General features: G+C 38.6%; 6 protein-coding genes across 6 annotated transcripts; 3 read left to right on the forward strand and 3 right to left on the reverse strand.

Moving 5' to 3' along the window:
- Window positions 1–677: 677 nt before the first annotated feature.
- On the forward strand, window positions 678–14810 carry LOC111217302 (glutaminase kidney isoform, mitochondrial-like). The gene is made up of 18 exons (XM_022739100.1): window positions 678–1005; window positions 3207–3297; window positions 4927–5048; window positions 7520–7649; window positions 7731–7810; window positions 7960–8123; window positions 8555–8613; window positions 10396–10428; window positions 10520–10578; window positions 10658–10724; window positions 10860–10910; window positions 12648–12824; window positions 12959–13090; window positions 13193–13285; window positions 13451–13512; window positions 14217–14293; window positions 14436–14499; window positions 14629–14810. Exons 1-18 carry the CDS (start codon window positions 794–796, stop codon window positions 14783–14785), a joined length of 1830 nt encoding a protein of 609 aa, XP_022594821.1. The 5' UTR covers window positions 678–793; the 3' UTR covers window positions 14786–14810.
- Window positions 14811–16197: 1387 nt separating this feature from the next.
- Window positions 16198–18423, reverse strand: spryd4 (SPRY domain containing 4). The gene is made up of 2 exons (XM_022739101.1): window positions 17941–18423; window positions 16198–16756 (listed from the first exon to the last, which is right to left on the reverse strand). The coding sequence occupies exons 1-2, from the start codon at window positions 18242–18244 to the stop codon at window positions 16215–16217; spliced, it is 846 nt and encodes a 281-aa protein (XP_022594822.1). The 5' UTR covers window positions 18245–18423; the 3' UTR covers window positions 16198–16214.
- A 3134-nt stretch (window positions 18424–21557) lies between these two features.
- Window positions 21558–64200, forward strand: LOC111217362 (acid-sensing ion channel 1-like). Its single transcript, XM_022739190.1, has 10 exons — window positions 21558–21919; window positions 26652–26847; window positions 60724–60874; window positions 61105–61232; window positions 61839–61989; window positions 62128–62184; window positions 62527–62680; window positions 62998–63089; window positions 63198–63277; window positions 63729–64200. Exons 1-10 carry the CDS (start codon window positions 21558–21560, stop codon window positions 63846–63848), a joined length of 1491 nt encoding a protein of 496 aa, XP_022594911.1. The 3' UTR covers window positions 63849–64200.
- Window positions 64201–69605: 5405 nt separating this feature from the next.
- On the forward strand, window positions 69606–77446 carry LOC111217340 (glycerol-3-phosphate dehydrogenase [NAD(+)], cytoplasmic). Its single transcript, XM_022739161.1, has 8 exons — window positions 69606–69726; window positions 70970–71147; window positions 71471–71611; window positions 71827–71965; window positions 72579–72691; window positions 74204–74440; window positions 76119–76225; window positions 76329–77446. Exons 1-8 carry the CDS (start codon window positions 69683–69685, stop codon window positions 76423–76425), a joined length of 1056 nt encoding a protein of 351 aa, XP_022594882.1. The 5' UTR covers window positions 69606–69682; the 3' UTR covers window positions 76426–77446.
- A 13352-nt stretch (window positions 77447–90798) lies between these two features.
- Window positions 90799–101813, reverse strand: LOC111217311 (glucose-6-phosphate 1-dehydrogenase). Its single transcript, XM_022739114.1, has 13 exons — window positions 101650–101813; window positions 98910–99031; window positions 96586–96623; window positions 96339–96447; window positions 95976–96193; window positions 95513–95671; window positions 94140–94265; window positions 93724–93817; window positions 93245–93431; window positions 92922–93157; window positions 92328–92404; window positions 92015–92107; window positions 90799–91935 (listed from the first exon to the last, which is right to left on the reverse strand). The coding sequence occupies exons 2-13, from the start codon at window positions 99024–99026 to the stop codon at window positions 91845–91847; spliced, it is 1545 nt and encodes a 514-aa protein (XP_022594835.1). The 5' UTR covers window positions 99027–99031; window positions 101650–101813; the 3' UTR covers window positions 90799–91844.
- A 783-nt stretch (window positions 101814–102596) lies between these two features.
- LOC111217271 (polypeptide N-acetylgalactosaminyltransferase 6-like) lies at window positions 102597–109558 on the reverse strand. Its single transcript, XM_022739053.1, has 11 exons — window positions 109555–109558; window positions 108936–109203; window positions 108652–108824; window positions 107054–107203; window positions 106491–106725; window positions 105276–105393; window positions 104604–104804; window positions 104387–104506; window positions 103705–103806; window positions 103174–103332; window positions 102597–103049 (listed from the first exon to the last, which is right to left on the reverse strand). Exons 1-11 carry the CDS (start codon window positions 109556–109558, stop codon window positions 102936–102938), a joined length of 1644 nt encoding a protein of 547 aa, XP_022594774.1. The 3' UTR covers window positions 102597–102935.
- Window positions 109559–115433: the final 5875 nt, after the last annotated feature.

The following is a 115433-nucleotide window of genomic DNA, read 5'->3' on the forward strand; positions in this document are numbered from 1 at the left end:
AGGGTCCTGGAGTGAGTATGCCACCTAGAGGACAAGACAGTAAGGTTTCAGTGCGTCAGTGTGGGAAACTCACCATAGGGTGTCGCCATCCCACAACAGTACAAAAATGATTCTCTAGAGGCACAAACTGCTCACCTATTTATATTATTTACCAGACAAGACATTAACAAATACCCTGACTTGATCATGCATACCAGTCCATGTTTAGATTAAATTACTAACAGATTAAATCTAACAAATGACAGATAAAGATGACACACTTCGTCACAGAGGATTTAATAATGATTCCTGTTGTGATACCAACAACTAGTATTCTTATTATTGCCACCCTCATCATTATTAACAGTAATAATAAAAGCAGCATGGTGATAATAATATTGTTTTTGTTGCTGTTAGTGGTAGTATTAAAAGCTTTGTAAAGTAGCATACATAATTAACAGCATACAAAGCTGCAGAAAACAGAAATATACTTAGTTAATGTAATATAAGGAATAGATATGAACTCCCCCCAAACCCCTGTTAATCAGCAGCTGCAGTAGAAAGTTATACCTGGTTGGCTGAAACAGTTGGTTTCAGTAGCTGGTGGTTGTTGACCCCGCAGTCTGAGCCAACGTGCTGCCCTGTCAAAGCCCCGCCCCCAAGCAACAGTCTGTACTTGCTTCAGTCTTTATGACAGCAGCAGCTATTAAAACCCTGAGGACCAAGGGGCACTGGTCACAAAAATCTCTCTAAATCAGCTGCTGGGGAAAAAAAGCTCTTTTGAATTATTAAAAATTAAGTCCTACTTATCACAATGCATTGCCTGAAAAGTCTGAGGACAGCTAACCCAGGAATCTTGCAGCTGTTTAAAAATGCAGGGATCTCTGCCAGAGTTGGAGCTGACAGCATTGTCTTGTCCAGGACACAACAACCTGTTCCTCTCCCCTGCTGGGTCGTAGCATCACCCCACAACCACAGAGCCTTTCATCACCAGAAGGGGCCTGATGTGGACCAAGGACACTCCAAGTAGGTCACAGTAGGCTGTAAATGAATAAATCAACATTAATTAGCCAAAATCTTATTCATCTCTGTTCTTCATAATTTCTTAACAATATTCCATTGTTAAAACCATTAGCATATCCCTACAATATTCCTATAGGGGGTTTATGCGACTTGTGCCGTAAAATATCTGTTTTAGCCTATAGCATCTCTGTGGATCAGCGCTAATTATTTCTTAAGCTTTAAAGATAAGTTTGACATAAACTACCTTTAATTACAATTTTGCTTGAAATTAGATGATAATAGCGAAACTACAGCCAGAAGAGCCTTAGCTTAGTTAAGTTAGCACAACGACTAGAAACACTGGGAAACAGCTAGCCTGGTTCCATTATGGTTATAAAAATTTATGCAAGCGCCCACGGCTCACTAATTAACACGTTATATCTCGTTAGTTTATCCCATACACAAACTAAAGTATAAAAATAAATTGCGATTTCAAGGGATTACATCAGAGATGTTAAAAAGACTTGGATTTTATGTGAAGACTGTTTCTTCACTGGCACAGCCATTTCCAGGAATTTTTGTGGGTTGCTTTGCAACCAGTGTCGTTCAAAGGACGTAAAAGTAGCCTGTATTTTGGTTTTCATTTAGATGAGTTGAAAAAAAAAAATCTTATATATAGAGAATATGATCTTAAATATCTGTAAAATTAAAGTATTCTATACAAACTTTTTTGGATAAGGCTACATTTAAGTTAAAAGTCTCCACTTTATGAACAGATGAACAGCAGCTTGACACCATGTTTTGTTTAGCCTACATTTTGGAAATGAGGCAGGCTAGGCCTAATTTGCAAATAGCAGGTGCTGTTTGATGTACTGTATATTATTGGATAATGCTGAAGAAAACTTTCTCATTCTCAGGCAAGTGGAGCTAAGGAGCAACTTTAAAAAAAACTTTAAGAGGGTTTATGGGCCTTTATTTGTGATGGACATTGCAGATAATGATATATTTGGAAAGACTGAATTATTAGTCCAATTTTGACATAAATTAAGGCTCAGGGGTTTAAACTAGCTGTCTGTGCATCACTGCCACTGAACAACTGTTGATGATATTGGTGAGCATCAAACTGCCACTGAACTGCCTTGCAGTTAATGTAGTGAAAAAAACACCAACCTGGGACATCAAGACCTGTGGTCAAGACTGTATGAAGTTATTATGCCCGGCCAAAAAATAGTCCTGGAGCTGCAGCACACTGGAGTTGAAAATGTTAAACAAACAAGATATTATGTGCTAATTAGTACACTATAGAGGGGATGGTAGGTGGATTTTTTCAACTGTTTCCCTTTTACTCCAGTCTTTATGCTAAGCTAACTGTCGCCTGTATATCTAGTAGGAGTGGGCTATACCACAAAATTTGGTTTCAGTGGGAAACCAAGTAATACCATGGCGAAGATCCTTGATATTAATACCAACATCAATATTTTGGTACCACTTTCTGATAGGGCATCATTCATAAAGGTTTAAAATGTGTAGTTAAAGGCTTTATTAGTGGTTCATACATTGCATACTAATGCTTTACAGATCAGTTATAAGCCATAAATAATAACTTTTGGGTTGCCAGGTAAAGAAAAATCCTCCCCAGCATGGCACTTTGCTATCTCTTGAATTCATTAAGGAGACTTATCCAACCCATCAAATCTGCCATTATAAACATTAGTAAGTCATTACCAAAGGTTTCATGTTTCACACTTTTTAATAAGTCATGTCTGATAATGTCCTGCAGCCCCTTTTCAGAAGGTAAATAGTCAAAACGTCCATCTCCCTAATAAATTTATGCTTATACTTTACTATACTTTACACACAAAATATGTACCTGTAGTTGGCACTTGACATTTAATTCTACTATTTGCATTTGTATTTATAACTTTTTTCATCTCCTGTTTAAAAAAAAAAAGAAATATGTTTTATTAACATAAAACTCAACAAGGTAAGTAATTAAAAATTCAAAATACTGGTTTATACATTTAAAGTAATCAGTCATGGAGCAGAGATCATTGCTTCCCTCACACACACATTTCATGTAAAGAACTAGGTCAGTACCTGGACGTTTGCCAGAATTTTCACTACTGGTCATGGTGTTGACTTATAAACATTGACACACTGCTCAGGCTTGTAACTGGATTGGAGCGAGTCCAAATCTAAAGATGTATGTTGTTGTTTTTTTTTAGCACAAGTAGGTTAATGTCCAGTATGGAGGACCTACTTTTCTACACCATCACTGAAGGCAAAGAGATGATCCCCCTCTCCCAGTTCATCTCTGTGAGTCAACAGCATCGTCACACTTCCTCTGTCATATGGCTGTCTTGACTGTGGCGTATGTGGATTTACAACACAAACACACTGTCTCTTACTGCTGTGTTATCTTTCGAAAAGCCCCTTTGACTTTGGTTAAATCAACCTTGGGGAGTGAAATAGGAGCCCACAACAGGAAGACAGAATGTCTCCAGCTGGATGTAGGGTCAAGTTTAAAAGGTGTTTAGAAACCTTATGTAATAATATGGTGGGTGTGACACTTAGGCGTGAGGAAATCACCATCAACAACAACATGCATACATACACACACACACACATTACTGAAGAAATGTCAAGCTTTTGTGAACCTGTGCCACAGTTATTTATATTTTCATAGCCTTGCAAGGGGGCCATTCCTACATTATACATATTTCAGGAGATGAGCAGGACACAGACTGTGTGGTGTTTTTGTGCTCTCCGATAACTGACAAGCTATTGCAAACCACTGCACCCTCTTTTAGCTTCTGTGGTGCAACCTTTTAGATAGTGTCATAAAAAAAAGGCAAACATGAACATCTGGTGACCTCGGTGTCTATGGCAACTCCGATTTTCAAAAGGAGCATGCATTTGGGAGAAGAGACATGTGTCAACACAGGTGGCTTGTTGTTAGGCCACGCATAACTAGATGTTTTTGTAGAGGTGACTGGGGCAGGACATACATGGTGAAAGTGTTATTCAGTGTCCCTGCATGTCAATAACATCAATAATTGCTGTCACTTAGACTTAAAATCAGCCTACAGGAATATTTCTTGGTTAAAAAAAAAAAATATATATATTGTTTCAGAAGTCAGAGTTAGTTTATTCCAGTTTATCTTGTAGAGAAGGCAACATAGAATGAGAAATCACTGCACTAATATCACAAAAATTACATTTAATTTTAGAAAGTTGAGGAAACAAGCTGATTTGTATTGGAAATAATTGTAAAAGTTTTCACTCCATTAACACATTTTCATTTCTCATTCACTCAGTTTTTCATTTAGGAAAATATCTTTTATTCCCCAATCATAAACTAATGCCTAGTTAAGATGGAGAGAACCAGTGAATTTTTGTCATGTTCCTTTATAACATGACTAACAATTAATGGATTATCAAAATTGATTTCAGCATTCAGCAACTTCAGCATTTCCTGGCCCGAAGCTATAAGAATCACTCACAGACATGCAGTAACAGCAACATCAAGCTTGCCGTATACTTGGTCTGTTTGCTCAGTGAATCAGTTATTAGAGGAGATGACTCAAAAAAACATTGGAGCCTCTCTGGTCAGGAGGGTCGTGCACATGGTGTCCCCAAAATAGATGCACGTGGTTCATACAGGGACTTTCAGCCAGTCATGTGACTTGTGAGAGGGTTTCCAGTGATCCGGTCTACACCTGTATTTCTTCCTCAGAGGCATGTGGGCACCCCTGAGCCTTTGAAGTCCCCTAACTATATATTCCATCCACGCACATTTGATATCCTGCTAATTGGCATCGCATAAACACTGCTGTGCATGACTCAAAGTCTTTGATAAAGTCTTATTTATGTCATTTATGACTTCCTACTTTCCTCCCATGTGTGTTCATTTGATGAAACCTACCAACTTTCCTTCTTCTGCAGGCTTTGAGAAAAACAGGTTTGTTGACGTCTGACCCTCGGCTGCGTGACTGTGTCCATCAGATGCGACAATCCACACGAGACTCTGTCGGGCCTGTCATGATGGACAAGAAGTTCTTCAGAAGGTGAGGAAAGATTTGTGTATTTACAGCTTCAACTTTTACATGCATGTACTTTTCTTATATATTGGGTTTATATCACTGCTGCAGTGTTACCTAGTGTTCATTCAATTTCTCAATCAAATTTCTTCTTACTTACTATTAGTTTGTAAAAACTGCAATGTTCTGAAATATTGGAGAAAAGGATGGGTACAAGGTGCAAGGTTAGGTTGAGGGTCTTTCTTACTTTTCTGTGCTTATGTAAAGGAGATTATTTGTGGTCAGCGCTATTTGAGTCCAAGAGACTGACAGATGCAGGCGTTTTATGGCTGACAGCTGCTACTAACCAAATTCACATGCGCACATGCCAGCCAAAGCAGTAGAGTGCACGGGATAGAGGGGTCTCAGGGGCAGTTAATGAAAGGGCATCATTCTGGTTTAGCTCCAGACTGTGGCAATTACATTAGTAGACTCAACAGATCTGTGAGCTCCATGCAGACTGCTGTCCAAACAGTATAGTTTCCTAACTGACAAGTGTAATTCACTCAGACTCATCTTTTGGCCTGGAACAGCAGAACATTACGCAGTCTGGTCATCTTCATCAAACTTAATTGGCCCTATCCGACTTGTCTGTGCTTGTTTTCTGACATTTGTGAGGTTATCCATTCCTGAAGAACACTCAAGAGCTCACTATAAATATACTACTAGAAATAGAGAGAGCTATCTTCAATTTTTTTTTGGAAATGACCCATATGAATAATGCAAGCTCTCTCCACTCTCTTCTTCTGGTGTCCCAAAGCCTCACGCTAGCATCGCCTTGGATCAGTGAGGGCTAAAGGACAGATATTTTAGTTCAGACAAGCTGTGACAGAATGTGCACACCTTTCCTTTCAAGCATACAGCACTGCTGATCAATTACTGCAATGGAAATCTGTTATAAGTATTTTAGCTGGGTGTTTATTACCTGACACTGGTCACTTTGAATCCAATGTGATGAAAAAAAATGATGAAAGCCCATTAACACAATAAAAAAAACCCATTTTAATTAAATATAAATGCAATGTGTAATGCAAATGTTTGGGCATCCATGGGCAAACTAAATATTTTGTTGATTTAGTAGTCACTTGAAAATTTGAAAGAAGTGAATTCACCCCCTGCAGCAAACAGACATTAAAAAGCGAGCTTTTCTCTAAATGTTAATTCACTGTCACTTTTTATGTCACAAACTTAAAGTATTGAAAAAACTAAAGTGTAACTGTGGTGTGGACAAAAGTTTGGGCACCCCGCTACGTCAGTACTTAGTAAACCTTGCCTTGGCAGATATCACAGCTTGAAAACATGCTTTGTTGTAGCAGCTTAGAGTCTGTCTATTCTTGATTTAGAACGCTCACCCACTCTGCACTTCACTTGAAGTTCTGAGATATTTTTAGGCAGTCTCGCACACACAGCATGTTTAAGATCTACCCACAGATTCAATGATGAAGTCAGGGGACTGTGGGGGCTGTTCCTAAAAGCTCCAGCTTGTGTTTCTTGAAGTAGCTAATGATAGATTTTGAGGTCTGATTTAGGTTCATTATCCTGCAATCAGCTTCTTTTCACTTTGAATTTCTTGACTGACTGCCGGACCTTTGCATCCTGAATTTGCTGATATTTAGTGGAATCCATTCTTCTTCTGATCTGTGCAGATTTTCCTGTCTCACTGCCTGCCACACAACCCTAAAGCAGAATAGTGTAACCCCCAACGCTTAACAGCTAATTAACTAATTAAATAAATGGTAAAAGTGCATTAACATTTGAAAAAATGCCCATTTTCAATGTGTTTGTTGCAGAGGTTGTATTTACATCTTTTCAATTCAAAAAATCACCAAAATATGGAATTTGTCTGAACTTTTGAGTACAACTGTAACTCCATGTTAGCTACTTAGCTTATTTAGTGAGGTCAGATTAGCCATAGTAGCATGTAGCTATCCTGTTAACAATCCTGCTAACTGTACCACTGCCTGAAGCTATGGAATTTAATTTCAGTTCCTGTTACTCTGATTAATAGTTGTCTTTTTTCACAGCAGACATTTTGGCATGTCATAGTAGCAAAACAACAGGTGTAAATGATAAAATTAATTTTGGCTGAGCTCCATTTAGCTGCTGCAGTTTGAAGCTCCTGGTGTTGTGCCTGCTGGCTTACTGACAATTGAATACAACAGAGCCATCGTTAATGTTATTAGTAACACCTGTGCTTTGCTTACTATGAGACCCCTACAATACAATGGAGGTGTATGGAATTTTGTTTGAAATTCTCATGTTGCTATTACATTTTGCATTTTATGTAAATGTTCAATGCTGTGAGCATCAAAAATTAAATTTAATACCATCTGTGAGCTCTTACAAAAATCATTGTCTATTATTTGAATTATAAATCCAACAGTAATTGCAGAATCTGTCTTTGAAGTGTTTGATACCTAACCCTGTGACGATCGATTCAATTGTGTGTCCTCTTGCAGGTGTGTGGGCAACAACATCATGCTGCTCACTAAAGCTTTCAGAAAAAAGTTTATCATCCCAAAATTTGAAGAGTTTACCCAGCAGATAAATAAGATGTATGACCGTGCACAACAGCAGGAGGCAGGACAGGTAAGTAAACACACATACTGGCTCAGTGTTTTCTTATTCATTGTACTACACTGTCACTCACATTTCCATTTCATTTTGCAGGTAGCTGATTACATTCCTCAGCTGGCTAAGTTCAGCTGTGATCTCTGGGGTGTATCTCTGTGCACAATTGACGGACAGAGGTGAGGTAACATCTTCACGTTAACTTATGTTTCCATTCTGAAATCCTCCATCGTGTGCACCGCATCACTAACAAACCTCCATTTTTGTTTTGATTTGTTTTGTTTTTATTTTTTTCCATGCTCCTCCATTACATCCTCATGTGATGCAGATACTCTGTGGGTGACACCAAGGTTCCCTTCTGTCTGCAGTCGTGTGTGAAGCCTCTGGAGTACGCCATTGCCGTGCACGAGCTTGGCAGCGAGCGTGTTCACCACTTTGTGGGCAAAGAGCCCAGTGGATTCAAGTTCAACAAACTGTCACTAAATGAGGAAGGTAAGTGGTTAGTTGTCTCCAGCTGTCCTCTATAGACAATAACAAGCAATAACAATACTGCTGTGTACACCTTCTCCTCTAATATGTTATTGAGAAATCTTGGAAACTCTGGTTCTTGACCTGTAATTTCAACTGATTCCGATTGTTGACAACAGAGCAAATGTATTGCAAGAACAAGCCACAGTTTCAAAAGCAAAAAATAAGTTGTCCTGATGGACTTCTAGCCAGACTGTGTACCATTTTATCACCTCACCTTTGTAGCTATTTGCTATTACATACTCGCCTCCAAAGCAAACAGAAGTGTATCTGTTCAGTTTGTTAGCTGATGTTACTCTAAGACCCCCTCAGGAAATATACTCTCTAATCTCACAGTTTATTGCTCTTGTGTTTAGGGACAAATCAGTGATAACATGCTCTCATTTCTTGTGCAGATAAACCACACAACCCGATGGTGAATGCTGGAGCTATCGTCATCAGTTCTTTAATTAAGGTAAAATCTAAAGGCTTGTCAGCACTGACTAAACACAGAGGTTTCTTTTTTAGAATATGCACACAAAACATATTACATAGTTGATTGTCATTAATCAGCGTATCAGGGCAAAAACAGTCTACATCTCAGGAGGTACCATGTCGTGGCCAAAAATAGACTCTGTTTTTAAACCCCCGACCTTATTAAATGTTTTCCCCCGTCAATTATAACTCTTACGCTGCAGAGTCTCACCAGACTTAATTACAGTTCAAAAGGTTAATCAGTTAGGGCTTCAAAAGTAATGATGAAAAACAAGAAACTAAAGAGCACAGTCAGACTTACGTACTACCATTAAAAGACATCCACAAATTAAGCTTTCAATTTCTTTTTGCTATTGGCTGAATCCTCAGCAGAAACAGGAAGCTGTGCAAAAAATATACATAGGCCCAATGCACCAAATTTTGCAACATGAGATGAAATTTGTCAACAAAAGTCAATGTGAAACGTGACAATGCCTCTATTTGCAGTCTGTGTGTAAACAGTGCCAGCAATTTACTTTTGTGGAACAGGCCCTGTCTAAAATAAAACAGTTTTGGTAGTATTAAGACAAAACGAGATAGCTGTAAGCTTTTGAGTCTTGAAAATAATTATCATTATGGTTATGAAGGCCTCAGCCACTGCAGCACTAGACGGGGTTCAAGCCCAGTGAGAAGCCACAGAGTGTTATTTGTCTTAAAACTGAATCTGTTGGTGATGTTGTAATATTCACAATAAAAAATGATAGAAAACAACATTTTTGCACAACCTGGTGTGAGAATCAGTGAGTAAACACACTCCTGAAGTATGAACTCAGCAACAGCTATGACATATCTAGTCACTCATCTATTGGCTGGTTACTTGTTGCCCACAGCAGTTGGACTATGGTCATCATCGTCCGACTGACCAGCCGTCAAACTCATCTGTGAGCTTTGGCCTTATTGTAAGACATTGGGGGTGGGTTTTAGTCATATATGGTTATGTATGTGTTTCCTCTGTGGAGTTTTCCTGAAGTTTCACAGCTGACTGAAGAGATGCTCTGGGTCTCTTATCATATGTAGGTCATGTCCAGCAGTGAGGGAGGGCATTGAATTTTGGCCTGACAGCAGGGGTGTGTGCACTTCTGGCCAATTACAGCCCTGAGAATAGAAGGTGTGTGGACAGCCCCCCCCTCCATGTGCATAACTGTACAGGGGGGCTATATTGTGCAAATACAGTTTGTGTACTCTATTTGCATCATACTGAGGAGGTTATATACTTAAAAGCTTGATATTTTGTGCAAAGAAAAGGAAAAATAAAGTACAAAGTTGATAAAAGCTGTTTTTGACTTTCTGCGAGAACAGCTGTACCACTAAAAGTTTAAATGTCACAAATGTATATGTTTTCTTCAAAAACTTGCTCTAGAGAGGAACTACTACCAGTAATATTTGATATCATCTTTACCCTTTATAGGTTAAGTCATTAAATATGAATGGGACTACCGTCTCTGTTGGGTAACTTTATAGCTTGGTAATGATCCCTTACCAGTCTGTGAAATTCAAGCACAGCCATAAACAGCCCCCAGGACACAGTGAGCACATTGCCACATGGACATACAGGCATGAAGGCATCATGTACACGTCATATCTCAACGTCCACCCAAGATTAGACTCAAAGCTATGCTTTACTGTCAAAGTACTCAAACACTGCCATCTGTAGGGACTCACAGTCTCTTTGTATACTTTAAACTGGCATCAGAGAATGATTTTTTTCCCCCTCTGTTGACAGCCTCATTCAAATAAAGCCGAGAGGTTCGACTATGTAAGTAAATACTTTTCATTTTCACAATTTTTTTGATGCCACTTATTGGTTCGTGTCCCTACTGAACCATCTGTATGTGATTTTATTGTAGGTGATGGAGTTCTTGAAAAGCATGGCTGGTACAGAGTTTGTGGGCTTCAGCAATGCAACGTGAGTACCGTGCTTCAGGAAATGCAACCACAATTGTCCTCTGAAATGCAGCTTTCTCATTCCTGTTATGTTCTTGCAGTTTTCAGTCAGAGAGGGAGACCGGTGATCGGAATTATGCAATTGGTTATTACCTGAAAGAGAAAAGGGTGAGGGTTTTTTGGTGGTTTGTATTTACGGTAATCACAATCACTTTAAGTGCTCGCTCAGTGCTCATGTTTTCAGAAAAACTGAGTGCACGCTGAGTATACTCTGACTCTGATTGTAAGCTGTTGTCCTTGCAGTGCTTTCCTGACAATGCAGATATGATTGCGGCCCTTGACTTCTACTTTCAGGTGAGACAGTTTGCTGTTAACAGTGTGTTATTCTCTGGATGCAACTTTCAAGGAATAGTTTGACATTTTACTTTCTTGCCAAGAGTTAGCAGAGAATATAGATAATACTGTCATGTTTGTAGAATACAAATGAAATCACAGCCAGCAGCAAGTTAATTTAGCTTAGCCTGCTCTGGTTGCCTGGCAATCTCATGGTAACAACACGACTCCAAGAAGTCATTACACTCAGCCAAGGATCATATCTCCCCTGTAAAACCTACTTGTGTTAACACTTTTTTGAACAGATGGAACAAACAAGATTTAACATGTTAATTAATGAGCACACTTTGTAAGTGCCTTGAGTCCATTCCTACTGGTTTTCAGTGATTTATTTCAAACTTTGGCCAGTATGACCATGACACTGGTTTTTCATTCTGTGTGGTACTTGAAATATCTTACGTCTTAATTTTAACTTGACCCTGTATGTAGTTGATCTCACGGCACATTAATCTATATTTTTGTTAATTTTGTTTGACAATGTTGTAATCATGACATAATGATTTTATCTGTAGCCCAGCAGCTTGGCATGTCTGCTGGTCTACACAGTATGTATGAGCCATAATCAAATTACACGCTTGTTGCGCTGTTTGACAACAGTAACAGAAAAATATGTTAATGAGGACATCAACACTCACAGAGCACTTCAGTAGGAACACCATGCTAATACTGCGTTGTTCCTCCCTTTGCTCTCAAAACAGCCTCAGTTCCTCGTGACATGGATTCCTCAAGATGTTAGAAACATTCCCTAGAGATTCTTCTCCATGTTGACATGATTGCATCACATCATTTCTGCAGATTTTTCAGCTGCAAATTCATGCTGAGAATCTCCTGTTCTGTCACATCCCAAAGGTGTTGTACTCAGATCCAGATCTGGTGACTGAGGAGGCCAGTGAAATTCACTGAATTCATTGTCATGTTCATGAGACCAGTTTGAGACTTTGATTTGTGACATGGGACATTATCATGCTGGAAGTAGCCATTAAAAGATTAGCAGAAATCCAGATTCATCAAACCAGGCTATATTTTTTCCAGTCTTCAACAGTCCAGGACTGTGTTCATTGCAGCCTCAGACTTCTGTTTGGCTGACAGGAGTGGAGCCTGACGTGGTCTTCTGCTGTAGCAGTCCATCCACCTCAAGGTTCAATGTGTTGTTCATCTGAGATGCTTTTCTGGTCACCACACTTGTAAAAAGTGGTTATTGTATCTGAGTTACTGCAGCTTTTCTGTTAGCTCCAACCAGTCTTGCCATTAAAAAATTATTTTCAACTCTCAATAATTAAAGGCATTTATATACATTTACAAGTAAATGTCATGCTTCAGAGATCCATGCTGCATTAAAAATTGACCTGGTGCTTAAAGATAGCAGAGAGAGAAAAGGAGCTGGTGGTCACACACACACACCAGTTGTGATGGTGTCAGAACACGACACAACTGGATGCTGCACCTCTAATATTGGCTGTCAGGCAAATTTTGTTACCCTTAGATACAGCAAGTTAGCAGGTTCCCCTGGTCCCACTGCTAAGCTAAGCTAACTATCTGCTGGCTGCAGCTTAATATTTACCGTACCGTATCGACCTTCTCATCTAACTCTCAGCAATAAAGCAAATTTCCTAACATGTCAAATTACTGCTTCAAAACTTTTCTATATGCTTCTTCACTTCAAAAGTTTTTTGTTGTTGTTTTTTTCTTCTGTTACAGTTGTGTTCCATTGAGGTGACCTGTGAGTCAGGAAGCGTCATGGCTGCCACACTGGCCAATGGCGGTATTTGTCCAATCACGGGCGAGCGTGTGCTGAGCGCTGAAGCAGTTCGTAACACCCTGAGTCTCATGCATTCCTGTGGCATGTACGACTTCTCTGGACAATTTGCTTTCCATGTGAGTCACAAGGAATTCAGCCATCTGTTCAAAAGCATTGTTGGCCTTATAACTCCAAGTGTTAGCTAGTCATGTGATGTTGAAGCACTCCTGATTTTTTTTAACCAGACATTTGACTTATTCCTCTTGTTCAGGTGGGCTTGCCTGCTAAATCTGGTGTTTCAGGTGCTGTTCTGCTGGTGGTCCCCAACGTCATGGGTATGATGTGTTGGTCCCCACCATTAGATCGGCTTGGAAACAGTGTTCGTGGCATTCACTTCTGTCAGGTATGCAGTCGCCATCACAGTTGTATTAATTTATCTTCACCTAATTTGTCTGTATCTGCATCTTTCAAACATTCCTATCTTATTCAAATTTTGATTCACTAGGAGCTGGTGTCATGCTTCAACTTCCACAATTACGACAACCTGAGACACTTCACAAAGAAACATGACCCCAGAAGAAGATCAGATGATGATCCAGTAAGTTCCGTGCCATAAAAGTAGATTCTCAGATTCATGCTAAGGCACATGGCTGCTTCTCTAGGTGAATTAGAAATACTGCAGAAGGATTTTCATGCAAAAAAAAAAACTTTAATGTAAATCATTCCACTTTCATACGGTAGTGTTTGCCTTTTGATCCTTCAGAACAAGTCGGTGGTGAACCTAATGTTTGCAGCATACAGTGGTGACGTCTCTGCTCTGAGGAGGTAAGTAACAAGAGAAACATGGCCTTTCATTCTTCATCACCGAGTAGTGGACAATAATTGGGTGATGCAGTCTTGAAAGAATAGTTTGCCATTTATCCTGCAAAAAAGTTGGATCAAAAGGTTGATACTACTCTCATTTCTGAACACTAAAAATATGACTACAGCCAGCAACCAGTCAGCTTAGCTTGGAAACGGGGAAACGTCAGTTGAACAGAAAACATCTGCCTGTCAGCACCTTTAAAGCGCACTAATTACCACATTATATTTTGTCTGTTTAATTAAAACTGAAGTTTAAGAAGTTGAGAGGAATGAGAAGTTGTGGTTTTATGGGGATTTGGTATGCCTGGTAAACTTTTTGGTTTTACACTTTATTAAACAAGCGAGATATATCATGTTAATTACTGAGCTTTACAGGTGCTGGTGGGCAGATTCTTTTTTAACCTTTGGGCAGAGCCCAGCTACCTGTTTCCGCCTGTTTCCAGTCTTTATGCTAAGCTAAGCTAACCATCTCCTGGCTTTAGCTTCACACTTTACAGAAACTGGTATCGATCCAAGGTCTGCTTTTCAAAGCATGTTCTTCCCTCATTTAATTAGAGGGATACTCAGCTCTTCTCAGCACAGTTTCTAACAGTTTGCCATCACTGGAGTTAACCTTTCCATGCATGTTCTCTCTGCTCTCCTCTGCTCCTTTATTATCCCTCCAGGTTTGCCCTTTCAGCCGTCAACATGGAGCAGAGAGACTACGACTCGCGCACAGCACTCCACATCGCTGCAGCCGAAGGTGACTCTTCATTATTAGTTCATTCATTCTTCAATAATCTTGGCTTTGATATTCAAACGACAAATTAAATATGGCATTTACATTACGTTTTAGTCTGGTTTGGAAATATGATCACAATTGATGAGAATTGTTTTTCTTTCAGGTCATGTGGAAGCTGTAATCTTCCTGACTGAAATATGCAAAGTGAATCCCCACATGAAAGACAGGTAAGAGTTTTTTAAATACAAACTCATTCATCTGATGTTAGATTAAAAACGGTAGAAAAATATATCCATCTCCATATTACTAACTATAACAATCCATCCATCTCCATATTACATTGTGTCATCTATCAGATGGGGGAACACACCCCTAGATGATGCCATGCAGTTTGGCCATGATGTTGTTATTTCAGTCCTGCAAGATTACCAGCGTGCAACCACTGAGGGCGACTCACCAGGTGACCCAGAGGAACAGAAGGCCACGCTGGATACGTTGAAGAGCATTGTTTAAACCACAAAGGATCATGAGGGTTTGTAATGGAAATCAATTTATCCTATTATGCACCTGAGAGGACTGAAAGGACACAGGGTGACTGAGAGATGTGATGAGTGAGTGACTTTTTTGGACTGTTGAAAAGCTGCAAAATGCAGGATTCATTTCCTTTTTAGTGCATTTTTGCTGACCAGAGGTTTGGTCAGTATAATGTATCAACACAGCAGTATAGAAACAGGCAATATGCTGCTTGTATGGAAAAAAAAAATTATATTAATTTATACCATGATTTGGCTTTCGCAACAGTTTTTGTGCTTAGCTTCTGACAAAAAAATTGAGATGTACATATCAAATATATTTTGCTTATTTATTTTTTAAAATATTTTAATATATTTTGCTTCATCATTATTTTATTTAATCAAGGTTTGATACCCCCTGTGTAATAAGTGTATAAATATTCCTAAAGGTGCTTGTTGATTATTCTACCTCAGTGGGAGGTGATTTATTTGCATTTGTGCCTGGAAGGACTGTTTCATTGTAGTTGATGTGAGCTCACTGAGGTCTATAAGCCAGTTTATTTACTGCTGATACACCGCAGTGGTCGTGCTGGTTATTTTTTTCTTTTGGGAGGAATTACTCGTTTCATTCACATGAGCTCTTTTTGTTACTTGTATGTCACAGAAACATGCATGTCTCAGGCGCTGGGAACAATGTGCATTTTGGTAGTTCTAGCACAAAATATATAGTTAAATTACAATTTGTCCAAATGAGTGTTGCAAACTAGACACAGTCATGTCTGAAGTGATACTTTCTGACATGAGGAAAATGGAAACTTATGCATAACTAAGTCATGTTATAAAAACTTATTATACAGTTGAATCAGCTCAAATGAAAGTCAGTGTTTTAATTCATTTAAACTCTGGCAAAGAAATGATTCCTCAGCATGACTATCTTTAGTCTGTCACTGTAAATATGTATCTTCCTGCTGTAAATAATATGAAAGCAGTTTGAGTGATGTTATTTTATTAAACAATATACAGTATGAACATGAGGCTGAAAAAGGTTTTGTGCAGATTTGAGCTTTGTAACTGTTGGTAACACCAGAAGACAAAGTGTAAAAGAAAAACTTGGCAGTTAATGTTTCTCTCAACCACACATCTGAGAGGTAATACACGAGGTACACACAAAACAGCTTCTGTGATATGAATGCCTGAGGTCGAATGACATACACAAAGTATGAACTTGCATTGTTAAGAGTCATGATTATGAACCAGCTGGCCCACAGAAAATTAACCATCATCTGAAGTTAAGCTGTACATGATTCCCAAGGAAGATATTGCTTTCTTTCCTGCATTAAAGATAATGTGATAAGTGTTTCCATGGTGCTATGCCCAGCCCACTGCCTGTCAAGACCATTACAATCATAGCCATCACAGTTTATCCTGCTTCACTTCAGGCCTTCAGGCTCCACCAGACCAGAGTGCGTGAGCAGTTCCCCGTCCCAAAGTCCAAATGCGGGGCAGAGATGTGACTTGAACTGAACCCTGATGCTATGAATGATCCTGGGCTTCTCAATGTCCACCAGCCCCAGGACCCCCGCTTCGTAGTCAAGCAGGATGCCTACACGGTCAGGCTTTCCTACTAGCGTCACAGGAACCATCTTATTGCTGGTCATGGCAAACCACTTGCGCTGAGCGTAGCCAAACATCCAGGAGGAGTTGTTGGTGCCCACACACTCGTCTCTGCACATCAACGCCTCAGCCACACCCAGACGAAATTCTTGAGACTTTTTGACAGTCACCTCCCAGTAGTGTCTTCCGCTGCTGATCTTCTCATCACCAAACACGACGGCCCAGTCTCGGAAACGCTCTGGGTTGTTTGGCACATGGCTGGGGTCCAGGCCCAGCATGCGGTAGATTATACCAGTGTCTTTCTTGAAGAGGTCTAGGCTACTGTGGGCTGTTCTCTCATCAAGCCTAAACTGCAGATCTACAGAGAATAACAGACAAAAAGAAGATGAGATGTGATTAGTTTGATATTTAATGATGAAAGCCTCATTGGAGTCTGCATTAGTACCCAAATCATGGCTGGCGTGTGCTGTCCTAGTCTAAAATATCTGTAAATGTATCATTTATACTCTGTATTCAAAGCGGATCAGGTCTCTCATAAGATTGCTTAAACAAGTGCTTCCCGATCCGGTCTAAGAAAAGCTGAATAAACCTTTTTCACAGTAGACAGTCTAACTGTCCAACACAGGTGCGACTGATAACACTGATTGCACTGCTGCAGGAGTCATCGTTACTGTCATCACTTCCACCTGTGCTTTTCCTGCTACCAATCAGAATATCTGCTGTGAGAAGGCTCTGTGAATCAAATTCATTTAGAAATTAACAGTACAAATAACAGTACTCTGGTAATAACTATAAAGCCATCACAAATAATTAATATTAACGTTACAACTACAAGATGGACAGGCTTTAGACAGAGAAGGCAAGAAACACATCTGTCAAACCCAAGACATAAAGAGGCCTCATCTTCCTCAAGTTCACAGTGAGTATAGCAGGAGGGTCTTATGTCCTTTGTAAAAACTCAGTAATTTTGGGAAAAGTTTAACTTAAAACTTTGAATTTGCACAACAAAACCTAAAGAGGCATACAAGTGAAAGGAGTTTTCCTAATACCGTCACCAGAGTTACACTGAATTCTGTGATCTGATTAGGAATTTAATTTATATTGCCACTGCAAATTTTGTTTCACCGTGGTCATAATTTCATAGCAGTAATTAAATAAAATGTTGATGATGATGATGACAGGAATTAAAAATATGCAAGACCTACTCTCTACTATAGGTCTCTCTTGCAAAGCCAGCTACAGGGCTGCTCAAACGGACTGGGAAACATGGGCAGGACATTTCCTCGACTTCCCCTGGTTTTGCTTGTGTATTTGTTTTTGTCCTGAAGAAATGTGGCCGTTACTTCGTAAATATGGCGACAGCAGTAGCAACTTCATTACTGTGGCAGGAAAGCCGGACTTTAACGGGAAAAGCCCAGAAAAATACATGACATTTATCATTTGCTGTCAGGCTCGGCTGCGCCTAATGGGACATTGACCTCTGAGCTGCGGACTCACAAGCTAACATCCCTCCTTTGTTTCACATCACAAACATCAACTCACTTCTCCCCGTCGAAGTGGATACGTAGCATCTCCTCGCTGGCAGGCTCACAGCCCGCCTGTGTCTGGCTGACAGGGAGGCGACAGTCCGTCCCGCCAGGCGACATACATGAGCTGCACTAAGAGGCGTCGCCATGTTTTCACTGCTGCTGCTCACATGTCTCAGTTTCTTCTGCTTATCAACATGTAGCTGCAGCGCGCTCTGCCGCCCCCTACAGGTCTGGAGAGGAACACTGAGACCTGCCCGACCACCGGGAAACATCAGCACCACGGACAGCAGCCTGTCTGTCACACCTGTCAAGTCCATGGCTGGATTAATCTGTTAAGGGGCCAATGTGCAAACATTTGCTGTGGACCCCTACTTGTCATTTACCTGTCACACTCTGAGTGGGCCCCCCTGTCGCCACCAAGTTCCCATTAACCTCCTTATTATTTGATTATCAGAATAGTGATTGATATCATATGGCTTCAAGAGATGGAACAAACATTATATAAAAAATAAACAGTATATGCCACTGTCACTGTGTGGAATAATGTGATTAATAACTTTAAAGGGGGTAAGGGGTTGAATGGATCTGGTGTTTTTTTTGTTTTGTTTTTTCCCAAGCAAAGTCTTCTGGCAATCATTGACTCAGCTAACTAAATCATTGACAAAAATGATTGTATCAGAGCATTCTTTTCCATATAAATAGTACCAGGTGATATAGTTCTTTTCAGGAAAAAAATTATGAAATTATTAGAAAATTATGAAATAAAGCATTACCCATTCATTTCATGACATATGTCTAAATCCTGTTTCAAAGCTTTCTCCACACTGCCAACTGTTACATGCTGGTGAAGAAATATTGAATCCGTCATTTATTTTGCTGGCCTAAAAATAGTCAAATTTAAATGTAGAGTAAAAAAATATTGGCATCAGGTCGTAATAGGTTAGAAATACTACAACTTCTACTACACCCTGTGCCATGGTAGAGAGGGCATAGTTGTTTGTTGTTTTGAGTCTCTGTGTGGTCATTTTGTCTCTTTGTAGTTGTTTTGTGTCACTTATTAATCTATCCATAGCGATATCCACAACACCACACCACCATAACCCTATATACAGATAAGAAAAATATCATTAACAAACTATCACACAGTCACACGTCTGAAACCATACACCTTTGGGAAAAGTTTGCTTAAGCCTTCAAAATTTAATGCATATTTATGCACTAACAATGGTTGTTTATGCTGGATTTGAGAGAAGAGCAGCCTCTGGGCACAGTGGCGAATATACTAGGACTTTTAATGTCACAGATTAGGATTTTTTTCTTCATGCTGATGCATTCAAGGTGGGTAATGCATCTTTTATGACATGTAATAAATATTTTGTCATTTTAACAAAGCTTGATTCAGCCTTGAAGCACAGCCAGATCCATTTTTCACACCAGTATCCAACTGGGGACTAAATGTCATTGTTTATTCATGGTCCAATCTAAACATGTCAAAGACTGTATCATTAATTTTCTTTTCTACTTTAGTGCCTGGTAATGACTTTGTTTTGGAGTGTTGCAGTTCAGACAGACACCCCCCCACCCCCCCTCTCTCCTTGTAGACGTGTGGTTCATAATTCAAATCTACATAGTGAAGTCCTCACCACCACTCTAAAATTCAAGTTTGAATTTAATTAATTCAGAATGTAAGAAAAAAGGGGGAAAAAATAGTTTGCACATTAGTTGATTCTCAGCATTGTTTTTTTTTTTTTTTAATTCTGTTTCTAGCTTCTGAAGAGGTGTGTGTGTGTGTGTGTGTGGGTGTGTGTGTGTGTGTGTGTGTGTGTGTGTGTGTGTGTGTGTGTGTGTGTGTGTGTGTGTGTGTGTGTGTGTGTGTGTGTGTGTGTGTGTGTGTGTGTGTGAGTGTGAGAGAGTGTGAGAGTGAGAGTGAGTGAGAGAGATGAAATCAAACCCTTGCTAAAGAAACCCAAAGATGGTAATACATTCATCAGTTGATACTTGAATAAATCGGTTCTGTGCAAATAAACCTCATAACCTCTGGCTATAGAATATTCCACAGCACAGAAACTGCTCTTACTAAAATAATCAGGGACCTCAGATTAAACTCTGATGAAAATTTGGTCTCAGTTCTTGTCCTCTCAGACCTGGGCACAGGGTTTGACACAGCTGACTATGAAATCCTAATCAGTTGTCTTGAAAAGTTGGTTGGGCTTCCTGACTGCTGGTTAACTGGTTCAAAACGTACAAAATCAAAGGCAAAAAGTTTTGTCAGTCTTGGAGATTATGTATCTGAGAAACATGACATCTGCTTTGGGGTTGCTGAAGGGAGCTGCCTTTGTCTGTTATTATTCTCATTGTACATGCTGCCACTTAGTGACAGCATTAGAGCACACAATGCATTTACGCTGATGACAAAAAGCCGAACTGCTGGAGTGACGCTTTAATGTCCTTCTCAAGTTTCTGCCTCTTGGTATTGTGTTTTGATCCAAATATAACATGGAGGTTTATGTGCAGTGTATTTTTCTTTTTCTTTGGCTTTAATTGGTGATTGTTATGATACAATCCGTTTCTCTCACTCTAATGAAACAAATATTTTGAAATCACCATACAGAACAGAAAATGGTAGTAATGCCTGGCACATACTACTCTGTGAACCCCTTAAGGACCCACTCTCCCCCTCTCTCTCTGTCTTTCTCTCTCTCTCTCTCTGTCTTTCTCTCTCTCTCCCCCTCTCTCTCTGTCTCTCTCTCTCGCTCGCTCTCTCTCTCCCTCTCTCTTTCTCTCTCTCTGCTTTTACTCGGCTGCGGTCTTGTGAAGTGAACATGTGAAACTACAGTAACTCTCAGGTGCACAGCAGAGCGTCAGTCCACTCTCCTCTCCCCTCTCATCCACCGCCGCTGCTGTTACCAGACACACATAAAAACTAGAGCGGGGGAAAGCTCACGACTCAATACCGACCAGAACAACCAACCGTCTGACCTCCATACACGTTTACAGATTTGTGAGAGGAGGAAATCTCCTGCTCTGATCTGAAAACCTACTGAGTGAACGGGACGTGCGTGCAGCACAGCTACACAGGAACTCTTAATAAATGAGCTGAAGTGTCAAAAGGATTTCTCCTTCTCTTCGGTCTCCGGGTTTCCTCTTGTTGGCGTGCAGGAATGACGTGTACTTCACTGGACTTATAATCGACCAGCGAATTCACAGGCTGATAAAACACTTTGTCAGTCCTTCTTTTTCTTCTTTTCTTCACTGCGACCCAGTGAGAAACCTGCAAAACATCACTGTAGCGCAGTGGTGATGGACCCTCGTTTTGACATCTTGGTGATGCATGCCTTTGAAGAGTCATCCTGCTTTTGCCTGCCTGCCTCTGTGAAATGCGTTACTACTTTTACTCACAATTCCCACTCGTGTGACTTTTTAAAAGAGCGACAGATGCTCGAAATGTTTCTCTGTCAGTGTGCATGAGAGATGGCGACTAAACCGCACCAAGTCCAACAGTGGTCATCAGCACGTTTGCACCTGTTCGGGTGGATAATGGCAGTTTATGCCACAGGTGAATGAATATCGGCTCAGTTTCTGTTCACAGCGAGTGTCTTGAATCTGCTTGGGGCTTGTTGCACAGTGACAATGGATCTCAAAGTAGAAACTGAAGAAATGGACTCAAATCAACCTCCACCCATAGAAGTTTTTGCGCACAGCTCGACCCTGCACGGAATCTCTCACATCTTCACATACGAGCGGTTCTGCATCAAACGCTGCCTGTGGGTCGTGTTTTTCTTGGGCTCCCTGACCTTCTTGCTGTACGTGTGCGTGGACCGGATCCACTTCTACCTCGAGTACCCGCACGTCACCAAACTGGACGAGGTCACGACCCCGATCATGACGTTCCCCGCAGTCACTTTTTGCAACCTGAACGCGTTCCGCTTCAGTCGGGTGACGCGCAATGACCTGTACCACGCAGGGGAGCTGCTGGCCCTGCTCAACCAGAGGTATGCACACAGTCAGATTAATGTTGCCCAGAATGCAATGTTCAAAGCTTTTTCTACTGCATGTGGCTTATTAATTATTATTTGTCCTTTATTTATTCTTTATCCGTTGCATTTTACATCCCCCTTTACATCTAATGATTTCTTCACAGAAACTCTCCACCTTTTCCTTTTACAGTCTGTCATGATAAGTTGTTAGGGGTGTATACATTTCCTCAAGTACTGCACTTGAGGTACTAGTACTTGAGTTTCCATTTGATGCCGCTTTATACTTCTACTCCACTATATTTCAGAGGGAAATGCTGTACTTTTGACTCCACTCTCACATTTATTTGACAGCTATTGTTACTAGTAGCTATGCAGATTAAGAATTGAGATAAAAAGCTACAATAATCTTATAAAATATGATATATTAATTTTGATTAAAATATATCTAACATAAACAATTTTTAAGATTGGCTCCACCTCGACCATCTACAACAGTGAAATGCTGCTCACACATTAATGCCTCAGTAGCTAGAATGGTACTGAGTTCTCAACAACATAAATATGTCTGATTTTTTCTTTTTTACATTAAGATCCATACATTATATGCTGATGTCCTCAGAAAATGACGATCACAATGTTAAACAAGGTGGTAAAAAAATCCTGAATCTGCCTCTTTAACCAGATTGGCACTAAATGTTAATGAATTCTTCCCTGGGCCCTGCCCCATCCCTCCACCCCATTGGTAGTAATACTGTACTTTCAATGCAGGAGTTTTATTCGCACTGGAGTATTTTTACAGTGTGACATTATTGTCACTTAAAGGATCTAGTACTTGTGTCACACTCATCCAACAAGCTGTAATAGTTTTCTATCTTGTTGAGTCTTGCTGTGTTGGGAGAGCAGGCTTGTCAGGCTTGAATTAACTGCGGCATTATAATCAGAAAACTCCAGCCGTCTTGTCGTGCAGCTGAAGGCTCTGCATACTGGAGCTGGCAACAGCATGTAGCTACTGTTTGCACAGGAGGGAAAGATGTGGAGATTCTGCTTCCCATGATTACAAGAGAAATGACAGATACTTTGGGTATTTTGTCATTTATACATTTAAGTCCTCATGTCTCTGAAACTTCAGCAAAGCTGCTATTATATCCACTTGGTTCTGATCTGTCAAAGATTTTGCTTCTTTTGATTGTTGCCATACCAAACAAAAAGAACAGTTTTGGATGAATGACATATTTTCAGTGATTAAGATCATGCACAAGGGTGTCCAAGAAGCAGAGGTTAAGGAAGAGGGAACTCAGACAAAGAGACAGAAAGATTGTGACTAATCTTGGCTTTGGAGGCTGTTTGATAAACATGTTGCTCTCCCTGTGGTGTTGCAATATTGTCCAAATGTCAACAGAGGCAGTGATAATGAACCAATCAGCAAGACGGTGTCATGCAGCACATGTAGTATTTCAGGAAAAGAGAGAGTGTGTGTGTGTGTGTGTGTGTGTGTGTGTGTGTGTGTGTGTGTGTGTGTGTGTGTGTGTGTGTGTGTGTGTGTGTTTTTTATCTGGGTGATCAAAAACGGTAGAAAGTAAAAGCTCACAGCTGAAATGACGTAAACCTCTGACCGTCTGTCAGTTAAATAGATCGAGGACAGGACAGCATCCAATGCTAAAGGACTCTGGTGGTTTTACTTTTTTGTGGGTATGCAGCCAACTTCTGCCCTAAATCTTTAATGAAGATCCCAGACTGAAAACTAAAATTGGCATTTTTTTTTCCCAGTGACAGTGGTGTGACTGATAATCAGCACTTGCCATCTGGATGTTTTTACACGAATACGTCTCCTAATCTCATAAGGAAGACTTTTCAAAGTTGGAGACCAAAGCATAAACAGGACTGATTTTTCTTCTAAGTTTCCTTTTCCATGTACTCATCTCAACTCTTACACTCTGAAGTAGGTTTAGTGCTCATTATCCTGCCTCCCTTGGCAAGAGAGGCGATGAAACGGCACACTTAGCTGTTATACCCCCGGCCAGAAATGAAAGTGCTTGTGGCATGAAATCCATTTAAGACTATTCTCCGCCTACTTCCCATGTTTGGAGTCACTGATCTGGGAAATGTCTTGTGGCATGATATTTAAGCTGCACACATGCTGAAGTGTCAGCCTTCGTCGATCCTGACGGCTCATACTTATGGGATTTTATCTCATAAGTGCCTTCTTGGCAGGTTTGTCCACTACACAAACAGTGGGGAGCAAATGCCTCTCCTCAATTAAGTTCTCTTTCAATCAAACAAAAACACTCTCCGCCTCTGCCATAATGGGGTTTAGCCTAATCCTTATTGTCACCAAAAAAATGTATGAACTCATTTTTAAACCTAAATGAGGCAAGTTATTATTGATTTAATGTTTGGAAGATTTTAGTTGGACTGTTAAATGGCCCTTTGTCTTGAATGAAAATGAAAAACAAAAGGATTACTGCACCTTGTTCCAAGTTTTATAAGAAATATAACAGTTTAATGTTTAACTGTGATGTTGTAATTTTATGTCACACATCGCCAGCTGTTGTTTGAAGAACGTAAACCGCCAAATCTCATTCTTATTCATGCAATACATAAAACATGTAGGAGGCATTAATACTATGTTACACAAAAGATCAATATTCACCCCAGTAGCTACATTCATATGTGAAATTTCTAAAAGGCCTTTCAGTTGAGATAGTGTTCAGAAATAAACTCCAAGCAATCTACTCTTTGGTGAGTCCATTAAAATGGTGACATTTTTAATAATAGCTCAGTGGGAGATCACAGCGAGGGTAGAGAGCAGGCGCAGTTACAGCTATTCCACTCTCTTTTAATACAAGGCGGCATGGTCAGATTTTTGTGAGCTCCATTAAATAAAAGGAAATTTCCCAGTGCCACTGATAACTGCGTGTGATGTGGTTGACCGGCTCCCCACTCAGTCACTCGATGCCTTTATTGTCAGTGTAGTTTAAACAAAAGCAATGGTTGCTGATACAGACAAAATTAAATATCACAGAAATGCAACTGAATATAAAGCTATCAATAATGTGGCATGGCTGTTGCTGCTCACAAGATATTACTAACGAAAATGATAAGAAGATGATGAGAAAATGAATGATGAGAACCTATAATTAGTGATGAGGATATGATGAAACATGAGGTGAAATGAATTGTTCTTTTCATTAAAAAGTCTAATAACTGTAAAACCAGAAAATGATAATCCTAACATCTCAAAATTACAAAATCGAATTTATGGACCAGACACAACACACAGTATATTAGATATGGATACCAAATATCAAATGCAAAGCAGTTGCTTGTACAGAATCTCTAACGATACACAAGCAAATCCAACAGTCTACAGCCATGCTAACGTGCTAATGTGTAGCAGGTTCAATGTTTACCATGTGTATCATCTTAGCTTATTGTATCATGCTAGGTGTCTTAAAGTGGCTATGATCTTTATTTGTATAAACTAACAATGGATCAAACATGAACAATGTGAAAATTATGTGACAATGTGAAAGCAGTCACTCGTAGTGATGAACTTTCAGAATCTACAATTCTCCCCAGATTTATGGAGGTTTATAGTGAGTTTCAGCTCATTGTTGTTGTTGCAGCTGTCCAGCTGCAACTTTACTGTTTTCACTCTCACTGCTCTCCGAGCGTTTTGTTCGGCTGCAGCAGGTTCCAGTTTTGAGTGGAAAAGCTGTAAAAATCCACCGTACATGACAGGTGGCCATAAACTTGACTCCAAATGAAGGATAATGTTATAATGTAACTGCTGGATGTGTAAATAAGCAACTGTTTTCTATAAGTTTACCATATCAACTTAAAAAGTTACAATATGCATGTGCCATCCTTGGATCCATCATAACAATATCTTATATTACACAAGGAAATAAATGAATAACAAAATGAAAGAAGATCTAATTCTGCATGTGTTGATTTGCTTTTTTATGTTGGATTTGGGTCAAAGCATAGCAATTCGTAGAAATGTATCTTTCTTGTAGCGGAAGAAGTGACAGGAAGAATTCACTGACTTTGAAAAAAATAATGAGCATACTTGTAATGAGTGACTTCACTCACAGTCCTTCTTCTTTCTGTGCATTTGCCATGCCTTTAATGTTTTAGTCAGGCTTATTATTAAAGGGACCTATCAGTCAGTTTAAGAATTTGCATGAAAGTTTAACAAAATGTCCTCGTGGCAAAAACAATCGAATCAACATGAACACAAACACATTTTTCTCCAAGTCTGAATCCAGATAAGTGAGACTGGAGTTGAACTACTGTGTGGCCTGAAGCTGCTGCATCATCAGGAAATGGACGACTGGGTTTATAGGCCCGTACAGCTCTTGTCTGAACTTTATTACACATTGTACAATAAAGCATTACACTGAGGTAGTACCATCACTTCAGAGACTGAAAATGCCATCTTGTACATTTTTACCGTCTGTTTTCTATCCCTTTTGATTCATTCTGGACTGAATTTTTAAACCCTGGAGTAAATGTTCACTGATAGAGACTCATAAACCTTCCTGAAGTGTGCAAAAAGGTTTGAAGGCTGAAATTCACTTTTTATGAAGTCTGCTTTATCATCAGGCAGTGATTATTCACTGTGAAGACCTACTGTTCGAGGAAATGCATCAATCCGTACCAAACTACAGGACACAAAATTTGCATTTAGAAATGTGTAAAATATTTCACTGATCTCTCTTTTTCTTTCTGTCTGTCTGTGCAGGTATGAGATCAGGGACATTCACCTTGTGGAGGAGAGCGTTCTGGAGAGCCTGAAGGTCAAAGCCGACTTCCACAATTTCAAACCACGACCCTTCAACATGCGGGAATTTTATGACCGCACCGGTCACGACATCAACGATATGCTGCTCTCCTGCCACTTTCATGGCACTGAATGCAGAGCAGAAGACTTCAAAGTGGTAAGTTGTCTCAGAGGAAGATTAGATGCTAATTAAAGGATAAGTGTAATGATATTCTTAGTTTTCCCTGATTGTCAACAAATCTGATGAAAAACCATAAATTCTGCCCTACGAAGCTAAAAAGCAGTAAGTGCATATTTGGTCAATAACACAATCATTGATCATATGTAGTGTCTCTTTTAAATTTAGTCAATTTGACTTTGGACCAGTAAAAAGGATGAGCAACTTCAAACTGAATAACAAAGTGTTTAAGACAGATAGCTTTTTTGATATATCACCTTACCCATATAAAATATATAATGCCATAGAATTTTTGTCTTTTGAAAAAATAAAAATAACAGCATGTTACAGCTAGCTGGTGAGATATCCTATATATCGATATAGATATATATAGACATCCTTATTTTGCAAATAACACTCACAATATTTGCAATGAAAAACAACCCTCACTGAACATAAATTATATTACAAAAAAAAGGATCACGTGGAGTCTTCATTCAAGGCAGTCGGTATTAACGTGGTCAGATAATTAATCCAAAAGACTCTCTGCAGTAACCTCTTTTCTCAATCACTCCCCCTCCCCACCCACCCTCAGAGATCCTGAACAACCTCAATGCCCATAAAGTGAAGGTCATTAACTGTATGATTATAGGAAATGAAATGCACTGGAGCAGACTCCTCATCATGATTCCTAATGGAACATTTCTGTTCACAAATTTGAGTTTTTAATGTACATTTTCTCTTTGCCAACATGATATAAATCACATGGGCAAACCGTAAAGTAAGTATGTAAATAAACAACAAAAGTGGGTTTACATGTGATTCTACCTGTTGAAGGAGTCAGCTGTGATGAAGGAACACACTCTGAATATGGATGAATAAGCAATTTAAGTGTTAGAGTGTTGTCCTGCTTCTGATTTTTGATTGTTACTTTTGAGGATTCAGCACCCATCTATACAAACTGGGTTTGAGCTCCGTGATTTACTACTCAAACACAAAGTTACGGGATGTAAGGGAAATAGAGAGTGTTTATAACCACTTTATATTCAAGTTAATAACTTGCCAGTTTTGGAAATATCCTGTTAATTTACAGCTGAATAGCAGCTCAGTAATTTTTTAAAGAAATTACGATGAACATTTCCAGGAAATTAGCTGGAAAATACAGAACCTGTAAAATAAAGTGTTTCCGAAATAGTCCCTATAACAAATGTGCTATTTACTCCTCTGTGAATAATGTTTGCTAAAAACGACATCGCTAGGGGATGATTTTTTTTTTTACAATTAAAAAATATAGAATATCACCACATGTCCTTTAAAATGAAGGTCATTTTTAAAACACAGTGCATTTGATTTAGTGTTTGAATAGTAGAGAGCTGACGACACACAATGTAAAATCATGAGATTATATATTTATAGTGGGTTAAAAAATGATGAACCCCCCACAGCAAACAAATAGCAAACCTCTGAGGGAACCGAAGGAAAAGCGTGTAACTTTCTGACCTCAGGATACCTGCTGAGTTTTTCTTCTGTGGATGCTGCTGGTTGGAATCGAAACCTACTCTGGTAGAAAGTTGTCAGAGTAGTGGTGTGAGCTTGTACATCTTTTATTCCCAGAAGTACAGACAGACATTTAGAGTGCAGACAGACAGACAGATTAATACTTTTATCTTTGTTTTTTTTTTTTCCATGTTTTGTGATGATCACGTCGGGGTGTGTTTATCAGTCTGTGTATAAAATGTTTTGAATCTGTGCCGACAAGTCCTTGTTAAAATTTATGATCAAACACTGTTTTGAGCGTTTTATTTATTTAGTTGAATCCCCATGGCTCTGTGTACATGTTTACATCTACCGTTTCATCTTTTTTATTACCATTTCCTACTTCAGAACAAAGGAGGGGTGGCATTGTACAGCAGTGTCCTTTAAAATTAAACCCTTGTGGAGAAGAGATGTGGAATAATGCAGTGGAGCAACAGTCCACTGACATTATATATGTGTGACCGACTGATGCACGAGTAAGTTTTCCCTGCGGCAAAAAGTAGAGCTCTCTGACTGTGATGTCTCTGCCATAAAACCCTGCTGTTGCTCCTGGCACGCCCGACACTGTTGCCAATAGTCATTGGCATGTGACGTGGTTTTTAATTTGGACCTGAACATTGATCATTCCACCCAGCAACCTCACTGAATAGATTGGATTAAGTTTTATGGTAGTTTTCTTTCTCTCTCTTTTTTTTCCCATTTATCTTCAGTGGACGTCTGAGGTGGTGTATGGAGGAACATAACATGTTGTGTCAAGTGTGTGAACTGTGTAGAATCATATATTTGTTTTTACCTTGATTCAACGAGGAGAGTTAGAAACAAGCTTCTATGTGTTGTGGGTTTGTAGGTATGTTTTTAGTGGGGGACATTTATACACACACATTCATATACAATGACACCGGAGAGGAGCTCTACACACTGCCACTTACTGTAGCAGCCGCACTGAAGCAGCTTCAGGATGATATTTTTGCTTTGGGGCAATTTTACTATTTTTCCTATGAAGCCGGTGAAAGCAAAACTGCTGGAAGCCCTTTTTATGTCTCTGAATGCTGTTTGAAGTAGCAAGATCAGACTACCTCATTTATCAGATGTGTCTGGCAGCAAGTAGCAACTCTGGTCTATTATTTCTTTACAATAGCTCCTTTTCAAGTTTTGAGTTAAATTCAGGATTCTTGTGATCACTTTTAGAGCCCTGCATGGTCAGACACCTGCTTACATGAGAGAGTCACTGCAGCGCTGTATCACCTGTCGGTCTCTACGTCTTCTGATCACGACCACTCAGAGGTCATTGTTTAGAAATAGTTATTTACAATGTTCCCCTTTTCCACCGTTTTGTCTTGTCTTGTTTTTGTTTCTCTCCACACACCTTATGTTGTCCTTTTGCATCTTCTCTTCACTGTTTTGTGTCGCACTGCTTAAATCTCAATAGCAGCACCATTGGCCAAAGAGAAATTAAATGCCATCCCTACTGTGTGCTCGTATGTGGATGGGCTGAGAATAAAGTTCATGAGTCCTGTAAGATTTTAACATATTCAAACATATTTCAAGCCTAAAAAGTTAGCCAGTCTGTCCCCAGGCTAACTCAGAACTAATGCTAACATGTGCTGGAGCGAGTAATGAGAAGAGAAGGACTTTTTACAGACCGCAGTAACCCCATGGAAATATTCATCACTGAGGATATATGTATTTATTGTGCACAGAAAAGCCTGACTGGTCTGCTACAGGTCTGCACTGCACTGAGATTTTATACTAGTGGAAGTTTTTTTTTTATTGTTACACTTTTCCCCACAGTAAAAAGTGCTTGTAACTGTTGAATTATTACAGAAGGCAAAAATCTTCTGCTGGAGTAAAAGGAGCTGAGACATTTGATGTGGTGGCTTAGACAGACACTGGCTGTGTTCAGAATCACTCTCTTTCTCACTCATTTACTGCTCCCTGTGCAGTGGACGCTCAGTAATTTACTCAGTAGTGAGCAGTATATTGAGATTTCGGACTCTTAGCAATCACCATCATTTTGTGTCATCACTGGCAGCTGTTGAGTGGCACAACAGTAATTTTCGCATCTTGTCGAGGCAGCGAGGAAAAGGACATAAGGGCAGGACATAGGGCAGGAAGAAGGTGCAGGTCCAGATTTCAGATCCTGGTTCAGGGACAGGTGGCTGGAAAGCAAAGGCACAAGGCAAGAATGAAAAAATCTTGCAGAGAGCAGGTGGAAATGGTTGGTAAAAATACCAAGTGAGTGACTGGGGAATATGAGCAGGTGGGTGTGGGAGTCAGATGATAGGGCAATGCATTGGACTGTGTTATCAGAAAGCCCTTTTTTGTTGCATTGTAGAATTTTTTTAGTGCAATATATAGTTAATAGATTTACACACAAAAAATAAATGGCAGACAGTGCATATGGCATAGCTTTTAGATTGAAAAATATCTGAATTTACCCACAAATGATGACCTAAGACAAGAACTAGTGATGCAACTGATGGATCTAGACGCTCCTTTGAGGTCTCACTATTGATCTGAGAGCTGGTGTATGGTCTCTCAGAACTAGCTGTTAAGACGTGTAGTTTACCTTCGCTGGAAAATCCAATGTGCTGGTTGTTGCGAAAGGCCAGACTGGAAAATGTAGATAGCGGTGCATAATCTCTCGAGGAAGTCATTCATTGTGTTGCACTCGGCTGTTGACATGGAAAGTGGCACAAATAGATGAGTAACAAGTGAAAAAAGAGAGGTAGAGAGGAGAAGTGCAGTGCCTGGCTCCTTTCTCACCTTCGGTTTTGGAAAGTTGCAGAAATGTTCAGACACAACACCGCCTTATCTGTCGGAAAAGTGTGTGTGTGTGTGTGGGGGGGGGGGGGGGGGGGGGGGGGGGGGGGGGTCTGCTGCTGTGCAACATGCAGTTCGGAAGGAGTCTAAATCCTGCTTAAGCAATAGTCAAGGTCTGTCTTTGTGAAACTGAATCCAGGGCTTGTTGGTTGTAGCCTGGTTCCAGAGCTCTAATCTGCGATTTGTTCAGTGATTCAAATAGAGAAAAAATGAATGAATGAATAGAAGTGAAATGAAATGGCAGTTCAGTCTGATTATGAGGTCATGTCGGCTGCAGCTGCAGACTCTGCCTTCGAGGTGGAGGCTCTTAAACCGTTGAACTAATCTGAACTAGTACTCTGGATGCTGGATGCCATTCAGTGCCTCAGTTTCAGGGTCCTATTGTTGTGCATGCTGGCTCACTGTCACACTGTCATGATTTACTGTGACACTGGCACAGAGTCATTGTTGATGTTATTAGTAAGACCTGTGCTTTTGCTACTGTGGCAAGTCAAAATGTTTGCTGTGAAAAAGACATATTAACATTGCAGGATTTATCCTTTCTGCTCGGCTTCACACTGCACACTGAAACATGACAGGGCCTTTAATTTGTTTGTTCTGCTCGGATCAAGAGAAGAAAAGATAAAATTCCCCAAACAAACAGACTCTTGAACTGAGAGGTGAAGCTTGTGGCTGTGTGGCACTTCAGTGATGCAGCAGTTGTTGGGCGAGCAGAGTGCCCTTCTCCTAAATCCAAACATTGCATCACGACTTTTCTCTGATAGGATTCGAGACAGCCCTCTGGTTGTGCTTCCAAACATTTGGTTAGTGCTGCCTCAATAATTCATTTCAGCGCTGGAATATGAAATGCACACATATTAAGCATGTAAATAGTTGTTTGGTGCGTGTGTGTGTGTGTGTGTGTGTGTGTGTGTGTGTGTGTGTGTGTGTGTGTGTGTGTGTGTAGAGGGAGGGGGGTCTATCGTCCTTCCACCCACTCAAGCATCTTATTGACCTTTTCGGGTTTTCTTCTAATTTGCGGGGGATGGATAATTTATGTAGTAGTTAATTTATGTAGCTCACAAGTCAAGTCCAAGACTTTTTCTCAAACCCCTCCCCCTTCTCATTCCCACCTCCTCGCCGCTCTCTACAGTGTCTGCTGTGATAGAGCAATTTCTCTTCTCTTTGAAGAGCAGTGTGGTGCTCAGGAAATTGCATTTGGCCAGAACATAGTGGCGGCAGAGAGGTGTTTCCCCTGGAGAGGTTTAAGGCCTTTATTGCTCTCCTCTCAACTTCCCTTTGTTATCTACATCACCGCACAGCTACAGAAAACTGGAAAATGCACTTCCTTTGAAGACCGTCTTTGATGCATTGCATTGTTAATCTTTTCATTGTTTCATTGCAAAGTGCTTGATGAATAAGGAAGGAGGTATATCCCAACTGACTATTCTTGTGAAAAGATCAAAAGAAAAAAAAAGAGGCTGATAAGAAACTATTTCAGGCCGTTTGCGATAAGAATACAGATCCAGTCCTCAACTGAATTGACAGGATCACCTCATTTTTAAGAAAAAAAAAATCATACCGTATAATGTGGAAAACAAAAGAAAGATACTGCATCTGTAAGATGCCTCGAGGGTAAACTTTTCTAACTGATGGCACATACAGACAGTTGACAATACCTTGTTATCTCCTGTCACACAATTATAAATGTAATGGTTCTTTTCTCTGCATCTTCTCATATAACTAATAGGCCTATTTCCTCTTCAGCTGAAGTAGTGATTCGTCAGTGTGATGAAAAGGGAATTAGACATTTTAGTACAATAATATTCGCTTGAATAGCTGTTAACACAAAAAGTTTTAAACCTGATTGTGTCCAGTTTTCTTTGGTTTTTACACATTAAACAGAGCGGTGTCAGAGAATTGCTGATGTCGTGTCTTTCCACCATTTTTTTTTTGCCTGTTAATGGATCATTTCATAAGACAGTGGAGAGTCAGACTCATGTGGAAAGTTCTTGTGTTCCTTCACTCAGAGAAACACTGAGAGAAATGGATAAATGACTCCAGCAGTTATTAGTGAGTTATCGAGAGCACCCAGCGCTCCCCCTTCTGCTCCTCAACAGTTGAAGAGAATCATCACTGTTAATTGGACTCGGAGGTATTTCTGTAGTAGACAGCAAACTCTGCTTATTAATAAACCCACTCACCAGTGAACTCCAGCAAAGGAAAACAGAACGAGAGTCCCACTTTGACGAGCGCTTCCCTCGGTCCGATGCTCGGCCCTTTTTTTTGTTCGTCAGACTTGGCTTTGACGGCTCCACCTGGGGAAAAGACGTGTGTTTGCGGAGCTCCCAGCACACTGCTGTCGTGACAGTTGTAATGCTATAATTTCTGTGCTCTGATCGCTGCTGTCATACGTCAAGGAGGCAACATGCGTTTGTAGATTGTGTAGACAAAATGTAAGACATGCTGTGCCTCGATGAAGAGAAGAGACAGCTTGGTGGTATGAGAATAACTGCATTTTTTTTAAAAATCATTTTATCGTTTGCAAGCTGTGCAGCTGTGAATGTATGAAGAAAGTGTGTTGAAGAAAGAGAGTTATGTAACCATTTCTGCATGTTTTAGTCTGCTGACTATGAATCCTGTATATCTTGATGACATTACTAATGACCATTTCCCAAAGCGGTGCAGTTTTTAAAGCTTCACAGTTGCATAATGCAGCAGAGATAAAGAGAGATAAGGTTGGACAATAGATTGATAGATAAAGGTGACTAAACGTTTGCAGTGATGGAATACTTTTCTGAAGCAGGTTTAAGAAAGTTCATTTTCAGACTGTGCTGGCATGAACTGAAGCCTGTGGCTGTCTGGAAGATGGGAAATCTAAAATGTATGATATGCTTTGGAAAATGGAATAAAACATATAAAAGCACCACTTCCCTCCTTCGAAATCCCAAGCACAGTTTCACTTCTGCACTATGATGGTTCCACTGGAGAGCAGGATTGCAGTTGCAAACATTCCCACTGCGCTTTCACGTCTGACTTCCAGTTTGACTGCCGTTAAGCTGATGTAGTAATGGTCTTTAGCCCCAACCTGAACTCTCTAAAAGCAACCCAGAGGGTGACAACGAGTTCTGACTTCTCTGACAACTCCAGCCGTGCTGGGAGCTGAAAAAGAACCATACTGTTTGGGGGGGGGGGGCACACATACTTATGTCTGCATTTCCTCTGGGTTTTGTGGCCTGAAGCGACAGATATGAAGCACAGCCACCACCTACACCGCCCAGCAGCTTCTGGGTCAACACAGCTGCGCTCCACATCCTGGCTCCTGAACCTGTCACATTCTCCTGCGCTGACTTAGCAAAGTTATGTCACCTCCCGGTCACTGTGTTTATCCTCCTTTTTTCCACCTCTCTCCCTCCCTTCTCGGGCAATTTTCTGCATTCCTCCTTCGTCTCAACCCCTGTGCAGTGTATTCCTCACATCAACCCCCATGGGCATGACAATCCTCATTATGTTTTCATGTCATGCTCTCTGCTCTTCTTTCTATCTCTCTTTCCCTCCTTCATTCTTATGCCCTTTGTTCTCTTTGCTCCCATGACATCCACCTTTCACTCCCTCATTCAGGAGCCCCAGGTTTTAAAAAACAATCTAGAAAGGAAAGAAACATCATGATGAAGAAAGCATAGGTGGAGAAATTAAGAGCACAGGAAATCACCTAAACAGCCACTTAGACATATTCCCACATCCCACGACACCACTGTGATAAACACATGAACACACTTAGAGAGGATTGAATTAGTATTTGCCCTGCAGTGCTGAACGAGGGGTATTTAGTGCTGACCACCTTCAAAGACTGATTGAGGGGCAGAGAAACCACATTACCAAGATCAGCAGGTGAATACTCAGGGCTCATAATGGAGAGTAATCCTGTACATGAAAGCCATCTGTCAGCAGCAAGACTGCCAAACACAGCAGGAGAGCTGCAGCGCAAATTTATCGAGTGTACTTTAAAACAGGAATTTTAATAAACATTCACCTCCCAAACATCCCAGCAGGATAAACCCTCAGTCAGACTTCAGTTGTCAAGTTTATGTCCAAATGTAGCAACATTTTTAACTCAATTTCCAGGAAAATAGCAAAAGAAAGGATTTAATTAGTAAGAGAGACCAATGAGATGACGTAATGAAAGAGCATCAGTCGAAACCGTATAGAAATGGTAATGGAAATTCACATGCTTCATGTACGTCCCGAGTTATTCCCTGTAATGTTTCCATTGCACTTAGTCACATTTTGTTTTTATTGATACACAAACTTTTCCACATCAGCCAAAAGCAAAAACTGTGATATTCCTCACTCAGGTTTTTTATTCACAGAAAACAGGTGGATGGAAACAGGGAGGGAGAAGGACGGCCAGATTGATCATCTGACTTGTTTTATACTAATAGACTAATCATTATTTTCAGTGTCCTTCTTTAACTGTAAGATCCACTCCAATAACCCCAAACAAATGTGCTCATCTTAAAGCCCCGAGATATCTTGTTAAAGGGCGGATCGCCACACAGCATCTCTATGACTCCAGCTGGTTTCTAGACAGATCAGTAATGCTGCTCAAGCACGCTCTATTTGCCCAGGCCTGAGAGGGGGAAACGCTTTTTATGAAGACATTTCGGACCGGGGAAGAAGGAAGGGAAAAAAAAAAAAGAAGAAGCACAGCGGGGCCGAAAATAGCCTGGGTTGGCTGCACTGCTCTGCACATGGTTTATTTATCCTGAGGATTAGTGCAGGTGACTTGAGGGCCGGGTTCTGTGTGGGTTGCAGGCAGGCTGGCAAAGGGCTAGCTGTGACTCAGACTGCTGGATGAAGTTTAGGAGGAGGAGACTGAGGAGGAATGATGCCGCAGTTCAGACTGCCGATCTCCTCTGTACTCGCCTGACCCCAAATCAGGCTAATTGTGTCTTTCCAGAGGTTGGCTGGGAGACACAAAGGCCTCTGTTAGATGTAACAGAGAGGCTGGGTATAGTGGTGGAAAGTCACTAGATACATTTACTCAACAGTATTTCCATTTTATGCCACTTAACTCTTCTACTCCATTACATTTCAAATTTTAAGTATTGTAGTTTTTACTCCTCTACATGTGTTTGACAGCTTTAGCTTTCGGAAGGAGTGTCAAACCAAAAAACAGGGAGTCAGGATGGAGAATTTTCACTCTTTTAATGTAAATTCAGTAAAATACATCACAGCAAACAAGCCCAGAGTTGGCATGTACATTACCTGCACAGGAGGAAATTATGAAAACACACAATATAACAATCCAATAAAACAGGAGAGAGGGGGTTTACTAATGACTGGGAAGTTTAAGTCTTACATATAGACAAAGGGATCTTCAGTTGAGCAAATAAACCAAGACAGCCAGCACATATAACACTGTCCACAACACATACAGAGAAACTGATCACCCCCAAATCTACAGATATCAGAACAGATATCAGCTCAATAACAATATTAACAGGATTGAACAACATGTAATTATGGTAAAGCACCAGGACGTGTAATATAACTGAAGAATAAGGAGAGCCATTAAGCTTACAGCCACTGCAGAGCCTATCAGTTCACTTTTACAGAATTACATGTACGCAGTGAACTCTGTTAGCAGTCTGCTTTCCTGAATAGAGATGTACAAAATGTCTCAGAACAGTTAAAGTGTCACAGCCAAGTAAAGGGAGGACAAAGCAGTTCACATCAGCAGAGCCTTTCCTCTCCTCTTTGCCTGCCTCTCCAAAAAGCCAGAGCTGATGTGAGTCCTTCTGACAAAATATGATGCACTGTTAAAGATGAGACCACTTATTCCCAACCTTTAATGCTTGTGACTCCTTACAACAAAAAGCAGTGTCTGGCTGAGGTCGCTTGTCATATTTCAGATGTTTGTGAGTTTCACCAAAGACACGTTTTCTCTACCACTGTGTTTTATGTTAAATTCAAGTGGAAAGTTGAATGTGTTTAATTGGCTGTGTCAAGCGTTGTGTGAGTTGTGGTTTTACGAAGAGGCCCAGACCAGGATATCTTTGGAGGCGATCAACATTTATTCCGACAACAGAGGTAAATAACAAAATCCCCCTGTCGATTGTGATCATGATCGTGTACTCATGGAGTTCAACAGCAAGAGGAGCAAGGTAAAGGCAGCAAGGAGACACCCTTTAGGGGAGACTTAAGGAAGTGAGCACAGAGGTACAGAAACCGGAGGCCCAACATGTCAGGTTACAACTATTTACACAGATTTTGTGTCATCACAATAGTACATATTACTAATGTGTATTTGGTTGTGTTTTACATCTTACTGCTGTTTGATTGACTCTGTTACACAAGGTTATCCTGTCAGACTGAATCACCATGACAAGACCTTTTCATTTGATGTAATGGTGCAGCCAAGGAAACATGACATGACATATTGGATTTGAATATTTCACTCAGGATGAATGTGATATTGCTTTAATGAAGTGCAGTAACAAGAGGATTTTGTTCAGCAGAGTGGAATAAAAATGAAGCAACGAAAAAAGGGATTTGAGGGGGATATTAGAGGTTAAAAAGGGTTATCCATACAGATGCACAGAAATACGTGCGCGCACACACACACACACACACACACACACACACACACACACACACACACACACACACACAAACACACACACACAGTGATTCCCAATAATCCAGCATTGTCAGGGAACACGCACTGTAAACATAGCAGAATGATGGCAGACACGCACTAAACCTGTAAACAATCAAATAATCCTGCCACAGTACAAACAGCACTGACAGACACAAACACACAGAGGAAGTGAGGGGCAGCTGCTGGGGTTTTCTCTCAGCTCAAACCGTCTTTCACAGTAACCTGCTTTTATGTCTTTTTTTTTTTTGTGGGTGTGTGTAAACTGCACAAAAACTGTGTGCAGACAGACGCAGGCTCTGTGTGTGACGCGGTCAGAGAAAAGGACGCAGGGCAGGACGAAGTGAGAAAAGACAGATGGGAGCAGTTGTAGTGACAGGTGAGGATGTAGACTTTAGTCACTGTAGGTGTGAAACGGGCTCTGAACCAGGCAAGGACAAATGGGGGAAAGAAAGCATGGAGATGAAAAAAAATGAGCTGGAGGCATGTTATTTAGAGCAAAAATGAGAGTTATAATGAGGAGGTTTTGAATGGAAGGAGAAAGCGGCGGGAGATAAGAACAAGAAGGGGACAAGAAAGGCTCTCTCTTATGTCTGCCTCTGACATGGCTATAATGACTCATTTATTATAATACGCAGGAAGCTCCTGGCCAAATTTACTCTGCTCAAGATTTTTTATTATTGTCTGAGAAAAAACTATTAGTAGGAGATATTAATTTCTAGCCAGTAATATCAAACACAGGTGCGCACACATACTCACAGAAACACAAACCTACACACAGATAAAGTGTTGTTGCAGGAGGCAGTGGCATTCACAACAACAGCCTCCAGGGAGAACAGCCGGGAGACTGATTAGTATTTCCTGGATGTGCCTTTGCGCTTTTATATCAACCTCAGACTGGCATTTCCACTGCAATTACTGAGCTAATCAGTTAACCAGTGATGGCTCCGGCTTGGCCTGCAGCCGCAGTATAGGCAACATTTCTTTCTGTTGTTTTTCCTTTTTTATGTGTCTGCGGGAAATAAGTGACAGCAGCCACAGTTCACTGGCTGTTTGTGTGTGTGTGTGTGTGTGTGTGTGTGTGGTGTGTGTGTTGTGGTGTGTGGTGTGTGTGTGTGTGTGTGTGTGTGTGTGTGTTGTGTGTGTGTGTGTGTGTTGTGTGTGTGTGTGTGTGTGTGTGTGTGGATGTGTGTGCGCAGTATATTGTTGATTTGTTGAGAGCTCCTCAGCTCCTCGGGATGCTGCACTTTGTTGAAAGATTATCATTGTGACATTTTGTGTTCACTGCACAGAATACAATGCAGAGTGAAGAGAGAGTTGGGAGACAGATAGAAAGACATTTACAGGCTGACAGGAAGGAAAGGGGAAGGAGACAGGACAAAATGGCTGGTTAGACTGTTCAATAACTATAAATAATGTCTGAAATTCACCTATTGGCTCAATTAAAAATGATCTGCCAAGACAAATTGGGGTTGAATGAGGTTTCTTATTTATGAAACACACCAGTATTCGAACTGTATCCACTAGAGCAGTGTAAGTCCAATGATTGATCATAACTGGGGACGGCATTTGATAGCACTTTATCCTTCTTCCAAATATGTTTATTGGATCCCAATCCTTTAAGACTCCACGTTTTAAATGAAGACATCACTTAGTTAAAAATGTGTACTGTTTTTATTTTATTCAGTCTCATACGGATACTTGCACGGCTTTCACCACATATTTAATCACTGCTCTGTGACATTCATTAGCCCTGTCCTGACTCATTTTTCCTTTAGCTGCCACGGGAAATGGTGTTTGCTCCTCACTGCGGGGCTGTGCTGCAGCTGCAGAAGCAGTTAGAAGCGACAGTAAAAACAACACAGTGAAAATAATATTAATTAAGTGAGTAAATTTTCTGTATGCATGATGCACTTCACAGTTCCTGAAGGAGAAATCACTGATGCGCTGTTACAGGTCATAGAATCTAATGGGTCACAGAATACGGCGTAACACCAGCGGCAGGCTGAGGAGGAGCACTTGTTCTTCTCAAGTTATCAAACATGTTATCAAGTTTTAACTTTGACATTATGGACAGTCGATAAATATTTAAGCAGGGGACTTGTTGGCTATGGAGCTATTTTACTTACTTGGAACCACATCAAAAATGTCAAAAGATGCTGTCAGAACCGTCCCTAGCTTTACTATCGCTGCCAAATTTTACTGACTTTAGGCACTTGGCACTTGGCACTTGGCACCCAATGATGGAGTGTCCATTGGGAGAACAGGGGCCTTTCCTGATGGGCTGCTACACAAATTGGTCTGATGGCTCAAAGTGAAACAAGACTATGGCTGGACTGCATCGTACGTTATTTGCATTCTGCCTAGTGTCAGCCAGTTTTAGCCCTTAATCTGTTTACTTCTCTGCTCCTCTCTGTGCTCACATATACAGTACTTTAATACAACCAAATTCCCAATAAAGCTTTTCTCATTTACATGTTTTCTCTGTTTCTGTTGTCAGACAACAGAACAAGTATAAAATAGTGACTGAAACGCAGCCCATTAAGACTACATCTTGTCTGACAAAATCAGCATTCAGATAGGTGAAAGACAACAGTTGTGCTGTGATTTCTGCTGTACGTACTTGTATAATGATCACTCAGAGAGAAAGTTATAGAAGCTCATTCACGTCAGCTGCCATGCAGTCAGCATACATATGGAGTTTGTAAAACCCAACCTTGTGGTTGCCGGGAAATACTAGCAAGTCTCTTCTACAGAAAGTAGCTCAGGTTTGTCCAAAAAGGCAACAGATTTGTCGCTAGGTGCTTCTTTGAAAAAAGTCACTAATCTGAAAAGTCAGATGTTGCAGTCCAGCCAAAAAATAAAACGTCAGAGAGAGGCAGAGAAAGAGAGAGAGAGCAAGAGGGAGAGAGAGACGTAGCTGTGTTATGATGATCATCTCAGTGGAGCAGGCTACACGGCCCACTCTGGTTCTGTATCACAGTCACCGGCCTTCACATCTGCCTCCTTCTCCAGCAAAACTATGTTCTGTTCGATCCTGCTGCTCCGTGCACATGCTTTACTGTTTATGTGTTTGTATCTTTATCATCGTTAACCATTGAGGTAGCCAGCAGTGGACTAATGCTGACTCGTTTTACATGAATAACAAAGTAAAAAAAATAAACACATAAAGGTCTGGCTGAAAAAGCTCAGAAATTTTTTTTTTTAAGTTTATCTCCATAAACAGTACTCGGCATACACAATACATACATAAAACACAACAAGAACAGATACAATAAGATGTAAGGATGTTCTCTGTTTCATTGAAATTAGTAAAATGTTCTAATGGATAACAATGTACAAGACCTGTACAATAAAAAGAGAGGGAGGGGTGTTAGACAGTATAATCTACTTATTACTGATCATGAAGTGTGTGTGTGTGTGTGTGTGTGTGTGTGAGTGTGTGTGTGTGTGTGTGTGCAAGTATTAAGAATGGTAGAGTTAATTAAATTTTCATTATTTAATTAAACCCAAAGGTTGTAAAATTAGTTTGAGCAAAATGTGCCACATATATATTATGCCTGTGACTTCATACAGTGTCAGATGTGAAGAGCTGAAATGGCTCTGGAGTGACACCGAAGACAAATATTTAGTTAGTGTCTGATTCAGACCTGATGAGTGGGCTCATCACATGTAAATGAATCGCTTTTCTTATCAAGGTGAGTTACAAAAACAAAAGCGAGCGGAGAGTGACACACTCTGTGAATATGATGCAACTGTTCTCTTCATGTAATGAAATTAAATTAAACCCATCACTCATGCCGCTTCACATTGACATTAGGCAAAACAGGCATTACCACTTAGTGAGCGATGTTCAGACAACCACCCAGAATAGAGCACATCAGTCACTGCGGCGTGCGGCCACGGTTGAGAATGACAGGTATATCTGAAAAAGTAAATTGGCTCTACGTCCATTGTTTACTCTCTGTTGGTCATTGTTTCTCTGCTGCTCTGATAAGTGGAGCAGAGCTGAAGTTGAAGCCATGGCCGGGTTGTCAGGCTCTCTCTCTCTCTCTCTCTCTCTCTCTCTCTGCGTCCTCTGGTTGACAGGGACACACCTGTTTAAAGTAGCAGCAGCAGCTTATTATGCTCCTCCTGTCGTCAGTCTCCACAGCCTGCAGATGCTGCTGTCTGCCCCGCAGGACCCCGCTGGTCCAGCTCCTCTCCCACCTCTACACCGCCATAACACTTCAGTGCTCAATTAAGGGAACTGGCAATATGTTTTCATTCAGAGCAGCAGAAAACAAGGTCGATAGGACAGTGCGTCACACTTTTTAGACAGCCTCAGGTTGTAATTTTGGCTCTAACTGCTCACATGACTGAGAGAATCCGCCTTTTACTTCACAGCACAGGAAGAGTTTGTCAGCAAATGGATGCAGGAAAATTTGCACACTTCCCACAGTGACCTGGTTCTACTAGCTGCTGTAACTCGATTCAATGTCTCATTCAGCGTCTGCCTTTAAGTTTAAATGGCGACACACACACACACACACACACAGCAGTGATCTACCATATGAGGTGCTGGCCTTACCATCAGAAGCAGTTTGGGGTTCAGTGTCTCACTCAAAGACACTTTGAGACATGGACAGGAGGAGCTGGGGATCAAACCACTAACCCTGTGATCAGCAGAAGACCTGGTCCTCTTCCTGAGCCACAGCCAGCTCAGGTTTAATAGTGATTACATGTAGCAAAAAAAAAAAACAAGCAAAAAAACACCGCAGCTCCTATATAAATTGATCAGTGTGGCAGTGCAGCAGCCTCCTTCCATCATTGTAACTTGGTTTCCTCCATATCCATAAAGAAAATCCCTCTAGAAAATCCTTTGTAAATGTTGTTATTCAAAGCATCTAAATATAGAAATATTGCATAAGCAACAATATTTGATCACTTTGTTTTTTTTTAATCTCAGTCTTGTGTTTACATCTGCAGTTAACCACACAACATGCTGTTGTTGTATCACACAGACAGTTTATCCTGACAACATGGAGAAAGGCTTTGTTCCAAGCCTGAACCTTTAGTTATTACCTCTTAACAGGCTGAGGTTTCCATGGTGACCTAAAAAAGGGGATAGCGGGAGGCTAACAGCTCGTTTAGGCAAACATTCAGTGTAATCCTGAACACAGATCTTACTACAGGTGTCATTTTCCTCTACTGACTTCCTGAAAAACATATCTGGTTCCTTAGCTGCTACATGCTCCACTCTCCAGCAGGTAGTCACTAACTGTGTCTGTCTGCTGTTAGGTGAAGTAGTGTACAGTCAACTTTTAGAGCTTTTTTTGCTGAAAACAAATAAGCTATACGAGCAGCAAGACAGCAGCAGCACGATAAAGCTGTGGACTGTAAAACCAAAAGAAAGAGCTGAAAGATGCTAAAAAAAAAAGGAAGCTCCCTAGAAGTGAAGGGAACTACAGAGTTGGGTGATAATTCAAACTGTCAGTGTGACCTTTAGTTATTATCAATATTTTTATTACAGTCACTTTTAAATAGATGAACAATGTAATTGTGGAGTCAAAATTGCCATCATTTGAAATGAGCTATAGCCAATGTAAAGTATGCTAAAGATAAATTATGTGTGGGGTTAGTGTGTGGGGGGGGGGAAAGGTTAATTAAAATAGTAAATAACTAAAGACAATAACCTACTTATAGAAGGCCACTGAGCAATCACTGCATTAGTCCTTATACTTGGAAATTAGTTTTGGCCTGATGGTCCCACTCATTATAACTCTATTGTTGCTCGGTAAAAAGGGAGTGATTGGGGGCATGCATGTGTATGTGTGTCTTTAAAGAGTTATCAGTGCCCTGTGTTATCACCTCTGACACCTTATTAAGGACAGTGTTGTTTTAATTATACACTGATATCAGTGAGTGGAGATAATTTTGAGTGGCATTCATTATGTGTTCTATTAGCATTTGAAGACAGACAAATGAGTTCCACTTAATGAAAGTGGGCTGCTCAGGTTCAGATATGGAGAACGGAGGAAGGATGCATAATAAATAGCAGAGGAGGATGACTGCAACACAGAGAGAGAGGGGACGTGAAAGTCAGATGGTTCCTGCTGTAAAATCCTACCTGGAGATAACGTTTATACAATTAAAAATCTCAGATTCATCAACTTAAAGGACACAGTGGTGAATTTAGAGGTCACAGCAGAAATGTTTACGTCTTACAGCAGGAAAAGTGACTGAATTCAAATTAAGCCGCTTCTGTTTCAGGGTCTAGGCTCAGTGACATTGTCATGGCAAACTGACAGCCATCATTTTGCTTCTCCTGCTATGACAAGTCAAAACTGCTGTTAAGCAGATTTCAAAGCCCCTGCACACAGCCTTATGTTTGCTGATTAAACATCTGCTTAGGTTGAAGATGGAGAGGCACGTTACTATCACATACACGCCATCATACCTAGTTCTCAGGACTGTTGCCTCTCGGGGAAATACTGAACTTGGGAAGACTGTCTTCCACTACTTTACAACTTTAGAAATGTAATTTATATTGATTTCATAAATTTGTCAAATACATTTTTGAATTACAGATAAATCTAAAACTTCAGTGTCTCATCCAACTTGCTAGTTTTATACTTTTACCTTCAGATCTATGTAGTGGTAGTATGTATGACTGTGATTGTCTCTGATGCTCTACGTGCTTTTGTTATGTCTGACTATGTTCTTTGCATGTTTTGTGTGTTCTTCTGTCTGCTGTACTCAGGTCTCTCTTGTCAAAGAGATCTTGATCTGATTAATTAAAGCTTCTATATGTAATAATGAGACAAAGGTCTAAAGGTCTAAAGGTGTAAAGGTGCAGTGGGAGCAGGTTTCATCAGGCCTGCACTTTAGCAGTCGTACATATCTCACCTTTCATTTTTAGGTAGACAGAGCCATATATCCTCTAATTCATCGTGTTCATCGTCTGTACTGTGAGAGTTTAATGCTCATCCAAGTCATGAAAATGCTCCAACTGCAACTCACCCTAACATTGTCTATAGAGAAAATGAATTGGATTTTTGCATCCAGAACCAGATGCTCCCAAAAATACCTTCTCCCACTTTGCTGCTCCATTAGTACATGAAGTCTGGTGTCCTTATGTAATTTTCAACACAGCTGCACCCATCTCGAACCAGAGCAGAGGTCTAATCAGCCAGAAGAAGTGAAAACACTTGTGTAGGTGTGCAGGATTTTAAATTAAAATAAAATAGAAGATTATACTGAAGGTTAACAATACCTGAACCAGCTTGTTCTAATTCAGGGACACTACTCTGACAGGACTTATATCCAAGGATGCACTGGGATACCCTCAGGAGCTTTTTGCTGAGCCACCACAGCGTGCAGCTCATTAATGTATTACAAAAACACAAAAAATGGAGCTAACAGAGCCCAGAAAATTCTTTGGTTTCCTTCCAGTCCTGAAAACAACCAGCCAGACCAGCTCCAGGATACCGTGCACTGCTGCTCTTGAACGCTGAGAGAATGACAATGAGGTGAAAGTGACCAGTAGTTTAAGATATACTATAGGCGACATATGAGTCAAGAAGCCAGGTGTGACCGTGCTGAGGGGAGTAGTCCACCATAAAATCTCTCTGCTTTCTTCCTCCATTACCCTAGCGAGAACTCATCCAAGTATTGAGCCAGTTTTCACACGGCTGGCATTAACGCTGTGACTATCTGCGTTTTCAATAAAAGTTGGATTGAAACTTCCCCTGTATTTCAAATGTGGCACAGTTTAATTGAAGTCTCACATGAAAAAAGTCAATATGCAGATGCTCTTCCGGAGAGAGTGCTGTGTGTGTTTCTGGCTTTGGCTTTCTCTCTGATTTGTGCAGCAGCGAGGGGCTCATCAAGTCATCATCTGATTGCATTGTGTATTTCGATAGAAAGATGACATCTTTTTGAATGATGCCTCTCATTAGCTGTGCCTCCAACCTGGGCCGTTCCTCCACACGAGGAAGATGACTGCAGTATTTGTTTTTCTTTTCTTTTCTGTGCTTGTAGGCTGTCCTGACATTGTCTTCAGGAAATGAAGATGCACACTGACAAGTCTGTAGAAAAAAATAACACCTGTATCAGGATGTGTGTTCAGGATTACACTGAATATCTGACTAAATGAGCTGTTAGCCTCCTGCTATCCCCCTTTTTGGGTCACCATGGCAACCTCAGCCTCTTAAGAGGTGGCACAAACCTGACCCTCAACTTTTACACTCCTCACTTGCTGGAAGCTCAGTGGGATTTCTAAAATAAACCACTTCCCTGTAAAAATGAAAGGATTTTTTTAGCCACCATTTTTACTGATAAGAAAAGAATTGAAATCCATAATAGCCATTCCGCAGAGAAAAATCATAGAAATAATTTACAAGAGTGAATTGTTCACAGATGCAAATCAATTTCATATCCATTTGTCACAGACTGGTGTGCCTCTGTTTATAATTGCTCCCCTCTATCATTTACTGGTCGTGTGAAACACTGTTTGAAATGCTTTTCCTCATTTTCAGCAGCTTCCAATTATTTCTGAATGTTTTGTGAATGGGCCCAGATAGTTCTTCCATTTCATTTTGCAGTCAGTACAGTCACTTCCACAAACATCAATACTGTTTTTTCTTTTTCTTTTTTTATACTTCCCTCTCTTGTTAGTGTGAATTGAACATTGGGGCAGTTTCAAGCTTTAACCCAACAATCGTTTTGTTTGACTTTCTGGGTGATTTGACAGTGCAGATTGTTAGCCTGAATGCCTGGATGCATGGCTTTCTGCGTGTATGAAACTTGTTGAGCTACTACTACTAAGTTCAACTGAATTTTTAAATTTTAGATTTATATTTTTTCAGTTTCGTGATGGCATCCTGTAGTTTTGCATTAATTCATTAGAATACTATTAGCTATTTATTCCCATAGACGGAAACCTTATTTCCGTACAGCAAATCAAATATTTAACGTTAGCATTGAATTATTGGTAGAGCTCCGTATCTTGCTGAACAAACGGCCAAACAAACATTCATGGTGGAAAAGTTTACTGTTAATGTCAGGTGACTGTCAGTCTGTAAAAAAAAAGAAAACCTACCGGTCGTGTGTGCTCAGCTTATTACGATCCATAGTTTCATTTTATCGTTAGGTGACCTCTCGCAGCCATGGTGATTATAACGGAAGAAGGGTGGAAGTCAGGTGACGCAGTGTAAAGAGTGACAATGTCTGCATTAAGAGGAGGTTTCTTTCCCGTGTGAAACCTAACCAAGTTTTCAAGTTTTTGGGCCTAATTCTAACCAAACTGTGACCGTTCCACAACCTTAAGCATATTTTTATTATTGTTACCATGACGATGAAGGTTCAGGTTGGTGACCTTTTTGAATGTCAGCTTGTAGGCGAAAAAAATACATACTCAACTTATCTTTAAAGTCTGTTTCACTGATAAGTTGAAAAATGTTTTTTTGAAAACACTTCTGACAAAGCATAAATCTCCCCTTTGTGTCGCTTGTCAAAGTTTGCTTTCGAACGTGGAGTGAGCCGCCTTCTGGCCTTGAGGGGAAAAATATCAACTACGACTGTGGTTCTCACCAACAGCTGAGCACCAATGGATGATTTCCACCCTCCTGCCTCAGGAGACACCAATGAGCTCATTATAACCTGCTACACCAAGATGAGAAAACATAGATGCTACACTAGAAAACTTACATAGACAAGCAACACAAAGGTGAGCTGTATGCTTTATGTGGGGTGTTTTCAAGCAGTAGATTTTGGTTTTAAATGAGAAAATTTCAGATATTTTTCTTTAAAATTTTCTTATATTATTAAAAAACATGTATTATTTTTGACTAAATCGATGGCTTAATGTGATTTCAGCTGGACTTTGTGTAGAGTGAAGAGTGTATGTGTCGTACACTGTGTGTTTGATGTGCTGCTTGTGTCTTTGCCTGCTGTCCTTCTCTCTCTTACTGGACACAGCAGGGTGGCTGAGTCCACTGTTTATTTCTCTGAGTCCTCACAGTAAACACACCAACCTCCCTGCCACTCCTTCACCCTCACTCCAACACAGTAACATCCATCCAGCCACCCAGAGAAACACATGCAGCGTGAGGCAAATAAAGAAGGATTGATTCTTTGAAACTCTGAGCACAACACCAAAAAGAATGGCTGAACAATGGCTCATTCCTCTTGAAAGTCCTACAGCAAAACACATTTTCTCATTCTTTCTCCACAATAGAATTAGCAAAGAAAAATTATAGCTGGCCAGAGTGTGTGGAAGTGTAGTCCACTGATGCATTTTTAAAATGAGGAAACATTCATCCACAGGCTTTCAAAACTTATCCTCTGATGGAGTTTGACCGCTGCCTGAGTTCTGTTTCTGATGATGATGATGATGATGTCTTTAATAAAACTCCCCGTGGCTTTGCTGTTTAGTTGATGGAGGACCCTTAAGAGACATGGCATATAGCTATATGCTGTTTAATGATTGCTGTAACTGCAGTCAAGTATTAAGAATGGTAGAGTTAATTAAATTTTCATTATTTAATTAAACCCAAAGGTTGCAAAATTAGTTTGAGCAGAATGTGCCACATATATATTATACTTGATTCATCCGACCAACAGGATATTTTCTTTGACATGTTGACCTTTGTGTGTGTGTGTGTGTGTGTGTGTGTGTGTGTGTGTGTGTGTGTGTGTGTGTGTGTGTGTGTGTGTGTGCGTGTGTTCTGTCTGTTATCTTGCCTCCCAGCTTGAATCTCCCCTTGTTGTCGCTTTGAGATTGGGCAGGTAGTGACGGCGTGAACGCTGTGAGTTTAGGAGTCAGAGTTGCTTACACGCACTATCTGTGAAATGAATTAATCTCTTGGTATTCAGCAACAGCATGTGACAGGCTGGGAAATCTAAAGCCTCAGCGGATTTCTCTCAGCAGAGTGTGAAATTTGTCACACGGAGGAGGTTCACTCCAGGGGAAGAGCTGCAGGGCCTTTTTTCCTTCCTGACAGTTTTCCCGCCCTCTAAACTGCACCAAAAGTGACAGGAGTCCCTGTAATGAATGCATTCATTAACTGAGGTTGGTCCCACCTTTGCCTGGTGGTATTTTGAGAATATCAAAATGAAAGACAGTTGATGAAAAAAAAAGGGGGTTTGTTAGCTGCACAGAAGCGGAAAGGTGCTCTTCTCCAGCAGGAAAGTGTCCTCCAGCAGCGCCTCTATCTGTCTTTTGATATTCTCTTATTAATGAGGGCGATGGCTTCCTCCCTCTGCTCTGCTGGGATGCAGACCCTGGTGATCAAATTGGCCAGTAAACAAAAGCTCGGGGCTGGCTGCAATGAGTCTTCCTGCTGTCCAGTTTCCAGCCCGGAGCAGATCTACTATACGAGCTGTTCCCAGCTCATCCCCCAGAAGAGCTGAACTGCTTTATTACAGCCACTCAGATGTTGAATCATGGTGCTATTCCTAAAATAAATCCATGAGTACTCTATTGTACAACAAGACTGTGTGTGTGCGTTTTACGAGGGGTGTCCAGAAGGGAATGGAGATGCATGTATGTCACGCATCATCCATCAGCATATCCCCATTGTGCATCTGTGCATGTATGTGTACTGTTAGCTTCTGACGTATTACCATATGTCCATACTTACTCACAGTCTTCATATCACCATGGAACATACTGTGTTTGACTTATTTATGTGGCTTTTTTCCTAGGAAGCTGCCTGACTGTTGCACAGCCTCCACAGCGTTTCCTCATGCAAGGTGTCCATTTTGTCAGGCTTTCACAGAACACATTAGCAACACAGTGGCATCACTACACGTTAGCAACACTGTGAGAAAAGTGGCTGTGGACTAAATAAATCAGATTTGATTTAAGACGACGGTATCGATTTAAGTCAGTGTAAATTATGAGAAAGGCGAGGATGAACGTATAAAGTGAAACATGCAATTTCGAGAGCCTTCTGGGGCCATTACTGAGTTCAAGTCAGGTGTCAGGTGAAATGCTCGGTGACAGCCTTTTGGCTTCCCTAAATTAATTTTCCTCCATCCTGCTGGAGGGTGATTACAGCTCATTGTTATACATAGCATATTATTAGACATACACTGAGGAGACTGCCATACAAATTTAAACATTCTCTTGAACACACATACAGAGACAGACAGGCATACACACACACACAAACTATTCTTACCAATAAACACCAAGCCATTTTAAATTAGAGGTATATCACCAGGTTTTACAGCCAATCATATGTAATTAACAGCTAACCTTTTGTCCTGGTCTTTACGGCCAGACACGCAATCATCTGACTCTGGAGACTAATTTAAACTCCACTGAAATGACCAGTCATTATTATGCTCCACTCAGGTAAAATCCATACAGTCCTACTCTGGGCTGTGGTAATATTCAGTATAGTTAGTTTGCTCAGACTGCTGCAATATAACAACATATATTACAACCTTTATTTGTCGTTACTTCATTAACACTCTGCCCACTGACTTTAATGACTTTTTAAAAACCTGGAGATCCATATCACTGAGGACCTCACATATACTACACCCACGACACCCATGACACCCTGGCTGAGGTGGAGCACCAGCGCACACCTGTACTGTGCAGCCCCTCCACGCTGTAAGAGTTAGCCCTTGTGCTCGCTGCCTGCCCTGTCTCTCCCCTCCTAAAGATGACATCCACTCTGCACCACCTTCTTTTGCTTTTGCACCTTCAACTCCTCCACAGCGCACACGTCACACGTCCATGCGCTGCTGTCAAGGCTGACATTGGTGATTTCCCAGGAAGAAGGCAACGAAAATTGTTATGGATACCAGCCACCCCAGCAACGGCCTCTTTTCTCAGCTGCTGTCAGGGTTTCATCACTGCAGCCTGAAGGAAAGCTCAGGGAAGCTGAAGAGAAATTTCTTTCCTCAGGCTGTCAGACTCCATAGCATGGACCATCCTTAGAGACAGCGACAATATTCATTCATTTCTTATTTCAGCCCCTCAGCGAGCAGTCACTGTTTTAACACTACTTACTGTAAATCCTGCATCTCCTCCATCTCATGTCCACATGACATGTCCATTATGGCCCTGGTTTGTTCGCATTGCATGCTGCTCATGTTCACACTTTATATTCTCACATATCATATATACACATTTCATTAATGAATTAACTAGTGATGTCACTTTATTCTCTACTCTATTTTTAAACAATTTTAATCTATCGCTTTTGTTGCTCAGACTGAAATGGATTTAGCGCTTTTCTAGTCTTACTGACCACTTAAAGCTACAATACTTGCCACATTCACCCATTCACTCACATTCATACATCACACTCATACACTGAGGGGACAGCCATTTGGGGGCAATGTGGAGGAGCCGGGGATCGAACCACTGACCTTCTAATTAGCGGACAATCCGCTCTACCTCCTGAGCCACAGCCGCCCCAGATTTACTCATCTACTGTACTCACTTACAATTTTCAGCTACTTTCAGTATCTTGGCATTAAAAAAACTAAATATGATGAGCTCATAAAATACAGTTTTTGTATTGTATGTTCTAAACCTTTCTGGCCAGTGACCTCTTACTAAAGAGAGGTGTCTGGTTCGGGCCCTTGTCACATTTCTTGTTAGTAGCTCCAACAAAGACACATATCCCCTCTAAACTTTTTAAGCCTTAAAGAGATCAAATTATCCAATATTTTACAACAAACCAAAGATTTGAGAAAAGCCCAAATAAATTAGTGTATATTTGTGTAGTAGAAGTAAAAAATGTTTTCTTCTTTCCTCTCCTGTTAATCATCTCACTGCCCCTCAGATTTATCTGCTGACCCTTTTGGAGGGCACATAATTGCTCTTGCACAATCTTGAATCATGGTAATGTAGCATTTCCCTACACATTACTTGTAGACTGATGTATCAGACAAATATAGATAGACTGTATATTATAAAAAAAAAAACACAGTTACACTTGACACATGAAGATTTAATCCTAGTTAACCCTGCTGTCTGCCACTTAAGATGCCCTCCACTGTAGTAAGGCCTCTGCCCTTCTGACTGGCCCCGGGGCTGTTTATCCCTCGATGTTTACTCAGCTGTGTGTGACAAGAGGGCGGCGCACACCGGAGTTTCAGCACAGCTTGCTGATGCTGTGATGGCCTGTCTGCCTGCCTGCCTTTTCTCTCACAGTGGAGAGCGAGCGTGGGCCCTGCACATGGCTGGCGCAAGTGGGCAGGCAGGAGATTTGTAGGCGACAGCGATGACTGAGACATGCAGGGAAAAGGCAGGCAGAGGAGGTTTTAACATCCCATATAGATCTGTTGGATATCAAGTTTTTACAGAGGAGAATGAGAGGGAAGAACTGGGGCGGGGTGACAATGCTGAGATTAATATCACATGTCAAAATTTGCAAGCAGTGCAAGTATGCCTACTTTTAAGCTGCCATATACCTATTTAATTTAATATAATCACATAATAAAATTGAACAGTATAACTGCGTCATATAACTGGCTGATAGTGAATGTCCTGGTCCTTCAAGTAGCCATTTACCATCTCACTGTGTTCTACTTTGGGGTAGAAGAACAGGGTGTCTGCTAACTGCAAGAGCCTCTATAGAAAATTTAACAACTCTAAATGAACGTGAACCAGCAATTCTAAGACATTTATGTCACCCATCCAAATTCATACGACTATTTCCATTATTCACCAGGAAGATTCTGCACCGAAGTATCATTTTTATTTCAAGTAGCCTTTCAGCAAAAATCTCCTTCTCTCCTCATTTCGGTGGATAGCAGACAAAGGTGGGAGGGATTACAGGGTACCTTCCCCCAGGGCACGATTTCCTCTCACTATGTGGTGCCGCTGCAAGTCCATCCACCATGGAGAGCAGGAATTGCATTAAACCAACAATTATTTGTCCTCAGAGACTGACAGTTACCCGCAGGCTGTTCTGCCCTCGACTTGATCAGTTATTATGTTGTTTTGTTGTGAATCTCCTCCATTTTCCTCAGAAAAGATTTAATTCTCCACGGATTTGGATCCCATTGTGCCACACTGAACTATATGATATAAAACTTTTGAATGCAGTGTACCGAGTTTAGGGTTGCAACTGATGATTACTTTCATCGTTGGTTCACCTGATCATTATTTTCTAAATTGAATGATTAATTATTTGGTCAATAAAATGCTACAAAATAATAAAGATGTTCCCAAAGTACAAAGTGATATCTTTAAATGTATAGTTTTGTGCAACAAACTGTCTAAAATCAAAAGATATTCACGTCACCGTCATAGAAGATGAAAAGCAAACACATTTTTTGCTTAAAACATATCTAGAATAATTAACCGAATAATTCTCTGTTGATCAAATAAGTATGAAGTAAAATTAGAGAATGTTTGACTTAATAAGTGATATAAATTATAAATTGATTATCAAAATAGTTGTTGTTCATTTACTGCCAATTTATTAACAATTAATGACTAATGTTTGCAGCTCTAGCACTGATGCAGAATGAGTTCTTTTACTACCTTTGATGTTTTGCTGATTATACTTGTACTTCTAGTATTTTAAATGCAGGACTTCACTCTTTTCATTGTGGTATTGGTACTTTTGCTTCTTCTTCCCTAACTGGACAGCAATATAATGTGCAGGTTATAAAGAGCCTCTTCACCTCTTCTCACCTGCTGGATGTTGTATTACAACACCTGCCTGATTTAACCCGCATCTCAAATTCAATCTGTCATGCTGTGATAGTGCTAAGGTCAGCACAGTTCTAATTTTTAGATAGAGGCAGCACTCTGAGGCATATATAAGTTAAGTGAATACACACTTCCATTTTTCTTCATATGATATGCTCCCCGCTGTCCTCTGCTCTCCTCAGGTGCCCCTTAGCCGGCGCTATGATGCTATCATCTCTGAAGGTGATAGGTACTGAGAGCCTGGACAGTGTCTGGGAATAGGATGAGAGAGGAGGACTGTCTCTACTGGCCTGTGAAATATTCATCAAATGAAGCAGCGGCGGGTGGGGAAGTGCAGCAGGAGATGGAGAGGAGTCTATGGGGGAAAGAACATCATAGTTCAGGAGACATGAGGGAACGAGGGAAGATCAACGCGGACCAGGGGGGAAGGAAATGTAGGAGGGAAAGAAATATTTTATTGTTTGGGAGCTGGTGGATAAAATCCCAACTATGATAGATAACAATTCCCCTCTCAACACTGGAGGAGGTTCTGTGATATTTCATCCATTAAGGTAGGGTAGGAGTGAGCTGATGAAGGTTTCCTAGACATATTGAATTCTGACATTTTAACTGATTTTCCTCAAGCATTGGAAAAGCTTGGCTAACAGCTCCTGTCCCCTGTTTTCTCCTCTGTTGTCAATAACGTCAGGAGGACCTGCCGTCCAAACCGATTAGGTGATCAGTACGCAGCCCTGCCCTACAGCTTGCACTGCCCCAAGGTGTCATCCAACAGTCAATGCACTGGACATGATGGTCTTGATTTGCATGATCAATTCTCACTCATTATTCTGCGTTTGACCTCCAGAAAAAACGACACTGGTTCCGCTTCTTTACAGTTCTGCAGAATGCTGGTCAAATGTAGTTTACCCCTAAAAAACAGTCCTCAGCAAATTCACTATTTACTCCTGTCTGAGTAAAGTTTGCTCAAAACTACAGAGAAATGGTTTAGCCTTTAAATGGGAACCAGTGGGCTTGAGGCTGGACTAATACATCTTCTCATGGGGTTTGTCAACAATTACAGACATGTAATAATTCCAGCCTTTTCCTTTTAAGATAAAAGATCTAAATAAATCAGCAAGAAGACACTGTAAGACTTCTTTGGCACAGCGGTGCTTTAAGTTAATGCTAATGTTAGCAGCATGCTCACAACTGACAAGGCTAAAATGCTGATGTATTGCAGGTGTAATGTTTGTGCGACTATGTTCACCATTACGCTGCATTTACGTCATATGGGAGTTACCGTTATTACCAGAGTCCCACTTGTACACAGCGTTTGGTGCAATGTCCAAGTTGTAATTATGACTGGTGTTTATTGATTAAAACAGAATCTCCACTAAAGTGTGAGAAGCATCAGCACAAAACTGATGGTGGCCATCTTGAATTGTCAGATGATGTGAATGCTTGCAGGTTGTAAACATAGGAATCAAGAGAACAAGGGAATTACCTTCCCTCCCACATGATGTGAACGCTGCATTACTGTGTTAACATTTGCTAATTAGCACTAAACACAAAATAGGGCTGAAGCTGATGGGGAGGTCATTACTTTGCATGTATTTGGTCATCAAAGTTTTGGACAAATCACAATTTTGACCTGATGATGGTGCTAAACGAAAAGTTTACCAAAGTTAGATTTCACCCTGAAGGAGTTGTTAATGTGTGAACCAAGTTTCATCACAATCTGTCCAGTTGTTGTTGAGATACCATATTTAATTTTGAACCCGCACCACCTCCAGAGGAAACCTGAATATCTACACAAACTTTCAAGCCAATTCATCTAATAGTCGTTGGGATATTTCAGTGTGGACCAAAGTGGTATTTTCTTCAGTGCATGATGGTCTTTGGTCTCTTCTCTCTAATTAAGAGAGAGTTTCTGTATGAAGCCTTTTGGTTATCCATACTCCCCGAGGAGCCCTGCGGTTCTTCACTACCTATTCTTGTTTGCCTCTCATCTTGACTTCTTTATTTAAAAACAGTGACTCAAGGTCTGATTCCACGTTCTGTGTATCATTATTACACAGAAACACACCCACACACACAGACCATGCCTCTGGCTTTCAATCCCCTGCCTGTAGTTTATTTTCTCTTTGGAGTGGATCTGTGTTCACTATAGACTGGTTATTAGTGTGGTGAGTCGGCTTTTCATTCAGAAGCAAACAAAGGAGGGGGATGTTGGGCTCTGATGCTTTTATTCTTTAATTACTTTAATCTTTGTGCTGCAAAAATGAGTGATCAGACTCAAGATCACCCAAGAATGTGAACTGTAATCAGTCACCTTCACAGGATGTACCCCTCTATGCAGGATCCGTTGGCATATAGATTTGTTGATTTCTTTTGTTTTTAACACACACAGTATCTGAAGAATAATGCAGATGGGTTTTTAGCCATTCTTCAAAATGGCTTTAGTGATGGTGCTGTCAGTCAGTCCGTCTGTCAGTCGGTCAGTCTACCCCTTTGGTCCAGACTGACATTTAAAGACTGTTGGATGGATTGGCATGAAATTTTGTACTTAATCAAAGGTGGGTGTGAGTGTGGTACAGCTCTGTGGAGGACTGTTCAACTCCACCCACACCTCCTTCACTTACATTGGTAGATCAACAGGAGGAGGATATGGGTTAAACGGATAAATTAGACCTCACCAACATTATTCAGAATTATAAGCAAGATTTTTGTCAGTGAAAATCCAAACACGCAACTTTTAACATGATACTGCTCTGTTGAGTTGGTCATATGTATGACAAAAAAGAGAAATGTTTTGATATAAAAAAGATATTTAAAAATGATTATTTATCACATATTAACACATGACACAGGATTAGAACTTGGACATTTAAATCTAGCACCACCACCATCAGGTCAAAACTGTAATTTATCCAATATTTTTACAACGAAATACCTGCAAAACTAAAGTTACTCTCATCAGCCTTAATTACAACTTCGCATGCTAACATGCTAAGCTAAGATGGTGATGGTAAACACTACACCTGCTTTTTAGTTTTGTAATTGTGAGCATGTTGCTTCACAGAGCTGGTAGCAGCAGCAGTGGAAGAACTACTCAGATCCTTCACTAAAGTAAAAGTACCCATACAACAATGTGAAAAAGTAAAAGTCCTGCATTTAAAATTCTACTCAGGTAAAAGTTTATTTATTAGTACTTATTATCAGCAAAATTTACATTAAGTATCAAAAGAAAAAGTACCCACTTTGCAGAGAATTGGCTCTTTGACTGATATATGTGTTGTAATAAATTACCAAACTAGTCGGCCCTCTCCTAAGGGACACCAGATAAATCTGAGGGGTTGAGAGATGATTAATAGAAAAGGAAAGAAGAAAACAGTTCTGCTACACAAATCTGTTTTCAGATTGTGAACTTTTCTCTAATCTTTGATTTTTGCTGAAGTATTTAATGAGCTGTTAATGAAAATGCGATTTTTAGGAGGGAAAAGTCTCTTTGTTGAACTGCGAACACTTCCCAAACATCTGAAGCATGAAGGAGACACACTGATACATTATAATGGGTCATAAGACAAAAGGGTTGAAAACCACTGGTTTGGCTTTCAAATAAATATAGTGACGCAAAGATGTAGTGGAGTAAAGCACCATAAAACTGCTCTCAAGTACAGCTCTTGTAATTATTGTATGTATTTAGTTACTTTCCACCACTGGCTGCTAGCACAGCTGCAGACTCTCCCTCTCTTATTAATATTAATCTCTTTATTTATTTCATAAAGTTTATTCATGTATGAAGGCAACCAGTACAGTGTGAAAATTTCCAGGTCAGCTGAAATCCTGGTTGGATCACAGTCCTGAATAACACAAAATGCACCACAGGATGCAACAAATGTGAATATATTTTAGTGGTGGTCACCGTGGGCTTCCGTCTGCTCACTGGTGCATTGAAATAGCATTTTCCCAGTGATAGCTGTTTAAGCGCACACCATAATAACAGTGAAAGTGTTTGCACTTTACAGAGATGGCTTTAAAGTCTATGAAAACATCCCCATAAAACAACAGAGCACTAATGGATTGAACTTACCATGCGGAGACATCTTTTAGCAGCTCACAAATTGCAAGACTGTATTAAGACCTCACTAAATGGATGGCAAAGTGCATGGATTTGTGATTTAGATATTCTTTCAAAATCTGATGTTGCTCTAAAAACAGATATGTATAATTATGTGCATAATGATTAATTACAGCAGAGCTCTGCTGAGTGCTTTTCAATACATGGGAAATTGTGTGTGAGTGACAGCTTTATTGATCACAGAGCTTTGAAGATTATAGCCTATGTAAACTGCAGTTGGTGAGTAATGTATTAAATTCTGTTGGAAAAGGGGGATTGATTCATTTTATTGGAGCAGCTCTAAATAGTGGCAAAGGAGTGTGAAAAATAGAAACGTGTCACAACACACAACTAAACTGAACTTTGACTTTCAGAAGTCAGTATTTCTCTCTGTCGTAGTTCTAACACTTCCTTCATGGTCCATACGATTTCTGATGCAGGAAACCTTTTTCATATGTGTGAAATAATTTATTCATCCATCATAACAAGCAGAGCAAGCAGCCACAGTATGCATGCTGTGCAGAGTGTGCATAATACATGTTTGATGTTTTTTTTATTCTCACCACCTCTGTCACAACATCACCTACTCAACAAGAGGCAGAGAACAAGTGTTACCTGACATCAACTCACATCAGCGTATTGATCAGATGCTGGTGAACATCATCGTGCACCCATCAAGCTCATGAATTTAAACTTCATGTAAGGATTGATTTATTTATGAAATACAGTAAGTGCAGCCGCTGTATGAGCTGACACATTTATGCTTTCATTTGTGGAGAGAAGTCAGAGCCTCTCTGGCAGCTGGGTTTTCTCTTACAGATGTTCTATCAGCCTCCAGGGTTCACAGAGTCTGTGATCAATATGTTTAAATGAATGTGCAGTCAAGGCCACCTGCAGGAGGCTGATAACATTAGATTAGGTACAGAATAGGAACACTGGGTAGTTTGACCAAGGCTTTGTTTATGTGTCTTTCTATTTAGCTTTGTTAGTGTTAATTGATTAAGACAGTAAAGTGTGAGAAGCAGCAACACAAGAAAGACTAAAAGCTGCTATCCTGAGTTGTCAGATGACGTGACAGTCAAGTTGGACACATGGGAATCTTGCATTATTACCTTCCTTCCCACCGTCTGACTACATTTCATTGATTTTTTCAAACCCTGACTGCTTTCTCACCTCCAGACAGCTGGCCAATCAAGTTACAGAAATGGTTAGATACAAGCCCCCTCCTACTTCTGACGTCAGAAAGGTGTGGGAGGAGGGGGTTTCTGAAACTATTCAACCACCTGCCAAGCAGTTCTGATGACATACACTGGCACCTACAGCACAGCGTCACAGAACTGCTGAGATAGCTGTAGAGTCTTCACTTTGTCCACTTGAAACTTCATTTCTCAAAGAACATTTGCATATTATTCCTCCTATTATTTGTGGCCTGCCGTGCCTTTCGTTTGCCTTTCTTGACGGCGCAGAATGTTTTTTTCCCATTCAGATTGATGTCTGCCTCTGCAACCAGCAGCCCTTTGCTGACTTCACATGATAGATAGATGGCTGAAATGTTTAAACTGCCCTTGGCAGGACCCAAACTCTTTCTCAACAATTACTTGGTTGGTTTGTTCTTTCTAATCATAGATATGTCATTCTGTGCCATAACACTGAACAATAGCCTGCTCCAAGCGTTAGGAGCTCTAGTCTCTGTCTCTCGCTCTCTCTCTCTGTCAGTCTGTCTCTTTCACTTTGCATCCCTGCTCTCCATTGCTCCTTGCTCTCCCACTCTCTCACTCACTCTCCCTGCCTGGGTTGACTCATACAACACTAAATGCTTTAATGCAAGATTAACCCTTTGCTGAAGAAAGCTCCATACTGATAACATCTATTTACGATGGCTGTTTAAACATGTCATATGGGCTTTTGATGATATCTCGTACAGATTCAATCTCACATCTGTGTCTTGGCTTTCCACTAAAAGATAAGGCTACTAGCTGGGATGCGTGGTCTCCATGGTAACATCAGGTCCATTATAAATGCCATAAAGAGCATGCGAGGGAATGTGAAATCACCACTCTGCCAGTCTCCATCACCTCACTGGGTTGATTGTGTAACCCACAAACCCACAGGAATGCCTCCTTTCTCTCTTCTCTATTTGTCTTCTTCCACTTCCCTTGTCTCTCCTCTCTCTCTTCCTGTCTTACATGCTCCTTTTCTCTCATACTCTTTCTGTCATATATACACATGTTCACACACAGACACACATACAAATGTTTGAAACTGAGGCAAACACTGACCCCCAGTGGAAATACCACTGTTCAGATCTCTAACATAATGAGAAAGCTCAGTTTTGCAGGGGTATGCACTGTGGTAGGTGCTGTACTTAAGTACAATTTTACTAGTACTACTAGTATTTGTATTTTATGGTATTTTATACTTCACTATATTTCAGACAGAAAAAATGTACTTTTTACTTCACTACATTCAGCTGAAGATTGACATTTTAAATCAAAAACATTATCTTACAAATGTATAAAAGACACTTTATTACTGATCAGAGATTAAAACCTGTTGTTCCAGACTTTTCTGGCTTGTAACCCATTACAAAACAAAGGATCTTTTGTCATGTTTTCAGATGTCTAATAATGTTAGAGATATTTTTCCCCTCCTGTAAATCTCTGTTTGAGGCTCAAAGAGGAAAAATTATCCACTATTTCACTAAAACAGCAATGAATAGAGAAATGTCCAAAAATGGAAGTAGATTTGTGTATCAGAACTTCAAGTTAATGCTAATGCTAAATAATTCTTCGTGTTTATGTGATGACCCAACCACTAGCTCAACCTCGAGCACCTTCAACAATAAAATGTTGCTTACACAGTGATGCATCAGTATTAAATATCTAATAATGTGAGATACTTTATATAATATTATATCAGTCACAGGGAGCCATTTTTCTGCAGAATAAGCACTTTTACTTTTGATACTTTAAGCACATTGTACTGAAAACACTTCTTCTTCTTTTACTTAAGATTTGAGGTTCATAACTGACTTATATTGGAGTATTTTTACTTTGTGTTATCGGTACTTTTACTTGCAATTAACAAAATCTCTCTCATGTGTTGCAGGTCTTCACTCGCTATGGGAAGTGTTATACCTTTAACGCAGGCGGTGATGGACGCCCTCCCCTCATCACCACCAAGGGAGGTATGGGTAATGGACTTGAGCTTATGCTGGATATTCAGCAGGATGAATACCTGCCAGTCTGGGGAGAAACAGGTGAGGGGAATATCATTTACTCCACACAGTGGTTGGCAGATCTGATTATCTGTCACACCAATGTGTGTGTGTGGGCAGGTGTGTCGTTGGTTTGTGTGCTGGTGTGTGTGGGTGTTAATGCCTCAGAGAGTTAAACTCAGACAGAAAATTCTGGAAAGTGTCCAGATTCATTAGAGAAATAAGTTTTCCCAGTGTGTTACACTGATCTCACACTCTTTGTCCTCCTGTAGATGAGACATCGTTTGAAGCTGGGGTCAAAGTTCAGATCCACAGTCAGGACGAGCCGTCTTTCATCGACCAGCTCGGGTTCGGAGTGGCACCTGGGTTCCAGACATTTGTTTCCTGCCAAGAACAAAGGGTACAAACATTTGCATCTGGCATTTGTTTAAGGATTATTCTGGTTAATTACAACTTGGTTCTTATTTTTGTACTTACCTCCATCAATTTCATCAATTATACACACCAAGGTAATCACAACAGAACAATTACTACAAAGTCCAGCTGGGCAAGAAGCATGAGTTGCCAGGTGATCAGAAAAGGGCTGTGACTAATGCTCATTTTGTCTAACCAACTGTCCAAAACCCAAGCACATTCATTTTATGGTCATTTATGGCACCAAAAAGCAGCAAGTCCTCACATTTTAGGAGCTGCAACAAGAAAATGTTTGACATGTTTGCTCAAAAAAACTGAAATGTTTAACTGGTTATCAAAATAGACAAAAAAATAGATCAAAATAGTGATAATTATCCCTCTTTGCACAACATTTGCTAATAAGACAACTGTGTGTGTACAAGAGCTGAAACAAACTGACATAAAAATAATCAGCAACTTTTTTGAAAATCAATTGTTTTAACCAGTTTTTCAAGTAAAACTGTTAAAAAAAATGTGAGGATTTACTGATTGTCTCTGTTTTAATTTCTCTTTTATAATAAGTAATGTGATCATTGATGTGTTGTCGTTGCAGCTGATATATCTTCCCCCACCCTGGGGAGACTGTAAGGTGACGCCCATGGACTCAGACTTCTTTGATAGTTACAGCATCACAGCCTGCCGCATTGACTGTGAAACACGCTACCTGGTGGACAACTGCAACTGTCGCATGGTGCACATGCCTGGTAGGAGACCACTCTTACTGTGTGTTGAGTCAGAGTTACATCAATGATGCTGCAGAGAAAAATGACTGTAGTCACCTCAAAAAGAAGGGGAGCAGAAAAAAAATGAACTGATGTGAGTGTGTGTTGCTTTGGCTGCAGGCGATGCACCGTACTGCACCCCCGAGCTGTACAAAGAATGTGCTGACCCAGCTCTTGGTGAGAAGAAGTCTTCATCCATGTCCACACACACACACACACACACACACACACACACACACACACACACACACACACACACACACACACACACACACACTGACTTACCCTAACCCTAACCTAATCACTAACCCAAAAATCAGCTTTTGCCAAATTGTGGACATGTCTTTTGTCCTCAATTGAGGACAAAGCCGTCCAAAATTAACTGGTCTTTAGTCTGTAATTTGTCCCCAAAGGCTGCCTTTGACACAGACACAGACACACGCGTCATCCCATGACATCTTCATGGCCACACTGAACTGTTCCAAAGGTCAAGCCGAGCTCTGGTTTTCTTTTCTCTAGATTTCCTGGTGGAGAGAGACAATGATTTCTGTGTTTGTGAGACACCGTGCAACATGACCAGATACAGCAAAGAGCTGTCCTTTGTTAAGATCCCCAGCAAGGCTTCTGCTAAATATCTCGCAAAGAAATACAACAAATCTGAGCAGTATATTAAGTACGTATCAACTATACTGTTTTATTTGCTTTTCTGTAAAACGCAAACAATGTTTAGGTAATAATTAATTTCTCATTATTTCTTCATCTGTGTGTGTGTGTGTGTGTGTGTGTGTGTGTGTGTGTGTGTGTGTGTGTGTGTGTGTGTGTGTGTGTGTGTGTGTGTGTATTTATATCTTCTTACAACTATACAGTGTATTATAAACCATTTATTAAACGTATATATACGGCTTATTAATGCTAAATAGGGGGACTCAAATTAAAGTATTGCCCGAAACTGAATATGAATGTTTCGACTGGCTTGTTTTGTCTCTACAGGGAGAACATCCTGGTTTTAGACATCTTTTTTGAGGCTCTCAACTATGAGACTATTGAACAAAAGAAGGCTTATGAAGTGGCTGGACTTTTAGGTACAGTTTTATTGACTCAAATTTTATACTGTAGATGGGTTATCTGTCTGATTTATAGCAAATGATATAGCAAATTTCTCATGATATTACATTTTCTTTTTATTCCAGGTGATATTGGTGGTCAGATGGGACTTTTTATTGGGGCAAGCATACTCACTATTCTGGAGCTATTTGACTACCTTTATGAGGTGAGACTTTAGGAAATCGTTTAGATTGATGAATATGCTTGCTCTGCCTGTAATTATTTACTTGATACAGAGTTGTAGCTACCATTGAGGACACTGAGGTAATGTCATCTGTAATTTTCTCTGGGAATTTTAACAATCTGGGGGGAGTTACATTTCATTTTATAGGCAGTAGTATTTCCCCACCACGATTTTATTCTTGGCAGTGTAGAGGGCTTTGAAACAGCAGTTAGACCTTCATGTTAGGAAATAAAATATAATTGAATGGCTGTTTGAAGAGTTAAGTGAATAGATAAAAAATCCTCATTTCAAACTGTTTTCGAGAGATTTGACCTCAGCATTTCTGAAATTCTTGATACAAAGTGATGAATGTTGTCTCTCTTTTCCTTGGATCCTTGTTGCGCCAAAACAGGCAGGTTGTTAATCATGTTGAACTGCTCTGTTATCCTCTCAGGTGATAAAGTACAAGCTATGTCGCTGCTCCGATAAGAAGCACAAGCACAACAACAACAACGACCAGGGAACAGTCCTGAGCTTAGATGATGTCAAGTGTCACGTCAGTAACTTTCACTAGGCGTCTGCAGCTGTGAGGAAGAGGCACTCTCTTGTCTCTGAGCGGTTTCATGAACTTTGTTCATTGCAGTTTGCTGGAGCAGACTTCTGGAGCAACAGAGAAAGTGTCTGAATTGTGCCTGGGGAGGGTTTGTGAGCAATGAGGTGAAAACAATAATGTGGTTAAAGTAAAGAGACGGCCACGCAGACAGCAGGACAACAGAAACCAGGGATCATCTTGTGATCAATTCAAAACTGTTAGAATAACTGCATGGTCATCTGTAAACAGCTTTTAAAGACATAGTAACAGATACAGTAAATGGGGGCATGAATTGTTTATGTTCATGTCATGTGTTCAGTTAATCAGCATTAGAAATCCCAGCTGTGTAGTGGTCTTTGTCATCCGTCAGTTTTTCTTTGCAAAATAATTAATGTGATGGATTTTTTTTTTTTTTACAAAATGTCATTTGGTTTGTTTACAAATGTGCATGACAGCATTGTATATTTTTTTCACTCCTATCTTTCAACATAACGATTTATTTTACAGATTCATAAATTACATTTTATCTCAAGATAATCTCTAAGAGTTTTCCTGGAAATAGCTAAATAATTTGGTACTAAGGTGAGTTCAAATTAATTACTTTGTTATTTCTAAATGTTAAGCTAGCACAACCTTGATATTGTTATACAGAGGACAGCAGGTGAGCTGAGCATGCAAAATGTGAAATGTCTTTACAAACAAACATGTAATTCATTGTAAACTGAGGAAAAAGTTTCTTATAGTAAATTAATGAGTAGTAAATATTCACTGGGGTTTAAATTGAGGAGGTCAATTATGAACTAAACACAAAAAACTAAAATGAAAAAAAAAAAACTCAAATTTTCCTGTAACTAAACACCATGGTTCTTTCCAGCAAGCTTTCAAGAAATTATTATAGTGGATCTGTAAATTCAATTCAGTATAATTTTTACAAGACTTTTCCATTTTCACCAAATTTCCATTTTTATATTCATGTCATTCAGCGTCATCTCAAGACAGTCTTCCCTTGTTAAACCCTGTGCATTTTGCCAATAAATTGTACTACCTCATCTTGCAGGGTGACAGCGCTATGAAGACTTTAGAAGCCAAACAAATTAATAACAAAGGGTAATTTTCATATATAGAAATGTAAGTAGAACAGGTTTAAAAAAAAAAAAGTGTAATTCTAGCAAAACTACGCAACATTGGCCAAGCAGCAGACACAGTCATGTCATAGTAGAAAAAGTTCAGGTGTTAGTAATAAAATTAATGTTGGTTGAATTCCATTTAGCTGCTTCATTTTCAGGTCCTGGTATTGTTTATGCTTACTTTGATAGGACAGAGCTATAGTTCATGTTATTAGTTACACCTGTGCTTTTCCTGCGATGATAAGTCTAAATGTTTGCTGTAAAAAATGCCAAAATTATGAGACAACTACAAGATAATGGTAAATGCTAATGTCCATTTTGAAGCAATACTTAACTTAAGTTGGCTAACATTAGCTAACATTAGCCTATATAAGCTACCACATGGCTAAGGCTGTAGCATCAAGATCCCTGAATGTATTGAAGTGAACTAAGAACAGTCAACATTTTGGGAAATACACAAATGAGAGATCAATGCCATTTTCATGTCTGTCAGTTAAATATAAGGCTACAGCTAGCAGCAGCTAGCTTAGCATAAAGACTGGAAACAGGGTGGAACTTGCTAGCCCATATCTCAAATGTTAACAAAACCCGTCAAGCACCACCTCTAAAGCTAATTAACAGACTTTTTTTTTTGGTACTTGGTACTTTGTACCAAGTTGTACAAACAACCGTTTGCTGTTATGCGGCTGATTTCTTCCTGTAGTTTTTACACTCAGGTTTTACTGGGATTAAACAAATGAGACAAAACATTTGAATTTGTGCCAAGCTGTTTCTAGTCTTTGTGCTAAAATAATCTGCTGCTATATATGTATCTTTACTGCACAGATATGAGAATATCAGTCTTCCGTTGAACCTATTTTGAGGAACATGCAGGAATTGAGTTAAAACAGCTATTTTACCATGACATAGAGATGGATCCACAGCAACAAAATTTAATGTAGACAAACCAGATTATGAATAAATATTTCATTTTTTCGCCATGTCAACCAGGTGCTACATACTGTATAATTTGCCTTCAAGTTCCCTGACAATCACTGTATAGTTTAGAACTCAAGAGAATTAAAAATATGAAGAAATATTTCCTGGCAAGAACAAGGGAATGTCATACATTTTTACATATAGGCTACTGATGTATGTAGATGCTGTTCAAAACATCTAAGGGACTTTACATTCGGGTGAGTTAACCTGGAAAGGTAAAATTAATTAGAATTAATATGTTGAATGTGTTTTTCCATCTTCTAGGGCTCTAACTTGCATGTAGCACTGTACAGTAGGCATCTTAAATGTGGTCCATCGATGAACTGATAATCTGCACGTCCAACTGCAGTTTCTGTCATTCATCTGTCTGTGTGTTTGGTTGTATATTGTGAGCATGTATCTATTTGTGTGTGTGTGTGTGTGTGTGTGTGTGTGTGTGTGTGTGTGTGTGTGTGTGTGTGTGTGTGTGTGTGTGTGTGTGTGTGTGTGTGTGTGTGTGTGTTGTCAACGTTACCCAACATCTGGGCCAAATTCAGAAGCTGATAAAAGAAAAATTGAGATGAGATCCTGCCCTCATATCTGTTATCAGTCAGACCAACAAACCATCTTCAAGCATTCTTTTGGAGTTACCTGCTTTCATTCCCATTGAACCCTATGGTATTATCAGCAGGAAATGGGAACTGTATATCATGTAGCTGCGTAGTGTTGTTCAAGCACAATCATACCATCAGTTGTAATTTAATGTATATATTGCAATGACTATGGATAATAATCTTAGTGTATTAGCATAGTCTTATCTGTCTAATGTTGTACTTGTTATATTTATTTAATATAGACTAGGTGTGTAACTCAATTCAGTTTTTGTGTACATATGATTGTAGATGGTTTATTTCTTAAAAGTATATTTATCAAAGACAATATTCAATATTAAGCTATTTCTTTTTTTCTTTGTACTGCTACAGTCACAGCTAATTATACTGTATTCATCAGTAAATGAAATTGAACAGCAGGATTGTTGTTTTCTAGCATCCACTGCATGAGGTCATGCATCTCAAAACAAGTCCTCTGGCCGCCATGCTTCCAGATTTTGTTATACATATGCCTCCATTTTTAATTTTCCATTTTTATTTTAGATATGAAAGGATGATTATTTTAGTCTGGTGATGTGTAGCTAAATAATGATCTTGAACCAGTTGTAATATGAAAGATTAAATGCTAACTTTACGCAGCTTTTATTCACTTGAAAGTGTTCTGTGTCATCATTTATACTTATGCTGTGGAATAGAGAGATGACTCACAATCAAAACCCACACTTATAGGACAGTTTCCACTCTGAGCCATCTTTTGATGTGAAAGACAAATTAGATGAATCCACAGCAGAAATTGTTTTTTCTTTCTTTTTCACTGTATACCATTATTATACATTTCCACTTGTTTACCATTTAGCTGTGCCGGCAGTCTGGCTGTGGGGATGGCACTGTCAGTCAGTCCACAACTTTGGTCTAGACTGAAATATCTCAATCAATCGCCGTGACATTTTGTACAGACACTGATAATCCCCACTGGATGAATCCTATTGACTTTGGTGAACCACCTGACTTTTCTTCTCTCCTTCCATAAAATTTTCTTTAGACATTCACGTTCCCCTCAGGATAAATTGTAACAACTTTGATAATCCTTTAACTTTTAATTTGCACATTATCAGGTCAAAATTTAGATATGTTTAACACTTTGGTTTATGACCAAATAACAACAAAACTAATGTCACTCCTATATAATAATAATGTGTTGTTTTTGTTGTTGTTTGATTTAAAGCAAAGATACAGTATGAAAAACATGGCTGTTTTTCCATAAAAACATTTTTTTCTTTTAGGGGTGTTAAGAAGTCTTGATGGTAATTAAACTCAAAAATATGCAGATTCTCTGTGAAAAACATCTGCATTTATGACTGATTGTCTATCTATTTTAACTCACTGCAGAAAGACGACACAGTGACTGCAGACTCATCAGAGTGTATTTGACGAAATTGTTAAGGTAATCTTCAACATGGCAGATGTAGGTTTAATTACCAATACCAACTTCACCATCAGTGACTGTTGAGTGAATGTAGAAGTATTCAGTTGGGATAATCCAAAGAGGAAGCACTTGAAGCTCATCAAAATACGACTTATGAATCTATGTTTGTAGTGGAGATATAATCATGAACACTTTTCAGCAAAACAGGCTTGATTTTCTCAGTTTGTGCCTGCTCATAGAAACCAGACTGCTGAATATGAAGTTTAGTTCCTTCCTACGTCCCCTCTTCTGTTTGCTGTCCAACTCTTACGCAACAAGGTCCCTTTTTGTTTGAGCTCTTCAGACCAAGTAATTTCTCCCACAATGATCTGTCTGTGGCTGCTCTTGTGACATTTAATGTGCGGCCTGGAGCTTATAATTACTTTAGATTCTATTAATGTTTAGAAATGAAGAGAAAAAAGAAATCATATTTTACACACTTGGTATGCTATACTGACAGGTGTTTCACATATTTAGGTAAGTAGTTCACTGTGGGGCTGAATATATCAGTAACACCTCTCATACAATAAAAAATTCAACAGCACCACAAACTACACCTTCCAGAATGACAACAAAGTTGTTTCAACACCAGTCACTTACAGTCAATCAAATCAGTGCTTCGCTGTCTATATCCAAATAGACAGATCTGGGAGTGATTACAGACTAGGGTCAAAATCTGGTTTGGCATTTTAACAAGGTCTTGGACTATTGGTTTTATGCTTTGGCAGGTGGACTGTCTTGGTAATCCTAACATTTCTTGGGAACAAGCTAAATCTATCTCTCCCTAGCTGTTTACTGAAATTACAAAGTTGTTGGTTCCTTGGGAACCTTGTTGCAATAACCTTATCTGCCAGCACATCTCAGACACATAAACGGAAAGGCAGTGCAGATAAAGTTCAAGGAATGAATGGTGACTGTGTGATGTAACCAGTGATGGAGGAAGTACTCAGATCGTTTATTAAAGTAAAAGTATTTATACTATGATGAAAAAAATACTAGATTTTCTAAACAAATTTGTAATAAATTCAGATTACATAATAAATCAAGTAAACCACAGAAGTTCAGGGTTTTTTTGGACTAACATAACATTCTGACATAACAGCTGGCAGCCCCTGGGCAATTGCCCATTTTGCCTGGTTGGTAATCCAGCCTGGTCCTGAAATACAGGGGAGATGACATATAAAGTAGCATAACTCAGACAGAGGCAAAATTACCACAAAGTGAGACTAAATGGTCATAAGATAGAGAAGAATTACAACAAAGCGTCACATTCACTCATGCTGCGTCGGTTTTCATGATTTTGTGGGTGTCTTGCTCCTGTTTAAGAAGGTTGGTGGGGGGCTTTCACATATCTGCGGTCCAGGGCCCGTTATGTCTTATCAGCAGAGGTGTTTATACCGTAAAACTTAAGTAAACAAGCAGTAGAGCTCACAGACTGACTTTTGTCCCATTTACTTTGAGTCTACTAACCTCTAGCCAGCTCTATGAATGGATGACCGCACTTGGCCCTGTCCACAGTGGGCGGACCAGTGTCTCCCCCCGGAGAGGCCAATAAAATCAGCTTGCAGCTCGGTTTGTGTGTTGCATAACCACACTGCAGGTCCACAGCGGCAACCAGTGCAGGTTCACCTCCGCTCATCGGTTTACCTCTTCACAATGGCAGCTCCGAAGAAAGTCTGCATCATTGGCTCTGGAAATTGGTAAGTCGGTGTGTAAACGTACTAAACCGTAAAGCGACGGGGGGGTTTCAACATGGCTAACTTTGGAGTAGGTGTCCATCCGTGTATGTTACAGAGTGCTTGCCGTTGCTAGCCAACAGCCGGCTAACGTTAACTAGCCGCATTTTCCGTAGTAATTATAAAGAAGTTTGATTTGCAAGGCTTTGTCTACTCTACCGTTTCGTTAGCTGGAACACAAGTCGGGTTTAGCCTCGGTTAGAGTCACATGTTAAGAAACTGGCTGAGTATACAGAAAACTGGCCACATGTCAGTCACGATTACTGGGATTTTGCTGTCATGTAGCAATAATGTGTCAGCAGTAGAAATCCATGATATCTTGTCCTCATTAACACCTCTATAGTGGAAATACGTTAATGTTATTTTACAGCCATCATCAACATATCGACCATCTACAATGGGTATAGCTTTACATTGTTGCCAACAGCAGCCCTCGAGGGGATGCTCTTTTTCTCTGTATGAAAACCAAATTCCAAACTCTGTTCAAACAGTCGCATAGTTTAGAGTTACCTTATCGACTTCAATATCCTTGCGTGGAAAAACGTCGCTTTAGGCCATGAATAAATCATTAAAGTCTTCGAGTGAAGTCGGCATATATCGTCAGTTCATCGACCAAAGATAATGTATTCTGTTTAACATCTGTTTTTGCCCACACTGTGTTGTATTAATAAAGAAATCTCATTTAAAGACTATAGTTTTTTTTTGTATACCGAATTGATGTGTTGTCCCAAAATACTTGGAAAACGCCTCAAAATTCTGCTTAACCACTATTTAACATTGGTGTTGGGTGGACCAACCTAAAATCACCTGAGTTTTTAATGGAGTTTGGCGCATGGTTGTCTCCATACTGAACTGCAAAGTAATTATATCATCTGATATCATTCTTCTCAGAAAACAGTAGTTTGTGATCAAACAGCAGTAGAAAACACAGGAGGAGCCATGATTGGTAATGGCCTGGTGATCACACCAGCAGCCATGTGATAGTAATTACTTAGTGAGGGGTTTAACAATGAGACTTAAAAGGCAAAATCACTGGATGTTGGATCATTTCAAGCACCTCAGCTTATCATAAATGTATATCTTATATCTTCTAACAGTTTTCTTGCCATGTTACTTCCATTTTCACAAAATTGAAATGCGGTGTGAATTTAACATGACTGTTTTTATATAAACTGAATGCCAACCTTTTCAACTGTTAACAATAAAGGGGTTCTGCCATTGCCAAGATAGTGGGTGCCAATGCTGCTCAGAATTCCAAATTCGACGACACCGTAAAAATGTGGGTGTTTGAAGAGACGGTGAACGGGCGCAAACTAACTGAAATTATAAACACTGACCATGAAAATGTGAAGTACCTTCCTGGCCACAAGCTACCAGCAAATGTGGTAAGAAAGTGTTGGTTTCTTGTCATTTAACAGTAATTCAGTGTTCTTCCTGTTGCTTTTCTGTGTTTTATAGCGCATGAATGTACTGTACTCCCATTATGTTTTTTTACCTGCATTTGTCCATGCCACCTTTTAAATAGCTTCCTCCATTATAAGTTGTTAGTCTTTTTAAAAGTGAATTAACTACTGTAATATTAGTTTTCTGCACATGCTCTCACAGCAGGTTGTTACACCAGCTCTTAGGTGAATTTCATCAGACTTTAATGTATGTCATATCTTTCAGTATCATCCTCATCATTGTCATCTCTTTTCCCCCTTCCCAGCTTGCTGTCCCAGACCTGGTAGAGGCGTCCAGTGATGCAGACATCTTGGTGTTTGTGATCCCACACCAGTTTGTTGGGAAAGTGTGTGAAACCATGAAGGGCAAGATAAAGGGTGATGCACTGGGGATTTCCCTCATCAAGGTTCAACTCTGCTATGATTTTTTTTTTTTTTTTTTTCACCCTTTATCTCTCTAATTTTAGTGTGGTGCTACTTCATAGTGCATGCCAGACTCAAACAGTCTAAGGCCTGGTTAAAGCAGCCGTAAACCAGTCGTACAGTGTGGTCTTTGACACAAATACCAGCTTGGTATGGTTTAATGTAAATACTCTGCTTGTGTTTGTTTTTGTTCCACCAGGGTGTTGATGAGGGCCCTGATGGACTTAAACTCATCTCTGATGTGATCCAGGAGAAGCTCGGTATCACCATGAGTGTGCTGATGGGGGCCAACATTGCCAATGAGGTTGCTGATGAGAAGTTTTGTGAGACCACCATTGGTTAGTCTCATACTGTGCTACATGGTTTTAATTTTTATGTCTTGTCTTGACATATTCTTGATTGCTTAGCGTAGGATCTTTGTTTTGAATGAAAGGGTTCTTGTTTAATTAGGACAAACTTGCACTTAGATCAAGGTTTAAAGTTGTAATATGAAAGTTCAAGCCTTGAAACAGGAAGCATTTTTATGTTCTCAAGCTTTCTGCATTGTCAGCATGGGGGTGAAGGTTTAATCTGCCTTAAAGCTGCTGTGTAAATGACAGAGTGGGCTGGTTCAGTTTGACATTTTCTTCACATCTTTGCACGTACTACATAACAGCATACCTCATGGGATTTACTATCAGTGTATAAACCAAGAGAGCACTAACCTGTTTTGACGGGATCAGTATTAGTTGGATCACAGCTGACAAATGTAATTTGTTAGAGGATTTGGAGTATTCCAGCCGCACTCTAATAGATGCAAAGTCTTTTTTTTTTTTTTTTTTTTTTTTTTTTTTTTTTTTTTTACCATGACTCATGATAAAAATCTACTCAGATTTGAATAAATTTTACAGGCAAAACGAATCATCTTGTAGAGATGCTGAAACATGACCAGGTTCTTTGTTCTGCTTCCAGGATGTAAGAATAAAAACCACGGTGCTCTCCTAAAGGAACTCATGCAGACCAACAACTTCCGAGTTACTGTAGTAGAAGAGTATGATGTGGTAGAAATCTGTGGAGCCCTGAAGGTGAGCTTTCACTCCAATACACAGCGACACACAGAAAAAGAGGGACAAAGCCTATGTCTAAAATTTCACATGTAAGTGCAAATAACTGCACATTTCCTCCTATATAAGTCGCATTTCTCTGTGTTACAACTTGGCTTGTTTTTGGAAAAAGGGAACCAACATAAAACCAGTTTTAGATGCCTAAGCAAAATTATTTGTTTGTAAGGAGTTCAGGGAAATTGATATAAACTATAAATGAGGTTAACTAAAAGGTGAGTTGGGGGTGGTGGTGGGGGGTAGTGTTAAAAAACAAAGAACCAAATATAACCAAAAGAGGACTCTAGATGAACAAGAATTTCAACTGGCTTTCTAAAGGCTGCGGCTCACACACTCGTTTGTTTTGAAATACTAAAACCGATTATGCAGTGAGGTAAAGGTCACTATGCAGGAAAAATGGACAAAGGCTGTAAAATCTTCCATAGCAGTTTGTTAACATTACCATTGTGCAACATAGAAAATAGTTTAACCAAGGCGCAACAAGTGTCCACCAAGCAAGCAAAGCAGCTGAAAAGCTATCTGCAGCTCTGTCTTTGTACATGAAGCAAAGCCAGACAATAAATGAATGTACTTGGTTACATTCCACCACTGCAGTCCCGTCTGGTATGACTGGTATCACTGACTGAAGCTGGGATGCATGCCCAACTCCAAAGGTTTAAAGCACACTATTTATTTTTTGTGTAATGCAGTTGTGAAAGGTGTGAAGTTTGCATCTGCCTCAAAAGTCAAAGTGCTACCATTTATCCAGCCCAGTGTTTACAGAATGACATTTAATTTGGCATGCATGTTGAGGATAGATTTTTTTTTTCATAGTTTTAGCTTGTCAGTTATAAGACATTAGATATTTATCATCTCACAGACTGCACACACATGAACCTGCATCAACTGCAACTAACCATTACCCATAACCCTAACCTTAACAGTGAAAAATAGCTATCACAATATCCTAGAGCACAAGGTGACATCATCAGATGTCGTGTTTTGTGAAACAAACAGTCAACACCCCAAAAAAAGCTGCAAATTCCACTGTTTGAGAACCTGAAACCATCAAATTTGGATTAATTGAACTGATTTTCTTTCTTTATTTTCTTTCTCTATCAACTAATCGATAAATCAACTATAGTTGTACCTTTACCTCTATGTGCTTTATTGATGTCTGTCCAGTTTAGCAGTCTATACAGTTAACAGGTTTAAATACGTACAAACTCATGTGTATGTAGGTAAGAAATGAGGATGGAAGGAAAAAGTATACAGCGCACCGAGACCTTGGGTTAGGATCTGTAGAGCCTCTAAAAGCCCTAATGTGAGGCACTAAGATTAATGCTCTAGATCTCTAGATGTTATTAGAAGGTTGAGCTATTAACTTGTTCACTCAACCAAGTTCATTTATTGAGTCATCTTTCACAAAGTATCCAAGTGTGTCTTTGGCTCTTGTATCTCCAGTCTTTGCTCATGTTTTTGAGTCCATCCTTTCAGAACATTGTTGCGGTTGGAGCAGGTTTCTGTGATGGTCTGGGCTTTGGGGACAACACGAAGGCAGCAGTAATTAGACTGGGCCTGATGGAGATGATTGCTTTCGCCCGCATTTTCTGCACTGCCGGGCCCGTGTCCTCTGCCACCTTCCTGGAGAGCTGCGGTGTGGCTGACCTCATCACTACCTGCTACGGTGGCCGCAACCGTAAAGTAGCCGAGGCTTTTGTGAAGACGGGAAAGGTGAGCACTTTGATATTTATTTATTTATTTATTTATTTGTTTGTTTGTTTATTTATTTTTGGTACATTTATTTTCTTGAAACAAATACTTACCACGTATGAGTAGTAAAGGAATGTATGATTGTGTGAACGTATGATTTTAAAGTAGACATGAGGAAAAGGAGTGTTCTGTGCACTGGGGTACAAACTCTGTTATACTCTATAGTTACAAAATAGGTAGTGCATGCCCTGTAGTAATCCTGGGTTAAAGGTCTTCTCACTCCTTAGCTGATGGTTCACAGAAGCTTTATTGATGAGCAAAATACACAGAACTGTAGCACCATTAACACAATGAACACACTATAAGAACTAAGAAGGAAAGCAAAAATAAAAACATAACCATCTTGAAATATCTTAATGGAATATGTCACTATAACCATATGGTCAGTAGTATTCAACCACAAGCTTTTCAAGTAAATATGTCCATATGAATATTAAAATGGGTTTTGCTCTCTGTTATAATTCCTCCTCTTCATACTAGTCCTTAAGAAATCTCCTCTAATGTGGCTCCATTGTAAATGATGGCGGACAAACTCCACAGTCTTTCTACTACAGAATTTTCTCTTGCACATATGTGCAACTGACTGTTGTTTGCTTTCTGCATTTGCACAGTGTCAGCAGAATGGGAAGAACAGGATGAACACCTCTTGTTTCCACATTACTCAAGGTGTTTAGCTGTAGTGCTAACCTTGTAGTTGTACCAGTTAAACAGTGTGAATTGAAACGAAATGAAACGGTGACAAACCTTTATGGCCTCATCAGCAGCTGCTAAATAAGCAAAGTATGGTTCCCTTGAAGACACACTTTTACTGTGCTGACAGTCTTGCCGGCATGCAGGGATGTCTAGTCTATAGTTAAGTCGTAGCTTTGTGTGGAAATAAATTAATTAAACGGTACAATCAATATGATGTAGGATATTTAAACCTACAACAAGCTCGGCTGCTGCTGACTCGTCAAACACTACTACTTCTGCTACAGTCTTTAAACATAACACATACAGGCTGAGTGATACCTATTGTGTTGGTGTTTTATTCAACATTTGCTGCGTCGTTTCAGACACTGTAGATATACAACCTGTCTGTCCTCAGAATTGGCTGTTGTCATTATTTTGTCTGCATAGCTTTTGTTTTTATCTCCTTACCACAGCTTGATAGTGGCTTAGCTGCTACTCTGTGCTCACAAGACAACACAGAGGCAACAAAATAAGAAATCTCTGGATTTAGTGGCATAAAAGAAACAGTGTAATCAGTGTAATGCATCCTTATTCTCACTGCCAGACATGTTTTTTTTTTTGTTTTTTTGTTTTTTTTTAGATACAGCTTATATATAAAACTGATGCTGCAGTTATGTATGTATGTATGTATGTATTCATCAGCTGAGGTTTTTTTAAAAAAAAAAAAAAAAAAGTTTATTCTTCTGATTTACCATATTTTTCATACTTGAACCACAGTCAAATAATTCATCCACAGGTTATTTAAACAGCTTGAACATAACAAAGTTCATTTTAGTCTGCCAGATCAGATTCAGAAGTATGTGACTGGTGGAAGCTTGTAAAATTCAGTGTGTGTACCATCTCTTCTGTTTAACAAAAGTTCACACTTTTGTGTCATGTTACTTCTTTTATTTCTTACCTTGTTCAGTCCATTGAGGAGCTGGAGAAAGAGATGCTGAATGGTCAGAAGCTGCAGGGACCAGCAACAGCAGCTGAGGTTTATCTCATCCTCAAGCACAAAAACCTCATTGACAAGTAAGTGGAGCAGCAGCACATCACACAGAATCAGAGCGCTGGATAGAAAAGACACCAATCCAGTATTATTTTTGGCACTCAACAATACCTCCTCTTCCTCCAGGTTCCCACTGTTCAATGCAGTGTATCAGATCTGCTACCAGGGCCATCCAGTCACAGAGTTCATAAGCTGTTTGCAGAACCACCCAGAGCACATGTAAAAAAAACCCAACTCACAAAGTGCCTTCTAAAGGGAGAACATTACCACTTTTCATCTGTTACCTGTCAGAAATAGATGGAGGATGATCCGACACTCCACAGCTGTCATGCAACTAAACATCTCCAGCCCGTGAGTGCAGTTCATGTTCACTCATCGGAGAGGTTGCATAACATTTGTGCGTGTTCGACCACTTTGTCTATAACATTCAGTTTCTGACATATTTTCCTGATACATACTGAACATTGTGGCGAGTATATGATGGTCCAGTAGCACTTCTTTTTTTTTTTTTTTTTTTTTTTTTTTTTTTTTTTGCCTGAGATATTTTTTTAGAGCCAGATGAAATCAGAATGCATGGTGTCAGTTTTTAGACACAAGCCAAATTGCAACACTAATATAAGAAATCCAGACTTCACTGGCTATTAGAATTTAATGGGAAACATGAAGGTTAACTCATGTCTTTGTTGACCCTTGAATGCCATTGAGTTACTAACATTTGCACAATGTTTATATGGCACTACATCATGCATTCAGATTTTCACAGGGCCAACCACTCAGGGCAAAGACCTATTGACAGCCTTCTGTAGAGGGATTTATCCTCATCTAAAATTTATGTTGCCGTCCTGTGAATGCCATGTCCATCACACGTTCTTTAATTATAGATGTAATGCCTAACTTTGTTATGTCTTTATATGCTCTAAATGTCTTATGTAATCATAATTCACTATATTTCCTGTCATGTACTGTATTATTAACATCCTGTCAATCACACAGCAACTGTTTTTAATATAACAATGCAAGTGCCTTAGAATGCACGGTTGCTAAATTTTGGCCATTATTTTTTTCTTTTTTTCTTTTTTTTTTTTTTTTTTTTTTTTTTTTGGTCAAACCAAAGACTCCACTACTTAACGTCCGTCCACTACGCCATTTGTTACTGTGATCCTGCCTGACCCTGTTCTCACTCACTAATGCGTGTTGCAGATTATGTCAATATTAAGTCTGTGAATAAATTAATTCTCTCATCATATCATTGCTGGAATTTTTTATTTTATTTTTCACTCTCACATTAGAAAGGCGATTATCTCTATTATATGCAGGTAGATTTGTTTCAGTATTATTTGTGTGAACAAATGTGCAAATGTGTAATCTATAAATATAAAACACCTTCCCCAAATACAAAAACTAAATTTGCAAATTCACAAAAATATCTTGCAAATATAAAACGGATTTGCAAATACACAAAAAACTTCTACAAATAAAAAAATTATCTGTGAATACATTCAATTAATTTACAAATAAATGAAAAGCATATGTGAATATCTTCTTAAAATTTACAACTTTCAAACAGACATATGTGAATCAATTTTCTATTTGTGAAGTGAAAAAGTATTAGTGGATCTCAATTCCATGCTTGTGGATTTCAATTTTACACACATGGATTTTTGAAAGAAACTTTCTGCCCCAGTAAACATTCATCTTGCGGACTGTGGGAATGAAAGCAGGGTGCTGTTTTTTTACACTGTGATGATGATGATGATGATGATGAAGATACATTGTATAGACCATATTTCATGCCCAACCAACTTGAAAAGAGATAACTGGTGTCACTTCTTTACCATTGAGTTTATTGTAATCATTCAGTCCATTTGTGAGACAAGCATTGAGACAAATCTAAGCATTGAGACAAATTGTTTTACACAGTGACAGTTCAAGTTTCATGAACGTTTCTGGACCTTTCCAGATTTTTAAGTTAATGTGTATGTGGCGGAATGTTCACAGCTAGAGTGAGTGACATCACACAGAGTGGGGAGAAGCTGTTTCCAATAACACTAAATATTGCATATCACTGTGGATCTTTGTGTCATTTATATCCTGGTAAAACAAGCAGCTGACACTGCCCCAGACAGACACAAGTGGCAAGGAAGTGACATACTAACTGATGACCTGCCTTGATGAAAGGACTAACAGAATGCATTTCCATTTTTATTTAGAAGTCTTTGAAAATTAATTGTCAATAGCTTTTCAATTTTCATTTTAATATGGTCATAGAACGCCCATGAGTATGTGAAAATGAGAATGCAAATTGGATAACTGAATTTTCTTTTTAATTTTTAATTTATTTTTCTTTTTTTACTTTGCCTGGCTGAAGAGAGGCACAAGAACAGGTGTACTAACTGGGCAGCTCACACAAGTGCCATTAAATGTCCTTTTTTTATGTCTCCTTGTGTTCATATCAGACATGAACACCATATGGCATAAAAAAACAAGCTGGTCAATAAGGCTGGGTCTGTGCTCTGGACTCACCCAGGACTGTTGTGGAGAGACATATGCAATTTAAGATTCAGGCTATAATGAACAATACCAAGCACCTTCTCCACAACATTCTGGCAGGACAGAGAAGTAGCTGTATAACACCTCAGCCAAAAAAAGTATAAAAAATAAATAAATTTGACAGTAATAATCATTTTATTATTATCATTTTTATTATTATTAACTTTATTTATATAATCTCTGACAGGATATTTACTATAAAAGTTGTATATGGAGGTGCTAGTTGTAGTTCCCTTTATGCTACTCACCAAAACAAAAAATATGTACAGTAAATGAGTGAATAAATAAGAAGTCATGAAAATAAAACAATTTTTCATGGTGGAGTCTCATCATGTTATACGACCCTGTAAAATGATGAATAAATGTAACTTGTAACCTTTAACTTATTGAGCATTATAACATACTCCTTACCAATACCCAGAGCCGGCCCAAGCCTTTATGGGCCCTAAGCAGAATTTGATTTGCCGCCAAGGGCGTAGGTTTGGTCTCCAAATTGGTAGGGATGCAACAACCCTGCCACCCCTCCAAAACAAATAGATTGACTTTGTACTGCCGTCAACCAAACAGTTTATTAACATATAATATCTATATTTACATTCAGAAAGGCCCATACACAAATGTAAAATATGTACATGTGTTGAATCTTCATTTATTAAATATATATGTATATATGAAGTAAAAAATATATATGTATATACATTATAGCCTATATATGTAAAAAATGTGGCATAAATATGGCATAAAAAGTCATAGTATAGTGTGTCATGAAAATGTCAAATAACGTAATACTTAATACTATAGTAAGGCATAAAAATGTCTTAGTATACTAATGCTCAAAAATGTCAAAAAAACATCATAGTATAATAAGGCATAAAAATGTCATAGTACAGTATGGCAAAAAAAATTCAGAGTAAAGTAAAGCATAAAAATGTAAAAAAAAAAAACGTCATAGTATAGTAGGGCATAAATATGTCATAGCATAGTACGGCATAAAAATAGCACAGTATTTTAAGGCATGAAAATTAAAAAAAAAATCCATAGTATAGTAGGGCATAAAAATCTCAAAAAATGTCATAGTATAGTAGGGCATAAATATGTCATATTAAAATAAGGCATAAAAATGTCAAAAAACATCATAGTATAGTATGCTCTCATATTTATTATCCAACCAATTATATCAATACTTCCAACAGCATTTACAAGACGTTCTGTAGTGATAACACATTAACAACCGTATGAATTGCATATTAAAGACAAAATTGCAAAAGAAATACATTATATACAAAAACAAAAACAAAAAAATGAGTAGGTAGAGACTGATAGGATTTTACATGTGTAATTTATCAGTAAGCTGCAGCAAATAGTAATGTTTTAAGACCTTTTTTAAATGAGCTAACAGTTTGAGCAGTCCTCAGATATTACAGACCATGTCCAAAAAATATAATCACATGGTATGCCATGAAAAAACGTCATAGTACAGTCGGGCATAAAAATGTCAAAAAACGTCATAGTTTAGTAAGTCATAAAAAAGTCATAGTATAGTATGGCATAATAATGTCAAAAAACGTCATAGTATTGTATGGCATATAAATGTCAGAAAACTTCATAATATAGTAAGGCATAAAAAGTCATAGTATAGTATGGCATAAAAATGTCATAAAAAGTCATAGTATAGTAAGGGATAGAATTATCAACAAAAGTCATAGTATAATATGGATTAAAAGTGGCAAAAAACGTGATAGTATAGTATGGCAAAAAATGACATAGTATAGTATGGCATAAAAGGTCAAAAAACCTCATAGTATAGTAAGGCATAAAATTGTCAAAAAAGATCATAGTATAGTATGGCATAAAATTATCAAAAAACGTCATAGTGTAGTATGGATTAAAACGTCATAGTGTAGTATGGATTAAAACATCATAGTATAGTAAGGCATAAAACTTCAAAAAACGTCATAGTATAGTATGGAATAAAACTTCAAAAAACGGCATGTTATAGTATGGCCAAAAATATCATAGTATAGTAAGGCATAAAAATGGCAAAAAACTTCATAGAATAGTATGGATTAAAACGTCATAGTATAGTATGCATTAAAACGTCATAGTATAGTAAGGCATAAATCCTCAAAAAAACGTCAGAGTATAGTAAGGCATAAAATTGACAAAAAACGTCAGAGTATAGTATGGATTAAAACGTCATAGTATTGTATGGCATAAAACGTCAAAAAACGTCATAGTATAGTGAGGAATAAAATTGTCAAAAAACATCATAGTATAGTATGTATTAAAATGTCATAGTATAGTACAGCATAAAATGTCAAAAAATGTCATAGTATAATATGGATTAAAAATGGTAAAAAACGTGATAGTTTAGTATGGCAAAAAATGTCATAGTATAGTAAGGCATAAATCCTCAAAAAACGTCATAGTATAGTATGGATTAAAACATCATAGTATAGTGAGGCATAAAATTGTCAAAAAACGTAATAGTATAGTATGGATTAAAACGTCATAGTATATTATGGAATAAAATGTCATCGTATATTAAGGCATAAAATTGTCAAAAGAGGTCATAGTATAATATGGATTAAAAATGGAAAAAAATGTGAAAGTGTAGTATGGCAAAAAATGTCATAGTATAGTAAGGCATAAAATTGTCAAAAAACATCATAGTATAGTATGGCATAAAATTGTCAAAAAACGTCATAGTATAGTATGGATTAACACGTCATGGTATAGTAAGGCATAAAACCTCGAAAAATGTCAGAGTATAGTAAGGCATAAAATTGTCAAAACGTCATAGTATGGCATAAAACGTCATAGTATAGTAAAGCATGAAAATGGCAAAAAGACCTCATAGTATAGTATGGCATAAAATGTCATAGTATAGTAAAGCATAAAAATGGCAAAAAACGTCATAGTATAGTATGGATTAAAACGTCAAAAAACGTAATAATATAGTATGGCATGAAATTGTCAAAAAATGTCATAGTATAGTAAGGCATAAAACTTCAAAAAACGTCATAGCATAATAAGGCATAAAATTTTCAAAAAACGTCATATTGTAGTATGGCAAAAAATGTCATAGCATAGTATGGCATAAAATTGTCAAAAAACGTCATAGTATAGTAAGGCATAAAACCTCAAAAAACGTTGTATTATAGTAAGGCATAAAATTGTCAAAAAACGTCATAGTATAGTATGGAATAAAACGTCAAAAAACGTAATAATATAGTATGGCATGAAAATGTCAAAAAATGTCATAGTATAGTAAGGCATAAAACTTCAAAAAACGTCATAGCATAATAAGGCATAAAATTTTCAAAAAACGGCATATTGTAGTATGGCAAAAAATGTCATAGCATAGTATGGCATACAATTGTCAAAAAACGTCATAGTATAGTAAGGCATAAAATGTCAAAAAACGGCATATTGTAGTAAGGCATAAAACGTCATAGTATAGTAAGGCATAAAATGTCAAAAAACGGCATATTGTAGTAAGGCATAAAACGTCATAGTATAGTAAGGCATAAAATGTCAAAAAACGGCATATTGTAGTAAGGCATAAAACGTCATAGTATAGTAAGGCATAAAATGTCAAAAAACGGCATATTGTAGTAAGGCATAAAACGTCATAGTATAGTAAGGCATAAAATGTCAAAAAACGGCATATTGTAGTAAGGCATAAAACGTCATAGTATAGTAAGGCATAAAATGTCAAAAAACGGCATATTGTAGTAAGGCATAAAACGTCATAGTATAGTAAGGCATAAAATGTCAAAAAACGGCATATTGTAGTAAGGCATAAAACGTCATAGTATAGTAAGGCATAAAATGTCAAAAAACGGCATATTGTAGTAAGGCATAAAACGTCATAGTATAGTAAGGCATAAAATGTCAAAAAACGGCATATTGTAGTAAGGCATAAAACGTCATAGTATAGTAAGGCATAAAATGTCAAAAAACGGCATATTGTAGTAAGGCATAAAACGTCATAGTATAGTAAGGCATAAAATGTCAAAAAACGGCATATTGTAGTAAGGCATAAAACGTCATAGTATAGTAAGGCATAAAATGTCAAAAAACGGCATATTGTAGTAAGGCATAAAACGTCATAGTATAGTAAGGCATAAAATGTCAAAAAACGGCATATTGTAGTAAGGCATAAAACGTCATAGTATAGTAAGGCATAAAATGTCAAAAAACGGCATATTGTAGTAAGGCATAAAACGTCATAGTATAGTAAGGCATAAAATGTCAAAAAACGGCATATTGTAGTAAGGCATAAAACGTCATAGTATAGTAAGGCATAAAATGTCAAAAAACGGCATATTGTAGTAAGGCATAAAACGTCATAGTATAGTAAGGCATAAAATGTCAAAAAACGGCATATTGTAGTAAGGCATAAAACGTCATAGTATAGTAAGGCATAAAATGTCAAAAAACGGCATATTGTAGTAAGGCATAAAACGTCATAGTATAGTAAGGCATAAAATGTCAAAAAACGGCATATTGTAGTAAGGCATAAAACGTCATAGTATAGTAAGGCATAAAATGTCAAAAAACGGCATATTGTAGTAAGGCATAAAACGTCATAGTATAGTAAGGCATAAAATGTCAAAAAACGGCATATTGTAGTAAGGCATAAAACGTCATAGTATAGTAAGGCATAAAATGTCAAAAAACGGCATATTGTAGTAAGGCATAAAACGTCATAGTATAGTAAGGCATAAAATGTCAAAAAACGGCATATTGTAGTAAGGCATAAAACGTCATAGTATAGTAAGGCATAAAATGTCAAAAAACGGCATATTGTAGTAAGGCATAAAACGTCATAGTATAGTAAGGCATAAAATGTCAAAAAACGGCATATTGTAGTAAGGCATAAAACGTCATAGTATAGTAAGGCATAAAATGTCAAAAAACGGCATATTGTAGTAAGGCATAAAACGTCATAGTATAGTAAGGCATAAAATGTCAAAAAACGGCATATTGTAGTAAGGCATAAAACGTCATAGTATAGTAAGGCATAAAATGTCAAAAAACGGCATATTGTAGTAAGGCATAAAACGTCATAGTATAGTAAGGCATAAAATGTCAAAAAACGGCATATTGTAGTAAGGCATAAAACGTCATAGTATAGTAAGGCATAAAATGTCAAAAAACGGCATATTGTAGTAAGGCATAAAACGTCATAGTATAGTAAGGCATAAAATGTCAAAAAACGGCATATTGTAGTAAGGCATAAAACGTCATAGTATAGTAAGGCATAAAATGTCAAAAAACGGCATATTGTAGTAAGGCATAAAACGTCATAGTATAGTAAGGCATAAAATGTCAAAAAACGGCATATTGTAGTAAGGCATAAAACGTCATAGTATAGTAAGGCATAAAATGTCAAAAAACGGCATATTGTAGTAAGGCATAAAACGTCATAGTATAGTAAGGCATAAAATGTCAAAAAACGGCATATTGTAGTAAGGCATAAAACGTCATAGTATAGTAAGGCATAAAATGTCAAAAAACGGCATATTGTAGTAAGGCATAAAACGTCATAGTATAGTAAGGCATAAAATGTCAAAAAACGGCATATTGTAGTAAGGCATAAAACGTCATAGTATAGTAAGGCATAAAATGTCAAAAAACGGCATATTGTAGTAAGGCATAAAACGTCATAGTATAGTAAGGCATAAAATGTCAAAAAACGGCATATTGTAGTAAGGCATAAAACGTCATAGTATAGTAAGGCATAAAATGTCAAAAAACGGCATATTGTAGTAAGGCATAAAACGTCATAGTATAGTAAGGCATAAAATGTCAAAAAACGGCATATTGTAGTAAGGCATAAAACGTCATAGTATAGTAAGGCATAAAATGTCAAAAAACGGCATATTGTAGTAAGGCATAAAACGTCATAGTATAGTAAGGCATAAAATGTCAAAAAACGGCATATTGTAGTAAGGCATAAAACGTCATAGTATAGTAAGGCATAAAATGTCAAAAAACGGCATATTGTAGTAAGGCATAAAACGTCATAGTATAGTAAGGCATAAAATGTCAAAAAACGGCATATTGTAGTAAGGCATAAAACGTCATAGTATAGTAAGGCATAAAATGTCAAAAAACGGCATATTGTAGTAAGGCATAAAACGTCATAGTATAGTAAGGCATAAAATGTCAAAAAACGGCATATTGTAGTAAGGCATAAAACGTCATAGTATAGTAAGGCATAAAATGTCAAAAAACGGCATATTGTAGTAAGGCATAAAACGTCATAGTATAGTAAGGCATAAAATGTCAAAAAACGGCATATTGTAGTAAGGCATAAAACGTCATAGTATAGTAAGGCATAAAATGTCAAAAAACGGCATATTGTAGTAAGGCATAAAACGTCATAGTATAGTAAGGCATAAAATGTCAAAAAACGGCATATTGTAGTAAGGCATAAAACGTCATAGTATAGTAAGGCATAAAATGTCAAAAAACGGCATATTGTAGTAAGGCATAAAACGTCATAGTATAGTAAGGCATAAAATGTCAAAAAACGGCATATTGTAGTAAGGCATAAAACGTCATAGTATAGTAAGGCATAAAATGTCAAAAAACGGCATATTGTAGTAAGGCATAAAACGTCATAGTATAGTAAGGCATAAAATGTCAAAAAACGGCATATTGTAGTAAGGCATAAAACGTCATAGTATAGTAAGGCATAAAATGTCAAAAAACGGCATATTGTAGTAAGGCATAAAACGTCATAGTATAGTAAGGCATAAAATGTCAAAAAACGGCATATTGTAGTAAGGCATAAAACGTCATAGTATAGTAAGGCATAAAATGTCAAAAAACGGCATATTGTAGTAAGGCATAAAACGTCATAGTATAGTAAGGCATAAAACCTCAAAAAACGTCATACTATAGTATGGATTAAAACGTCATAGTATTGTATGTTATAAAACGTCAAAAAATGTCATAGTATAGTGAGGCATGAAAATGTCAAAAAACGTCATAGTATAGCAAGGCATAAAATTGTCAAAAAATGTCATAGTATAGTAAGGCATGAAAATGGCAAAAAACGTCATAGTATAGTATGGCAAAAAATGTGATAGTACAGTAAGGCATAAAAATGTCAAAAAATGTCATAGTATATTAGGGCATAAATATGTCAAAACGGCATCATATAGTAATTCATAAAAAGGTCACAGTATAGTATGGCATCAACATGTAATAAAAACTCATAGTATAGTTCAGCCTAAAAATGTCATAAAAAGTCATAGTATAGTAATGCAAAAAGTCATAGAATAATATGTCATAAAAAATGTCATACTTTAATAACACACACACGCCATAATTTTTTTCTTCCACATTTATTAACCAACCACTTTCATCAATACTTACAACAGCATTTACAAGTGGTTCTGCAGTGATAACACATTAACAACCATATGAATTGCATATTACAGACAAAATTTCATGAGAAATACATAAAAATGTCAAAAAATGTTGTAGTACAGTCTGTCATAAAAATGTCAAAAAAAGTCATAATATAGTACGTCATAAAAACTTTATAGTATTATATGGCATGAAATTGTAAAAAAAAAAAAAAAAAAGTCATCATATAGTAATGCATAAAAAGTCATAGTATAGTAAGGCATAAAAAGTCACAGAATAATATGTCATAAAAAATGTCATACTTAAATAACACACACACACACCATAGTTTTTTTCTCCAACATTTTATAACCAACCACTTTCATCAATACTTACAACAGCATTTACAAGAGGTTCTGCAGTGTTAACACATTAACAACCGTATGAATTTTTATGTCATAAAAATGTTGAAAAACGTCGTACTATAGTATGTCAAAAACGTCATAGTATAATATGGCATAAAAATGTCATAAAAAGTCATATATAGTAATTCAAAAAAAGGTCATAGCATAGTATGGCATAAAAATGTAATAAAAATCATAATGTAATATGGCATAAAAAGTCCTAAAAACCACAAGGCATATGAACGTCATGGTATAGCATGTCATTAAAATGTCAAAAAAGTCATAGTATAGTAAGCCATAAAAATGTCATAATACGTCATAGTACAGTAAGGCATAAAAATGTTAAAAAATGTCATAGTATAGTATGGCATAAAAATGTCAAAAAAGGTCATAGTATGTTAAGGCATCAAATGTCATAGTTTAGTAAGCCATAAAAATGTCATAATACGTCATAGTACAGTAAGGCATAAAAATGTTAAAAAACGTCATAGTATAGTATGGCATGAAAATGTCATAATACATCATAGTACAGAAAGGCATAAAAATGTCAAAAAACGTCATAGTATGGTATGGCATGAAAATGTCATAAAACATCATAGTACAGTAAGGCATAAAAATGTCATAGTACGTTAAGGCATAAAATGTCATAGTATAGTATGGCATGAAAATGTCATAATACATCATAGTACAGTAAGGCATAAAAATGTCATAGTATGTTAAGGCATAAAATGTCATTGTAAGGTATGGCATGAAAATGTCATAATACATCATAGTACAGTAAGGCATAAAAATGTTAAAAAATGTCATAGTATAGTATGGCATAAAAATGTCATAATACATCATAGTACAGTAAGGCATGAAAATGTCATAATACATCATAGTACAGTAAGGCATAAAAATGTTAAAAAATGTCATAGTATAGTATGGCATGAAAATGTCATAATACGTCATAGTATAGTATGGCATAAAAATGTGAAAAAAGTCACAGTATAGTATGGCATAAAAATGTCAAGAACGTCATAGTGTAATACGGCATAAAAAGTACTAAAAACCACATTGGATAGTAAGGCATAAGAACGTCATGGTATAGCATGTCATAAAAATGTCAAATAAATCATAGTATATTATGGCATAAAAATGTCAAAAACCATCATAGTATGTTAAGGCATAAAATGTCATAGTATAGTAAGCCATAAAAATGTCATAATACATCATAGTACAGTAAGGCATAAAAATGTCAAAAAACGTCATAGTATAGTATGGCATGAAAATGTCATAATACATCATAGTACAGTAAGGCATAAAAATGTCATAGTATGTTAAGGCATAAAATGTCATAGTATAGTAAGCCATAAAAATGTGATAAAACGTCAAAGTACAGTAAGGCATAAAAATGTCAAGAACATCATAGTGTAATATGGCATAAAAAGTCCAAAAAACCACATTGGATAGTAAGGCATAAGAATGTCATGGTATAGCATAGCATAAAAATGTCAAAAAACGTCATACTATAGTTTGGCATAAAAATGTCAAAAAACATCGGAGTATGTTAAGGCATAAAATGTCATAGTATAGTATGGCATGAAAATGTCATAATACATCATAGTACAGTAAGGCATAAAAATGTCATAGTATGTTAAGGCATCAAATGTCATAGTTTAGTAAGCCATAAAAATGTCATAATACGTCATAGTACAGTAAGGGATAAAAATGTTAAAAAATGTCATAGTATAGTATGGCAAAAAAATGGCAAAAAACGTCATAGTATAGTATGGCATGAAAATGTCATAATACGTCATAGTAAACTGAGGCATAAAAATGTAGTATAGTATGGCATAAAAATGTCAAAAAAGGTCATACTATGGCATTAAAAGTCATAGTATAGTATGGCATAAAAAATGTGAAAAAGAAGTCATAGTATATTATGGCATAAAAATGTCAAAAAACATCATAGTATGTTAAGGCATCAAATGTCATAGTTTAGTAAGCCATAAAAATGTCATAATACGTCATAGTACAGTAAGGCATAAAAATGTGAAAAAAGTCACAGTATAGTATGGCATAAAAATGCCAAAAAATGTCATAATATGGCATTAAAAGTCATAATATAGCGAGCCATAAAAATGTGATAAAACGTCAAAGTACAGTAAGGCATAAAAATGTCAAGAACGTCATAGTGTAATACGGCATAAAAAGTACTAAAAACCACATTGGATAGTAAGGCATAAGAACGTCATGGTATAGCATGTCATAAAAATGTCAAATAAGTCATAGTATAGTATGGCATAAAAATGTGAAAAAGAAGTCATAGTATATTATGGCATAAAAATGTTAAAAAACGTCATAGTATGTTAAGGCATAAAATATAGTATAGTAAGCCATAAAAATGTCCTAATGCATCATAGTACAGTAAGGCATAAAAATGTTAAAAAAAAAAGTCATAGTATAGCATGTCATAAAAATGTTGATAAATGTCATGATATACTAATGCTCAAAAATAGTATAGTATATTAAGGCATAAAAATTTTAAGAAATGTCATAGTATAGTGAGGCTTAAAAAGTCATAGTATAGTATGGTATAAAAATGTCAAAGTATATCAAGTCATAAAAATGGCAAAAAACGTCATAATATAGAAAGGCATAAAAATGTCATAAAAGTCCTAGGACAGTTAGGCATGAAATGTCGAAAAACATTATAGTATGGCATAAAAATGTCATAGCATAGTAAGGAATAAAAATGGCAAAAAAAAAACAAAAAATATCATAGATTACTAAGGCATAAAATTTAAAAAAAACGTCATAGTATGATAAGGCATAAAAACATCACAGTGTAGTAAGGCATAAAAAAGTCATATGGCATTAAAGTCACCAATTAACCTCATGTGCATGTCTTTGTGCGAGAGTAACTGGAGATGACCCATGCAGGCACAGGGAGAACATACAAACTCCACACGGAAAGTCCCCAGGACCGGGGTTTGAACCCAGAACCTTCTGACTGTGGGACAACATGTCATATTACAATAGGAAGAGAGAGAGAGAGCGATCGCAGTTTTACACACTGGGTTTAGCTTAGTGATGAGAACTGGAGTGGAGATGAGAGTTCACTGTCAGCTGGCGCATCTGTCAGAAGCATGTCCATTCCAGGTAGGATGCGGGACACCAGCAGATGCAGCCACTTCACAAACTTTATTTAGTGAATCCAAACTAGATTTTGATTTTTTAAATAGTAGGCCTATAGGCAAATAGTTAAAAGCAGTAAGCAACAATCACCCAAATTGTTGATAAAGAATAATACAGCCTAATAAATCTCAACAGGGCTGTGCAGTCCAGTGTCTTAGTGTTAAAAAAATATTTAGGCTTCATATATATACATATTTATAACTCCACAGGGCACCTTTTATGAGTATACCACACTGCACTTCACTACTCAAATGTGTTTATGAGGCACATAAAACCTTTAATGAAAACAGACTAACAAAGAACAAAAAACTGATGCTGCACTTCTATAGACAAAGGATTGCAGCTATAGGAGGATGAAAGAAAAGATTAAATGTATGATGAAAGGCGTCTTCACTTGAGACTGATTCAAAATTAAAACATTTAGTGATGAAATCTTTAGCTCGTTTCCCTTATTCAGAAGATTAGGATTAAATAATTGGAATAGAATTATTAATGATTTCTGTGTAATCTTGTTTATATGATACGTACAAAACTTTTAGCCACATATAATGGTCTTTTTCAACCAGCTTGACTCTTTCAACTCAGCACTATAGAAGATGTTATTCAGAGCACTTTGTTTTGGATTTTGTCCCTGTGACAGTGTCACAACCGTGGAGATAGTCACAAAATTTACCAGGCATGTAGTTGAGATGGATGTGGTCTCACCCAGGAGTATTGAGTACTCCTGTAATAAGTTTTTAGTAATTACTACTGAGTACTTATGGGTCAGAACTCAATATCTTAATCATGTCGAGGCTGGTGTGATCTCATTTCAAGATGGTCTGTTTCCCCCTTCTTCAGGTCTCTGTGCTACCCCAATCTAAGCACCTTCTCGGCTTTATATTTAGCGTACAAAAAGTGGTATCAAACTTCTCATTTAACTATTCAGCAAGAAAGAATACATACATATTTCCCAAACTGATGAACTGTTGCATTTAAGATTTTCATTTAAAGTTCAAGTGAGTTTAAAATAGCTTCTCTAAACATATACCTATTAACATGTCACTTAGTGGCTTCAGTGAAAGAGTAAGAAACCACCAGTACAAACACACAAACAGAAGCAAAACTAGTTTATTACAAGGTGTGGAAATGTAGCTTAGCTTTACATGAATGTGCAGTTAACAGCAGTATACAGCTCTTCATTACAAAGACATTCACTGTTGACCTGTGGCAGACACCGCTGCTGTCTGGATATTTTGAAATATGAAATAACAACTTAAATAAACCTGGAAAAATGTAAACAAAAGGAAATAAAGCTCAGAGGAGGCTACTAAACAAGAAAAAGAGCTCACTTTGCTCGTCCAGAAGGACACTTAAGACTATTCCAGTATGAATGCTTTGAAGCGAAACTGCCTGCATTGCCCTTTATAAACAAGTGTATTTACCGTGAACAGCCATCATGTCCTTGGTCCCAGGCAGGGGAAAAAGAAAAAAAAAAAAGGGTATGGAATTGTAAAAATGAATTTCACTAAGCATGATTATTAAATGCAGTCAAAGCATAAAGGTATTGCAATCACAATGGTTATCAGAGTGACAGCTGGTGGACAATCATTCCTGTTCCTCGTCTCTGTTGTGTTCAGTTACCATTCTTTGGTACAGTACAGTACTGGGAGAGCATGACTCAGTTGAGTGTTTTGTTGTTGATCTGCTCTGTTCACGTTACAGTTATTCCATTTACCATCCTGACAAATTAAGACCTAATTAAAGGAGACGGGGACATGGAGCCAGTTCAGACAGTTATTTTTTTCACAAAAATTTCCTGGTTCAAATTGTTTTTGTTCCTTCTCCAACTGACTTGGTCCCACCTCTAAATTAAAATGAGGACAGCTGCTGTGAATATACAGGAAAAACTGATGACAGCCTATATTCATAATTGTATTTTGACTGTCTGATGAACTGGCTCCATGGAGTAACTGCTATACCTGAGAAATACTTTTTTTTTTTTAATGTCTTCTTTCTTTGCTGCTACTGTGATGGATCCACACAGTGGAAACACTTCTTTCTTCAAAGACACTCCAGTATTGGAACATGACGTGGCTCACTTACCCCGCTGCACCCCTCCTACTATCCTACATCTACTCCTCCCTCATCTCATCACAATTCACAGTCTATGTGGGTTGACCCATTTGTAAGTGCCTTCATAGCGAAATCCAACTCTCTTTGCAAGGTCGTCCGCTTCTGTTGGGCCACGGCTGAAAGAAAAGAAACAATAACATTCAACTCTACTGAATTCCTCATCTAGTTAAAGGCATAGTGAACAACATTTCCTACCTTCCATATTTGTATGGAATAGGCTTCGGCTTCTCTCCGTCTATCTGATGAAGGAGGGGCGTGAAGATCCTCCAAGCTTCCCGTAGTTCATCACTGCAGAGACAAACAATTTAATATTTAGTGAAGGTAAAAAAAAACCAAAAAGACAAAGCTATGCTTGTCATGCCGAGGCAGAGAAACAATGCACCATGGCGCTATCTAGTGTTCAGAACTGTGACCTCACATGAAGCACTTGCAACATGTCATTACAAAAGACAGGTTTAGTTTCCAGGTAGTAAGATGAGACAAGAGTAGTGGGAAAACAAAGACAGACCTGCGGACAAAGTGCATCTGACTCCCACAGAAGACATCCAGGATGAGCCGCTCGTAAGCGTCTGGAAGCTTCACATCCTGAAAACAAGACATGAGTTTTAATTCTCTACTTTTTCAATTAGAAAAACACAGTAGATAGATTGTTAGCATTCTTTGTGCTGTTATTTTAAATCAGTAGCTGTAGTTAGGGTCTTCTTTAGAGCTGACATGACCAGTCAACAGACAATCCATTAATTATGAATTGTTTGTCTAGCGTCAAGCGTAATTGGCAACTATATTACTGACTCCAGCTCCACCGATGTGAGGATTTATAGCTTTTCTTTGTTGTATATGATAGTAAGCTGAATATCTTTCGCTTTTGGACTGATGGATGGACTGACTGGATAAAAACAATCTGAATACATCAAATAGCTCTGGGAAATTATTCTGGGCATTTTTCATTATTTTCCAAAATTATTTATAGCAAACGATCAATTGAGAAAATAACTGAGATTAATTGATAATAAAATAATTGTTAGTTGCAGCCCTACTTTCCTTTTCATTTTCAGTATGTTCATAGAGTACATAACGCATAAATAAATCAATCTGAACCTGCCTTGTATCTGCTCTTGTAGGTGAGGTCCAGCTCAGTTTCCTCAGGACTGAAGTAAACGCCAGGTTTCTTGCTCATCATCTTGGCGTACACGGCCTCGTTAGGCTGCACACGCACCACCAGTTCATTCCTGCGACACTGCTTTCCAAAAATGTCTCCTGGCACATCTGTGAACTGCAGCCGTACCTCAGCTTTCCTCTCATTCAGAGCTTTTCCACAGCGAAGGATGAAAGGAACGCCTGAGGAGGAGGAATTTCATGCAGTTATTTGTTATATACATATTTACTTTGTGAAGAGTCTTGTAAAGGGTTTTCTTTGATGTTTACCATCCCAGCGTTCATTGTGCACATAGAGCACAGCGGTGGCGAAGGTGGCCTGCGTTGATCCTTTAGGAACTGTGTTATCATCAAGGTAACCCAGTTTGGCGTCTCCCTCAGCTTCTGGATCCCCGACATACTGACCCAGCACCACATCTGACAAGGACACTGGAGTGATGCACTTCAGCACCTTCACCTACAAGAGAGAGTATATAGTGAGAGAACAAATGCTGTCTATTTTTTCCACATATACTGTAAACTCTCATATAAAAGCCAGTATTGAAATAATTGCATTTACTGGGGAAGAGGGGAAATTAAAATAAAGGCCTATCCTGTCCCCATCCTGGTTCTCTCTGACACTGAGGTTAATAAAGGCTTTGGCTACTATTTAAGAATTTACAGTAAACTCTAATATACTGTATATCTCCATATCTGTCATGTTGGGTGTGGTGTTGAGTGTTTTTGGTCTTTGAGAGATGGTTTTGTACCTTTTCATCCCTGACATCATCAGAGCTGGTGGAAGCTGGTTTCTCCATGGCAACCAGGCAGAGCATCTGGAGCAAGTGGTTCTGCATGACATCACTAATCATGACAAGGGGAACAGGTGGTCACACAAAAGACAGAAAGGAGAATATGATGGATGTGATCATGTTAATTTACACTATAACTGATCATGTGTTGCTACTAACTTTCTGTATGTACTGTTCAAACAACACTGTCAAACCCATGCATCATCAACAGGGCAGTAAGTTACTAATGATTATTCAGCTTTCATAGGTAACACTTTAATTTAACCCCCAATTTAACATTTATAAACACTTAATAGTTTCTAATACACTGTGGTATAATATGAAAGTTTAATACTACATAATAAAGACAAACTTTAGGGATTTTTTCCCCTCACCGGATGATGCCAAAATCATCAAAGTAGCCTCCTCGTCCTTGAGTGCCAAATGGTTCTTTAAAGGTGAGGACAACACAGGCCACATTGTCCCTGTTCCAGATTGGTCCAAAGATTCGGTTCCCAAACCTGCAACAAACATCACATAATCATTCTCTGCTCAGCAGCATGCAGCGCATAAGACAGCTGTTCATGACAACATGCATAAACATTTATCTTCCCCTTTGTTCGTTCCTAGAGGCCAGTTTCTATTTACTTTGTGTAATATTCATAGGGGGTTTTCAAACCCAAACCAGATGAAGCTGAAGTGTTGCATAATTAAAGTTACCTTAACTCAACAGCAGATCATTGTTTTAGGTTGAAATAAAAAAAACATCTCCACACAAAAAAAATCACAACACACAGGGAGAAATACCAACAATGCTAAGATGAAAGATGTGCTGGTAGTACTGTGTTTTAAGCTTTATTTATCAGGATGCCATGGGCTCTTAGTTAGAAATCCTTTTATTTATTTTTTTTACAATAATGACTTCCCAAGAAATATAAAAACCCAAATGACTACATCCGGCCCCACCTCTGCACTTAAAAAATAAAAGGTGGATTTGGATATTTCTGTTTTAAATTTTTTATAAATTTGCCAAAAAATTTTAAATTCTGTTTCCACTTTGTCATTTGGGGTATTGAGTGTAGCTTGATGATGATGTATGATGTATACACAAAGCTACAACATAACAAAATGTGAAAAAAGCGAAGGGGACTGAATACTGTATACTCTGTAGTACTCCCTTTGATCCAGAGAAGAGAGTGCATTGACATATGGTATGGTAACTTTGGTCCTATATTACTGCAAAACTGGACAGGAAAAGAATATGTGGGTGTGAAATAATTGTATGCACTCTCATTTGAATACTTGATTGAATAACAGCGGTTAAAAAAATTGATTGTACTTTCCAACACCACACTCTCCAAATAATGAACTTGTTTTCTGTGTAATACAGTATATTCTTCCATATTTCTGGTGGTGTAGTTAAATTTAGCTCAATCTGATATACAGTATTTAACCCAGTACATTTTTTACATTTCACTCTATTGGATGTTCTTAATATATATGCCATTAGTGGGTGAGATTTAGTTTGTTTTATTGGCCCCATTTTTAAATAATTATTTGGTAATAATTATTGTCAAAAATAGATTATAAAATGTTATAATTTCAGGTGAGGCTCTGAAATTACAGTCTCAGAGAGAGACTTAACCAGCAAACTTTATTCCATTTACAGAATTTACAGAATACAGAATAATCATAATATTTAAAGGCTTATATGATAAATAAGAGCAGAAAAAAGAAAAGCAACTTTATCTGAAGACAGTTCTCTTACCTCAGCACCATGAGGTTCTGCACCATTTCTTTGCCCAGATAGTGATCTATACGGTAGATCTGTTCTTCAGTGAAGAGGGAGGAGAGGTGAGTGGACAGCTCTTCAGAGCTCTGGAGGTCACGTCCAAATGGCTTCTCTACAATCACCCTGTTCCAGCCTCTACACAACATACAGGCACAACCACAGACAAAAGAAAATCAACATCTCAAATCCTGCCCACTCTGCTTGATGCTGTGCTCTTCTTCCCATACTCATCACAACAATGACATATTAATGGGACACAACTGGGGTTAAACTGTACATGCAAAAAAAAAAAAAATGGCTTAACAGTACACCAGTGGACATCACTGAAGCTTTAGAGATTGAGTTCTAACAGGACAGTGGACAATTTACAAACAGAAACTTGCAAAACAATGAGTAAACAGTGTAACACAGCAACAGTAAGAGAATTGTGTGCACTAACTTTGTGCTCATACAGTGGTGTTTGATGTTCTTGGTAACATCGTGATAGACGCTGGGTGGCAGGGCTAGGTAGAAGAGACGGTTTGCCTCGGGTCCTCCGGGCAGAGACAGGATGTGTGTGTTCAGTTTGGAGAAGGAACCCTCATCAGCATATCTCCCACTGATATACGTGTTCCTGCTGAAGAAGGCCGCCAGCCGCTCCGCTTCTGTATCCAGCACCTGGGCCACAGGTTGAGAACATTTATGCATGCATGGAATTAACTACGGTCTTTTAAAATGCAAACTTAATATATACTGTATATATATAGATATATTTATTTATTAAGTTTAAATATATGTACATACATACAGAAAGATGTTTTACCTTCAGGTACGGCATGCAAGAAGTTCTGATAACATCTACTGTCAAGTCAGAGCGAGCAAAGCCCACAAAATATGTCTGCTCAGGGAGGAGGCCATCTCTGTACAACCACCTGGGAGAGAAAAGAGGAATATAAGGTTCATTACACTCGACTTCAAAGGCTCCACCCCAGATTAGAGTAGTATCTTTCATCAGCCTCTGCTATTTTATCCATGTAAAAGCCTTTCAGTGTGGTCAGAGGTTCACTCACCAAAGAGTTGGGTAGATTTTCTTCTTAGCTAGGTCCCCCTACAGGTGGAGACAAACAATGAGAAATAATATTTCACTTTAAAAAATATAGGTTATCTACAATATCATTGACAACTGATACAGTGTTTAAGTTACTGTGCTGCTTATTTAATTAGTGCGCTATGTCATGATTATTTTCCACTGCACTAAAGTCGCAGGATGCTGCAGTACTGCAGGTCACACTGTGTAGCAACAGGTATGTAGGCTGCTTTAGCTTAGTGCGCAACTTTTGTAATCCTACTGGATGCGAGTGCCAAACACCAACCGACAGCTTGGAGACAAAAGACTGTCCTGTTGCTTACCGCAGTAATGCTGAAGAACCTGTTGCTTTAGTGCCCTTACAACAGCACGTATCAGTCACCTTTAAATACTGTTCAACAAGTCTCACAAGACAAGGAAATTATTGTACAGTACATTGCACTGTATAAAGGCTGTGCATGCTAGTGTCAGACAGTGACAGAAGGCACTCAGAAATCCATCAATAAAAGTTTGAATTGTGCCATGTACCAAGACATTAGAAGTCAATTTAATTAAAATTAATTCCCATGGCAGTATACTGTTGGCCTAAATCACATACTGACATCTCTGTTTAAAACACTATTCCTCAGCAGGGACTTCCTCAATTTGTAACCCTGCTACTTTGTTTAAGATTATGTGTTACTGTAGACAACTGTAGACAAGAGGAACTGAACATTTCTGTTGTCACTCATTGGAACTGATCTGGTATGCACAATATCCTGCAACATAAACAACTAACTTGCTACACTCAGTCACACCTCTCATTTCATCAACAGCAATAACTGTTGATTTAGTAGCAGTGAGCAAATGTTTGAAAATGTGGTGTGACTATATACATTCACTTAGGAATAAACATAAAAGGTCTATTAGGATATAAAATTAAAAACGAGTAGCCCGTACACTAATTTAAACAGCTGCAGCATCAAACAAATGCATAAAACAAACAGCTGCACACAGCCCAGCCCAGCTCTTCCCCTGACCTGCCTGTGTATCACACTGAAAGAAAAATGCTGACACTGAGTGACACTGCAAAAATCAGCAGCAGCGCCACTCTCTGCTCCCAACAGCAAACAGTCCAAGAGAAACAAGGACAGAGCAAATGAATTACCAGATAAAAGTGTAGCCTGGCTAGATGTTCAAGATAAGCTCAACCAAAACCATCTTTTCGCATGTGATTGCAACAGTTTTAAAATTTTAAATGGTTTTAAAATGGTTCTCTTGAATGATTTTGCAGAAATTGTGTCTTGTGCAGTGAAAGCAAAACTTCTGCTCAGTTTGGGTGTTAGTTTACACATTCTCACCGATACAACCATGCTTCTGTAAAATTGTGTTAAGTCTTATTTTTAATTATAGAATCAATTTAACAAGAAGAACCCACATTTGGAAACATTAAGACAGACAGAAGGAAATCAACCTAAAAATACCAGAATGCCTGAACTGGTTTTAGTTCTTACAGTATGAGGAAATAGGAAGCGTTGAAAGAAAACACAAACTTAACTACTGAGAACTGTACTAGTTTATGTTCAAATCAGATATTGCCAAATTTAAATCAAAAAATTCATTTTATGACATTCTGTCTTATTCACACAAAGTCTGCATGATACAGCAAACAATCCAGATGAAACATGCTTATGGTAAGCAAAGTAAGGAATTAAAATCTTTACATGATTACTGGTTTTGTTTTCTGGTTTAGTTTTTTGAGCACTGGTTTTGATGATTTTTACTAAACTATGAGTTTACCAGTTAGAGATACTAAATACTATTGAAATGATAAGCAAAGAGGAACCTTGAGGTATTCTATGTCTCAATTCCAGGCTTTTGAAAGCTCAGATAACTTGTTCTGCTTGTTTGTAGAAGCTCAGTGAAATCAGTTTCAACATTTCCTTAATCAGACCATGTGCAATTATTGCAGTATTTTTTAAAGATTTCAACACACTCTCTTTGAAATTTTGGGCAAAAAGAATCTTGCCTAACTTGGCTACACTAAATGTTCCTGGCTCTTAATGTTGGCTATGATAGAAAACTACCAGACCATATAGTGCATCGCAGCTTCCTGTGTATGGCTGCATAGCTGCAGACCAGTCAGGTGCGTATGTGCAGTTTAGCTGGGGAAGAGATGGCACCAGGATGCACTATGGGAAAAAGGCAAGCGGTAGTGTGTTGATCTGGGTAATGTTCTCCTGGGAAACCATTTTTTTTTTTTTTTTTTTAAATCACATTAACTTCTGTATGATCAAGATTGCTTTGACTGCCCTCCCCTGCTCTCACCGATGCGCCCATGATGATGAAGATGTGAACGTCAGTCTGACGGAACTCTTCATCTTCATGCAGCTCCTTCCTCAGTTCCCCAAACACCTCGGAGCGAGAGAGGGGGATGCCGCTCATTTTCTCTAAAAAAAAAAAAAAAAAAAAAAAAGATGATAGACAAAAAAATCCAGTTAAAAATGTTCTTTGACATGTTAAACCAACCTTCCAGAAGGAAAACACAGACTGCTACCATACCACAACAGCAATATACTAGTGCCTCAACATACAAATTAGTGTTAAGCTATAACGTAATGGCTAGTGGGTAGACTGATGTGTGTTTGAGAGACTCACAGGTGAGGCAGGAGTCAAGAGTTCAAAATGCAAAGCACTTTTATTTTCTTTGCTTTTCTTTGTAAATTCGTTTTTACAAAGGAAGGCCTGTCTGGTTGGAGCTAGGGCACACACAACACGGCTAGGGTAAAAAAAAAAGAACAAAGGGGAGAAGGTAGCATATATAGTCTATTGTTAAGGTAACGTGATTACACCTGAGAGGTGTGTTGCTCCTCTTGTGCCTGAGGTGTGGTCAGGTGACCTGGTGGGTACCTCTGACAATTATGTAAAACACAACACTGTTCAAAAATTACCTAACATTTGGCTGGTGGAGATATAGTCTTGCATACAACAACAAAAAAAGAAAAAAAGAAAGACAGAAAGAGCAATGTCCTGAAATGTTTCAGCTTCTTAAATACAACTCATGTTTAACTTCTGTTAACAGTCTGTAAAGTTTTAGAGATTTGGATCTATTTTTCCTACTATTTCAGGCAGTGATTGCATTTAAATAGACTAAAGATAAAAGCAACAAGTAGAGCTCATACCTCCCTTTGTTTTGCATAATCTGCCTGTTGAAGGCTTAGTTTGAAGTTTGAATTCATATTTGTCAATGTAATATTATAGTTGTGTACTAATACAGTTTAGGTGATGATGTTCAGATGTGAAAAGGTCTACACTGACACTGACAAAATTCATGCTGACTTGATGTTCACGACAACAACTCGAGTAATTTTGAAGTGTATGCAACAAGATTTTCACACCCTATGAAAATGAACTGAATAGAGCTGAAACAATTTGTTGATTAATCAATTAGAGGATTGACACAAAATGACTCCTCAGAAATTTTGATAATGTTAGTCATTTTTCAAAGCAACATGCATCATTGCATATTTCATATCTTTGGGTTTTGTACTGTTGGTTGAGCAAAACAGGCCTTTTGCCTATGTTACCTCAGAACTACTTTTCACCCCTTTCTGATATTTTAAGCTGATTAATCTTCTATGATGGCAAACTGAATATTTTAGGAATTTAGACAAAACAACATCACACTGGGCTCTGGGAAACTGGGGTTGATATGTTTCACTATTTTCTGACATTTTATTTATGCTTCAGTGATTACTTGAGAAAATAAATCAATAATAAAAAATAATCATTAGTTGCAGCTCAATGGATTAACAGTAGGAAACAAAGCATTTTTAAAAAACAGCATAAATGTCTGAAAATTTGTTTTGTTTGCTGAAATGTAAATGAGCTAAAACAGGCAAACAATCCAAACCACTTTCTTCTTTGCTTCCTCATTCAATGTCTAAAATTCAGAGAAACAGAGGAGCATGTTTGAGAGAACTTTTCTCTTGCTTAGATTTTCTTTGAGTCATTTCAATTGAGCCAAATAAGGAAGTACTTTTTTTTCTTCAATAAATGCACTAATGACTTCATGTTCACTCTTAAGTGAGTCTGTAATCTGCATTGATGATAAAAAAAAATTAAAAAAAATTCTGCCACGTGTCTCTAAAAAGCTCTTTGGAAACTGATGAACATCAATTGTCATGCAAGTTTTGAATGCATACATGGTCGCAACTAATGATTATTTTCATTATAAATTATTATCATGTTCTCACTTACAATGAACAGTCATAGGAATTTGTTTTTGGTACAGAATAGAGAAAAGGCACTCAGTACACATGACACATTACACAATTAAACATTCTCGATCCATTGGTTTATCATTTAGTTTGTTTAAAAAAATTAAAAAAAATCAGTAAACAGTGAGAAAATGCCTATCACGATATTCTAGTCCACAAGCTGACGCCATCTGATGTTGAGTTTTGTCCAACTTTGTCCACACTACAAAAATAAATAATTAACCACTTTGTAAGCAATACTAAAAAGCTGCAAATTCTCCCCTTTGAGAACTTGAAACATTCAAATGTTTGGGATTTTATTTTTAAAAAAAAGTTGCTGTCTTGATGGCCACAACAGCTCCCAGAAATAGCCTGAAACACACACAACAAACTATAATGATATTAGTCAAATCCTCTACCAAATCCCGTATTTAGAGGGCTAAACCTTACTGCAGCACACCGTGATGAAGCTGGGTACTTTCGGCTAACATATCATGATAACACGGGCTGACAGTTCGTTGCTCATGAATTGTCCCTTTATGGCATCGTGGATAGTTAGCTACTAACATCCAGGGGGATTATGCTGCTATTAAAACTGAACTCAACAGCTTTATATCGCCGGCTGTATGCTGTATGTATTGCTGGGCTAATACTAAAACCGCCCTGTCGCGAGCTCTTAGCTTCACAAGCTGTTATGACAACATGACTTGACAGGCAACACACTGCTAGCTTCGAACTGACAAGCTACATCATGCAACCATAAAAAACGGTTAAGTTACACAGATAAAGCGACCGCTGCTACTACTCACAGGTCCGTTAACGAGATGATAACCTGGCAGATAAACCCCAACAGATCCCGGGCGACGGGACAGACTTTAAACACACTCACACAGAGCTACAGACAACAGTCGTGGCTGGTGGTGCGTATGTGCCTAAGTGCTGCCTACTTCCCTGTTGAAGTGACAAAGCAGAACTGAGAGATTTTATTGGTTTGAGAGAAACTCACCAGCGCTCGCTCGAGTTCCCATCACCGTCGTATCAAGTGACGTCACCGACCCTACACGGGGGCGTGGTCTCACCCCCCGCCTCCTCTCTCAACACACATACATACATATACACACAAACACACACAATGGTTCAACTTCAAATGACAATACAGTTGAATCAATACCCCTTAACCGTGTCAACATTGCAAACAGGATTTATTGCATGACTTTTATAGGCTATATTGCATTAGTTTTAAATAGATGTAGGCCTACCTAATAAACAGACAACTGAGTTTAGCTTTAAGGCCTAGTTAAGTTTTTCTCAATTTCTTCATGGCAGCATTATTCCCTGATGTCAGTGGCCTGTCTGGCCTACTCAGATATCTTCCCATGCTCTAACCACAACCATTGCCTAACCCCAATCCTTACACCTAACCCTATACCTAAACATAACTTTATTCCTAACCTAACATGTTATCACTCGAACATTTATTGTTTTACGTTATGAAGACTTGCTTTTTGCCCACAATGACTGTATAAACAGATTGAATGAAAACTGTACAGGGGGTGCAGTTCATTCTTTCCAACAATGTGGATAATAATGAGAAAACAAAACAATATATGGAAAGGAAAAAAAGACACAATTCAAATTTTTTATCTTTATTTTAAAAAAATTACTAAGTTTATCAACAAGAAACATTCTAAAAAAAACTTAGTTTTGGACAACCATGAAGTTAAAATAAATTGATTTTCTATAATCAGTACTCACTTTGTGCAAAATGCCTTTTAAAGTTCAGCCGAAGCTAATATGGGGCTTCAGCAGTCTCAATTTATCAATTCCCTCTTTATGTTAAGACAGACAGTGTTTCCTTTCTGAGTTGCAGAGAAGAGATAGCATCAGAAACAGGGATTTTTGTGCTAAAAAGACTGTAACTTTGACTGAAAGATATCATTTGATTTTCTTTTTTTTTTTGACTCTGCTAAAGCCTCATATTAGCTTCAATTGAACTTTAAAATGCATTTTTGTAACCAAGATTGTGGATTCATTCCCAATCTTGCACTGGAGTTAACATATTGGTAGGATTACACACATACACACATAAATAAAGTTAGATGAGGATCCAGCTTTGACTGAGTCTGGTTGATGTGCATTTCGTCATGATCACCTGTCCTCTTGCCACTGTCAAACACTTGTCTGATGAGGGATTCTTCAGATGGTTTGTCTGAAAACAATAACAACGTAAACTGTATAAGAATCTGACATGATTAAGTCGGTTAGATTTAGAAATTTTAAAACAACCAGGAACAGTATTATAACATGAGTTGCTGCAGAAACGCATGCTGTACCTGTGTGAAGATCCACACTTGCTCAGGTGGTGGTGCAGATACTTTTCCGTTCAATTGACACGGTTCAACAGACACCAGAGATTTTCCAGGATTTGCATGTAAACACATCTCATTGTCAGGGCTGATCCATACTTCATGTTGTGGGGTGTACTCAAAATACTACAAATCACACAGATAAACACTGTATTTAATTTGGGTAAGAATGATCTCATTGCCATCAATTCATTTAAAAGTGTACTCTAACTTCATATGTTGATCTAAAACTGGTTCCCAACCCTCCTGTTACCCCTCATTTCATTTTTAGATTGCTTACTCCTGATGAAAAGCAGATAGTATTGAGTATTTTTTTTTTTACAAGAAAAGAGCAAGAATTAAGGGAAAAAATCAAAAGTTATAAACGCAATTATGTGTGATAGAACACAATTTCTTTTCCCTTTATTCCTTTATGCCCTTTTCCCTTTATTCTGGTGACCCATCAGAATCTTGTGACCTTCAGTTTGGGAACCACTGACCCAACAGAAGTTAATGTACCTGTGTTCCACACGTATTGGTACAGTTGATCTTTTGGACAGACTTCTGTTGCTTTTTTGTCTTCTCCACATCCAGACAGCACTTCAAACCAATGTTTTCCAACTGCAGAAAAAAAAATTCCAGTAACTAGACAGCTAACAGATGCCATTGTTCCAGATTCCTTTTTTAAACACGGTCTGGATCTCCATCTATAATGTACTGTATATGAAATTTTTGTTTTTAAGTTTTAGATAAAATAAGAGAGTATGTTCTATAGTTAAAAATACCAATCAACTTAATCTAACATTAAGCTGAAATAAACTAAAATGATTACATTTCACACTGGCTCTCTGTGACACGTAATTATTGGGACAGACTTATTTCTTAAAGCAAATAATATTTGGCAGGTAAACTGACAAACAAACTATTATGTTATGCCTGTTCTTGATTATGGTAATATTGTGCATATGCAAGCCTCATGGTGTGCTACACCTTATCACAGGTGACAAATTCCTCAGTCACTCTTGCATCTTATATTGTCTGGCTTAACTGACAGAGGGAAAATGCAGTGTATTTTATTCAAGGCTCTACTGCAAAAACCTATGTCTCAAAAATGATAGCACACTTGTGTGTTCTAGAAATACAAACTGTAGAGAGATGATCAACTAATGAGAGATAATGAAATGCTGATAAAGTAGCTCACCCTTCCATATATGTCAGGGACATAGGCCTCTGGGTAAATGTTCTTCAAGTACCAAGAGAAGTCCCTGCACTTTAATCTCTCCCTGAGTTTATGACGTTCAGTGACATCTCCAAATGAATTCTGAAGAACAAAATCACAAAAGAAAGACAACATTGTGGGGATGCATGCATTTAAAGATCATATACTGTATATGATGTGGTTGTGCATTTGTGCTAACCTCTTTATAAATCAAAGCAGCCATTCTGTTTGCACGATAGAAGACCCATTTGTACTCATCCAGCCAGACCTCAGCCAGGCGGACCAGGTTGCGGATTATTATAGAGGAGCTATTGGGGAATTTGTGGGGGCTCTCTCTGCGGAAAATGTGTCCTACAACAGAACAAGGAATAATCTCCAGCTGACCTCCACATTGCCAGACCTACATTGGAGAGGACACACAGCACAAGGTCAGAAGTGGACAACACTTTGTAAAGCATATAGACACAGGTGACAAATTGAAGGAGAGACAATCCTTAAGTGTTTTAGTAAGGTAAGCCACCAGAGCAGCTTCATTGCTCCTTGTCATTTATTCAACTAGTCTCTAAACTTTACTGGTGGGATGAACACCATTCATCCAAAAGATATTCCCTCATTTGACATTTTGACAATGGTGGTGGAGAGCGTTGTCTAACACTCCGGTCCAAAATCTCCCATAGGAGTTCAATGTGGTTGAGATGTGGTGAATGAGAAGGCCAGGCTTATGATTCACATCGTTTTCATACTCATCAAACCATTCAGTGACCCCTCGTGCCATGTGGATGGGGGCATTGTTATCTTGTTTCTCCCCTAATTTCTCAGATTTTTCCTTTAATTTATCACTCATCTATATATATTGAAAAACACTTCTTACCCTGAAGGACATCTCCAAATTCTCACCTCCCCAGAACTCCATCTGGTCATCGTAAGTCCCCATATGCTCAAAGTATGATTTAGATACAGAGAAGATGCCACCAGCAAAGGTAGGTGTTCTACAAAATCAGGCAAATCACTCACTGTCAATGACCATTAATAATTCAATTTAAATGAACAGTTTGGGAACTCTTATTTGCTCACATTAACATGCTAAACATGTAGCTGGAGCCAGCTACTCAGTCACTCAGCTTTTAGCTTAACTTAACCAATTTTTTTTTAAATCTTCCTACCAGCACCTTTAAAGCTCAGTAACAAATGATATCTTATTTGTTCAATCCGTAAAACAGTGAATTATCATTTTTAGACTTTAGATTTCCATCCAGGCTGGCTATCCCTGTTTGCTTCAAGTGCCAACTGGTTGCTTGCTCCATCTTTATATTAATCATACAGACAACAGAGTGGTAACTATCTTCTCATCTCAGGAAAAAAGAGTAAATAAACGTATTTATACCAAACTATTACTGTAAATTAGCTGACTGCCTGTCAGCTAGCAGGATATCTCAAAACCTTGTCAGCAGATTTCAGGGGAAATTTGCTAAAGTGCTATAGGCCTTGAATGAACCGGTTAAACTTTGGTCTGAATGGAGCCACCACATATATATTTGAACACCACTTTATGTTTTGGCTCATAACACCTGAACTGTGAAGCACCAAGACCTGTTCCCCCTAGGATACACAGCCCATATTGATAGATTTGTCTCAAACCATCAAGACAAATCTATCAATATGGGCTGTGTCATTAAGTGTCCAAGCACAGTTTTGCAGTTTTTTTCATCACCACTTCTCATTTCTTTCACTCAACACTGAACTGGGTGCATAGCATATTTGGGTGTCCTTAAATCCAGCTCCAAGCAATCCCACAGAATTTGATGTGATTTCATCAACAATGGTGCCACACCTTTACATGTGCTATTTGAATAACCATAAATCGGGGGTCATGAGTCTGACTCACTTTGCATAGTTCATTCTCGTACACAGTCATAATATTTCTGCTCATGACAATATCATCCAAATGTCATGTTGGCTATCAGCCAGTTCAAATGATTGTCAATCTCTATGTGTATCTGAGGAAGATCTGAATACTATCATAAAAGATGATTGCTTTTCCAGTTATATATAGCATGTGTGCATGTGTCAGTATACTTTTATGTACCTGATGGGATGTGTCTCATTCTTCCTTCGGATCTTCTCTGCTTCGGGGATGGGCTCCCATCCAAACGTGAGCCTCCAGTCAAAATTCCCTCGCATGTAATGATGCAGTTCAGGGCGTGGCTTACTGAATTTTAGATTATCTCTGTCAATGCTGGCAATTTTTGGGCTCACCACAGCAGTAGGCTGCTCCGCTATCCGAGCTAGAAGAGGCTCCAGCCATCCATTGAAGCATTCACCTATGAAGAGATATTTATCTGTTACTCAGTAAAAACAATTATCGCAGTCAGGGGTGTAACTAGGAAGTTGTTGGTTGAATGTGGAGACTCTAGGGCACCCTATAGTTTTCACTTGCCCCCTCTCTATCATTTACTTCTACTAAATGCCTAACCTTTAGGAAAAACAGATAAACATTTTTCTTGCTTGTTTCCATTTATCATAGATGATAAAATACATGCTGTACAACTTATACAGTATTTGAGGAACATTCACGATGCTGCTCTGTGATGTTTTTCTCCTTGCAGACTACCAACTGAACCCTGCATGAAAATGTTAGGATATACATACAGTGAGAATCCAGGAAGGTGAGGACCTCTCCTTGTGCAGCCTGCGCCCCCAGCAGTCTGGCTGTGACCAAGCCTTTCCTCTCTTTCTGTCGTAACACACGTACTATCTTCAGCTGCTCCACATATTCATCGAGGCGAGTCTTCAGGGAATCTAAAGACAGAGGACTCGACAACTGTGTGACTGTGTGATGCTGATGGATAAAATAACCCATATAGCTCTCTTTCCACATTTGGATAAATAGCATTTCATATTTGACTACTATTGTTTTCCACAGCTGTTGCAATGGCATTGACCACAGAAGGAGAGGCAAGCAGAGTCTGCAGCAAAGAGATAGCTTCAGTATGAGCTGCACTGTTGACCACCACAATGCATCTTGCCTCCACTTGTGTCATTACTCTTCACTCCTCTTCTTTCATGTTTATTGGTGGTTGGTGTGCCATCTAGTGGTAGCAACCTCCAGCCCTCCGGATACATGCATACTCAAGCACACACATACATACATAGTTATGCACACATACACAAACATACTCAAGTACACACATATATACATACTCATATACACAGATACTTACATGAGTTTATATACATTATCATACTTGAAGTGCCAACATACATACATAGTCATACACACTCATATACCCTCATACTCCTACATGCATATTCTCTGTATGCATGTATGTATGTAAATGCATAACTGTATTTGTGTATATGCATGATAGTATGCATGTATGTGCCAGTGCTTAGTACTGGTTATATCTTTGTGCAAGTGAAGTATTCAGTTTTGGCCCATAGGCGGCTTTTCATATTAATGGAATGACTATTATCTTAGATATTCATGGAAATAAAGTAAGATTATTTACATTTGTTAAAGTTGCTTTTACAGTACACTTTACACTATGAGTGACCTCTTTCAGATACAAGTAGTCATGTGATCCATTGTAAATACTGATAGCTTTAAGTTTAAATGAGTGAAAATATTGTGATAATGTTTTTCACAAATTCATGGCAGTAGTGGAAGGTAACTACTTCACCATATTTAAATACAAATACATTTGAGGTACCTGTAAATTACTGAGTATTTGAAGATTCTCAGTCATCCAGCTCACGGTATCTGTTGAGCTACTGGTTACATGAGTACTTTGCTTCAGTGGGGTATTGTAGGAAAAATATTCTACTATTTATTCATTACATTTTACATTTAAGAACAAGTTTAGGCTAGATAGCCCACTATAACTTTCCAAACTAATATTAGGACACAAAATGGTAAAAATTTGCTTCATCATGGCCAGTGACCAATTAAAATAGTGACTCATTGTTCTTGATTAGTATAATAATATAATATATAAAAGTAACACTCAATGGAGCCATTTTTCTGATTTGAGTACTTTTACTTTTAGCTGATGTTATTTCAGTAACAATATGATACAGCTATTTAAGTAAAGGATGTCAATACTTCCTCCACTGCTGATAGTATGTGTAGGCCCTATGTAGGCCCTATGTAGGCTATATGCAAACCATACGATTTTAAGGATTCAGTATAGATGTATCAGACTATAGGTTTATATCCAGTTTGATTGCATCATCATGACGACTCTTACCGTCTGTGCTGGCATCATCCACCAGTAAGATCTCTGTGAGCAGGGCTGCAGGAGCAGTGTGTAAGATACTGTAGACCGTCCTGAGCAGAGTGGACCAGGCCTCATTATGAAACACTATGATCACACTGGTGGTAGGGAGACCAGGACAACGCCAAAACTTCTGTTCCAGGCAACTGTCAGGGCCAAGCAGGTGTCAGATTTTTAACAAGATGCATATTTTCTAAAGAATTACATGTCAGTGTCAGCAGTTATTGATCCTCAATAAACAGTGATTATATACTCACTCTGTGTGGCGGGTGTCTTTGCCTAGGTCACGATGCAGAGAGATGCGATCACTGGCAAACTGATTGAACTGGTTTTTATCAAAGCCACGCAATTTCTCATTCTGTTCTTCAGGATTCATTAGCTGTAACACAAAGGCTTTCCCATTTGCACCTTGTGCCATAGAATCCTGAAGTGGCCTCTGAAGGTGAGGCTTCAGCTCCTCTTTGGTGTAAAAGCCAGAAGGACAATCGATACCTGAGCGACTCATATTTGCCATAAGTCGTTGTGCTGTTAGCGGGAACGCTCTGTCGTTAATGTTGTAGTATGAATGAAAAATAATGTAAGGTAAAAACAAAAAGCAGAAAAATACAACCATGTTCAGAGGGGTGAGTCCAGGGTAACATATATGCATGGCATACACTGGGAAGGACTGACCTAAAATAAAGCTGAAAAGAGATCACATAAAATATATCATTAAAGAAATAATTAAAAATCTTTAAAATATTGTTACGCTGGCAGCTGCATCCTCTTTAATTGTTTTTTCTTTGTTGTTGTTTTTTTACTGGCTCACATGTCTAATAGTCCTGACACATTAAATTAGACACCATTTTATTTTCTCATCATATAAGCTAGACTTACACATAATGGGCTCTATTTTAACAGCCCAAAGCGCATGGTCTAAAACGCAAGGCGCGCGTGTATTTAAGGTATGTCCATATCCACTTTTGCTGTTTAACCGATGGAAAAACGGTCGCGAGTGTTTTGGGCGAACATGCAAAAAACAGTGCCATCTCCCATCCCCTTTAAAACGCTCGACCTTTGCCACTTTGCTATTACGTGTTTGACACAGAATTCGTGGCGAGTTGATAAAATACTGTGGCTGGCCAGTGAACCCAGTCCCGTCACAGGTAGGCTGTGCGCTCAGGGAGGTAAGCTGAGTGAATTAATGTGCTGCATATATAAATACATTTCCGGTTCATTATGAAACTGTGATGGGACAAAGTTAGTCTCGGTTATATATGGGAAATCCACAAAAACACTCCGCAGGCAGAGTATAGGCGTGTATAAGATAGAGCCCATAGTGTCCATACGCGTATTTTTTTTTTTAAATATACAAAGTAGGAAACTTTATATGTGAACTACCTAGAAAAAATGTAGGCCTATACACAACCCTCTATTAATGTGTACCATAAGTCTACTTACTGCACAGCATATTAACAATCAGAACAGTTGTAGGCTATATATTATACAATGATCAATTCAAAACTTATGTATATGATCTATCAACAAATCCTACAACGTTTGTGTATTTCTGCCGTGCAGGCTTCACAGAACATTAGATAATTCAGTACACCGCGTTTTTACATAAGTCTGTAGCCTATAAGTGGCAATATTAATGTAAGACATTGTTTAGATTACAGTGTTTTGAAAATGTAGCCTATACATTTAATAAAGTTTACCATTTACAACAATATTTGGAGAGAAATGCATGATAATCACTTGATAAACAAGAAAAAAAAACCAATTGCCATAACATGCCTATAGTTCTGAGTCAGACATTAAAGGACAAACTTTTATTCTATTCTTCTAATCTATTGAATCGGTACTTACTATACTTTTGCTACAGGACATGAAAAAATTCCTCCACCTGTGTTCTCCTTTTGTATATGGCACGGAGTTTTTGTCTCTCTCTCTGTTAGTCTTTCAGAAGGAGAATCTGCCTTGTTGTTGTTCGCCCTTTCAAACAAGTCAGCAGGAGGAGTGACTGCACAAACCGGTCCAATAGACAACTGCAATAAACCTGCCAGACCGCATCACACACATCATATTAAATATGCACCGTAGAATTCAAAGAGGCAGGTGAGTGACGTTAGTGGTTGAGTCTGGAATCACTCTCTACTCCCTCAATAGTCCACTATATAGCCTAGTGAGTTTGCCATTTTATAGTGATGTACGAATGTATAGTGAGAATTATTATACCCTATATAGTGGATTCATAGTATCCTAGAATGCATCGTGAAAAGTAGTGTACAACCAATGGTCACTAACCAAACAATACATCTACCATAATGCATTGCGCTCGCGCTGAAAGCCAGAAAGTGTCAGAAAGTGTTTTCTCATTTTACCGTTATAAGCATCTACATTGAACTCCATGGAAAGAGAGGAGGGAGTGGTGAATGAGTGAGTGATTTTAGACGCAACCGTGAGAATGCACAGTCACAAAGGTGAGGAGTCACTGAATAATTGATTCTAGTACTGCTTTCTTTTTTTAACCAATATTTTATATAGTTTTTAAAACAGATAGAGGAATACGGTCTGGAACACTGGACGAGAAAAAAACCCCCATAAGGGCCAGCATGGCAAGATAATGAAGCAATCAATACAGTCTACCAATGGGGGGGGGGGGGGGGGGGGGGGGGGCGCAACAGCATGGGACCTTGCATGGACAATTCTTAGTGTTCACAGTTTAGAAATTTCATATGAATCACGGAAAACACAGCTAAAGCAATGAAACAAAATCAATGTCCAGGAAGGAGCATTAGGCATTCAGAGGTGCAGGAGGGACGCCAGGCTACATTGCAACACCCTGTGCATACTAAGTCTGCTGTACAGTCCGGCAGGCAGTTTAGGAAAGGCACCCAAAATCTTTTTTAATAATTACAGTTCTAGTTTGTTTCCAGTCCGTAGTCTGTAACTATGAATTAAGGGTAACCAGTCATCAGCAGCCTATTGCACTCTATGTCCCTGCATAGGGGAGGCCTTATTCCATTCAGAAAACTGCCTGCACATCATTAGTAGATTTTTCAGATCTGCAGGTATGTAATCTAGGAAGGGTGTCCAAACTTTTAAAAATAACTCATCTTTACCCTTCACAACAGCTTCCAACCTTTCATGAGGGAGGATATTAAAGATCTCTCTGTACCAAAGGGTGACACTAGGTGGAAGAGTTTTGATCCAGTTTTGCAGTATACACTTTCGAGCAGCTAGAAGGAGTTTTTCAAAGAGCTTATAATGTGATGCAGTGAGATGTAGGTCCCTAGAGGGGAGGCCTAGGAGGGCCGGTCTGGGGACCCCAGGGTCTTTCTTAATTTTTATTTTAAATATCTATATTTGAAATAAGTGTCCAAAATCTGGAAATCAGTTTACATTCCCAAAAGTAATGGAAATACATAACCCTTTCTAAGTTGCACTTGGTACACAGAGGAGAAATAGAGTGGTCAATTTTGTTTAAAACAACATGAGTAATATGCAGTCTGTGAAGTATCTTGTACTGAGTTTCTCTCAGCCAGTTACAAGTAGATGTGGACTTGATCAGGCGTATAGTTGTCTGCCAGTCATCCTCTATATATTCATTGTTCAAGTCTTTTTCCCATCTATGAGAGATGTCTGGTAAATGGCATGTGACAGAAGAACCCAGAAGTGAGCAAAATGAAGCTATAAAATGTTTTCTGTTTTTGCGCTCAAGAAGAAATCTCTCAACATCACTGTAAAAGATGTTAGTAGAGAAAGAAGTGGTCTGTGAAGACACAAAATGCCTGACCTGTAAGTATCCAAAAAAATGGTGCTTGGGAATATTGAATGTTTCTTGTAACTACTGGAAGGATAGTAATGTATTGTCTCTCAATAGATTGCCAATTACGTGATTTCCTTTGTCCCACCAAGAGAGGAATATAGGTGAGCTAACACCTGCAGGAAAGTCAGGATTTTGGGTTATGGGAGACAGTAAGGATTTCACATTCCTTCTTCCCAGGTATTTAGAAATATCATGCCATATCCTGATACTGTTGTAAATGATAGGATTACATTTTATTTCTGGATTTATCTTCTTTGCCTCACATGTGATTAAGCTCCATGGGGAGTGAGGGTGACAGGCCCAGGAATCAATACAGGTCTCTCTCTTAATATATGAATGTAACCACAGCCAGAGGTGGCGTGCATGACAAGCCCAGTTATAGAACAACATATTAGGCATAGAAAGACCACACATGTCTGTAGGTAATCGTAATATCTTAAGCCTCTGCCTAGGCTTTTTGCCTTGCCAGATAAAGGCACCCACAATTTATCGAAAGACCTCTCATTCCCCTTTAAAACTGAACTCAAGCGCTCCATTGGTAGAACTTTAAAGATTTCTCCATACCACTGGTTAACCATTGGAGGTCTAGATTTAATCCACTGAAATAGAATGCATCTCCTCGCTAATAAAAGAAGCTTGATCAGAAGTTTTTGCTGGACACTTAATAGAGAAATCCCCTCTACTGAAAGATTTAACCGAAACAAACCAGGATTTATTTGTATGTTCTTACCAAAAATTACATAAATTTCCTATGAGACTTTTTCCCAAAATCTAAATATCAAAGGGCAGCACCAGATGCAATGTATGTTAGACCCAACCTCCTGCTTGCACTTAACACAGAGGGGAGAGATCCCAGGATAGAAAGTATTGAGAGATTGGGGTGTGTGTTGTAATCTATGAAGGATCTTGTACTGACTCTCCGTTTGCCTGTTGCACAAAAAGATTTTGCCTACTGACTCCACTGCATTGGACCATGCTTCCTCTCAAAACTCAGTCCCAAGTCCCTGTTTCATATATTTTTAATTCTGTCAATGTTACATGTATTGAGGGACTGTAGTTTTCCATAGAAGTAGGATATAATTTTTGTATTATGGCAAAACTGTAACAAGAATGAGTCATAAGCTGAGCCTATTGGCTGGGTTTCAGGGAGATCAAGATTGTTAATGAAACGTCTGACCTGAAGATAGCCATAAAAATGTTGAGGTGGTACAACATATTTGGTTGTGATTTGTTCAAATGATAATAATTTATCGTCCTCGAACATATCACCAACAACCCTGATATCGTGATCATACCAGAATGGAAATATGTTCGTATCCAGTCCTCGAGGAAAGGCTTTGTTCTATATAATGGGGTGCAGGGCTGGAGTCGAACCTTTTGGGTGAACTTCACAATCTTCTCCCAAGTTCTGAGTGTGTTAATCATAACTGGACTGTTCTTGACCTTGATTGGTAGCAAAGACGTCTCATTAGTAACAAGGCTGAGTAGAGACAGAGAGAGCCAGTGCCAGGCGTCATTTTCATCCAGAAAATGTCTTAGCCACCCTAACACTATATGCACATGGCATGCCCACATGCATGCCACGTTTATGAGTTTGGTCTTTGTCATTTCCTGTTTTGTAATTACTTTCCTTGTGTCGATTGATGTCTTTATTTCCTGTCTTTGCCCTGTTTCCCTCTAGTTGATTGTCTGCCCCACCCTAATGTGTTTCACCTGTGTTCAATCACCGTTGCCTCCCTTGTGTGTATTTAGTCTATGTGGTCTGTGTGAGTTTGTCCTTTCAAGTTCCTTATGTTATCTCGTTCTTCTGGTTCCTGTTCAAGTTCCTTGTGTTATCTCGTTCTACTTGTTCCTATTCAAGTTCCTTGTATTATCATATGCTTCTGGTTCCTGTTCAAGTTCCTTGTGTTACCTAGGGCTTCTGATTCTATTTTTCATCGACTCTCTTGCTTTGGCTGCATTTGGGTCCAGCCTTACCTCATTTGTGACAGAGAGAGTTCAAATGGTGGGATTACTGAGCAAGGAAGGGTTGAGGCACACCAGTGCTGTGCAGTGGGGTCATAATAGGGAGCTGTAAGTTCCAGTCCAATGAGCGAATGATCTGAAAGTGACATGGCTTTTATACTACAGGTTCTAACCTTGTCCAATGCCTGCCTCGAGGTGAAAAAAATAGTCAATCCTTGAAAAATGGGGTGTTATGTGGGTGGGGGGAAAAAAAGTGACGTCCCTCACTTTTGGTTTCAATAACCTCCAGGTGTCAAATCAATTCAAATTGCTGCATAGCTCCCTGGTGGCTACTGCCATTTTGGATGGGTGTATGGGTTTGACAGGACATTTGTCCAACTCTGGTTCCAAACAGGCATTCAGGTCCCTGCCCAAGATTACAAAACGTTTGATAATAGAAGATAAATCAGCAAGAAATTTGGAATATAAAGAAGCCTCAAATGTATTGGGGGAATAAATACATCCGAGTAAACCTTTCCCCATATAAGAAACCTGAGATTATGACATAGCCTATCTTCCTTCAGAATCCTGTAAGTTGACCCACCCGGTCTCTCCTCAGTTTTAAATGTTCAAATGGGTTTCTAGATGGGCCCCTTCTTTTTTAAGAGATGAGAGATTTTTACGCAAATGAGAAGCAGGTCTCATACTTACAAAAACAACAAAGAAATATCCAATGGGTATTACTAGGGGACGCGCACAACGCGCGTACTCTCTGCTTGTTAAGCGCAAAGTTTGTTTCAGATGTTTGGATAAATCAGGTGGAACATTAGAAAACAACCTGCATGTGTTAAATCATTGTTTGTGGCATATTGTGTGTTGCAAAACATTGCCTCGCATCATGGATCCATGTCTCTTGGACATAAATAAGGCTCTACAGAGGCTTTTTCTTACTACCAGGATATGTTGATCCTCCATGTACACAAACAACATGGGTGGAGCG

The sequence above is a fragment of the Seriola dumerili genome, unplaced genomic scaffold (genome assembly GCF_002260705.1).
Source record: "Seriola dumerili isolate Sdu_G_001 unplaced genomic scaffold, Sdu_1.0 BDQW01000043.1, whole genome shotgun sequence".
NCBI lineage: Eukaryota > Metazoa > Chordata > Actinopteri > Carangiformes > Carangidae > Seriola > Seriola dumerili.

Bases quoted from the DNA above. Each gene is read 5' to 3' on its own strand.
- LOC111217302 (XM_022739100.1), top strand. From the start codon at position 794: ATGCATTGCCTGAAAAGTCTGAGGACAGCTAACCCAGGAATCTTGCAG. The intron at 8,614-10,395 runs GTAAAATCTAAA...CTCTGTTGACAG, and splicing joins TCATCAGTTCTTTAATTAAG to CCTCATTCAAATAAAGCCGA. The intron at 13,091-13,192 runs GTATGCAGTCGC...TTGATTCACTAG, and splicing joins GTGGCATTCACTTCTGTCAG to GAGCTGGTGTCATGCTTCAA.
- spryd4 (XM_022739101.1), bottom strand. From the start codon at position 18,244: ATGGACTTGACAGGTGTGACAGACAGGCTGCTGTCCGTGGTGCTGATG. The intron at 16,757-17,940 runs GTGAGTTGATGT...TATTCTCTGTAG, and splicing joins ATCCACTTCGACGGGGAGAA to ATCTGCAGTTTAGGCTTGAT.
- LOC111217362 (XM_022739190.1), top strand. From the start codon at position 21,558: ATGGATCTCAAAGTAGAAACTGAAGAAATGGACTCAAATCAACCTCCA. The intron at 26,848-60,723 runs GTAAGTTGTCTC...CATGTGTTGCAG, and splicing joins GAGCAGAAGACTTCAAAGTG to GTCTTCACTCGCTATGGGAA. The intron at 61,990-62,127 runs GTAGGAGACCAC...CTTTGGCTGCAG, and splicing joins TCGCATGGTGCACATGCCTG to GCGATGCACCGTACTGCACC.
- LOC111217340 (XM_022739161.1), top strand. From the start codon at position 69,683: ATGGCAGCTCCGAAGAAAGTCTGCATCATTGGCTCTGGAAATTG. The intron at 71,148-71,470 runs GTAAGAAAGTGT...CCCCCTTCCCAG, and splicing joins ACAAGCTACCAGCAAATGTG to CTTGCTGTCCCAGACCTGGT. The intron at 74,441-76,118 runs GTGAGCACTTTG...TACCTTGTTCAG, and splicing joins CTTTTGTGAAGACGGGAAAG to TCCATTGAGGAGCTGGAGAA.
- LOC111217311 (XM_022739114.1), bottom strand. From the start codon at position 99,026: ATGAGCGGCATCCCCCTCTCTCGCTCCGAGGTGTTTGGGGAACTGAGG. The intron at 96,194-96,338 runs GTAAAACATCTT...CCTGTGGCCCAG, and splicing joins CTTGCATGCCGTACCTGAAG to GTGCTGGATACAGAAGCGGA. The intron at 93,432-93,723 runs GTACAAAACCAT...TCTCTCTTGTAG, and splicing joins ATGATGTCAGGGATGAAAAG to GTGAAGGTGCTGAAGTGCAT.
- LOC111217271 (XM_022739053.1), bottom strand. The intron at 108,825-108,935 runs GTGAGTATATAA...TGGCCCTGACAG, and splicing joins AAAGACACCCGCCACACAGA to TTGCCTGGAACAGAAGTTTT. The intron at 103,807-104,386 runs GTGAGCTACTTT...TTTTTTCTGCAG, and splicing joins TCCCTGACATATATGGAAGG to TTGGAAAACATTGGTTTGAA.